The sequence below is a fragment of the Giraffa tippelskirchi genome, chromosome 7 (genome assembly GCF_054371585.1).
Source record: "Giraffa tippelskirchi isolate mGirTip1 chromosome 7, T2T-mGirTip1v1.2.pri, whole genome shotgun sequence".
NCBI lineage: Eukaryota > Metazoa > Chordata > Mammalia > Artiodactyla > Giraffidae > Giraffa > Giraffa tippelskirchi.
Window position 1 is genome coordinate 153,518,466 of NC_137281.1, and position 144,179 is coordinate 153,662,644.

Sequence of the window (144,179 nt, forward strand, 5' to 3'; positions counted from 1 at the left end):
AGGCAGCCCCTAGGACACTGCTTCAGCATCTCCTGTGCACAATCTGACCCTTAGTGTACATGCTGTGCCCAATACCTATTTTGGACATCACATCTGATTTGGGACAATGGTGGGGGAGATAAGTAGATTTTATTCAAAGAGCAAAGGGAGGCTATTGAAGGTGTTCACATAAAAGAGAGCGGTGACCTGATTTAAACTTTAGAAAGATTGCTCTGGCTGCTATATTGAGGGCACACAAGTAGTAGGAGGAATCGGAAATCAGAGCCCAAGTGAAAGTGAGGGGTGATGGTGACTTAGATTAGAATTGAAGCGATAGAGAAAATGAACGATCAGATTCAGGATATGATTTAGAGACAGAGCTGTTTATTTTTTTTTAGTTTAATTAATGTTTGAGATATGGGATTGGAAAACCAAAGAAGAACACAGAATGATTCTTAATTTGTTAATCTGAACAACTGGGTATGTAGTAATGCATTTGATTGAGGTGAAAAAAAGCATGGGGAGTCAGGAGCAAGTTTTTAGAGGGTTAGGAATCTGTAGTTACATTTTCACCAAGTTGGGTTTGCAATATATAGTAGAGATCCACTTGGAAATGCTGAGTTGGCAATTGGGTATTTAGGGGTAGGGTCCAGCAGCAGAGAAATAAAATAAATTCTGTTATATACAGAACATTGGAGAAGGAAATGGCAACCCACATCCAGTACTCTTGCCTGAAAAATCCCATGGATAGAGGAGCCTGGTGGGCTACAGTCTGTGGGGTTGCAAAGAGCCAGACATGACTGAGTGACTAAACAATAAAGAATGTACACATAGGGATTATGAGAATGAGATTAACAAATAACACAGTGTTTGAACCTGCTAGAATTTCTCTCTCCTTATTCACCACAGATAGAGTACACATGGACTGGGACGAAGGAGGGCCAAGATTCCAACATTTGCATATAAAGGTAAATCCAGTAAAGGGGACTGAGAAGGAGACACTAGTGAGGCAGGTGCACAACCAGATACATGATGTCTCTGAATAAAATAAAATAAGAAGTAAATATCTAAAGAATGAATTAACTTGAACTTCAGAGTTTGATATTTCCCCCTAGAATTCCTCCTTCTCAATTTCAGTAACAGTGTCATCCCGACACAGTCTTTGCTGGGAACATCACCACTTAATTAAAAACCACATTTCCTGGTCTTCCTTCTACCTAAGAAGCCGTGGAACTAAATCCTGGTCAGTGAAATGTGACCAGCATGATATTGTATTGCATACAATATCTGGGTCAGATTCTTCAGGTAGCATTTGCTCTTTGCAGTCACTTCCTTGCCAATGGAGATAGCAGGAGTGGCTGCCTTGAACCCAGACATGGAATTGCCATGTTGAGCAGGGCTGCACCATAGATTTGGCTGAGGACTGCCAACTTAGGGACTGTTATATAGAAGAAAAATAAATAAATTTCTGTCTCATTTAAGCCTCTGTAGTTAAAGATGTCTTTGTTACAGCATTTCATCCATACACTAATTTAATAGATAAGGTTGCTACTGTCACTATTTTGTAGGGCTTGTTGTTAGGGGAGCCCTTACCTGGAACGCTTCCCAGGTGGCACTAGTGGTAAAGGACCTGCCTGCTAATGCAGGAGACAAAAGAGATGTGGGTCCAAGCCCTGGGATACAACAGCGAACAAAACAGACGGAAAACCTCAGCCCTCATTGAACTCACATTGTAAGCAGGGTTTTCTTTCTGAGGTTAACTCTTTTTAGCCTCTTCTTAACCTTTGGCATTTTTCCTTTTTGTTGGATGCTGCTTCTCACTGACAACATGGAGGTCCAAGCTGCCTTTTCCTATTCCTTATAGATACTAATTAAGTAAAATCTACTCTGTGGAGAAAACTTTTCTTGAATTCCATTAAGCAAGTTAAGCCCTCCAACCTCTGAGAATTAATAATACTTTCCACTAACAGCACAACTTTTCTATTAATTTTCACAGTATACTTGTATTCTGTCTTTTCATACATACCTGTATAAACTGCTAGATTTTTCATAAAACTAGTGTTAGTAATGTTATGACCAACCTAGACAGCACATTAAAAAGCAGAGACATTACTTTGCCAACAAAAGTCCGTCTAGTCAAGGCTATGGTTTTTCCAGTGGTCATGTATGGATGTGAGAGTTGGACTATTAAGAAAGCTGAGTGCCGAAATATTGATGCTTTTGAACTGTGGTGTTGGAGAAGACTCTTGAGAGTCCCTTGGACTGCAAGGAGATCCAACCAGTCCATCCTAAAGGAGATCAGTCCTGAATATTCATTGGAAGGACTGATGTTGAGGCTGAAACTCGAATACTTTGGCCACCTGATGTAAAGAACTGACTCATTTGAAAAGACCCTGATGCTGGGAAAGATTGAGGGCAGTAGGTGAAGGGGACAACAGAGGATGAGATGGTTGGATGGCATTACTGACTCAATGTTTGAGTAAACTCCAGGAGTTGGTAAGGATCAGGGAGGCCTGGCATGCTTCAGTCCATTGGGTTGGAAAGAGTCAGGCACGACTGAGTGACTGAACTGAACTGAGTGTTAGTAACTCAGTTGTGTCCAACTCTTTGTGAGTCCATGGACTGTAGCCCTCCAGGTTCCTCTGTCCATGGAATTCTCCAGGCAAGAATACTAGAGTCGGTAGCCATTCCCTTCTCTAGGGGATCTTCCCATCCCAGGGATCGAACTCAGATCTCCTGCATTGCAGGCAGATTATTTGCCATCTGAGCCACCAGGGAAGCCCCATATACTTAGGGCAATGATGTGTTTATTTTTTATATACCATGTGCATGTGTAACATGCTCAGAATACACTGGTTAAATATGTGACCCAAATACTATCATTCAGGTTGGTGATGGACAGGGAAGCCTGGCGTGCTGCAGTCCATGATGCCGCAAAGGATTGGACACAACTGAGCGACTAAACAAACTGACTATCATTCAATCTCTTAGAATTTATCATTAATTTGTTGATTTATTCAGTTATTCCATCTGCTATGACTATGTCTTAGGTCTGGTATACAAGGATTTATGCATTCAGAGGGCATGTAGAGAAGAAAAGACAAGAAAGAAAAGTGAAAACTTGAACTGAAACTCTCATTATTTAGATCTTTTACCATTTTACAGTTAGAAATGGACATGGAACAACTGACCGGTTCCAAACTGGCAAAAGATGTGTGCTCCTTGGAAGGAAATAGATGACAAACCTAGACAGTGTATTAAAAAGCAGAGACATCATTTTGTCGACAAAGGTCTGTCTGGTCAAAACTATGGTTTTTCTAGTAGTCATGTACAAAAGTGAAAGTATGTGTTAGTCGCTCAGTCATGTCTGACTCTTTGCAACTCCATAGACTACAGGCTGCCAGGCTCCTCTGTCCATGGAATTCTCTAGGCAAGAATAATGGAGGAGTAGCCATTTTCTTCTCCAGGGGATCTTCCAAACCTAGGGATCGAACCCAGGTCTCCTGCATTGCAGTCTGGTTCTTTACTGTCTGAAGCTACTAGGGTATTCTGTGGCTCTAGGGTATCCACCAGAGTATATGAATGTGAGAACTGGACCATAAAGGAGGCTGAGCGCTGAAGAATTGATGCTTTCAGATTGTGGTGCTGAAGAAGACTCTTGAGAGTTCCTTGGGCAGCAAGGAGATCAGACCAGTCAATCCAAAAGGAAATCAACTTTGAATATTCACTGGAATCACTGATGTTGAAACTCCAACACTTGGGCTACCTGATGCAAAGAGCCAACTCGTTGGAAAAGACCCTGATGTTGGGAAAGACTGAGGGCAGGAGGAAAAGGGGCAACAGAGGATGAGATGGTTGGATGGCATCACTGACTCAGTGGACATGAGTCTGAGTCAACTCTGAGAGATAGTGGACAGAGGAGCCTGGTGGGCTGCAGTCCATGGGGTCACAGTGAGTCAGACATGACTTAGTGACTAACTACAAAAAAAAAAAAATATTTTAAATGACATACAGAGAATACTAACACTGATGGATTTCAACCTGCCAACAACAGAGACTGATTCTGAGCCACCAGTGGCACCGTTGCTTGAGAAGATAAATTGGGCAGCCAATGGCAAGTTGATTATGTAAGTATATTCCAGAAGCAGGCAGTCTCAGGCAGCACCATATCCAAGGACTTATGATGTGTTTGATTTGCTGGCCTGCAGTCCCATAAAACACATCACACTAAACAACTGACTTCACAGCAAATACAGCTCATAAAAGGACCAGCAACTGTGTTATCAGCCAGCCATATTGCATACTACACTCCCAGGAAGCTGTCTATCAGACAGCTTTGGAACAACCGTATGAAGACAGAGCTAAGGCTCTATATTGGAGGAAATACTTTTCAGAGTTAGGACAGCATCCTCCAGGACACAGTATGTACCTTGAATCAATGAGCTTTATCTGCTACCTTTTCCCCAGTAGGAAGACTACCTGGGTTCAAGATGCTCAAATGTTCCCACTCACCATCACTTCCAGTGGCTCACTTGGGGAATACATGCTTCTTGTCCCCACAACTCTGGATGGAGTAGGCTTAGAGGTCCTGGTCCCCAGTGGGGAATACATGCCAGAAGACATGCCAGGAGTATCACTGCATTGTAACCCTGACTTCTAGCAGGACACTTTGGGTGCCTTGTGTTCAAAGACTTCCATGAAAGAAGGGATATTGTCATCTTGGGTTGCTCAGCATTGATCATCAGAAAGTTGGTAGATGCACAATGAAGATAGGGATATACTGAGTATCCAAGCCATCCACTTGGCTTTTTATTCAGTTCAGTCGCTCAGTCATGTCTGATTCTTTGCGACCCCATGGAGTGCAGCACGCCAGGCCTCCCTGTCCATCACCAACTCCTGGAGTTTTCTCAAACTCATGTCCATCATGTTGGTGATGTCATCCAACCATCTCACCCTCTGTTGTCCCGTTCTCCTCCTGCTTTTTATTACTTTACCCAATTGTCATGGTGAGTGGTCATAGTAATCACAGCCTGTTACGGGCTGAACTGTGTCCCTCCCATATGTTGAAACTCTGGCCCCCATGTGACTTTAAGACAGAGACTCTGAGGAAGTGGTAAAATCATGGATGGAATTCTAGTCTGACTGGATTGGTACACTTCTAGAAGAGGAAGAGACGCCATAGATCTCACTCTTTCTCTCCACACATGCACAGAGAAAAGGCCAGAAAAGATCACAGACAGAAGGTTGTCGTCAGCAAGACAAGAAAAGAGGCCTCATGAGAAACCAGCTCTGATGGAATCTTGATCTTAGACTTGCTGGCCTCCAGAACTGTGAGGAAATAAATGTTTGTCGTTTAAACCACTCTCTCTGTGGTATTCTATCATGGCAGCCTAGGGAGACTACCATATAACCTTGGAAGGGCATGACAACTGGGAATTCACAGAGAGAGAGAGAGAGAGAGAGAGAGAGAAATGTCCCCAGCAAAGCCAGTGCAGCAGGCAGAATTGCCCCCTAAGCAGCAGATCTGGCTCCCTCATCAGATCAGCTGTTACTCGGGGCTGTCGTTTGTTCCGATCATCTTTCTCCTCTAAGTTTCCTCCGGTAAGAGAAGAGCCCCAGAGGGCACGAATGGAAAAGTGTGTTTGAGCAGCACAAGAAGTGGCCTGCAGCCAGCATGGAGAGTCACCTCTCAGATCTTGTGGCCCCAGCTGCGAAGCGTATGCTCCCTCAACTCTCTTCAGCGGCCGGTTTGTCAGAGATGGCCCCAACTGCAGAGAACCACCAACGGCAAGGCTGCCCCCTTCGAGCAGAAGCCCGTATTTCATATCTGTTGGAGGCAGAACTGAAAAGAACTGGCCAATCTGGTTCAATACAGGACGCTCTGAAGGGCCACTTCAGGTCCCAAGCTTCCCACGGGGTTGGGTGAGGTACTCGGTCTCCATCAAGCCCCCACTCCTCTAGCCAGTCCTGCTTCCCCTCCTCCCTGCGTAGGGATGATTTCAAGGTCACTTCCTAATAAGCTTTCTGAGCAATAAACTGTCTTGGAGTCTGCTTCCCAGACAACCCAAACTGTGACATGCTATGAATGACATCAGTGATACAAATTGTCATTTTGTCCAGACACTTTGAAATTATTGTTTAAGATTCCATGAGTAATGTTTCGTATAAAATAACCAGATTAAACGTTTTTCTTAAAAATAAGAGTAAGGATATTTTTATATTTTTAAGTTTAGTATTAGAATTTATAATGTAGTAATAAATATATAATAAATATATTAGATTATCATAATTATATAGATATATAGAAGAAGTGAAGAGGAACTAAAGACCCTCTTTGATGAAAGTGAAAGAAGAGAGTGAAAAAGCTGGCTTAAAACTTAACATTCAAAAAACAAAGGCCATGGCATCTGGTCCCATCACTTCATGGCAAATAGATGGTCAAACAATAGAAACAGTGAGAGACTTTATTTTCTTGGGCTCCAAAATCACTGCAGATGGTGACTGAAGCCATGAAATTAAGATATTTACTCCTTGGAAGGAAAGTTATGACCAAACTAGACAGCATGTTAAAAAGCAGAAACATTACTTTACCAACAAAGGTCCGTCTAGTCAAAGCTATGGTTTTTCCAGTGGTCATGTATGGATGTGAGAGTTGGGCCATAAAGAAAACTGAGTGCTGAAGAATTGATGCTTTTGAACTGCGGTGTTGGAGAAGACTCTTGAGAGTCCCTTGGACTGCAAGGAGATCCAACCAGTCTATCCTAAAGGAAATCAACCCTGAATATTCATTGGAAGGACTGATGTTGAAGCTGAAACTCCAATACTTTGGCCACCTGATGGAAAGAACTGACTCACTGGGAAAAAACAAACAAACAAACATGATGCTGGGAAAGACTGAAGGCGTGAGGAGAAGGGGATGACAGAGGATGAGATGGTTGGATGGCATTACTGACTCAATGGGACATGATCTTGAGCAAGCTCCGGGAGTTGGTGGTGGACAGGGAGGCCTGGCATGCTGCAGTGCATGGGGTCACAAAGAGTCGGACACGACTGAGAGACTGAACAGAATAGTTATATTAGATAGGTTATCATTTACATCTAATGATAAGATGATGCTTCTGACTATTAGATAAAAAATAGAAGTTCATTCAAGTGGAAAACTATTAAAAAACAAGTTCATTTTGTCAAAAGAATTTAACTTTGAAGTTTTAAGCATTCTAATATGAAATGTACAAATCTGCTTAATTACATCTTAATAACTGTATTAAAACAGCCCATAAGGTGGTAACTGCAAAACATATGTATGACATGGCAGTTTTTCACATATGAGATTTGTCAATTTTCTAAGAACAGAGAACTTCCTTGATTACTACTGTTAGGCAGTTTGAGGGGTGGCCTGGCTGAATGGGATGCAAACTGTTCTCTAAACTCCATCCCAGACATCCCCAGGAGAGCTCACAAATATACTACAAGATAACCACAGAGACTTTTCAACTCCTGCACATGCCTGTAGGTACACAGTGCATACAAAATAACCACAGGGGCTTCTCCAAGTACCTTAGGTACTTAGGAGCCCAGTAAGGGCTAGTGAATATTTTACATCTAATTATAACAGGCTGGATTACAGACATAAACAACACAGCCTGCTGTTATATAACTTAAAATTATCAATTGGCCTTGTGCAAATGCCCCATTCCATTCTCTGTCATTAATTGGTGGTGGGTGCCAGCCCTACTTTGCACACACCACAACCAAAATGAGGAAAGTGGAATTATGAAATTGGAAGCCAAGAGGGATTGGAACAAAAGATGTGGTAGGCTCTTTTGGGGTCAGCCTACTTCTATGTCTTGGGAGTGTCTGTCTAATAAAAAAATCTCTCTGCTTAAGCTGAGCTGAGCTGATCTGTATTTTGTTCTTCTACATCCTTTGGTCCATTGCTCCAAATATTTGTTGTGACTTATGAGGTATTTGACAAAGGTTTCTATGTAGAAAGAATCCATACAAACAAAATAAGACATATATCACTGCATTGTAATGCTTCAATGTGTAAATAAAACTCTCTCTCTTAGGACTTGCTATATGTATTGTTTGATTTTTATTTTTCTCTATAACTAAGACATCATATTCTCAGCAAGTCTGAACTTGCTTCACTGGATTATGTAGACTCAGTGGGTTCTGAACTCATTTCTTTGGTTTCATATTTGGAGTAGTGGTGGTATAAAAAAAAAATCAAGATGTCAATAATCTAAATATAGATAGAAATAATACACTTAGGATATTTGAGTTCTCAGGGCACAAAGATTGCACCTAGCCTGGTATTGCACAAGCCAAATACCTCTAACTCCCGACAGATGACAGTAATCAGGTGTTGGAAAAGAAAGTGTGGGTGGACACTGTAGCAAGATGAGGAGAGTCTATTCTTTCTAAAAGCAATGAAATACAATTTTAGAAACATAGACTAATACTTCCACAAGTCTTAGTCAGTGTGGTAACACTGATGACCCATACTAGGGCACCCAAACTCATTTTTTTTTTTAACTGATGAGATTTTTTTTTTTAACTGATTCCTGAGTACAGTGATTGAAGAGGCTGTAATATTGAAAATAAATCTTTTCACAAGAAATTTGAAGGGAATGATCTGGAGATGGAATTAAAGTCTCCTGACACCCAATTTGGAGTTGTTTCTCAGAGGTTAACATCTTTGAGTCTGAACAACATTTGCTCTCTTCAATTGGACATTCCCAAATTCCATTCAAGATTTGACAATTATTTCCAAATGCAGCTGTGATGTATTAGATTATATTATAGTTACTACGGTCTCAGCCTCTTAGAAATATGCGAAATGAGATATTCTTTCTCGGGGTATCCAGATTGTAAGGCAAATTATGATACATAATGTCAAAAAGAAATTCTGTTTATATTCTTCCGTTGGTGAAAAATAATTTCTGTTTGAGCAATTCTGTTCATTTTCCCATGTGGTGGTATTTTTAGTTTCTAAGTCAGGCATGTCAATGTACAAGGGGGAAAAAAAAGCAATTTACAACTCTGCAAAGAAATACAGCCTCTTCCACCTCATTTGTGTTTCATCTTGATTATCAACACATTTGTCATCCCCCTGTAATTTATTCATTATTTTTACCAGAGGAATATGCAGGGAGAAAAGAAGATAAGTGCACTTGTCAAAATGTGAAACAGATGCTCTAACAATGATTGGAGACAATTAATGTTCTCAGGAAGAAGCAACAGGCTGGGTTTGTGTTTTAGCTTCAGATTTTTACAGCAAACAGACTTGGGGAAAATGCAAATGTGAAATAAAGGTTTTTATTTCCCAAGCAAAGGAAAACAGTATTCTCTGACTACATTGTTGTGCATTTCGGTTATGATCTGACAGTTTAGATCTTTTCAGCAAAATCGTTAAGAACAATGGGAGCATAATTCAAATGAGCAGCTTTGAAGAGTGATTCAGTGACTCTTCCTTCGGAATCACCAAATTGAAAATGTCCTGCGACTGAAAAGGCTGCGGGGTGGTGGACTGACAAGCAGAATGAAGATAAATGTGTCTGATCACACTTTAATTCCAATTGGACACAACAGAGTCAGAGTGCCTCCACTCACCTTTGCAATATTTCCCTTTGTTCTTTCTTTTATTGGAGACATATCAGTTCTACCACCTTTTGGACTCTGACACTAATTTCCTCCACCTTGTCTAGCAACCTACTCCTATAATCTTACTCTAGACCAATAAAATCAATAAAATCTCATTCCCTGATCATTACCTCCTACCCCTATAACTCACTTATCCTTTCTACTCACCCCAGTGCTTCCATTTTAACAAGTTTCCAATCATGTGGAATTTATTAAATATTCATTGGAAAGACTGATGCTGAAGCTGAAACTCCAATACTTTGGCCCCCTCATGCAAAGAATTGACTCATTTGAAAAGACCCTGATGCTGGGAAAGATTGAAGGTGGGAGGAGAAGGGGACGACAGAGGATGAGATGGTTGGATGGCATCACCAACTCAATGGACATGAGTTTGAGTAAGCTCCAGGAGTTGGTGATGGACAGGGAGGCCTGGTGTGCTGCAGTCCCTGGGGTCGCAGAGTCAGACACGACTGAGTGACTGAACTGAACTGAAACAATGTCTGATTATCCTCTGCTATAAGATCCCTGGGAGGATCATACCACCCCAGAATCAGGACTGGCCTCTGTTCAAAGTTATGACCATAAATACCAATGTGTCCTCAACATTGACAACCAATCCAATGTGTTATGTTGCGCTGTGTGGAAAATACACACAATGGCTCAACAGAAGTTTACTTCTCATTGACATAACAGTCCTAGGTGAATTGTATGATTAGCTCACAAGACCTAAATAGATCATGTTGTTTAGTTACTAAATCATGTCCGACTCTTTGCAACCCTATGAACTGCAGCATGCCAGGCTTCTCTGTCCTTCACTATCTCCCAGAGTTTGCTCAAACTCATGTCCATCGAGTTGGTGATGCCATCCAACCATCTCATCCTCTGTCACCCCCTTCTCCTCTTGCCCTCAGTCTTTCCCAGCATCAGGGTCTTTTCCATATAGGTCAGTTCAGTTCAGTTGCTCAGTCGTGTCCGACTCTTTGCAACCCCATGAATTGCAGCACGCCAAGCCTCTCTGTCCATCACCAACTCCCAGAGTCCACCCAAACCCATGTCCATTGAGTCGGTGATGCCATCCAACCACTTCATCCTCTGTCATCCCCTTCTCCTCCTGCCCCCAATCCTACCCAGCATTAGGGTCTTTTCCAATGAGTCAACCCTTCGCATGAGGTGCCCAAAGTATTGGAGTTTCAGCTTCAACATCAGACCTTCCAATGAACACCCAGGATTGATCTCTTTTAGGATGGATTGATTGGATCTCCTTGCAGTCCAAGGGACTCTCAAGAGTCTTCTCCAACACCACAGTTCAAAAGCATCAATTCTTCGGCGCTCAGCTTTCTTCACCGTCCAGCTCTCACATCCATACATGTAGGTCCATATAGGTCAAAAGACCTCCAACTCAGAGGAGACCTAACTGGTGATCATGGGACAGGGACTTCTTCCATCTTCTGGATTTGCCTCACCAGAGACTTAGTTGCTGCTGGTGTCCAGCTGGCACAAAGAAAAGAGAGGGCATAGAGAGGCTTCTCTGCTTCTGAGAAGTCTTTTGAGAGGGCAACACATGACGCTTCTGCTTACATGCTGCTAGAGAGCTCATTTTATAGCCACATCCAAAAACTGCAGTCTAATTCTCTGACCAGGAAGAAGAGGACAAATGAAAAAGTATCTTGATGAACAGCTGACAATCTCCACCACATATTTCACTCTAATTTCCTGAAGTTGTATTTTTATCCTCTTAGAGAAAACTATTACTTCTCTCTCTTCAAACCACAAACCTCCAAAAATGAACTGGCTTCCCTGAGCAGGCAGATACGATCAGATAAGGGTGTACCTGATGAGATACAGCAGATGAGGTGTATCCAGTCAGATGAGAGTGGCCATCTACTTTTCACCTTCTGAGCTGCCTGTGAGCCCGGGTACTTTTTTCCCTTCCCTTTTAACAGAGTAAACATCCTTGCAAGATCTAAAGAAAAACCTCTTTTTGTTCCCTGGGCACAATTGCCTCTATATTTCACATGCATTTCACCCCTGCAATTATCTTTTTTCTAACCTCCATCATCAATTTCTTCTGTTGGGCTAATACCAATAGTAGGCAAACGTGCCTATCACCTAACATCACTTAGATTTATACAAGTGAGCAAAAAAAAAAAAAGTCTTTACCCCACATCTCTTTCCATTTATTGCCTCATTTCTCTACTACCCTTAACAGAATATTCGTAAAACATTTAAATACATTATTATTTCTACACTTGTACCTCCCATCTGGATAGCCCTTTAATAGGGATTTCATTCAGTTCATTTCAATAAAACAGTATATACCAAAGTCACCAATGATCTACATCTGGCTCATGTCCATGACATGAGAATGCCCTTGGCCTGTCTCTAGTAGCATCAGACATGCATCATCTAGCAAAACAAGTTTAAGATGGTTCAGAGTAAGGAATACATCTATTTACTTTCTAAATTAATTGAACATCTGAGTAGTATTTTCCCAAGATTAATCTAAATATATTTTACTCACTTATATTCTGATATTAGGTAAACCTAATGATTTTCCAAAGGACAATCAATGTTTCTTTTATAAAAATGGCATACCTCACACCACTGTAATAATATTTGACAGACAAGGGAGACTTCCATTTTGTTTCCAGGTATCTCTTAGAGTCATTACAGGCACAATACCAGATGATTTCGTTGCTTCAACGAGAACATCATTCAAGTCCATGGGGTAGTAGCATTCTTCAACTCAATATCATAAATGAACATGCATATGTACTCATCACTGACCTGGATGCTTCAGATCATAAAAACAACTGAGCCCAAGGAAAGAAACCTGAAGGAGAAAGTAAACGTGTGCATCCTACAAAAACGGAGAAAGTACTTCTTATGAATTTATAAGTTCCTTGTAAATTACAGCAGATTGTGTTTCCTAAATGCAGCTAAAAGTATGTGCTCTTCCTACATGGTCTTCACATACATTGAGTCTGTTTCTCTGTCCCCTTGAAATCTGGTGGTTCCTAGGAGCTCTTTAACTAACAGAACATTGCTGCTTTGCAAATTCTGGTTGTAGCTCTCTGTTAGAAGCTGAAGGCAAATGAAGCAAATGTGGAGACTCTTTGATAGAGAGTGTCCAATGAGATTCCATCTGATGTCCAGGATCAGTGGTCAGTCAGATGAATGAGTTGCCCTGAATGTTCACCCTTCAGATGATTCCAACCATAGCATTTGAGTGGACTGAATGAAAGTCCACATAGAAAATGCACAGATGAGCCCGGTCAACCCACAGAATCATGAGGAAAAATAAGAGTGTGCTGATTTAGCCATTAGAATTTTGGATGTTTTGTTGTGCAGGAATATATAACCTAAAGGTTAGGCCTGAGCAACAAAGATTATTTACGTATATTTTCTATGTTGTGAACCCGCAATCTAATGCAGGACATTAAGGAATCCATCTCATCCCTTCACATGGCATCACTGACTCAATGGACACATGTTTGAGAAAACTCCAGGAGACAGTGAAGGACAGGGAAGACTGGCATGCTGCAGTTCATGGGGTTGCAAAGAGTCAGACGTGACTTAGCAGCTGAAAAATAAGGAATGCATTAAAATGTGAATATAACAAAGTTATGGTGAGTAAAATATGAGAGGTATGATTCCATGTGAATAGAACAGGAAAGACTTGGTTAGAAAAGTGCCATTTGAGATAGAATTTGAAATGAGTGTAGACATTTTCTAATTGCTATTTGATAAGGCAGAAACTGTTAAGGAATTCTACCACGAGTAGACAGCTTGAGAAAAGAAATCTATAGTGGTAGCAAAAAGCTGAGTAATATTAGCTCATATTAATAAAATTGCTGCTAAGGTTTGGGAACTTCATATAAGTTGCTGTTGTTTAGTTGCTAAGTTGTGTCTGACTTTTGTGACCCGCATGGACTCTAGCCCTCTAGGCTTCTCTGTCCATGGGATTTTCCAGACAAGACTACTAGAGTGGGTTGCCATTTCCTTCTCCAGGGAGTCTTCCCGATCCAAGGATTGAACCCCTATCCCCTGCATTGGCAGGCAGATTCTTTACCTCTGAGCCACTTGCGAAGCCCATATAAGTTGCTTCGTATCTTTATGAAACAATCCAACAAGAAAGGAATTACATCCGGGTTCAAATGTAGTACTAGAAACCTATATTCTTCCCAGGATGCTACCATGCTTCAAAGAAGAGTAGGAAGAAAAGTGGGAAGAATCATTTAAGTACTAAGTTGAAGCACTCATGATAGAGAAAGTTGAAGGCCACACAAGAGTTTCTCTTGAATCACAGTAGCGAAATGTACTCTAAAGATTTTTCAGTAGAGACAATCATATTTTCATTGCTACTCAAAATATTTACATGATTTCCTTTAACATTACTATTTTCTAATTTGACTATGTACACTTTTAATATATATATGCAGGCTTTGGTTTCTTATTTGAGTAACAGAATTATATTTCTTAGTAATAATTTAGCTTTTTTCAAAAGTTAGGGTAAGAGACTCTTTAAACTTATTAAATGAGAGAACTAATAAAACATGGACTTAAGTTAGTACAACGTGATGTCTCTTCTAAATATTGATTTTATTAATTAATGTAAACATTAAAACAATTAAGCACTGCTAAATTTGGGGGGATTAGAATGCAAAAGTAGGAAGTCAAGAGATACCTGGAGTAACGGGCAAGTTTGACCTTGGAGTACAAAATGAAGTAGGGCAAAGGTTAACTGAATTCTGCCAAGCAAAAGCACTGGTCATAGCAAACACCCTTTTCAACTACACAAGAGACGACTTTACACGTAGACATCACCAAATAGTCAATACCGAAATCAAACTGGTTACATTCTTTGTAGCCAAATATGGAGAAGCTATATACAGTCAGCAAAAACAAGACCTGGAGCTGACTATGGCTCAGATCATCAGCTACTCATGGCAAAATTCAGGCTTAAACTATAGGAAGTGGGGAAAACCAATAGGCCAGCCAGGTACGACTTAAATCCCCTATGACTATGTGGTAGAGGTGATGAATAGATTCAAGGGATTAGATATAGTAAACAGAGTGCCTGAAAAACTATTGATGGAGGCAGTAATATTTTACAGGAGGCAGCAAACAAAACCATCCCAAAGGAAAAAAGAAAAACAAGAATGCAAAGTGGTTATCTAGGAGGCGTTCATCAACTATGCTGAAGCCTTTGACTGTGTGGCTCATAACAAGCTGTGGAAAGCTCTTAAAGAGATGGGGATACCAGACCACCTTACCAGTCTCCTGAGAAACCCGTATGTGGGTCAAGAAGCAACAATTAGAATCCGGTATGGAACAACTGATGGGTTCAAGACTGAGAACGGAGGAAGACAGGGCTGGCTGTCTGCTGTCACCCTGTTTATTTAACTTATATGCTGAGCACATCATGAGAAATGCCAGGCTGGATGAGTTACAAGATGGAATCAAGATAGGTGGAAGAAACATCAGAAATTCTCAGATATGTGGATGATACCACTGTAATGGCAGAAAGTGAAGAGGAACTAAAGAGCCTCTTGATGAGGGTGAAGGAGGATAGTGAAAGAGCTGCCTTAAAACTAAATATTAAAATCTAAGATCATGGCATCTAGCCTCATTACTTCATGGCACATAGAAAGGGAAAATTTGGAAGTAGTGACAGATTTCCTTGTCTTGGGCTCTAAAATCACTGCATATGGTTGCTGCAGCCATGAAATCAGAAGATGATTGATTCTCGGCAGGAAAGCTATGACAGACTGTGTGTTGAAAAGCAGAGACATTACTCTGACAACACAAGTCTGTTATAGTCAAGAATGTGGTCTTCCCAGTGGTCAAGTATGGTTGTGAAAGCTGGACTGTAAAGAAGGCAAAATGCCAAAGAATTGATGCCTTCGAACTGTGGCCCTGCAGAAGACTCTTAAAAGAGTCCCTTGGACTGCAAAGAGATCAAACCAGTCAATCTTAAAGGAAATCAGTCCTGAATACTTGTTGGAAGGACTGATATGGAAACTGAAGCTCAGGATTTTGGCCACCTGAAGCGAATAGCTGACTCATTGGAAAAGTCCCTGATGCTAGTAAAGATTGAGGGCAGAAGGAGAAGAGGGCATCAGAGGATGAGATGGCTGGATGGCATCACCGATGCAATGAACATGAATTTGAACAAACTTCGGGAGACGGTGAGGGGCAGGGAGGCCTGGCCGGCTGCAGTCTGTGGTATTGCAAGGAGTTGGACATGACTGGGTGACTGAACAACAACAGCAAATTTGGGGGGATAGGTAATTGAAACATTTTATAGGTAACAGACTTAAATCTTTATATACCATTTTGTTTGATTTTAGAACATTAACATAGATAAGAATTTCTATTCTTTTCATTTTGGGGGGAGGGTGGCGGTTGTTTAGTCACTAAGTCATGTCTGACTCGTGCAATTCCATGGACTGCAGCCCGCCAGGCTCCTCTGCCCATGGGATTCTCCAGGCAAGAATACTGGAGTGGGTTGCCATTTCCTTCTCCAATTTTAGGGGGTAGGAACATTTAAGTCAAAATTGTGACAGTTCACACAAATTAGCAACAATAATGATGGAGAAAACAACTAACTAAGAAATAAAATTACAGTCCAGGTAATGTGACTTTTACCTGAGTGTCTTGCTATGCTAAGCTCATTTATTTTTAAAAACTTCTCTTGATGAAGTTGTCTATTTATCTCTCCCTGAATAAATAACAATGTTAGGAACATCCAGGTCTTTATTTGATTTTCAGAATGAATTTCTAGAGGACTGACAAAAGACTCAGCTATAATTATTTAAAATTACAGATATATAAGGTGAAAAAAACCTTTAGTAAATCTATGCTGGTTCGAGGTCACATCTTGGAAGTAAATTCAGGTGTTTATTTAAAACATTTCTTCATCTAATCTTTTTTCTCTCTCATTTTATGGGACTCTATTTGCATTTTTCTTTGGTTAAGAAATAATATATTATTGGCTATAAAATTAAAGCATGACTATAATAGAAAACGTGGCAAAATACAAAATAGTATAAAAAACAAAGAATCACATTTAACCTGTCCACCTGGATATGACAGCTTCAAACAGTTTTTGTTTATCACCTACTATTATCAGCTAACATCATTTATTCTTTGTGCATCCAGAGTTGTATCATGTTTATCATCATGTCTCCAACACTGCCAGTTTCAAGTGGATAGTAGGAGCTCAAAAATGTATTTTGAATAGAAAATAATGGAGTTCATTCCCTTGTTTCTTTCTAAAGATTTTTTAGAAGTTGGAATTATTCTGTATTAATTAATTTATGCTCACTCAACATCTTTTATACAGAATATCATACTGTCATACTTACCAGTCATCAACACCATCTACCTCTGCAGTGACTCATCTCATCTATCATACAATTCTTACATATGGATACATTGAATATTATTCAAATAACCCTCATTTTAATCACTTAGATGGATTCTAATCATTTGCATGGGATCTTAACTGACCAGGAATGTAACCCAAGCCCCCTACAGTGGAAGGGCAGAGTCCCAACCACTGAACTACCAGGGAATTCCCCAGGAATTCTTTGTTCTTGAACCAACATTATTGTTGTCTCTTATAAGAGAAGCTGAGTCATTTGTAGCAACTAATACAGTCACAGAGCCCATAATAAATGTGTGTCAGCTGGCTCATCTGTTGCATTCTCGATTCATAAGTGTTTCTAAGAAGGAAACTGTGCTTCCAAGAATCATTTCTCCCATGTTGTCTCAAGTTTAGAGTTTACCAATAAATGGACAACAGACCAGAGGCTGGTTTCCACTTGGAAATCTATGGAGTGAGAATGTGACTGACCAGTGTCCTTGGGGCATCAGGGATATTGGAACATTTGTTCTTAACTTTCAGTGTGTTTCAGAATCACCTGGAGGGCTGCTCAAGCAGATTGCCAAGCATACCCCCAGAGTCTCCAATTCAGCAGATGTGGGGTGGGTTCTGATAGCATGTATTTTTAACAGGTTCTCAGGTACTGCTGTTGCTGCTGGTCCTGAGTTTGCATATTAAGAACCTCTGTTCTTGAAGAACCAGAGCTTAGTTCTTTCAGAATGGCAGAGGGGGAAGTAAAGAAAATAAAACCTTCCCAAGTCTATTTCTGTGAGTAGGTTTTTACAGGAACTTTATAGAAGTCAGCATTTTCTCCATGCAACAATAATTATTTGAGCTATTTCACTTGTCTTTATATCTCTAAATAGGCGGCAAACACTTGGAACACGCTGTCTGATGGCTGTCCTTTGCTTTTTTTCTTCCCTGAGGAAGTTTTAGTGATCACGTGGATGAACTAACACTGCTGAATCAAATGATCTCCATATCTACGGGGCCACTGGTCTGTGACAGAGACTGCTTTTTTCCTTACTAGCTTGTTCCAACCATCAGATGGTTAGCTTATCACTGATGCTTAACACTTTAAATGATCCACTTGTCAAGTAGGGCTATTAATCTTCATGGCTTAAGAGAGGATTCCAGACATCAAAAAATGGGAGAAACATCTGATCACTGAAACTACAGCACAACACTTTTCACCTCTCCAGTTTGGCCATTTCATTGGCTTATAGAACAGAACTGCTTAGTTCAGAGTGTGGGAGGATAAATTTTAGTGACATTCATTGGAAGGACTAATGCTGAAGCTCTAGTACTTTGGCCACCTGATGCAAAGAGCCAACTCATTAGAAGAGATCCTGATGCTGGGAAAGATCGAAGACAGGAGGAGAAGGGGATGACAGAGGATGAGATGGCTGGGTGGCATCACTGACTCGATGGGCATGAATTTGAGCAAGCTCCGGGAGTTGGTGATGGACAGGGTAGCCTGGAGTGCTGCAGTCCCCAGGATCACAAAGAGTCGGGCATGACCGAGCGATGGAACTGAACTGATCAAGACTACAAATTATTCATTTGCAAGAGCAGTTGCCTTTCAGCAACTCTTTTCTCTGACATTTTATATTGCAAGACTATTCACAAAACTTTTGTTTTTTTAATTTATGTAACTTTCCCATTAAGAAGACTACAATGTCATTCCTACTGTCCTCTGAATCTAAGTGATTTTTTCTGTCATTATTCTGCCAAATTAGGGTTTGGTGTTGGAACGGATATCTCATTTCAGTCATCAACGCCAGCTACTTCTACAGTGACTCATAACACTTAATAACACATAAAATATATTGGTGTTTATCTTTAGTCCAATCTTTATCTTCTGAAGCATGTGGTATTATATAAAAATGATTATTTGTTTTACTTAAGGCATATCTTAGGGCAGGAGGAGAAGAAGATCACAGAGGATAAGTTGGTTGGGTGGCATTACTGACTCGATGAACATAAGTTTGAGCAAACTTTGGGAGATAGTGAAGGGCAGGGAAGCCTGGCATGCTGCAGTCTATGGGATCACAATGAGTTGGACATGACTCAGTGACTGAATGAACAACAGTACCAATCTTTTGCAGAGAATAAAGAGATAGTTACTTATATAAATGAATCAAAAATCTTTTTACTTTCTGGTTAAAACTCGCCTGTTTAGATATGATGTTGCCAAGAAAATAAAGTGCCCTTTATAATATCCTATGTAATTATAGGCTCCATACTCTAGGAGGGCCAGCGCATGAAAAGGAAAACTGTGTTGGCAACTGTGAAACTTTTGTTGGACAAAAATCCTCAGAGAAGTAAATCATAGGTTTCTAATTCAGATCTTTTAATCAAGTAACTTTTACTTTCTGTATCTTCATGCTCTGTAATTTTTTAATGTAAATTCACATTAGGTACTTGCCCTGAAAGTGAGGCTGAGTCACAGTCATCCTGTGTTTGCAGGCCTGAGAATTACTGCAGGTCACTGGTTTGACCAAGATAGAAAATCATCATAGCTTTGCTTTTAAAAAAAATTTAAAGAGGTCACAGTAGTAGTGACAGTTATTAGCATCTGACAGATTCCCTGGAGGCATCAGAAGAGTGTCTGAGTATGAGTGGCCTGGGGGACAGCAGCTGAACCAGGAAACCATGGCTACCATCTTCCGTGCTCCAGGAAACCCGTGTTGAGACTGTCGGGCCAGGACAAGTCTCACTGGGAGAGGCTCTCTAGCAGGCACTGCGCCTGCTACCATGCAACCATAACAAATATTTCTAATTCAAAGGGAAAGCAACAATAATTGTTATACACACTTGGTGCCAATTATTTGAGTATATTGAGAGTTCAGGTCAACTTCTATTTCTATCATATCTTTCTTAAACTTTGAGTTGATTCCTTCTTAGAATGCTTCAAAATACCATCTTAATATAAAGAATGACCTTTCTAATATGATGTTTTATTGGCAAAGCCCCTTATGTTGTCCCATTACAAGTTACTTCCAGCTCTGGAGTCAGATATCTGAGGCTGGGGACCTCTGCATTGCCTCTCTGGCCTTAGACAAAGAACTTAAATCTCCTGATTTGTGTCTTTAGCGTACTATTTTTGGAGGATAAGATGAGGTAATGAAGAACCACATATAGCAGGTACCTAATGCAAGTCAGGTACTATGTAAATTTAGCCAGTATTATTAGATCACAATAAATCTTTTTACCTAAACCTGTGTAAGGTTATGTACATGCCATCGATGAACATATCTTTCTCATTGAGCAGTTGTTTACACAATAAAGTTGCTTTGGCTAGAAGAAATTATCTCTGATTAGCATGTAGATGCAACTGCAGATATAAAACTTTAGTTAGTATCAGTTATATATTCGTTAAGATAGTTTTTGTCATAATTTCTGATAGCAGAAAGAGCTAAGAACACATGTTTTTCAAGGGAAAGAAATATCTTGAAACTGTCTGCACAATGATTTGGTACATAGTTAAGCAAATTGTTTTTGCTTTAGTCATTTATCTAGTACATAATTCTTGAGTGACTATTAAGGCGCTAGTCAAACAAGCAAATCAAGGGTAAAACCGTACACATTGCATGCTAATGCCTGTCCTCACGGGACTTGCGTTCTGCTTTGAAATTTTCCAAAGTGCTGTCCCCAGTTGAGTAGGACAACACTAATTTCCACTAAAGCTGTGAATTGTACACTGTCTGTTGTAATTGTCAGAAAAGCTTGACGTAGGACTTTTTTTTTTTTAAGGAAATTGAATGAATGCTCTTATTTATTTGATAAATGCTCATCACCACTTATCCTCTGCTATTTTATAAATGTAAATGTATTATACTTTCATAACAAGCATATTTAATAGGTATTATTCTTCTTCTTCTCATTTTATAGATTGGAAACTGAAACCCAGAAAGTTTAAGTAAGGTTAAGTAACTTGCCAAAAGTCAAACAGCCAGAAGTGATAGGCACAAGATTCTAATCCAGGGAATTTGATTTGAGAGTTTGGGATCTGAGCCCTTCCATTTGTTCAGGCAATGTTATTCTTGACTCTACTAGGAACGAAAAACGTTGGTCTGAGAAAGATGAATGACATTCGCTCATTGTCATAAGGGATCTCACCTTCATTTCTAGGGTCCCCTCTTGTTCTGACTGTATATACGCATTAGTCTTTAGACGAACACCACTGGTTGACACTGTGCTTATTTCTGCATTTCTTTTCCTTATGCCCCAAACATAGGAATATGTGAGATTTGCTTGCATGTTGACTTGCATGACCCTTTTAACACTATTTTTGACCTCAGCTTCTAAGTTATTCCAAACTTTTCTTGTTTCGTCCTCCTTCTTACAGCCCCGATACAGCTTGTGTTTCATTTGCATTATATGAAGAGACAGCTTGATATGCTGGGATATTAATAGCTAATACATGAGGACTTTTTTTTAACTTTATATTGTCACTAGAAAAGGTGCTGGATCCATATTATCTTATTTAATTCTCACAATAATTCACTAAGTTTGGATTTGCTTTTATTCACATTTTATGAGATATAAAACCAAGACCTTTAAGACAGAAACGTAGGCCAAAACATTCAACAAAGTTTCTGGCGTGTAGAATGGAATATTGACATGTCAGAATTTGAGTACAAGTTCATGAGATGTCAAAGTACAAACTCTTAACCAATGATGATTTTTAAAAAGCAAAGACCTGGCTTGATGCCTGAGTCCTAACTAGGCATTGTGTTCTTAAGTGAGTTACTCAGAGTACTTGCCCTTCAGTTTAGTTATCTTTAAAGTACAAAGCATTCCTTCGTTAATTATACATTTATTCATAGTAACACTCTATGCCAAAACCTGTGGTATAAATAGACTGTACAAGGATGAATAAAATATCTTTCATTAATGACCTTGGAAAGTAATGGTAATATAGTATTTACATCATAGAGTTATGTAAAGATTGAATCAATCAACAGAAAGCTCTTCAGAATAAAATCCATATTATAATGATACATGCACATGCATTATTAATATATTGGTAAAGACTAAGGGTAGTAATAATACGTGTGTATGTGTGAGGGTCTCACATAGAAAAGAGCCTCTATGTGTTTGCTTTCTAAGTATACGGCAGAAATTCATGCCAAGGAGAATATTGTGAATGATACAGAAGTTCAGTTTTGAAAATGCTTTTCTTCACGGACGCTGCCATAAAGTCACCTACCTACAAAGAAATGATACTTTGTACTTCCCAACTGTTAGTACATTTCAGGGAGGATGTAGACAGATAGGAGGAAATGTATGTCAGGCTGCATGCTGTTTAGTTTTAGTTTGCTAGTCACATTTATAGCCTATACAAGTAACTAAGATTCTTAAGTGACTTAAATATTTTTATCACTTTTACAGTGTTAATAATGATTTATGAATGATTAAGCATGCGTTAAGGTAGCTATTTTGTGTTTGGAGACATATTAGTAACTGAGGACCACTTACTAGGTATTATAGCATCATTTACAAAGAATACTAAACATTTCACAAAATAAAGATATCTGAATCATCTCTTCAGAGGCTTGAGATGATTTTGTTAAGAAGTGCTGCGGAGAAATCTAAGTTCCATGTGTGACTAATGAAATGAAAGGCTTCTTTGCATATAGATATTAATGTAAATATCATTTTCCTTAAGAAACATTCCACATAATTATACCACTTATGTTAAATTTAGATAATTTTTGGCCTGTACTAACAATATCTAAATTGGTATTTCAAAACTGTCCTTAAAACTAACACTTTCTACACTACTATGAGGCAGTGTCACATGAGAATTGCAAAGAAAGAATTGAAATTTATTTTAAAAAATAGCCATAGCTTTGATTTAAAACAATAGGTCACATTTTCCTCTGAGATCTGATTTGTTTTTGATTTGGTAGCTGATTCCATTACGACTTTCTATCATGCACTTGGTTTTGACCTTTGGACTTCATTCCCTTTCAGTTCATTGTTTAATTACAGGACCTGGAATCCTCTGGGCTTTTTCCTCAGCTTCTGCAGTTCCCTCCTCTCTTGACCTAACTAACTCAGAGCTCCACTTCCTCATCTTGACCTTGAGTTGGAGAGATTAGCAACAGAAGCCCACCTCTCTCGGGCTTAGCATCTCTTCAGTTATGCTGCTAGTGTGGTCCTGCCTGGTCCCACCTCCTTTGTAATCCTTCTAATTCTGGGTCCTGTCCGGTTGCATCAGTTTCTCTGCATCTGCATCTCTTTTTAAATGTCGTATCGATCAGACAAGACAACGTTTCTCAAACTTTATTTTGCCACTCATGACTTTTTGCTATTCAGGCTCCACTTATATTGTTGTTAAATGGTACACTATTTTTAAATTAAAAGAATTCACATTTTTTAAAACTTTTTAAAGATTCAAGCTGGTTTAAAAATCAAACCTCATATCCGTCTGTTATATGGAAAAGAAATATTCCTTATCTTTAAAAAAGAGTAACTATAGAATGAAATTTAATGAAGACACAAATCATGGGATCAAACTCTCTCCAGATATTGTTTCAGGTCTGAGGGCTAGTCTCTGTTGGATCATAGAGACTAGCAAGAGGTAGAGGGAAGTTACTGAACACAGTGCTGGTAAACTGAGTTTTCTTTCCACAACCAGAAAGACTAAAAGATAATCAAGATTTGACTAAGGTGACAAATTGAGACAACAGTGCAGAGTTGCGCTACAGTCGGTCACCACTAGCAAGTAAACCAGGAAAGGGGCATGAGAATGCGATCAGCTAATGAAGGGGGCAGGCGGGAGTGGGTGCGCGGAAGATTCAGGAAGAGGGTAGAAAGGTGCAGAAGAGTTTTGCTCCTTCCCCTAACGCTGGTCCCCAGAAGCCATAGTGATGAGGTGATTCTCCCTACTTTCTGATGGGGTAAAATATTAAAAAATAGATATTAAAAAACGGTTCCATTTTAAGGGGTAAATGATTCCTAGTTTATGACTATGTATGATATATTTTATATAGGGTGTTCTAGTTAGCGTTCAGCATTTCTTTTTCTGCAATGCAACTTCATATAATACAAAATATAAAAATTATTAAGGTAAGTCCTGGTCAAAAGGAAGGTTATGTGCCAACCATTGCCATGATTAACTGAAAAGTCTTCATACTACAAAATGCTTGCCTTTGTGGTCTCTGAAGTTCATTTTAATTTATATACCCTAAACTGTGCTGTTTCAGTTATAGAATCCTTCAATAAAAAGAGTTGCCAAAACTTTACACTATTCAAAAGGAAGTCCTTCCAAGCTGAAATTCTACAAAGCCCGTCTTATAGGTGATGATATATTAAATAAAAGGTTACTTTAATAATAATTTTTTTTGCCAGCACAGCTTCAATGCCATATAAATGTTTCCTATTCAATTACCTGCTCACATTTTTCATCCCCACTGATTTTGCAGTGATCAGAATATTTCTCTTAAACCCCACTATGTTAATCCATCAGAGTGCTTTTTTCATTAGGTGATGAAGTCTCCCACCCAGAATATTACCAGGAAGGATGATGGCATCTCCTATTGTTCTGCCTCTAGACTGTTACTTGTGAGGATATTTTTATTCCTCCAACCTCCCCTTATTCAAGAAGCATAAGGGGTTTACTATGCAGAAGGGAAAATTGGAAACCAACTAGAATCAGACTCCTTAAATCCTTCAAAGGAAACTTTTCTTGGAAATCAGCCTCTTGCTGATTAATTATGGCTTACTTAATCACCTTTTCATTGATTATTCAATGCATTTAGTAACTGGAATGTTCATTTAATGCAGTGTCAAGCTCAAAATTAAAAAAATAAATAAACAGCCCACACTGTGGTAGACATCAGAACATCAAGCAAAACAGATATCAAAAACTCCTCTAAGGTCAATGGCTGAAAAGGATAAATAAAATCTCCTGAAAGACCAAACTCAACCAGAGAGCCTCTTATACCAGAATGTAGGCAAAGAACATTCGTGTCTTTGATGTAACTTTCAAGTTGTTGGTTTCTTCTTTTGTTTATTAATTTACCTTAATAGTTAGATGACACAGAATTAACTGATTTCCCAGTAACATCCACAAGGCTCCATCAAAAGAAGGAATTGTAAACAACAGCAGCAGAGTACTATTCTGGACTGGCACTGAGAGCAATGGGCTCTGTGTTGAATTGAGAATAAATAAAAGAAAACTCTTTCCAAAAATATTTTCTTTTTGCCTCCTAAGACTCCTATAAGTGCTTCCCAGGTGGTGCTAGTGGTAAAGAATCTGCCTGCCAAAGCAGGAGAAGTAAGAGATGCGATTTCCATCCCTGCAATGGGAAGATCCCTGGAGGATGGCATGGCAACCCACTCCAGTACTTCTGCCTGGAGAATGCCATGGACAGTGAAGCCTGGTGGGCTGTAGTCCATAGAGTCCCAAAGAGTCAGACATGACTGAAGAGACTTAGCATGCAAGTACACTATATGACAGACGTTCGTATAGTCAAAGCTATGGTTGTTCTAGTAGTCATATGTGGATGTGAGAATTGGACCATTAAGAAAGCTAAGCACTGAAGAACTGATGCTTTTGAACTGTGGTGTTGGAGAAGACTCTTGAGAGTCCCTTGGACTGCAAGGAGATCCAGCCAGTCCATCCTAAGGGAAATCAGTCCTGAATATTCATTGGAAGGACTGATGCTGAAGCTCAAACTTGGCCACCTGATGCGAAGAGCTGACTCACTGGAAAGACCCTGATGCTGGGAAAGATTGAGGGCAGGAGGAGAAGGGAGTGACAGAGGATGAGATGGTTGGATGGCATCACCGACTCAATGGACATGAATTTGAGCAAACTCAGGGAGATAGTGGACAGGGAAGCCTGGCGTGCTGCAGTGCGTGATGTTGCAAAGAATCGGACATGACTGAGTGACTGAAAACAAAGACGTGAATAGGCATATTTTCATCATTCCCTCCTTAATATCTTATTGAAAGTTATACACTTTGACCTTTGGACACACTGTGAGAGGACTTGATTGGGGGGCTAAATCAGGTTTGAGCAATGTGTTATTTTGAAAAAGTAAGATAGTGGGAAGGGTAAGGTCACAGGACATCTGAAGTACTGCATCACCTATCTTCCAATTTACTGTAGACTGGTTCTGTTGAGGGAACAGTTCTGCAAGCAGTAGGTATTCACTGAGTTCTGTATTGGAAGGTAGACTATTGAAGAAAGGAGCTTTCTTTCTCTACAACCGTATGCTTTAGCTGAGAGAATGTATAAATAAAAGGTGATGTACTGCAGAGTAAGATGGAGACTCTTCCTGCAAAGGAGGTTTTGAAAAGGGAAAGTTTAACATGAGCTAAAACAGGCAGAGACACTCCCTTGGAAAAGTACCGATTTAACAGAACTTGGAACACAGGCAGGGTTTTATAGGCAGGGATTGTGTTTTGGATGTCTTGAATGGGACGTAGAGAGGAACCCAGAATGAGAAAGTGAAAAAGAGCTAGGAATCTAACAGTGGTTACAACTGGGCAGAGCAGTTCTTGCTTTCTCAAGTCTGGATTTAATGCTTAAAGCCCTGCCTGAAGTATGGAAGGAATGGAAGAAAAATTTGGCTTTAGACAGTTAATAAAAGACATTGTCCAATTTTATTCATTAGGTATGTGTTCATTTGGTTAATAATTGTATCTAGGTGGATATTCATGGTTTGATGGATGAAACAGGACCAGGAATGGCCCAAAACTTTGTGCTCAGGATACAACGAATGGCCTACTGGAATATGGTACATTTGTTGCTCTGAGCCTCAAAGTCTCCTAAGACTTGATAGGTCTTCCGGCAAATTCTACAAGTCTTCCCCTCCGCCCTGGGTTTATTTATTTTTCTTCTGGGGCTTCTTGCAATATTAGAAGACATTGTATTGAGGCTACTCAAGAAGTTGAAAAGGAACTAGATTACAATTGCAGGTATTTGATACAAGAGATTGAACACAAATCAAACATAAGACTAAATGTGTACCAAGGGGAAAACAACCAGTTCTCATAAGGCACATGCAAAATGCTGAGTTTGTTATAAAATACACATTAGGGCAAGCATGCATTTTATGTTTAACACAGGGGTATTAACAGGATAAAACTAGGGAGGAGCCCTCCTCCTCTTATTCCACATTCTCTGGGCCTTTAGAAAGCTTTTTCTGATTCCCAACATAAACTCTTAACCCTTAACCACCACTCATGACCCGCCATTCAAAACCATCCTCTCTAGCATTTCTTCCTGAGGTATTTCTTCACAACAATGTCACTGTGAAATGATTTCATTTATTGTCTTTCTTTCATAGTAAAATAAAACTCCATGAAAACAGAGGCTTTGATTATCTTGGTCACTATACCTAGAATAGGGTCAGACACATTGTGGGTGTCAATAAATGTTTGTTGAGTCACAGGAGACTGAGCCAGACCTGCCTGTGAGTGTCTGAGGGTTTCCCATGGAGGCGTGGGTCAGCCGTGGCCTGCCGCGGGGACAGGGGCCCTGGCAGGAGTCCTGGGAAGTGCGGACATGTCTTAAGTCCTCTCGGAGGAGGCCACCATTAGCCTCACCATTGTAGAGCCACCAGGAGGACAATTCACAAACCAGAGAACAATTATACCAAAGAGGTTCTCACACTGTTGTGAAAGTTCTAGGTCCCATAATAGGCTTCCCGACCTGGGAATCCAGCAAAGGGACTGAGAATCCCCAGGAGATCTGCCTTTGAAGGACAGCAGGATTTGATCACAGAACTCCCACAGGCCTGGGGGAAAAGAGACTCCTGGAGGGCACAAACAGAAACGTGTGTGCACCAGGACCCAGGAGAAAGGAGCCATGACCCCCCAAGGGACTGAGTCAGACTTGCCTGGGAGTGTCTTGGAGTCTCCTGTGGAGGCGTGGGTCAACAATGGCCTGCTGTGGGGCAGGGGCACTGGTGGCACATGTAGAGGAGGTCCCCATTACCCCTACCATAGTTTGGCATGAGGCCAAAATACAGGCAGGGAGCACAGCCCCACCCATCCACAGAAAACTGAATTAAGCATTTACTGAGCATGGCTTTGCCCATCAGGGCAAGACCCAGTTTTCGCCATAGACAGTCCTTCCCATCAGGAAGCTTGAATAAGCCTCTTATCCTCAGCCATCAGAGGGCAGACAGAATGAAAACCACAATCAGAAAACTAACCAAAATGATCACATGGATCATAGCTTTGTGTAACTCAATGAAACTATGAGCCATGCTGTGTGGGGCCACCCAAGACAGATGGGTCATGGTGGAGATTTCTGACAAAACATGATCCACTGGAGAAGGGAATCACAAACCACTGCAGAATACTTGCCTTGAGAATCCCATGAACAGTATGAAGAGACAAAAAGATATGACACAGAAAGATGAACCCCTTAGGTCAGTAGATTCCCAATATGCTGCTAGAGAAAAGCTGAAAAACAGTTCCAGAAGGAATGAAGAGTCTGAGCCAAAGCGGAAACAATGCCCAGCTGTGGAGGTGACTGGTGGTGAAAGTCAAGTCCGACTCTCTAAAAAGCAATATTGCATAGGAACCTGGAATGTTAGGTCCATGAATTAAGGTAAATTGGAAGTGGTCAAGCAGGAGATGGCAAGAGTACATATCATTTTAGGAACCAGTGAACTAAAATGGATGGGAATGGGCAAATTTAATTCATATGACCATTGTTTATCTACTATTGTAGGCAAGAATCAGTTAGATGAAATGGAGTAGCCCTCATAGCCAACAAAAGAGTCCGAAATGCAATACTTGGGTGCAATCTCAAAAACGACAGAATGATCTCAATTCACTTCCAAGGCAAACTGTTTATTATCACAGTAATTCAAGTCTATGCCCCAATCAGTAATGCTGAAGAAGATGAAGATGAACAGTTCTATGAAGACTCACAAGACCTTCCAGAACTAACATCAAAAAAAAAAAAATGTCATTTTCATCAGAGGAGGCTGGAATGCAAAAGTAGGAAGTCAAGAGACACCTGTAGTAACAGACAAGTTTGGCCTTGAGAGTAAAAAATGAAGCAGGGCAAAGACTAACAGAGTTTTGTCAAGAGAACGCACTGGTCATAGCAAACATTTTTTCCCAACAACACAAGAGGCAACTCTATACATGGACATCACCAGAAGGTCAATACTAAAATCAGATTGATTGCATTCTTTGTGACTGAAGATGGAGAAGCTCTATACAGTCAGCAAAAAAAGACTGGGAGCTGACTGTGGCTCAGATCATGAGCTCCTTATTGCCAAATTCAAACTTAAATTGAACAAAGTAGGAAAAACCACTAGACCATTCAGGTATGACCTAAATCAAGTTCCTTATGATTATACAGTGGAGGTAACACAAAGATTCTAGGGATTAGATCTGATAAGAGTGCCTGTAGAACTATGGACGGAGGTTTACAACACTGTACAGGGTATAGGAGGCAGTGATCAAAACCATTCAAGAAAAAGAAATGCAACAAAGCAAAATGCTTGTCTGAGGAGGCCTTACAAATAGCTCAGAAAAGATGAGAAGCCAAGGGATACAGAGAAAAGGAAAGATACCCATCTGAATGCAGAGTTCCAAAAATAGCAAGGAGAGATAAGAAAACCTTAAGTCAACAGTGCAAAGCAATAGAGGAAAACAACAGAATGGGAAAGACTAGAGATCTCTTCAAGAAAATTAGAGATACCAAGGGAACATTTCATTCAGAGATGGGAACAATAAAGGACAGAAACAGTAAAGACCTAACAGAAGCAGAAGATATTAAGAGGAGGTGGGAAGAATATACAAAAGAACTGTAAAAAATGTCTTAATGACCCAGATAACCACAATGGTGGACTCACTCACTTAGAAACCACACACCCTGGAGTGTGAAGTCAAGTGGACTGTAGTAAGCATTACTACAAACAAAGCTAGTGGAGATGATAGAACTCCAGCTGAGCTATTTCAAATCCTAAAAGATGATGCTATGAAAGCGCTGCACTCAATATGTCAACAAATTTGGAAAACTCAGCAGTGGTCACAGGATTAGAAAAGGTGAGTTTTCATTCTGATCCCAAAGAATGGTAATGCCAAAGAATTTTCAAACTACTGCACAATTGCACTCATTTCACATGCTAGCAAGGTAATGCTCAAAGTCCTTCAAGCTAAGTTTCAACACCATGTGAACCAAGAACTTCCAGATGTACAAGGTGGATTCAGAAAAGGCAGAGGAACAAGAGATCAAATTGCCAACATCCATTGGATCATAGAAACAGCAAGATAATTCTAGAAAAAAACATCTACTTCTGCTTCATTGATTATGCTTAAGCCTTTGACTATGTGGCTTACAACAAACTGTGGAAATTTCTTCAAGATACTGGGATACCAGACCACCTGACCTGCCTGCTGAGAAACCTGTATGCAGGTCAAAAAGCAACAGAACTGGACATGGAACAATGGACTGGTTTAATATAGAGAAAGAATTATGTCAAAATTATATATTGTTACCTGCTTATTTAACTTACATTCAGAGTATATCACGCAAAATGCTCAGCTGGAAGAAGCTCAAGCTGGAATCAAGATTGTTGGGAGAATATCAATAACCTCAGATATGCAGATGACACCACTGTAATCGACAGAAAGTGAAGAGTAACTAAAGAGCCTCTTGATGAAGGTGAAAGAAGAGAGTGAAAAGGCTGGCTTAAAACTCAACATTCAAAAAATGAAGTTCATGGCATCAAGTCTCCTCACTTCATGGCAAATATAAGGGGAAAAAGTGGAAACAGTGAGAGACTTTATGTTCTTGGGCTCCAAAAATCACTGCAGATTGTGACTGCAGCCATGAAATTAAAAGATGCTTGCTCCTTGGAAGAAAAGGTATTATCAACCTAGACAGCACATTAAAAAACAGAGACATCACTTTGCCAACAAAAGTCCATCTAGTCAAAACTATGGTTTTTCCAGTAGTCATGTATGGAAATGAGAGTTGGACCATAATGAAGGCTGAGCGCCAAAGAATTGGTGCTTTTGAACTGTGGTGTTGGAGAAGACTCTTGAGAGTCCCTTGGACTGCAAGGAGATCCAATCATTCAATCCTAGGGGAACTCAGCCCTGATTATTCACTGGAAGGACTGATGCTGAAGCCCCATACTTTGGCCTCCTGATTGGAAGAGCCAACTCATTGGAAAAGACCCTGATGCTGGGAAAGATTGAAGGCAGGAGAAAAAGGGTCAACAGAAGGTGAGCTGGTTGGATGGCATCACCCACTCGACAGACACGGGTTTGAGTAAACTCTGGATGACAGTGAAAGACAGGGAGGCCTGGCATGCTGCAGTCCAAAGGGTCAGAAAGAGTCGAACATAACTGAGTGACTGAATAGCAACAGAGACTACATATTTTTTCTTTATCTCTTCCTTTAGAAAGAATGTGGAACAATAACTGAATTAGTTGTAGCAACTTCTTGATGGTTCTTTACCATGGAAATGAGATAGAAAAATAAGTACGGAGGATAAAGACATAATCTATTTTGGAAAAATAAGGAAGATGATTGATGACAATAATAGACACAAAGGGACTGAACAGCATTAGAAAAGGGAAATTGATAGCTAATCCTGCCCCATAGTGAAGGCTCATTAAATACATAAAGACTTTACCATGTGTAACTGCAAAAGTTGTGGAGTGCCTTATAATGCCCGTTATAACATGTGTTAGACTCTTTTGCCCTTTAAAAAAAATCCTTAAAATGTTAGAATACAGTACCTCAAGATTTATTGCAGCATCTTCCCTAACACAGAGAACTTGTACTGTCTTATCTGGGGTACAAACTTATATGAAGGGACTTTACCAATCTCATTCACCAAGTTTTACAAGTGCTGTAAAGATTATCTGTGGTGGGCTACAGTCCATGGGGTTGCAAAGTCAGACACGAGTGAGCAACTAAACCACCAAAGATTGTCTGACACACTGAAGGTCTTGATTTTGGTCAAATTAATAATAAAAAATTAGTTATTCAGACTGTACACTTGGGTAAATGCAGTTATGGCATCAAATCTCCCAGTAGTTTAGGGAAAAAGAGCCTAATAAATTAATTATATAATATTCTCCACATGCAAAAACTACGTGATTTAGTTGTTTTTAAAATAGCATTATTACCATTTTAAATGTAGACCTTGAGAACATTATGGAATCAAGGAGGTAATAAAATTAATTAGTTAGATTTGACCTTTCAATCAGTGACTTTGAGACAAATTATTTCCAGGTAAAAAATTAGCTAAAACAACTTTCTGGTGACTTAATTTTTTTAGGTGATTGTTTTTATTTTCCTTACTTTCATTGCCAACTTTGGACTCTGGACAAAAATCTCAGAATTTACAACTGAAGTTTTACAGGAAGGCCTAATATTACAAGGTTTATCACTTGGTTTGTGAGATTTAAGAGTTGTTAAATTTAAGATTTAAGAGTTGACAGTTCGGATTAGGTTTTGCTAGAAAAGCATCAGTGAAAAAAAATAAAATCAAATAATTTTTTAAAGGAAAAGTGACTTTTCTCCTACCAATAAAACTTCTAAAAGTCAGTACATATGACTTTGTCTTCAGAAACAGACATTAAAAATGGCAGATATAGGGCCTGTTCAGGCAAAGACTGAAAGCAGAAGATAAAGGCAATTGGCTGAAAGAGGAGTGTTTCTCCAGTAGAACTGGCAATGAAAGTGACCAGGCCCAGGGTAATGGTCCATGCAGCTAAGATTTGTGTGCAGTGGGAGGGTCTCAGAACTAAAGAAAGGTTTAGAGAAAGCAGGATTGGGCAGGGGAGGTTGAAGTGCAAAGCTGTTGAAAAGGAGGCCTCAGACAATACTATGGGGAGTTCCAGACCTGGCAGAACCCTTCAGGACTTGTTCCAGTTTGAGGTCAAGGCCCAGGCCCTTATTCGGCTGCATGAGGCAGCTATGAGATTAGGACTGCCTTCTCAGGGGGCATCACCGTGGGTCTGCCTGAAGATAAGATCTGAAGAGGGACTCAGCTCTAACAGCCATTGGCCACACCACCACCAGCTAAGGCAATAAACAACTCAGTTTTGGTAGAGAATCTGGATCACATATCATAGGATCCAGGCAGAGAATATTATGTTATTGAAAATGATGGTATTTACAAAAACCTTCTTTTGATTTTATTCAGGAAGCTGTAGTACACACAGAAAAACACATGATAAAATAATAACATGTTGCCATTAAAAAAAAGAAGAAGAAAGAAAGAAAAAAGAAAAGGGAAAGCATAGCACAGAGAAAAGGAATTGCCTCAGTGTGAGATTCTTGAGATAAAGGGCCCTGCCTAGATAGTTTACCACTTAAGAGTATTTGAAAACATTCTGACACATACACGTGTTCAAAACTTACTGCTTCACATAATCAGTGCGTTCATTATTCCTAGGCTGTTTTAAAACCAACAGAAACAGTTTTCCATGAAAACAATAGGTGGAAAATTCTCCTTTGGTTATTTAGTTGAAGCTCTTGTAGCCTCCTTTCTGTAATGAATTACTCTTTTCCTGTTAAAAGCAATACCCTACACAATATAGCTGGCTCAGCAGTCTTCTCAAAAAGGAAAGGAAAGAATCATCTAAAGGGATCACTGTGGATTTTCTTTAGGTTCACATTAACTTGTCCACTGCTCTGAGTAGAATTTGGTTTCAAACTGGGGCTCAGTCACTTAAGAGCTCTGGGACCAAAAGCTAGTTTCTCAACCTGTCTCAGTCTCAGTTACCAGATTTCAAGAGTGGAATGTTAGTGCAAAGTTGCAGGCTTGTTGTGAATTTTTTTTTTTTTTTCAGGTTTGGAGCCTTTATTTTTTATTTATTTTTTCTTCTTTTTTTTTTCATTTTAAATTAGTTTATTTATCTATTTTTTAACTTTACAATATTGTATTTGTTTTGCCATACACTGACATAAATCCACCATGGGTGTACATGTGTTCCCCATCCTGAACCCCCCTACCACACTTAATTAATGTTTTTTGCAGAGCTAAAAGGATACTTGGGAAATGTTGTTAATAATTCTGTTGAAGTGGGAAATTTCTTTACACACAGCGCAGAACCTAGAAATCACAAAGGACAACTTTGTGTGTGGTATCTTTTTTAACTTTGCAGAGAGATGCAATTTATAAAACAAGAAAATATTTGTAACATTTAACAGAAGGCTGATATTTTAAATACATCAAAGCATTCTGGGCTTTCCGAATGGCTCAGTGGTAAAGAATCTGCTCTCAATGCAGGATATCCAGGTTCGATGCCTAGGTTGGGAAGATCCCCTGGAGAAGGAAATGGCAACCCACTCTAGTATTCTTGCCTGGAGAATCCCATGGACAGAAGAGCCTAGAGTCCGTAAGTTCACAAAGAATTGGACACGACTGAGCATACACACACACACACAAAACATTTCGTGGAATAATGAGGATAAAGCCAAGAACCCAATTAAAAGTTGAGTAAAGGACATGGACATACAGATATAGTTCTGAAAGCAACAAGGAACTTACTGTACATGTTCCTATGGAAAGAAGTCAAAATTAAATAAGAAATAAAAGCAAAAAATAGAAGACTGTAATATACTTCCAGTTATATAATTATATAAGGATATGCATATTTGTAGACAAATTACATTGAAAAGAAAAGAATTGGAGGCTTATCTGCATGCATTCACCTCAAAGAGGAGACTGGGGGCTTGGGATGAGAAAGAGAGATACTTTTTCATTGTATACACTTTATACAGCTTGATTTGTGAACTATACATGTATTGTTTTTAAATTTCAATTACAGCAACTCAAAATGAAAATTCTAGAGAGCACTTACCTAGTCTATTTCATTTAGTGCTATATGCTTACTACCTGGGTCTCTGTCTTGCACACAGTAAACATTTAATATTGCTGCATTAATCCACATTTGAAAATTACATAGGAAATTTAGGATTCCCCCTTTATACCTCCAGCCCAGATTCTTCTCCTGAGCTCTCAAAAGGCATGCCAACTACGCTTTTGGAACCGCTACCTAAATGTGCCATAGTTACCACATTCTCAGCACACTCAAGACCTTGGGTCCGTAGTCACCTCTCCTCCAATATCTCCTGATCTTTTAAACTCTGTCTCACTTAATGGTATTACCACCCACTGAAAACAGAAGCCAAGATTTTGATTCCTTTTTATCACTAATGTTGCTGACATTGATTTAGTTCACTGAAGCTAGTGCAATTGAATCTTTCCCCTCTTCTTTTGCATTATAGATTTATGTAGCCAGAGAAAGATTGCTGAAGCATAGTTATCATCATATAATTCTTGAGTTTACAACTCTTTCATGATCTCCCACTAACTGCAAGATAAAGTCCCAACTATTACCTATGGCCTATGTGGTGCTTCATGTTTGAGATCTTTCCCAACTGTGCAGCCTCACCTATGGGCACTCCTACAGATACTGGACTATTTGTATTCTTCTTGTCACATGCGGTTTCACACTTCTATACCTGTAATGCTGTCTCAACAATCTCAGATATGGAGATGATACAACTCTAATGACAGGAAGTGAAGAGGAACTGAAGAGTCTCTTGATGATGGTGAAAAGGGAGAGTGGAAAAACCTGGCGTAAACTCAACACTCAAAAAACTAAGATCATCACATCTTGTCCCATCACTTCATGGCAACTAGATGGAGAAAAAATAGAAACAGTAACGGATTTTATTTTCTTGGGCTCCAAAATCACTGTGGACAGTGACTGCAGCCATGAAATTAAAAGACGCTTGCTCCTTGGAAGAGAAGCTATGACAAACGTAGACAGCATGTAAAAAAGTAGAGACATCAGTTTGCTGAGAAAGGCTTGTATGGTCGAAGCTATGGTTTTTCCATGAGTCATGTGTGGATGTGACAGTTGAACCATAAAGAAGGTTGAATGCTGAAGATTGATGCTTTCCAATTGTGGCTCTGGAGAAGATTCTTGACAGTCCCTTAGTTCAAAGCAGTCAATCCTAAAGGAAATCAGTCCTCAATATTCATTGGAAGGACTGATGCTTAAGCTGAAGCTCCAATACTTATGCTATCTGATGGGAAGACCCGATTCATTGGGAAAGACCTTGATTCTTGGCTTCCCCAGTGGTTCAGTGGTAAAGAATTTGCCTGCAATGTAGGAGACACAGGTTTGATCCCTGGGTCAGGAAGATCCCCTGGAGAAGGAAGTGGAAACCCACTCCAGTATTCTTGCCTGGGAAATCCCATGGACAGAGGAGCCTGGTGGGCTGCAGTTCATGGGGTCACAAAGGCGTCAGACACAGATGAGTCACTAAACAGCAAGCACCAACTGATGCTGGGAAAGATCAAAGGCAGGAGAAGGGGTTGCAAGAGGATGAGATGGTTGGGTGGCATCACTGACTCAATGGACTTGAGTTTAAGCAAACTCTGGGAGATAGTGAATGACAGGGAAGCCAGGCATGCTACAGTCTATGGGGCTGCAAAGAGCTGGACATGACTTAGTGAGTGAACAACAATAGTATGCCTGTAGACACACTTCTCTCTGGCTAAATTACCCACTCCCTGTTTAATCCTAAAATAATACTATCTCAACCCTTAATGTACAGCAGAGGTATCCTTTGATAAGCCGTTAGTCAGACTAGCTATTCTCACATTCTCAAACGGCCTTCTATAAACATACTTACAAAACAATGAGGTAACTCTCTGCCTGTCTGGCTCTTCACTAGACTATCATTTAGGGGGTTGACTAGTATTGAGCTAAAAGCAAACAGGGAGATTACTGTAGGTAAACATCAAGCGGGCAAAATTGGAACTGATGCAATACGTGTTATAATTTACAGAAAGGAGCTAAAATTTACTATCTACTATATGCAAGTGTTTGTGACCTTCCTAAAACCTTCCCACTTTCTGTTAATAGTATCTTTGTTAAACTCACCTAAAATTACTCATTTTGATGGAGCCATCCATTTTCTGCCTGCATTGTGACTGATATGCAGTCTCACTCCTAGTTGGTGATTATGAGTTCATACTACTAAACTGTGTTAAATTACTAATGTTTTTTCTCCAATTGTTCTTATTAAAAATAAAGTCCTTGTGAGTGTTCTTACGGTTACTTTGTTTTGTATGAGAGATTTTGTAAAAACTAGTTTATAAGTCAATTTTTGTACTTCTAAGGACAGTTTTGTAAAAAGTTGTTACTGATATTCTGGCATATAGGTTTAACCTTATGGAGGAACTACCTCATCTTTCCCCTGACTTCTTACAGTCTCTGCCCTTTGTTCTTATCCTCGAAACCCACATCTTTATGTATCTTTATAAGCACAGACTTTGTTATTCATCAGTTTATTCACTTAAAGCTATTCCCCCCATCTAATTTACATTATTGGTTATAAGGGCTAAATTCCTTTATCAGAATTCAGTCTCCTTTGTGTAAATTCAATATCAAGAAAATTCTAAAAAGCAATTCATTCAAATTCAGCATTTCTATTAATGATCTGATAATATTTGTAAATAATTATTGATATAGAAATGGAGAAGAAAATTTTTTATTTACATTGATTACCAGTCAAGCTATAATTACACAACAAATTTTAATCAAAGAATTTTTATTGTTTCTGTTAGTTCTAAGTGAGAATAACTGTTTGATTTTGTGGTTTATTGAATTGATAATGTTGAAATATGGAAAACTAATGCTAAAAGGATAAACATTTTAAGTTAGCAAAAATAGAACTAAAAAAGGGAAACTATTGTTTGTAATAAAGAGAATTAGATTTGTTTCCTTAATGGAAGAAAATTAATATCAGTTGAGCACATTATACTAGATATTGTTTAGTATTATCATGTAGCATTTCATTTAGTCGGCAGAGTAATTTTCTGAGAAAGTATTACTGTTTTGCTTTTGTTGTTGACAGAACGAATGATAGCTCAGAGAGATTTTGAATCTTGACAACAACCACATTGGGCAGGTCAGTAATCAAGTCTCAGACCCTAGATATATTTGTTACCATAACTATCTGCTGTAACAACTCCCAGATCCTGATTTTCCCTTTAAAAAAAAACATGCTGGGCTATTTCTCTTTATCAGCCTGTTGAGCTATTTAAAGTAGCTATGTAAGTAAGTAAGAATGAATGTATGGAAAAGTGTCTGAAATGGTATTTATCTATTGTTAATCACGGTAGCTTAGATAGTAGGTTTCAAATGACTTTAAAAATATTGTTCTTTATTCTGGTTAATACTGATTCTTTAAAAAATGAGCATGCATTTCTTTTACAATTGTTCACCCCAAATAACTAAAGAACACACTACTTCTGTATATATTTAGAAGGTCTTCATCTTATGTCAAACCATGGTTTGACCTGTCCTATTGTGGATTTTTTTCAGTTTTATTGCGATATGATTGACACAAAACATTGTACGGTCCAAGCTTCCCAACATGTAATTTGGTATAAGCACACACTACAAAATGATCACCACAGTAGGTTTAGTTAACATCCATTGCCTCACAGATAGAAATTTTTTTTTTCTGATGATTACCTTTAAGATTTACTCGCTCAGTTGTGTCCGACTCTTTGCGACCCTATGGACTTTACATTCCATTGAATTCTCCAGGCCAGAATACTGAAGTAGGTAGCCTTTCCCTTCTCCAGGAGATCTTTCCAACCCAGGGATGGAACCTAGGTCTCCTGCATTGCAGGTGGATTCTTTACCAGCTGAGCCACCAGGGAAGCCCAAGAATCCTGGAGTGGGTAGCCTATCCCTTCTCCAGTGGATCTTCCTGACCCAGGAATCGAACCGGGGTCTTCTGCATTGCAGGTGGATTCTTTACCAACTGAGCTATTAGGGAATCCCATTAGCAACTTTCAAATATATGATACACTCCTGTTAACTGTAGTCACCATGCTGTATATTATATTCTCCAGAACATATTTATCTAAAAGAAGCTTTTATCTTTTGACTGCCTTCACCTATTTCCCCCAACCCTACCTCTCGGCTCTGGCAACCATCAATCTGTTTTCTGTATCTATAAGTTTGCTTTTTTAGATTCCACATATAAATTAGATCGTATAGTATTTGTCTTTTTCTGATTATTTCACTAGCATAAAACCCTCGAGGAGATCAGGATATCCTTTTTTATGGCTAAATAATATTTCATTATTATTCACATCTTTTATCTATTCATCCAAGAGACATCTAACTGTCAATTGTCAAGACATGGTTGCTTCCATATCTTGGCTATTGTAAATAATGCTATAACAAAGATGGGGATGCATACATCTTTGTGAGTTCATGTTTTTATTTTCTTTGCATAAATACCCAGAAGTGAATTACTGGATCACGATAGTTTTGTTTTTAATTTTTTTGAGGAAGCTCCGCACCAGTTTACCTTCACAGCAGCAGTGCACAGGGGTCCCCTTTTCTTCATATCCTCACCAACACTGGTAATATTTAAAATAAGAGCCAGTCTAACAAGTGGAGGTTCATATTTGCACTTCCCTGCCGAACAGTGACCTGAGCACCCATATATTTTGACCATCTGTATGTACATATGGAAAATGTATATTTAGATAATATATTTTAATCATTTTTTGTTCTTGTTTTGTCTTTTTTTTTTTTTTGCTGTTGTTGAGTTGGATGAGTTCTTTATATATTTTGGATATTAACCCCTCATCAGATATATGATTTACAAGTAATTTCTTTCATTCTATAGGTTTAATCATTTTGTTGATGGTTTCCTTTGCTGTGTCAAAGGTCTTTAGCTTGATGCCATTCCATTTTTTTTTTTTTTTTTTGCTTTTGTTGTCTCTACGTTTGGTGTTAACGTCTAATCTTGGTGGTTTGACTACTTTTTTCATCTTGCTCATACTGTAAGTACAACTGGGATAGAGGTGAGGAAAAACCAAGCTGCTACCCCTTCTATGCAATCATGCAAGATTCCCAAAAGGAGGCTGTGCTGTATTTATTAATAACATGTGGCTGCAAAGTCACCTAGGACATCAACATCAGTTGGAAAAAAGGGAGAGAGAGATAGAAGAGAAAGAATCACATGAGAGGTTTTATGGGCCAGGCTTGACAGTGGTGCATGTCAACATCCTCTTGGCTAGAATTCAGTCATATGGTAATATTTAAACAAAAGAAGCCCTGAAAAATAACTCTAGACATGTGCCCAATGAAAAAGGGACATGGATGCTGTGAAAAACTAGTTGGTTTCTGCCATAAAAAAAAAGAAAATTGGGAGCCCTTTACTAAAATTCATCTATAGTATCCTCTTATCCTCTTATAAGTTACTAACTATACCAATAAACCATCAATTGCATTAACATGTACCAGGCTAAGTCGAAAGGACTGTACCGGAATTGGGGTTTTTAAGAGTTTCCATGACTGACTGCTTTATTTTGGGGGGAAGAGTCTCACTAATGATATGGATCTGCTATTTATCATTGTGTTAATATCCTCTACAGATGCAATAATGACTAGCATCATTTCCAGTTTTATCTATTACTTGTACTTTTTCAATAAATTCCATGTGAAAACTATCTAGGAAACTCTGACCTATTTCTATCCCCAACCCTTAAGCCTAAGAATTTAATTTGTCTTAAGTATTTAAAAAAGTTAATCATTCTCTTAACCTATTTCAACAGCTTACTAGAATGAATACATTGGATTAAAATTATTTCAATTGCTGTCTTTTTCACATTCCTTAGTGTTTATCATGAAAATGGGATCACTACATAAAAAAACAAAAAAAGCACTTGGCAAAGACCCCTTCAATGAAAACACCAACTTAGCCTCATTAAATAAATATACTTATCACATTTGTATTACAAACATCCATTTTTATCACATGAGAAAAATATCAGGTATAAAAATAATAAATTTGCTGCAATTCTTGATCCTACTAGGTTTAATAAAAATTTAAAGATATACTGGGGTATTTTCCATATAGTATAAATTATGATTTAACTTTTTGACAGATTGAATTTTCAAATATGGCTAGAAAAGAAAATATTAATCAACAAATATTCTAGCATTCAGATTCATGATTTGAGCTTAAGATCTGAAAATGGATCCTGAATTAACCAGGTCTTAAGGAATTTGATTCAAAATTTCTGAGGTAGGTAAGCTTCTACAACATCTGGGGCTTTGATTTTTTGTTTTATTTTTCTTGTATTAACTGAGCAGGGTAAATATGTTTTAGCCAAACATCTGCTTGGTTAACCCCAGAATTGAATTGGTTTCATTTTAGAGCCATAATTTTCCAGTAGAAGATAGTAATGAATCAACCATAAAAAACAAACTACCTATTGTATTTAATTTCCTAATTCTTAGGAAGAAAATAAGAGAAGTCTTTTTACAACTTTCTGATTTTAAATACATTTTTTGCTTTACATCAGCTTGCTGTGGTCCACATGGTAGAAATACTTATCTCAAAGTCCACTTCAATGAAAGTGAAATATAAAAATACAATGTTCAAATCTTTGTACTTAAACTTGTTAAGTCTGCTTTGAACAATACAAAATACAACAGGCAAGTCACAACAACTACACAAATATTGGTTGAATATATGTGCAAATTTTACTTGGTTTACTTCATCCTAGAGAAACAGAAATTGCTTCATCATGAACAGCATTGTTTTCATAATAAAACATTCCTCACTTATGATACAAGCTCTTTCAGTGCAGACTGAGCACATTGTTATTGACAATTGAACGGTGACTTTCAAAAGGACGAAAACTGAAGGTCATTTTTGCCTTTCTCATTTTCTAAGACTTCACAAAAGTGAAGAAAATGTCCAGGCATTATTTTTTCCTACTATATGTGTAGAAATTAAGCCAGAGAGCTAATGATTTCATCTGTCATATGAATTTCAGTCTTCAATATTAAAGAAATTATCCTTTCATTTTTTTTTTTTGGAATGACCAACAATAATAGAAGGGCTTGACTGGTTTCTGAACAGATATTAGTGTTTATAACTATCTAAACAGATGTCACTAAACTATGATCCATGGGCCAAATATAGCCATCTACCTGTTTTTGCCGTCTTAAGCAAATGGAACCATTTAAAAGCTACATCAGTTTGTCAAAAAGCATAACACCTTTTGTCTTTTTTTAATTCAGAAAAAGGGGGTTCAGTGCAGTACATGGAAACATGTGCTCTAAAATCAGAATGGGTATGGCACTGTGTGCCCAGGTGACATAATTAAGAATGAGTTTGCATTTTACAGAACTGTTCTGTGCTAAGTCTCTCAACGTTAACCTGGTAATTCATTCCTTATATATTTAACTTCTGAATGCAAATTCCTGAGGAAGTGTATGGAGGAGAGGACGTGAAAGGACATAAAGATTACATCTGAAATGATGTCTAGAAATAATACAGACATATTATCTAATAAGAAAGTGAACACATCCCAGGTGGTTATAATTACTTTTGGTTTACAAAAACTTACCGATTTGGTATAAAGGATGTTTATTTTATGACAGCAACAACTGGATACCCCTTCTTAGGGGAATGCATAGCATATTTCATCTGAGAAACATGTATGAATTTTATAACAGTGTCAACAGTGACGCAGGAAGATGGTTAAGCAAAATCAAAAGAGATTACACAAATATATAGGCATTGGAACAAACTGCAAAGCTCATTACTTCTGTGGCTCTGTAATGTGGCCTAAATATATTCATCCGTCATTGAAACCTATAGAACGTCCAGTGTTAACTTAGACTTGCTGACAGTTGTGTGGGAGGACTAGCGTCAAAAGCACAGCCGTATACTTTGCACCCCTTAGTTGAACGTCACTCACATTTTCCAATATGAACCTTTTATTGACTGAGATTTCACCTCAGAGGTGAAGACTGGCAGTGCAGAATGCTTAGTTGTTTTGAATTGGTTATTTGTTTGATGCCGAGTCAAATAAATGCCCAAGTCAATCAAGAGATTTCCAAATGCCTTTGAATTTTCAGGGCATAAATAAAGCTTTGCCTTTGAAAGGACAGCAAATTTAACTTCATGTTACAAGACCTGCATCTATGTCACCAGAAGCACCATTTTTCAAATGGTTCCTAGGGAGAAGATTAAAAAAAGAAGTCAATCCTGGCCAACATTCTGACATCTTCTTTCCTCAGGGATTTAGAACAAAATTGTCGCCATTAGTTCAGTATGAATTGATGCCTCTGGATATTTTTAGGAAAGAGAAACTTTAAAACAAGTGAGATATTATATTCATCCAAAAAAGCTGCAGGCGAAAGGTGTTATGCTTTGTGACAAATTGTGATATGGCTTTTGAATAAATGACTGTCAATTTTCTGTTGTAACTCTTCTTGTTATTATATATGCTGGGAATTGTAGGTAAGTTGTCTCTATAGAACATTGCTTATCATATTAGTACCCATGATGTGGGTAAACAAGTGGCTCATCTTTACACATTAAATATAAACTGTCTTAAAAATTTTAAAGTCTAAAAATAATTCTGAAAATTTGGCTTACACTGTAGCTTGTTACCATCAAAAAGTGGATGTGGAAAGAGTGTATACCTATTGGAAAATGTCTTTTGAATAACACATTCAAAATTGATACATTCAATAATAAAACAGAAGATTATTCAATAACATGATTCTAATTAGTATATTATCTTATCTAGTTTATTTTGATAAAACTGGTTTCATAGGCTTTTTATTTAATACTTGGTAAATGATCCCCAGCTGAATTATGAAAATCCAGCTCTAACTTCTCATTTATTCAACCAGGCAGAATGATGTGGAGGTGGTGATAACTATGAGAAGGAAGCTACTATTACTAGCAAAAACATCAACTAGCTCATTACTAAGGGTTTACTATATGCCTGACCGAGTTCTACATAAATACTATTAATAGCGCTAATGTAAATGCTATGAATAACTACATTTCACAGATGACAACATTGATATTTAGAAAAGCTAATGCTCAAAATTAGCTGATCATCAAAAAAGCAACAGAGTTCCAGAAAAACATCTATTTCTGCTTTATTGACTATGTCAAAGCCCTTGACTGTGTGGGTCACAACAGACTGTGGAAAATTCTTCAAGAGATGGGAGTACCAGACCCCCTGACCTGCCTCCTGAGAAATCTGTATGCAGATCAGGAAGCAACAGTTAGAACTGGACATGGAATAGGAGACTGGTTCCAAATAGGAAAAGGAGTACGTCAAGGCTGTATATTGTCACCCTGCTTATTTAACTTATATGCAGAATACATCATGAAAAAACGCTGGGCTGGATGAAGCACAGCTGGAATCAAGATTGCTGGGAAAAATATCAATAACTTCCAATATGCAGATGACACCACCCTTATGGCAGAAAGTGAAGAAGACCCAAAGAGTCTTTTGATGAAAGTGAAAGAGGAGAGTGAAAATGTTGGCTTAAAGCTCAACATTCAGAAAACTAAGATCATGGCATCCAGTCCCATCACTTCATGGCAAATAGATGGAGAAACTGACAGACTTTATTTTGGGGGGCTCCAAAATCACTACAGGTGGTGACTGCAGCCATGAAATTAAAAGATGCTTACTCTTTGAAAGGAAAGTTATGACCAACCTAGATAGCATATTAAAAAGCAGAGACATTACTTTGCCAACAAAAGTCCATCTAGTCAAAGCTATGGTTTTTCTAGTGGTCATGTATGGATGTGAGAGTTGGACTATAAAGAAAGATAAGCACTGAAGAATTGATGCTTTTGAACTGTGGTGTCGGAGAAGACTCTTGAGAGTCCCTTGGACTGCAAGGAGATCCAACCAGTCCATCCTAAAGGAGATCAGTCCTGGGTGTTCACTGGAAGGACTGATGTTAAAGCTGAAACTCCAATACTTGGCCACCTCATGCGAAGAGTTGACTCATTGGAAAACACCCTGATGCTGGGAAGGATTGGGGGCAGGAGGAGAAGGGTACGACAGAGGATGAGATGGCTGGATGGCATCACCGGCTCGATGGACATGAGTTTGGGTAAACTCCGGGAGTTGGTGATGGACAGGGAGGCATGGCATGCTGCAATTCATGGGGTTGCAAAGAGTCGGACACGACTTAGCGACTGAACTGAACTGAATTTAACTGAATTAAAATAAATTAATTAATTAAAAAATATACTGCTAAGTGGAAAATAAAGCAAGAATATACATCCCTCCAGGCCATATATAAACCTAAAATATAGCATCAAATAAATAGCAGTCAGAAGAGAAATACTAAATAGCTGGGCCTAGAAATTCTAGAACTTCTCTTTAATGAAGTGATAGATTAAGCAGCAAAAACAGAATTAAATAGAATTTGAATAATGTAAGTTATTAGCCTGATAAAGATTATACATCTACAAAGATTACTACAAAACAATGCAAATAAAATATATTCTGAAAAATGGAAATGTAGCCCATGTTCTTGAATGGAACAACTCATAAATCTTCCATTTTCTCCCAGACTAATCCATATGTTTAATGAAGCGTGTAAATTAATGAGCCTACCAAATTAAAGCGGGCAACATTCATTTTTGCAGAGTTCGCGTATATGAAGGGAGTTCACCACCACCGTCACTAGCCTTTAGCAGACGCAGGACGAAGGCAGGCGAAGCGTGAGGAAGCTTTGCTAGAGAACTAAAGGCAGGCTGGATACAAGTGGATTCTACGTGACTGGTTGTGGTGCACATCCGGCCTTCTCAGGTTGGTCCTAAGTTGGAAGTGCGGACAGGATTAGGAGAGTTATCAGTTATTAATCAGGTCCTGGCTCTTTAGAGCCTACCGTTCCAGTAGTTATTGTTTGATTTTCTTGACTGTTTACTAGACAAAGTGGTCTGACTTCCCATAAGTCTAAGTTGTAGATTAATAGGCTGGCTTATTGGGCTGATTACTGTAGATAATGGCTTTATTTCCTGGGCTGCTTATGGTAGCTTGAGTCAGAATTCTATTTTTATAAACGATCTGGACATTATTTTTATATATAGTCTTTCACTATCAAAATCAATGATTCTGGTGGATGTAGGGGGAGAGCTTAACGAATTCATGAAAAAATTTATAAAATTTAGGGAAAAAAATGTATTCACTCCTGAGCTATTTAGAAATGAAATGTAGATTTTCAACAACTGCACCTGCTTCATTTTAACATTGTCTGCCAACAAACGCATGCCTCATTTCATTCTTAATCCCATCACTATCTATTAATTGTTTGGACTGGACACTGTGCTGGGTGCTAAGAATATGATTATGAAAAATTTATGTTTTTTTTTTTTTTTTTTTTACTTTAGGAACTCATGGATGTAAATATTTTTCCTGCACAATTAGAGCCAAGACTGTAAATAGAGAAAAAGAGAAACTCAGTACCAGGTGAGGTAAAGGGACGAAGTACACTGGATAAGATGTGCGAAAACACAAGTTTGAAAGAGTTTGATTTGTTTGGAATGTTGCAAATTTTTTCTAGCAGGAGGGTTAGTTAGGATGGAGTCAGAAAGAGGTGTTGTTAATGCAGGTGAAACTGGGTTATAAATGGTTAGATGTCATCCTCATGGATCTAACCATTCCTTGGGAGAAAAGCTATGACAAACCTAGAGAGCATATTAAAAAGCAGAGACAAAACATGTACACCCATAGTGGATTCATGTCAATGTATGGCAAAACAACTACAATATTGTAAAGTTAAAAAATAGAAAATAAACATTTTAAAATGCTAAAAAATAAAAATAAAAAGCAGAGACAATACTTTGCCAATGAAGGTCCATATAGTCAAAGCTATGGTATCCCCAGTAGTTGTGTATGGATGTGAGTGTTGGACCATAAAGAAGGCTGAACACCAAAGAATTGATGTTTTTGAGCTGTGGTGTTGGAGAAGACTCTTGAGAGTCCCTTGGACTACAAGGAAAGCCAACCAGTCCATCCTAAAGGAAATCAGTACTGAATATTTACTGAAAGGACTGATGCTGAAGCTGAAGCTCTAATACTTTGACCACCTGATGTGAAGAACCAACTCATTGGAAAAGACCCTGATGCTGGCAAAGATGGAAGGCAGGAGGAGAAGGGGATGACAGAGGATGAGATGGTTGGATGGCATCACCAACTCGATGGACATCAGTTTGAGTAAGCTCCGGGAGTTGGTGATGGACAGGGACGTCTGGAGTGCTGCAGCCCATGGGGTTGCAGAGTCAGACAAGACTGTGCAACTGAACAACAACCATCACCAGAAGAAAATGAAGGAAATATCTCAGGTTCTATACAGACTGTCAAGAACTATTCCGCATTTTGAACAATAACTCAGGCAATGAACCTATAGGCTGAGAATTAGGGTAGAGTGTAAGTAGGGGCAAAGGGCCAAATAATAAGTACATTTCTAGAAAGAAAGAACAGACTCCTATTATTCCTTCACTTACCTCAAATACTCATTAACACATTCCTTTTAAAACTGTGCATTCTGAAATCTATTCATCTCTCATAGCCACATTCCAAATTCTAAATATTTACCAAACCACCATATTGAATATGAACATTGAATATTTTTCTCTATTCATCTATTATATCTATTATAACAGTTGTTCTTCTGACTTTTATTATATATACATGTGTGTATATATATATATATATATTTGGTTCTGAGAAGTTCAATTAAGAATTAGGATCTTGTGTTTGTTGTACCAAACCATTTTACCCTGGGGGGTGGCGAGGAGAAAGTTAAAGGCCTGTGGCTCTATGGCAAATGGTTTTATTCCTCTTTCTCTAATTTGTCTTTTGCCTTAAAAAATAAACTGAGGGAGAAAGAGGAAGAGGAAAAACACAGATCAATGGCTCAACATTTTGGAAGAATATCTTGAACCCTTGAAATCTGAGAAAGTGTGCTGAAGCAGAAAAACTCAGGTGTCGTTTTTTATGCGTGTTAAGTTTGTGGTACGTCTAAAAGTCCTGAAAATCTTTTTTTTACATTCAAGTTCAGCAAGTTTTTTTTAGTTTCTCTTTTTAGAAAGAATGTATATCATTTTTACTTCTGTATCCAATCCCACACTCAACTCTTACTAACTTGTTATTCAGATTTAGACTGATTTGTTGCCACACAATTTTTAAAAAATAGTTTTGAATAATTATGTCATCAATCAGAATAAATATATATATATACTTTATAGGCACTGTTCCAGGAATTTCTGGGTGCTGTTTATTAGACTGTTCAATATATCAGTATTACTAGATGATAAAGATACCATATAGTAGACATATTATGGTATAAAATACTGATCATTTACTGCCACAATTATTATGTGTTTTTATTAAAGTAAATTTATTTTAGAAATGTTGGAAAATTCACAAGATATAAAACTATTATGAATAATCTATACTTCCTCTCTGGCAATACCCTTTGTATAAATCATCCCTGTCATGGTTTTATATACTCATGTATCTTACATAGGAAGATTTTATTTCACTTACCAATATCATGGACATTTTCTCATTTTCTTGAAAAACCTCTTAAAATCATACTTCCATGGATACAAATTATTCTTTAATAATGGATGCTTTCATTTAGAAACCTTTATAGCATAGAGAGATTATGGAACTGAGCCTCAGGACCAGATTGCCTGAGCTTTAATCACTACTTTACCATTATTGACTTTTGAACTTGAGCAAATTCATTAATTTCTCACTTTCTCAGTTCCCATAAATGAAAATCAGGAGTAAAAACAATCCTACTTCCTAGGCTTGTTCTAATCAGATGGTTTTATATGTATGTTTATTGATTTAATCAATGCCTCTAACATGATATATATTATTTAAAACACTAGATTGCATTATTGTCATTTATTTTTAAAACTCCATGTTGTGAGACATTTATATTGTTTCCAACTTTATGGACTTTTGAATAACGATATGTTCAACAAATCTGAATATAAATCTTTCTAAGAATATCATGGTCAAATGATCTGTGATTTTGATATACAATGCAAAATTCCCTTCTAGAAAAGTTATAAAATTTATCTACCATCTGTCAGCTTGAAAGATAATGCTTGATGAGCATTAAGAGGACCCGTAATTAAGTAGAATGCATTTTATTGGTGGAAAAATTAAATATTTGTTTTACTGATTTATATATTTCACTTTTAAAATTGCCTACTTTTTAAATTTTCTTTTTAAAGATTTTTATAGTTTTAATATTCCGTAGGTGATGATACTTGTCTTATTACAAAATATCATTATTTGGTTTATATTTGAATATCTTGAGTGGAAATTATCTTTTATGCTTTTTGCTTGAGCATACTTCTTAACATTAACTTTGTATTTTTCTCATTTACATGCTTTCCTGGCATATTTGTGATCATCATCTCATTTAGTTTCCCCATGTTTTCTGTTTTAAATAACTTCCTGAAAGCACCATACATTTAGACTTTGTTTCTTGTCCAATCTGTCTCCTAATAGTGACATTTCATTCATTCACATTTATTGCTTTAATTAATTTATTTGCTCTTTAATTGACCATCTTTATTGTGTTAATATTGGATACCTCATTGTTCTTCCCATCCTCTTAATTTTGATAAATATAACTAATGCCTTCCTTTCTCTTTCAGAAATTACATCTGTTAGTATAATCAGTTCAGTTCAGTTGCTCAGTCATGTCCAACTCTTTGCAACCCCATGGACTGCAGCACACCAGCCCTTCCTGTCCATCACCAACTCCTAGAGTTTACTCAAACTCATGACCATTGAGTCGGTGATGCCATCCAACCATCTCATCCTCTGTCCCCTTCTCCTCCTGCCCTCAATCTTTCCCAGCATCAGGGTCTTTTGAAATGAGTCAGCTCTTCGCATCAGGTGGCTTAAGTATTGGAGTTTCAGCTTCAACATCAATCCTTCCAATGAATATTCAGGACTGATTTTCTTTAGCATTGACTGGTTGTATCACCTTGCAGTCCAAGGGACTCTCAAGAGTCTTCTCCAACACCACAGTTCAAAAGCATCAATTCTTCTGTGCTCAGCTTTCTTTATAGTCCAACTCTCACATCCAAACATGACTACTAGAAAAACCATAGCTTTGACTAGACAGACCTTTGTTGGCAAAGTCATGTCTCTGCTTTTTAATATGCTCTCTAGGTTGCTCATAGCTTTTCTTCCAAGGAGCAAGCATCTTTTAATTTAATGGCTGCAGTCACCATCTGCAGTGATTTTGGAGCCCCCAAAAATAAAGTCTCTCACTGTTCCCATTGTTTCCCCATCTATTTGCCATGAAGTGATGGGACCGGATGCCATGCCGTGATAGTATATATAGTTAGTATAATATATAGTTAGTTAGTATATATAGTTAGTATTGTGGTTATTATTAAATTTATTTTTATCTAATTTCAAAGCCAATACTGAAACTCTATCAGTTTTCTGGTTCTAAATAGTGTGTGGCTAATTGGCTCAGTGGTAAAGAATCTGCCTGCAATGCAGGAGACATGGATTTGATGGGTCAGGAAGGTCCCCTGGAGGAGGAAATGGAAACCCACTCCAGTATTCTTGCCTGCAAATTTCCATGGACAGAGAAGCCTGGTGAGCTACCGTCCAAAGGGTTGCAAAAAGTTGGACAAGACTGAGCACAAGCCCTAAAAAAGTCTTTACTGGAACTTCTTCAGTATGTCGATTAAAAATGTATACAACAGAATAAGAGACACAGATGCATAGAACAGTCTTATGGACTCTGAGGGAGAAGGTGAGGGTGGGACGTTCTGGGAGAATAGCATTGAAACATGTATATTATCATATGTGAAACAGAACACCATTCCATGTTCGATGCATGAGACAAATGCTCAGGGCTGGGGCAATGGGATGACCCAGAGGGATGGGATGGGGAGGGAGGTGGGTGGGGGGTCCAGGAGGGGGAACACATGTAAACCCATGGCTGATTCATGTCAATGTATGGCAAAAACCACTATAATATTGTAAAGTAATTAGCCCCCAACTAAAATAAATAAATTTATTAAAAAAAAATAAAAAAAATAAATGGGACCGCAGAGGGGAAAAAAAAAAAAATGTATACAAAATCGAAAACAATCTTTGCTAGGTAAATGGAGTCTAGAATATTTGAGGAATGCCCACTACCTGTCAGTATAATCTCTCTGACACAGATGTAACTCCAGAGAAAGATTTCTAGAGAAAAGGGAAGCTGGAAACATTATGTATCTCTTTCCATGTCTGACTGATACAAAAGCTAAGACCCTGAGTTACTGGGAAAATTAGACAACATCTCACTGAAAATGGAAGAAAATATGATAGACATAAGTGGAGAGAGTGATGTTTCTCTAGAAGAGAAAGAACAGATAAAGGGATAAAAAAGAAGTTGTCTTTTATTTAAAAAAGAGAAAGAATAGATAAAAAGAAGTTATCTCTTATTTAAAAAGGAAAAAGAAAAGAAGAAAGAAAACCTGACTACCAGCAGAGGGACGTGGAGTAGCAGCAGTACAGCTGTCATACTTCCAGGACCTGGGGTTTGATTGCTAGAAATTAAAGAAGAGAATGTCAGCTAGAGCATGAACATACACAGGTTTATGTTACTCTTGACAAATTTTTACTCTGGAAGCAAAGTATAATATTAATAGTAGTCAATACTGACAATTACCAAAAGCTATCCATTCTCATGTACAAAACTAGCTTGAAAAAGCCACATTCCCAGCTTATCAAGACAGAAACAGTAAATTTTTTTTATTATAACACATTTTAAGCTATTTGGCCTCTCAGCTAAGGGGTAAATGTGTTCACTTGAAAAAATATTTATTATATTCTGGATCCAAAGCGATGGAACAGAATATACTCAAAGTGAACATGTTAGCAAGGATCAGAACTCTGAACTTGAGGCAGTTTATAAATTTTCATAGGTACAGAAATACCTAGTTGGAGTGCTTTATTGAGCTGGCATTTCCAATCAATACAATATGTACAACATCAATGTGCCATTAAGGTCAATCAGTTATGTAAGATCATCAAACGCTGTGTAGTTGATATTTGCATGGAAAGGGGAAAGAAACCTTTCCTGAAACCTGTGAGTTTCCATGACTTCACCAAGTATGTATTTCACATTGTTAATCCCTAGGGTCTTTCACTAAAGATATTAACAGTTAACCTAAAATCATTGCATATTGATTTGTTAAATGTGAATCTTGTAGGGAAAAATGGATGATGGTGATTATGACGAAGATAGTAATGAACCAATCATTTAATGAGACATATATGTGCCTAATTTTGTGATAAGTTATTTATGTGTGTGTGTGTGTGTGTGTGTGCTCACTCATGTCTGACTCTTTGTGACTCCATGGACTGTAGCCCACCAGGCTCTTCTGTCTATGGGATACTCTAGGCAAGAATACTAAAGTGAGTTGCCATTTCCTCCTCTAGGGAATTTTTCCTGACCCAGGGAACAAACCCAAGTCTCCTGCATTGACAGGCAGACTCTTTACCACTGAGCCACCAGGGAAGTCCAAGTTATTTATATGTATTGTCAACTTAGACCTTACAACAATGCTATTTATGTCTCTATTCCATAAGTGAAGAAAATCCTTGTGACAGTAAATAAGTCATCCACAATGCCACTAGCTGACTCCTAACACCAGGATCTTAACTTCTTAGCTGTAATGCCCCTTAAGCATTATATCTTACATATGGTATATATCATATAACCAGTCGGTGCCACCTCTGTGTTCACTGTAATGTTTGACTCTGTTCACAGAGAAGAGGGTGCTATTGGCTAAAGTGTGCCTCCTGAGATCTCCTAAGAAGACATGTTAACTAAGTAACATCTCTAGTCTTATTACCATTATGAGGTAGGTCTTTCACAAAAAATGTAAGATTCCTTCTGTTGTCTTGTCCTACAAAGAGTATAATTGTGTTTCACTTCTTTTTCACTACATCAGTCTTTTTTAATCTCTTAAGGAAAACTGAACTATTTCTAATGATAAACTGTCAGGAAAAAAATCAGTTTTCTTTCAGTGAGATCTCATTTATATTTAAGGGTTACAAAGTAGCTCATTTACTAGAGCGTAGAGATTTGCCAATGCTTTCGTATTTTCCTGGCTTCTGGTCTCCATATTATCAATTAAATCACCCTGAATTTTTTTCTCCTTATAAAACATGATGATTGGAACACATGAGTTAAAATGACACTGTTTAGACAGTAGATTATTTATATTTTAGTAGGAGATTCTGAAAAAATGCCCTGCAGTTCAAGACCCTAGGAATGACTATTTGGGTCTTTAGAAGGACTGCAAAAAGGCAATTTGGAACCAAAGAAAAATCCTATCATAGAAACAATCATCTACTTTTTTTAAAATTAATTTATTTTTTATTGAAGGATAATTGCTTCATAGAATTTTGTTGTCTTCTGTCAAACCTCAACATGAATCAGCCATAGGTATACATATATCTCCTCTCTCCAGAGCCCGCCTCCCACCTCCCTCCCCATTCCACCCCTCCAGGTTGTCACAGAGCTCCTGTTTGAGTTTCCTGAGCCATACAGCAAATTCCCATCAGCCATCTATTTTACACATGGTAATGTAAGTTTCCATTTTACTCTTTCCATACGTCTCACCCTCTCCTCCCCTCTCCTCATGTCCACAAGTCTGTTCTCTGTGTCTGTTTCTCCACTGCTGCTCTGTAAATAAATTCTTCAGTACCATTTTTCTAGATTCTGTATATATGCATTAGAATACAATATTTATCTTTCTCTTTCTGACTTACTTCACTCTGTATAATAGGTTCTAGGTTCATCCACCTCATTAGAACTGACTCAAAGGTGTTCCTTTTTATGGCTGAGTAATATTCCATTGTGTATATATACCACAACTTCTTTATCTATTTATCTGTCAATGGATATCTAGGTTGCTTCCATGTTCTAGCTATTGTAAATAGTGCTTCAACGCACAATGTTCTTTTTCAATTTTGGTTTCCTCAGGGTATATGCCTAGGAGTGGGGTTGCTTGGTCATATGGTGGTTTTATTCCTAGTTTTTTTTTTTAAGGAATCTCCATACCGTCTTCCATAGTGGCTCTATCAATTTACATTTCCACCAACAGTGCAAGAGTGTTCCCTTTTCTCCACATCCTCTCCAGCATTTATCATTTGCAGACTTTTTGATGATGGCCATTCTGACTGGTGTAAGGTGATAGCTCTTTGTGGTTTTGATTTGCATTTCTCTAATAATGAGCAAGGTTGAGCATCTTTTCATGTGTATGTGTTTGTTAGCCATCTGTATGTCTTCTTTGGATAAATGTCTGTTTAGGTCTTTTTTCCACTTTTTAATGGATTGTTTGTTTTTCTGGCATTGGGTTGTGTGAGCTGCTTGTATATTTTGGAAATTAATCCTTTGTCAGTTGTTTCATTTGCTATTATTTTCTCCCATTCTGAGGGTTGTCTTTTCACTTTGCTTATAGTTTCCTTTGCTGTGCAAAAGCTTTTCAGTTTAATCAGGTCCCACTTGTTTGTTTTTATTTCCACTACTCTAGGAGATGGGTCATAGAGGATCTTGCTTTGATTTATGTCATTGAGTGTTCTGCCTATGTTTTCCTCTAAGAATTTTATAGTTTCTGGTCCTACATTTAGGTCGTTAATGCATTTTGAGTTTATCTTTCAGTATGGTATTAGGAAGTGTTCTAACTTCATTCTTTTACATGTAGCTGTCCAGTTTTCCCAGCACCATTTACTGAAGAGGCTGTCTTTGCCCCATTATATATTCTTTCCTCCTTTGTCAAAAATAAGGTATCCATATGGGCTTTCTATCTTGTTCCATTGTTCTATATTTCTGTTTTTGTGCCAGTACCATACTGTCTTGATGACTGTAGCTTTGTCGTATAATCAGAAGTCGGGAAGGTTGATTCCTTCAGCTCCATTCTTCTTTCTCAAGACTTCTTTGGCTATTCAGGGTCTTTGTGTTTCCATATGAATTGTGAAACTTTTTTTCTAGTTCTGTGAAAAATGCCATTGGTAATTTGATAGGGATCACAATGAATCTGTAGATTGCATTTTGTAATATAGTCATTATCAAAATATTGATTCTTCCTACCCAGGAACATGGAATATCTCTCCATCTGTTTATGTCATCTTTGATTACTTTCATTAGTGTCTTATAATTTTCTGTGTACAGTTCTTTTGTCTCCTTAGGTAAGTTTATTCCTAGATGTTTAATTCTATTTATTGCAATGGTGAATGGGATTGATACCTTAATTTCTCTTTCTGAATTTTCATTGTTAGTATAAAGAAATGCAAGTGATTTCTGTGTATTGATTTTGTATCCTGCAACATTGCTAAATTCACTGATTAGCTGTAGTAATTTCTGATCCTATCTTTAGGGTTTTCTATGTACAGTATCATGTCATCTGCAAACAGTGAGAGCTTTACTTCTTCTTTTCTGATCTGGATTCCTGTTATTTTTTCTTCTCTGACTGCTGTAGCTAGGACTTCCAGAACTATGTCGAATAATAGTGTTGAAAGTGAACACCCTTGTCTTGTTCCTGATCTTAGGGGGAATGCTTTCAGTTTTTCACCATTGAGAATAATGTTTGCTGTAGGCTTAGCATATATGGCTTTTACTATGTTAGGTAGGTTCTTCTATGCCCATTTTTTGAAGAGCTTTAGTCATAAATGGGTGCTGAATTTTGCCAAAGGCCTTTTCTGCATCTATTGAGATGATCATATGGTTTTTATCTTATCTTTCAGTTTGTTAATATGGTGTATCACATTGATTGATTTGTGTATATTGAAGAATCCTTGCATCCCTGGAATAAACACAACTTGATCATGGTGTATGAGCTTTTTGATGTGCTGCTGAATTCTATTTGCTAAAATTTTGTTGAGGATTTTTGCATATATGTTCATCAGGATATTGGCCTGTAGTTTTCTTTTTATGTGTGTTTTCTTTGTTTGGTTTTGGTATCAGGGTGATGGTGGCCTCATAGAATGAGTTTGGAAGTGTTCTTTCCTCTGTAATTTTTTGAAAGAGTTTTAAAAGGATAGGCATTAGTTCTTCTTTAAATGTTTGATAGAATTCTCCTGTGAAGCCATCTGGACCTGGGCTTTTGCTTTTTGGGAGAGTTTTGATCACAGCTTCAATTTCAGCACTTGTAATTGGCTTGTTCATAATTTCTATTTCTTCCTGGTTCAGTCTTGGCAGACTGAAATTTTCCAAGAATCTATCCATTTCTTCCAGGTTATCCATTTTATTGTCATATAGTTGTTCAAAATAGTCTCTTGTTTTGTTGATTTGATTCTTCTTTTTGTCTTGATGAGTCTGGATAAAGGTTTTTCAATTTTTCTTATCTTCTCAAAGAATGAGTTTTTAGTTTTATTAATATTTGCTATTGTTTCTTTCATTTCTTTTTCATTTACTTCTGCTCAGGACTTTATGATTTCTTTCCTTCTACTAATTTGGGGGTGTTTTTGTTTTTCTTTTTCCAGTTGTTTTAGGTGTAAAGTTAGGTTGTCTATTTGATGTTTTTCTTGTTTCTTGAGATAGGATTGTATTTCTGTAAACTTCCCTCTTATTACTACTTTTGCTGCATCCTATGGTTCGTGACAATGTACAGGAGACAGGAATCAAGACCATCCCCAAGAAAGAGAAATGCAAAAAAGCAAAATGGCTGTCTGAGGAGGCCTTACAAATAGCTGTGAAAGGAAGAGAAGTGAAAAGCAAGGAGAAAAGGAAAGATATACCCATTTGAATGCAGAGTTCCAAAGAATAGCAAGGAGAGATAATAAAGACTTCCTCAGAGATCAGTGCAAAGAAATAGAGAAAAACAAAAGAATGGGAAAGACTAGAGATCTCTTCAAGAAAATTAGAGATACCACAGGAACATTTCATGCAAAGATGGGTTCAGTAATGGACATAAATGGTAGGGACCTAACAGAAGCAGAAGATATTAAGAGGAGGTGGCAAGAATACACAGAAGAACTGTCCAAAAAGATCTTCACGATGCAGATAATCATGATGGTATGATCGCTCACCTAGAGCTAGACATCCTGGAATGTGAAGTCAAATGGACCTTAGGAAGCATCACTACAAACAAAGCCAGTGGAGGTGATGGAATTCCAGCTGAGCTATTTCAAATCCTAAAAGATGCTGTGAAAGTGCTGCACTCAATATGCCAGCAAATTTGGAAAACTCAGCAGTGGCCACAGGACTGGAAAAGGTGTTTTCATTTCAATCCCAAAGAAAGGCAATGCCAAAGAATGCTCAAACTATCACACAATTGCACTCATCTCACATGATAGTAAAGTAATGCTCAAAATTCTCCAAGGAAGGCTTCAGCAACACGTGAACCATGAACTTCCAGGTGTTCAAGCTGGATTTAGAAAAGACAGAGGAACCAGAGATCAAATTGCCGACATCTGCTGGATCATCGAAAAAGCAAGAGAGTTCCAGAAAAACATCTACTTCTGCTTTATTGGCTATGCCAAAGCCTTTGACTGTGTGGATCACCATAAACTGTGGAAAATTCTGAAAGAGATGGGAATACCAGACCACCTGACCTGCCTCTTGAGAAAGTGGAAGACAGTGGAAACAGTGGCTGACTTTATTTTTTTGGGCTCCAAAATCACTGCAGATGGTGATTGCACCCATGAAATTAAAAGATGCTTACTCCTTGGAAGGAAAGTTATGACCAGCCTGGACAGCATATAAAAAAGCAGAGACATCACTTTGTCAACAAAGGTCCATCTAGTCAAGGCTATGGTTTTTCCAGTGGTCATGTATGAATGTGAGAGTCAGACTATAAAGAAAGCTGAGTGCCAAAGAATTGATGCTTTTGAAGTGTGGTGTTGGAGAAGACTCTTGAGAGTCCCTTGGACTGCAAGGAGATCCAACCAGTCCATCCTAAAGGAAATCAGTCCTGAATGTTCCTTGGAAGGACTGATGTTGAAGCTGAAACTCCAATATTTTGGCCACCTAATATGAAGAACTGACTCATTGGAAGGGACCTTCATGCTCGGAAAGACTGAAAGTGGGAGGAGAAGGGGATGACAGAAGATTAGATGGTTGGATGGCATCACTGACTCAACGGACATGGGTTTGGGTGGACTCTGGTAGTTGGTGATGGACAGGGAAGCCTGGCGTCCTGCGAACCATGGGGTCACAAAGAGTTGGACACAACTGAGAGACTGAACTGAACTGATACCCAATATAGAGGTTGTCTTACGAGACTCACAACAGAAGCATATTCTTATTAAATCTTTATGAATGGTAGCTATGAATTTAAAGATATACACTTGTTCATATATTATACATACACATACATATATTATATGTATTTTATATCACATGAAAATGATCTATGTTAACTTCAGAATGAAATATATATATAAATTCAAAATTCTGCCATCTATTTTAATATGTATGTTTTATTGGTAAACTGAACACAGCTATCTTTGCTCTGACATTTCCATGAACCATACAGGTGCAGTTGATGTAAGCTCCTTCTGTTACTGTTGTTGTTCAGTTGCTCAGTTGTGTCTGACTCTTTGTGAACCTAATATTACTGTACTGATTATCATATCCATCCTAGACAATTCTACAATTAATGCATCTACAGATCCATTTTTACATATTTTCTTTAATTCTACACTCCATATGCTTTCTACCAATTTAAAGATTAGTAGAAAGAAGCCAAGAACATATGCACAAACTTTCTTAAGCCAAGTTTTGGCCATCAAAAGTAATAATATTATGGTGCCTTCTGGTCCTCCTAAGAACATCTCTGACAAAGACATACAAGATCCTGCCCCTCTCACCATAATCACACTGAGGAGTAGGATTTTAACTATGCTATAGAACTTTAATTTCATCAGTATCTTTGGATTGAGTCAATTTAACCAAACTCATAAGAGATTACTAAGTAAACCAGAATTCCATTATGTTAACAAATACACCAAAAGTAATATTTTACTAGCTGACCAATGCACTTTCTTTCCTCTGTAAATATTACTAGTATATAATGAAATGATTGTATATTACACATCATTTTAAATCAAATGGAGTTAAATAATTTTGACGACTAAAATCTTGAAACCCTGATATATCCATCTCTGCCATTAGGGACTGTGTTCTTTTCTTAAAGCTCCAATAAGAAAATTACCACAAACTAATATTTTTGTAGGTTTGAAACAAAATGAATGCATTTTCTAAGAGCTCTGGAGGACAGAGGTCTGAAATCGAAATGTTGGCAAGGCCACACTCCCTTGGAGGCTCTACGGAGAATCCTTCCTTGTCTCTGTCAGCTTCTGATGGCTCTGGGTGTTCCATGGATTCCTTGGCTTGTGGCCACATCCCTCCCATCTTTGCCTCTGCATTCCATCACTTTTTCCTACACTTCTCCTCTGCTCTCTAAGGACACTTATTACTGAACTTAGGAACGACGTACCTGAGTAATTTGGGATACTCTTAAGATTCTTAATTACATATACAAAAACCATTTTCTCCCCCAAACTAAGTCACATTCACAGATTTCAGGGACAAAAAAAAAAAAAAAACAACATTATTTTTTGAAGTCACCATTCAGCCTACTACAGGCACCATCTACTTGAGAACTGGTATGTCAATAGCACTCTCTGCTTCTGCACTGAACAGCACTGACAATATGCAAATCATAAGCGTGCATCTTTTTAACTTCTTCCTTTCTTGATTTTAAATAAAGTGTCCCCCTTTATGAACTCATTTAATGTATTTTATAGATTGACAGAAGATACAGTGTAAAAGATGAGTGACATCAGATGAATTTCTAGAGGTAAATAGATGCTGGTTAATGCAGTGTCTTGGAGGCCATAAAAAATGTGAATTTTATTCAAAGTATAATGTAGCATGTGTGTGTGTGTGTGTGTGTGTGCACGCACACACTCGCTAGTTGTGTCCGACTCTTTAGGACCCCATGTACTGCAGCCCATCAGGCTCCCATGTCCCTGGGATCTTCCAGGCAAGAATACTAGAGTGGGCTGCCATCTCCTCCTCCAGGAGATCTTTCCAACCCAGGCATCAAACATGGGTCTCTTGCGTCTCCTGCACTGCAGGCAAATTCTTTACCACTACACACCTGGGAAGCTCTTACAACTGGTGAAAGCTATCTCAATTTTTACCTATAGTTAATTATGGATGTCTACATACATGTGTCTATTTGCATCAGTGTCCAAGTTCAAGAACATCATTTTCTGTATACATGTAACACTAGAACTTTCAATACTGAACAAGTATTGAGATGGCTCATGGCATCACTGATGCAATGGACATGAACTTGGGCAAATTCTGGGAGATGGTGAAGGACAGGGAAGCCTGGCATGCTGCAGTCCATGGGATCACGAAGAGGTCAGACATGACTTGGCAACTCTTCAATACGAACAATTGTTTAGTATTAATAAAATATCCATCCTCCCATGGATGCCAATGAAACATGGAGAAAAGAAACATTTACATTTTGCTCCATGTCCAACAGTTCAGTTTTTCCACTCATCTTGCTAAGGCGCTAACTGATGCTGATTAAAGGATGCATAAATGGTCCTTGTTGCATAAGCAGAGTGGAGGAATTGTATGAGCATTTCCAGTTTTGCTACTGTTCTCCTTTTTACTTCAGAACTTTAGACATTCTATATTCTTTGCTGTAGACTCGAAAACATACTGAAGCACCCCTCCTTTTCTTCAAGTCCCACTCTTTTGTTTTTGTTCAGTCCATTTCCTCCTTTGTTAGTCTTCTCTCAAACCATACCATGCCATGACCAGGTCACCACACAATCCCACTCTCCCTCACTGGAGCAGATTCTAGAATCCCACCCATTCCCCAGCTAGGCAATGATTAATTAAATCACAGGGCAATGCCCCATATCTCTACCACTCCTTTACTGCTCTGCCTAAATACCTAAATATTCATGTTTTTGAACTTCCCTTTCACTCACCACTTCACAAAATATCCTGACTTCAGTGTTCATATATAACGTTAAGGGTTTATTTTATGTTACCGTTTAATGTTTGCACAGTTGTCTGGATGGGGCCCTTCATCTTTCCACACAAATGAGCAGACATTTCGCATTATGCCATTGGGTTGTTTCTAATGACATGTGGGCTCAGATGGAATGTGAAAACGAGCCTGCAGAAAGTTTGGTCCACATGTGCCAAGAAAAAGAATGTTTTTGTTGATACTCACAGTCTCATCTAACTGTTAGCCGCATGTGTCAATCAACTCACTGTAAGGTGCTGAGAATTTTATCGGAAACAGAATACATGGCCTCTGACATGTGGGAGTTTACAGTGTAAGTGAATGCACATGACTGGAAATAAGAAGCCATACAGAGAAAATTAGAGAAATTTGGGAATTTGTTGGAGTCGTGGTGAATGAATTATCTACTTCCAGATGGATCTGAAGAGTTTTGAGATGTCACAGACATGTAGTAGGGTTGTCATCACGAGGCAGACAGGGGAGTTACCGAAACTTGGCTTCAATACTCATAATTGCATATTCTAGAGTTTCCTATTTTTCATCTGTAACATGGAAATTCTGGTATCTTCCCCTCCCAGGAGTATCCTGAATATGAAATGAATATGTATATGAAAAATACTTGGGGTATAGAGTACTTGCTTATATGTTAATTCTCTGCCGTCTCCACCTCAACCAGGATCTATCATTTAATCACTGCCATCTCAAGCAATCATATAGCTATTTGAAGTATCAGATACTACATTTCTAAAATCTGGATGCTATATGAAAATGGCATCTCAGAGGATCAAATGGCAGGATAGTTTGGCATCAGAACCTAGCTATTCATTCATTCAAAGCAAATCACTTTTCTCCTCCCTGCATCAAATCTAATCTAAACTCCAGACAAATGAGCTCAGGCCCAAATACTTATATGTGTAGTGGTTGATTCATTCTTCCATAGATCTTCTGTATGGTACTTTCAGTGGGAAATCAGCCATGGGCATACTCTGGAAATCATATTGGAAATTTATCACCATTATTGCCCATGCTTGAAGTGATATTGCCTTTGATTACTGCCTGTTTTGAAGACAGCAAATCTTGTGTTAAAGTGTGCACAGAACTTATAATTTTAAGTTTCCATAATAGAGGAATATTATATCATGCATTTTTTATTAACTTTCAGGAATTTAGTATAAAACCAGGGCTCTGTAAAAACCTAAGGGCCTGGGAAGGGGTTGGAAGTGGGAGGGAGGTTCAAGAGGGAGGGGACATATGTATACCTATGACTGATACACGTTGATGTTTGGCAGAGACCAGTGCAGTATTGTTAAGTAATTATCCTTCAACTGAAAATAAAAAAAAATAAAATAGTACCAAATCTCTGGGAAGTAAAAAACATAATAATAATAAAAATGGTTAATCATGCTTACTTGGGTATGGTTCAGAGGAAGGGCTATTGAGGCAAAGTACTTTTCCAAATGTGAAATATCTTACATGTCTCTCAATAATGTTATAAAATTAACCTTCTAAGGGGCCATGGCCCCAAACGCATCCCTCCCTTTAGAATAAGTATTGTGTGATTGATGATGGCGTGTTACACCACTTGCTTATGTTGGAGTAGAAACTGGTTAAGGAATCATTGGTGTTAAAAGCACAATTTTTGTTTCTTTTTAATAAAATAACTATCAATTACGTGGCTTCTTATACATGCCTCTCCATTTCTTGATTTCTAGTTTACATTAGTAATATTTTTAACATATCAGTAATATTTTTTTTACACTCTACTACAATCACCTACTCACAGAGATTCTATCCTTAGTCATCACCAGATTGGCAACTACAGAATCTGTTTCAACTCTTCCACTCTCTAAATATTTTTCCCTTATTTCTCCAGCTCACTCTTGGAGATGTTTCAATCCATTAACTCTAAGGCTTGTTTTTTATAATGCCTTTTCTCCACAGGTCTTCATATCCTTACTAGGACAATATTCCATATTTTAATATTATTTGGGTTGATGAAAAGATTCATTTAGGTTTTTCCATAACATCTTATAGAAAAACGTGAGCGAACTTTTTTGTCAACCCAAGAGATACACTTAAATGTATCTAATTTGAATAAAATGAATAAATTGAAAATTCATTTTTTTTCCCTTTCCTGTCTCAAGAAAGTGCTTGCTTGACAAACCTGTTAACAATACATGCAATCATATATACCATCAGAACATTGCTTGCAAAAAAATATTTTGATGACTAGATTCACTTCAAATTTATAACCACAAATTTCAAATGGATACTCAACACTGCCAGACAATCCTTCGATACTTGGCTGGTTAATTCATCTCATTCTCAGAGAGGACTCTTTCACAGCCTCTCAAATCTCTCTCATTTTTTTCCAACCCTCTGTCATAACTTTGAGCTGATGGCACTACAACATCTTTTATCAAGAAAATCTATATGAACAAGTTCCTACTGCATAGCACAGGGGACTATATTCAATATCCTATAGTAAACCATAATGGAAAATATGAAAAAGAATATATATATATGAATCATTTTGCTCTATAGCAATAATTAACATAAAATGATAAATCAACTATACTTCAGTAATAAAATCCATGTGAGTATTGCCACAAACTACCAATGTTATGAACCTGCACCACTACAGTTTGACTTCCTTATTGCTACAGTGGACATGTCCCCTTTGCTCCTAAACTGAATCTTCCATTTGCTGCTCTGTTTGCCTTCTCCTTGCAATTTTTCAGGAATGTTATTCCTGAAATTAGCTCCTATATTTCTTGCATCAGCATTTTATCCTTCTCTCCTGGGCTACTCACATTTATTTCAAAACTCTGTCAGGTTTACGCTTGCCAGAATATCTTGTCTACACTTTTCTTCGACCATCCTCAAACCTTGTTTGCTTCCATTCATGGTAAAAAGCTCTCTGTGAGTTGTCTATGCTGTCTCTATTTTGTCTCCTCCTATTCTCTCTCAACCCCCTTTAACTGGGGTTTTATCCCACTGCACCACAGGAAGTGACCAGTGTCACTAGGAATAAAAGCTTGTGAAAACCAAATTTTCCCTCATTTTATTGAACTCAGAAAAACTTTACACTGTTGAACACTCCCCATCCCTACCTCAATAAACATGCTGTCCTCTAGTCTTCTATGCCTCTACACAATCATGTTTTCCTCCTGCTTTGAACACTCCTTCTAAGGCTTTTTTCAGGCAATTATTCCTATGTAGTTGTTGTTCAGTAGTGAAGTCATGTCTGACTCTTTTGCAACCCCATGGACTGTAGCCTTCCAGGCACCTCTGTCCATGTGATTTCCCAGGCAAGAATACATGAGTGGACTGCCATTTACATCTCCAGGGGATCTTCTTGACCCAAGCGTCCAACCGATGTCTCCTGCATTGGCAAGCAGATTCTTTACCACTGAGCCACAAGCGAAGCCCAATTATTCCTGTACTATTAATGTATTTCTATTTTTTGCAGAGATTCTTATCCCTCTTCTCAATCCTTTTCTCACTTTATGCCTTCTGTCTAGGAAATGTTATCTACTTTTATGGTTTCAAAGACCACTCTCTAGCTTGCTGAATCTCCAACCTTTAGATCTCTAACCTTTATCTCTTCCTTACAACGTGAACATATGCCCAGATATCTTCTTGGAATTTCTGCATAGAAGCTAAATGCTTTCAAATTGAATATGTCCAAAACATGTTCCAAATATGTTCCCATGTAATACACTCAATGTTTTCCTTGCAAAATAAATGACACCATCCATTGCACCAGACCAAAACTATTCAATCACTCCTTATTCATTCTTTATTTTTACTTCTAACACCATATCCAGTTGCCTCTACCTCCAAAAACATCTAAAATCTTACCATCTTCCAAATGATAGGCCTCTGTTACCTACACAGCAATCTAAATGGTTTTATTATCTCCATTTTTGCATTTGATGCTCCCATACACCAGTTTATCTAAGCATTTTCCCATTTCTAATAGTTGCATTTGTGTAGTTTTATCTACCAATAATTTTTAGCTGTCACTACTTTCAAGAGTTAATTATTGGTAAGTATATTTTTAGATACATTACACTCAATATTTCTAATTTATTATTGTATGATGCTCTTTGCCTTCAATTCCTTTGTTTTCAAATCTCCCTTGTCATCTAATTTTACTATTAACTATAGTTTGAGCTCTTTATGAAGTTTATATTTTTATTGTATAATTGTGAAGCATAAAATGATAAAGAGGTTTACATTCTATCCTTTGTGCTATAATTTTTCTAGGATGATTCTTCGTCTTTTTGTTTCCTTCATTCTTCCATCCCTCCCACCTTCTTTCCAGTGCCTCAAGCTCTCATTACTAGGTAGCAGAGAAAAAAATAAACTGGCCTCTGGCGAGTAGAAACAGAATCATGATCAATTAATCAGTCAATCAAAATTCCTCATAAAAGCAAGGTCTGAACAAAGCTGCAGAATGAACGTCTGCCAATTTTTGTGTTGTAGCCACTCCTGTGTGGCCAGGGAAATGGAGGAACGAGCAGGAAAAGTCAGTTGAAACAATACTCTATCTTTTGAATGAATTTTTTTTCTCTCCACTTGAAGTGACACATATCATTTTTCTAGCTGGAGTGGTAAGGCTATGGGTCATTTCTCCAACTCTTGTGTTTGGTTTTCACCTACTCTTGTTAGCAAGGTATATTATGAGAACTGTCAGAGTTTTGTCAAATCTTAAGACAGACTTCCATGGAATCACTCCTTACTGTATATGTGTGTGTGGTGATCTAACTGGCCATCACCTTCAGGAGTATTGTAGGAGATTGTGCCTATTTTCTAAACTGATTGCTGATGGTGCTTTTATTGCCCCCCTTTTTAATAGGCATCAGGGGAAGAACATGATCCAAAGAATTTTCTATCTTTCGGTTCAATGGTGAAACCTGACTAAACAATGTTATTTATTTCCCCAATATAAAGAAATATCTGCAATTTCAGCCACTTCGCAGGTCAGCTGCCTCCATATGTTAAAACACATTGTTTATTTTGCTGTTTCCTCAACCCTAACCCCCTTACCTAGCTCATCTCAGCGAGTTTTGAGCACAAATTGCTGGAGGAATGTGCCCTGAAACCATCCTTTCTTACTTTTTAGTTTCTCACTAGTTCCAGCTCAGGCCCATGGGTACCAAGAGAATGTCTCAGCTGGAGGAAAGCCTAGAAACCATTTCACTTAAAAATATCCTTGAATAAAAGCCTCTACCACCACTTGGCATTGTTAAATTTGTTCTCTAGACCTGTGTGGAGATTTCTTGGACAGGAATGAAATATGAGCACATAATTTAAGATTTTCTATTTTCCATAGTTTGGTTTGTATAGAGGATTTTATAGACAGAGCTTACTTATTATGATTAGGACACCTGTACTTCCTTCAGTTTAATGAGCTAACTTCATTTTTCTCTTTGAGAAAATCATGGGCATATATACAGACAATCAGGAAGTATGGCTTGTGTGATCAAAGGAAAGTCAAACATGGAAATGCTAACGGCTCCCTATCCTATACACATTTATTGACACACAGCAACAGCTTTAAAAGATGAGCAGATTATGCATTTCATCATGGTCTACCTACAGATTAATACTGAGTCATATTTACTCTATTGAACAGAATAAACAAATTCCTCTTAAAGGAGCACCTTGTGACATATTATGGAAAATTCCTTAAAATGCAAATACTTGTACAAATGGTTTATGACTAGCTTGTGAAGTTTTATAGAGTGAAAAAAATCTCAATAATTACTACTCATATAACTTCTCATTTATTAAGCACATCCACTAGTATACAAAAATTTATAGAGGTATGTTTGATGAGACATGAATGATAGATTCTGCTCATAATTATAAACACTATTGTGAAAATACTGCATTAATCATGACCTTGAAAAATGGAAGAGAACCTGGTAAGCAGCGCCATGCTAAAAAATGTTATTCCTATTGCAGAAATTATGCCACATTTTCTGAGGTTTTTGCCAGTCTTGCTAACCTTTTTCCTTGCTTTCATGTTTTCCCAACTTCTTTTTTTTTTTTTTTTTATAAATTTATTTATTTTAGTTGGGGGCTAATTACTTTACAATATTGTAATAGTTTTTGCCATACATTGACATGAATCAGCCAAGGGTTTACATGTGTTCCCCTTCCCGGACCCCCCACCTACCTCCCTCCCCATCCCATCCTTCTGGATCATCCCATTGCCCCGGCCCTGAGCCCTTGTCACATGCATCGAACATGGAATGGTGCTCTGTTTCACATATGACAATACACATGTCTCAATGCCATTCTCCCAGAACGTCCCACCCTCACCTTCTCCCTCAGAGTCCATAAAATTGTTCCATGCATCTGTGTCTCTTATTCTGTCTCGCATATAGGTTTATCGTTACCATCTTTCAAATTCCATATATATGCATTAGTATACTGTATTGTTGTTTTTCTTTCTGGCTTACTTCACTCTGTATAATGGGCTCCAGTTTCATCCATCTCAGTAGAACCGATTCAAATGTATTTTTTTTAATGGCTGAGTAATATTCCATTGTGTATATGTACCACAGCTTCCCAACTTCTAAATACCATCTCCTATCATATCTTTTTAGTTATAAATATTACATAAGTTCATGACTTTAAAAAATTAAGACAACATAAATTCAATGTTTATTTTAGCCACTCGTTTCTCATTCTCTGTTTATTAAGACTCAAGGCCAATAGACAAGATAAATTAATGGAAAACTCCACCTTTTGTATAATTCAGCCCTTTATTTTGGTAAATTTTAAATCATTTTAGTAGCAAAGTTATTATTCAGTTGGTACTAAAGACTATAAACACTTCAAGATTTACACCTACTCCAGGTATGAAATTTACTGTTCTTTGTTGAAAAAGATTTATGGAATTAAAATAAGTCAGAAAGGCCAAAAAATTCATCTCACTTTCCTTATTATCTTCTCTGGTATGGTACTAATGCAACTGAATGGATGTGGTATACAATATAATGAATAACTACATTTTTGTGAGAAGTAATTGCAATTGTAGATTTTGAAAGCCCATGAAACATGTACATTATCATATGTGAAACAGAACACCATTCCAGGTTCGATGCCTGAGACAAATGCTCAGGGCTGGGGCAATGGGATGACCCTGAGGGATGGGATGGGGAGGGAGGTGGGAGGGGGGTTCAGGATGGGGAACACATGTAAACCCATGGCTGATTCATGTCAATGTATGGCAAAAACCACTACAATATTGTAAAGTAATTAGCCCCCAACTAAAATAAATAAATTTATTAAAAAAAAAAAAAGAAAGCCCATGAGATAATTTAACTGCAGGGAGATTTTCAGATTAGGTTGCTAGAAGAAACGTATGTAAAATAACAGGACAGGGATTTCCTAAGCTTGTGGGGCGTTACATCTAAATTCAGGTATTGCTATTGTAATTGAACGGAAGTCATTAAAAAAAACTAAAATTTCAGAAAATATATTTAGTACTACCACCATTTAGTAAAATCTAGTAGTTATGTCATTTTGCAATTCTAATGAATCATTCTTCCTTGAATTGGATTTATGAACCTTTCTGATGGTATGTTTTGTTCTCAGGAACACAGGGCAGTGAGACTATTTTACTGATTATTACTTAGTCTGAATGTTCTGGACATACTTCTCCTTCCTTCTTCTGATATTTGGAGAAACAGTGCAAGCCTATCAACCCTCCCTCCAAGACAGGGACAGCAGCTGAAAAAGGCTTTAGGCATTTGTTTTGCTTTGCAAGTTCATAACCAATGTTTTTAAATAATAAAGAAGGCACTTTCCTGTATTGTTTAAAAAAAGTCATTATTCCTATGCTTAGTTTCCTCATTTTCCTAATGTCATAAAAATAATATATACAGCAAACTCTTAACTTCATATTTTAGCCACTCACCCTTTATGTTTGAGAAGTCCTTTTCGAGACTCACTTGAAATCTAAAGTGTTCCAGACTCTGAAAGGTGCTCTGAAGCAGCTTTAATTTAATTATATGAATTATTTAAGAACATCCTTTGCTGTACCGATGTTGCTCCTGGAAATTTGTGTGTGCTAAATCAGGCAGCAGAAGCACAGAAACATCTTTGTAACTGCCAAGTTGTTTTTTTTTTTTTAAGAAACAGAAAAGCCTACACAAAATCAAACATCCTAACATTCCTTATGCTAAAAATTAACGCTATGCATTTCCATAAACACAGTGGTTAAAACAAGCCAAAATATACAGCTGTTTGGGGCTTCAACAAGAAATAATAATGATTATAATTATTCGAGATTGAACGGGACCAGGACGCACAGAACCTTCTGGAGTCCACTGAGCAAACTCGGAATTAACAGAACCAGAACCTCTTGGAGTTCACTGAGAAGTCGAAATTAAACGAAGCCAGAACCTTCCAGAGTCCACTGAGAAAACTCTGAATTAAACGGAATCAGAACCTTCCAGAGGCCACTGAGTAAACACTGATTAAGGCAACCAGAACTCACCGAGAGGCGCGGGGCTCACAGAACCACGGTGCAACCTTCCGCGTCAGGCTTGGCCCTCCGACTGGTCACTGTCGCTGTGCGGGGCTGTCCTCGCCTGTCCTCGGGGGTCCTGGCCTGTCCTCGGGGCCGTCCTGGCCTGTCCTCGCAGCCTGGCTGCACTGACCCTCCTGCGGAGGCTGGGGTGCTGTGGTGGCTGCTGATGCCGCACTGGTTTATGCAACTGCCCGTTGCTGGAGGCGGGATGGGAGCTGAAGCCACGGCCGTGGCTCCACGTGGGCCACGTGCAGGCCCATTGGCATCACCTGCGTCTTATTAAAGCGAATTCTAGCGCTGCGGCAGCTGCAACAGATTGTTAGACGATCTGCCCTTGACCAGGTTTCTCAGTTCTTGAGAGCCAGGTAACAAATCATGCCAAGGCGGAGAGATTAAAAACAGAAAACATTTATGATCTCACACTGTTTCTGAGAGTGAGGGAGCAGCTTTGCTGGGTGATTGGCTCAGTCCTTCCTCAAGCTGCAGGAAGATTGACCAAGGCTAATGTGGAGCGCAGGGCCCACTCGCTGCCTGGCTAGTTTAATAGGGGTGCGGCTGGAGAGGACGGCTTTTCCTCATGGGCCCCTCCACCCCATGGGACAATTCCAGTGTTCTGGCGTCAGCTGGGGCCCCGCAGCAGGTGGTCCAGGAGAGCCAGGAGGAAGCCCTGTTGCCTCCGAAGTGGCCTGTGTCATTAAACAGGCTGGCCCCGCTCAGGCTGGGAGGGATGGCTGCGCCGTGATTGCCACGGAGCGGGCTCACTGGTGCTGATGTGAGCTGCCAATCATATGTGTTAGGGGTGCAGAGACACCAGCTTCTCTGCGAGCTCACGCCCCTGATGGTCGCCGGCTGGAAAGCTTTCTGAGATTCGTTGGTGGTGGTGGCATGGGGCCTTCTTCAGGACGGTGGACTGCTCTCACAGGCCAATCCAGACGCCCGATGGCTAGACACAGCACTACTCACAGAGCCACCGACAGCAGAGCTATTTGAACAGCAGGGTGTCCAGTGAGTACCACTGTCTTTCCAAGGGGTCGAGGTGACTTGCTTTCCCACCAGCATCACCATTCCTCCAGATCGCATCAACACCTGGTTTTGTCCAATTTCTAGTTTTTACCCATGTGATGGGCATAAAATGGGCCTCATCGTTTTCAAGTGGATTTTTCACATTACTAGTAAGGTTTATTAGCCGTTTTAGATTTCCTTTGTGTGAAGTGACCATTTTTCTACTACAGTGTTTCTGTCTTAACCACTGGCATTCTTTATATGTTTTGGATATTAACCCTTTACAGTTACATGTGTTACAAATTTTTAAAAAATGCTAATGGCTTCCCTGTTGGCTCAGATGGTAAGGAATGTGCCTGCAATGCAGGAGACCTGGGTTTGATCCCTGGGTCAGGACATGGCAACCCACTGCAGTGTCCTTGCCTGGAGAATCCCATGGACAGAGGAGCCTGGCAGGCTACAGTCCATGGGGTCACAAAGAGTCAGACACAACTGAATGACACACACACACACACACTATGCTGGGTAAAACTACCAGATGCTGGGGATGATGCAGATGGCTGACTAACTCTCCTCCCAGGTGTATCCAAGCCCTGAATCATGATTACCTGGCCTTACTCAATACCCATAGTCTTGGAGCAGACTTTTCTTTATGAAAAGTTAGTATTGGAATGAAGTGCCAATGCTATATATAGGGTGATGCTACCCTATAGCCAGGAACAGTCCTTTGGAGGATATTGCTTCGCTGTAAAGAAGGATTTAAATTTTCTAAGTTATGCAAATTGAAGGCAAGCAGGCAATCCTTGACAGGGAAGGTTTCTGTGTAGGTATATATATAGTTGTGTAAAAGGACTGTGTGTTTGTTATCTTTCCCCTTTATGTGCAATGTCGGGATCCCTTGTTGAAATGTGCTGAGATGGTCCATTGTGGGGAGGGGAGCAGCAAACGAGGCTCCATGGGGAAGAGTTATTCCAGTCCCTCAGGAGCTGGGGCCAGGTTCTTCTCCAATGTGGCCCACCTGGTACCATGCTAAGCTTTAGTGGGGAATGTCTCAACACGTGAGTGTGATATAAAAGAGGTGTCTTCCAGAAATATAGATCAATGGAGCAAAATAGAAAGCCCAGACATAAATCCATGCACCTATGGACACCTTATCTTTGACAAAGGAGGCAAGAATATACAATGGAGAAAAGACAATCTCTTTAACAAGTGGTGCTGGGAAAACTGGTCAACCACTTGTAAAAGAATGAAACTAGAACACTTTCTAACACCATACCATACACAAAAATAAACTCAAAATGGATTAAAGATCTAAACGTAAGACCAGAAACTATAAAACTCCTAGAGGAAAACATAGGCAAAATACTCTCTGACATAAATCACAGCAGGATCCTCTCTGACCCACCTCCCAGAGTAATGGAAATTAAAGCAAAAATAAACAAATGGGACTTAATTAAACTTAAAAGCTTTTGCACAATGAAGGAAATTATAAGCAAAGTGAAAAGACAGCCTTCAGAATGGGAGAAAATAATAGCAAATGAAGCAACTGACAAAGAATCTCAAAAATATACAAGCAACTCCTGCAGCTCAATTCCAGAAAAATAAACGACCCAATCAAAAAATGGGCCAAAGAACTAAACAGACAGTTCTCCAAAGAAGACATACAGATAGTTAACAAACACATGAAAAGATGCTCAACATCACTCATTATCAGAGAAATGCAAATCAAAACCATCTCACGCTGGTCAGAATGGTTGCTATCCAAAAAACTAGAAACAATAAATGCTGGAGAGGGTGAGGAGAAAAGGGAACCCTCTTACACTGTTGTTGGGAATGCAAACTAGTACAGCCACAATGGAGAACAGTGTGGAGATTCCTTAAAAAACTGGAAATAGAACTGCCATATGACCCAGCAATCCCACTGTTGGACATACACAGCGAGGAAACCAGAATTGAAAGAGACACGTGTACCCCAATGTTCATTGCAGCACTGTTTATAATAGCCAGGACATGGAAGCAACCTAGATGTCCATCAACAGACGAATGGATAAGAAAATTACTCAGCCATTAAAAAGAATACATTTGAATCAGTTCTAATGAGGTGGTTGAAACTGGAGCCTATTATACAGAGTGAAGTAAGCCAGAAAGATAAACACCAATACAGTATACTAATGCATATATATGGCATTTAGAAAGATGGTAACGATAACCCTATATGTGAGACAGAAAAAGAGACACAGATGTATAGAACAGTCTTTTGGATTCTGTGGGAGAAGGTGAGGGTAGGATGATGTGAGAGAATAGCATTGAAACATGTATATTATCATATGTGAAACAGATCGCCAGTCCAGATTCGATGCATGAGACAGGGTGCTCAGGGCTGGTGCACTGGGGTGACCCTGAGGGATGGGATGGGGAGGGAGGTGGGCGGGGGGCTCAGGATGGGCAACACATGTAAACCCATGGCTGATTCATGTCAATGTATGCAAAAACCACTACAATATGGTAAAGTAATTAGCCTCCAACTAAAATAAATAAATTAAAAATAAATAAATAACCTAAAAAAAAGAAGCGTCTTCAGAGCTGAAGGGGGCACTGCTGGGGTATTGGGAAGAAAAGAGCTGAATCAGTAGGTGTGTGGTAGGAGGAGAACAGGTTTCCTGCCGTCAGAATGTGCGGCACCGCCTCTAATCTCATGTGGCTGAGACCCAAGCCGTGGTGTTAGTGGACTGGCCACGTGTCCCGGTTTTCTCTTGCTTCCTGGCTTTTTGCAGCAGGAGTAACTCTCTCATGTTCCTGCCCCAGGAGGGTGGTTGGGGGAGGCCTTGGGTGATGAGGGGGCTTCTATCACTAAGGCCAGGTGGGTGCTCGAGCAATAACCTGAAAAAAAAAAAAAAAAAACTATTTGTTTCTTATGATTTTCAAAATTCTTTAAAAAAAAATCTGATGTTGGATGCTGGGAACAACTCTCTGAAACAGGCATTATTAAACCCCAAATTGTTAAGTGAGGGAGCTGAGACTAAGGATGATGAAAGGCTCTAAGTTCACAGAGAGGAGACTGAAACTCAGTCTCTCAGAGAGCAAAACTCAGTGTTTCAAGAGATTCAAAAATACTACTTCACTTTATTGACCCTTTCCTTAAATACACGTTAATACTCGAGCAGTGGGTACCACTTTCATCTGAGAACATGATGTCCTTGTTTAATCATCCAGTAAATTATCCTAGTCACTGTGCTAGTGGGGTGCCTACATGTCCCCCACTGACATGTCCCTGATATGGACAGGCTGTATAAACTTGAGTGAGAGCAGACTCTGTGAGCAGGAGGAGGTCTCTCTTTTATGACGATGTTGTGTTATATGCCAGAAGGAAGTTTAGCCAGACCTAATCAGGTATGGGGGCTTCCCAGGTAGCACTAGTAGTGAAGAATCCACTTGCCAATGCAGGAGACTTAAGAGATGTGAGTTTGATCCCTGGGTCGGGAACTTGCCCTGACGGAGGAAACGGCACTCCACTGCAGTATTCTTCCTGGGAGAATCCCATGGACAGAAGAGCCTGGCAGGATACACAGTCCATGGGGTCGCAAAAGAGTCGGACATGACTTAGCAACTAAACAGCAACAACAAATCAGGCATGGTTTAGCCTGACCTAGTCAAGTGAGCCCTTAAAAAGCAGACAGCATTCTCTGGCTGGTTGTAGAGGAAGATGTCAGAGAAACACACTCCTGTTGGCCTGGAGGAAGTAAACATCCATGTTGACTTCTATGGGGCACATGTGCTAAGGAACTGTGACTGGCGTTTAGGCACTAAACTGACAACCGACAGGTAAAAGAGACCTTGGTTATCCAGGTGCGTGGAGATGGATTCTAACAACCAGGGAGTTTGGAAGAGGACTCCAAGCCTCACATCATTTTTGCTGGTTTATATCTTCATTGCAGCCTAGTGATCCCCTGAGAAGTCCTGCTAACCCGCACCCAGACTCCTGAGGCATAGAAACTTTGAGCTGATCAGTCTGTGTTGTTTTAAGCTGCTGAGTCTGTGGCCATTTGTTAGACGGCCATAGAAAATGAATACAGTTCTCTTTCCTGGTGATATTAGTATGCATGTCAAATTCCCAAGTGACTATAATGTTCAATCAGTTTAGTTCAGTCGTTCAGTCATGTCTGACTCTTTGAACTCCATGGACTGCAGCACGCCAGGCCTCCCTGTCCATCACCAACTCCTGAAGCCTACTCAAACTCATGTCTGTCACATCGGTGATGCCATCCAACCATCTCATCCTCTGTCGTCCCCTTCTCCTCCTGCCTTCAATCTTTCCCAGCATCGGGGTCTTTTCCAATGAGTCAGTTCTTCACATTAGGTGGCCAAAGTATTGGAGTTTCAGCTTTCACATCAGTCCTTCCAATGAATATTCAGGACTGATTTCCTTTAGGATTGACTGCTTGGATCTCCTTACACCCTCTTCCAACAACAAAAAAGACTCTACACACGGACATCACCAGATGGTCAATACTGAAATCAGATTAATTATATTCTTTGCAGACAAAGATGGAGAAGCTCTATACAGTCAGCAAAAATAAGACTGGGTGCTGACTGTGGCTCAGATCATGAACTCCTTATTGCCAAATTCAGACTTAAATTGAAGAAAGTAGGGAAAACCACTAGACCATTCAGGTATGACCTAAATCAAATCCCTTACGATTATACAGTGGAAGTGACAAATAGATTCAAGGGATTAGATCTGATAGACAGAGTGCCTGAAGAACTATGAATGGAGGTTCATGACATTGTACAGGAGGCAGTGATCAAGATCATTCCCAAGAAAAAGAAATGGGAAAAGGCAAAATGGTTGTCTGAGGAGGCCTTACAAATAGCTGAGAAAAGAAGATAAGCTAAAGGCAAAGGAGAAAAGGAAAGATAATATTCAGTAGTGAGAAAAAAAAAAACAAAACAGAATTAAGAAAATTTTAGACTATTGATGGAGATTTTGAGGTTTTTCCCATTTTACTGTCACCAGCCACTTTTAGAAGGATAGATTTCCTGAAAAGATACAAAAATTTCTAAGTATCACGTACTGGCAATTACTTCCCCACTGATATGGCGCATCATTGACTCTCCCTGTTACAGATTCCCTACAGGGTTATCCTCCTCTTAATTCTTTTCTCTGGATATTCCTGCTATATTTTTCTTTTTGGTAAATTCTGATTACTTGGATGGCTTTACTTTCACTGTATGTTTGATTGAATGATACTTTCTTGGTCCAGGTGTAAAGGTTGCTTTGATTCTTTCTCAGAGGTGAAGTAACCATTCAGGGTTTGCATAATTTGCAAACAAAAGGGAATGTAACTGGTATTAGCCTGTAATACCTCTGAGGAAGGAATCATGGGATCACTAGTTTCGGAAGCAAAGCTTGTCATGCTGTGAATGAACTTCGCTACTGAGGTTTTGTGGGCTGCTGAAACAATGAGAAACATACCTTGGGCCTCTAAGGATCTGAACAGGGAGCCCTGCAGTCTTTTGTGGTGCTTTTGTCTCTTAAGAACAATGCTACCTTTGGCTGTCTTTTTCTGGACTTGATAAACTATAAGATGAAATGGCAGCTTGATTGATTACAGTGATTGATTAGTAATATCTGCAGTGGCCATGACATAGGAAAATGTTTACACTCACATGAATTACATGACTGATAACCCTGAAATAACTATAACTATCTATAAAAATGAATGGAAAATATGAATCATTTATATGAAAGATTTCAAGGAATAAAACATGTAATTGGAGAAATTATCATATTTCAGTTTTATGTTCTTTATTATCTAAATTTATCTGAGTCAGTGGATATTTGTTCTTGCTTTAGGCAAACATAGACACCCATACAATTTTCTTGTTATATCTCATCCTAAGATTTATTCAGACATTTAAGGAAATCATAAATTCCCAAATTGTTTCCTAGCTTAAAATTGATTTTATTTTTCCCAGTTTGAACCTTTCAAATCATGCAATGAATTAATCAGATACCACATAAAGTATCCTCTTTATCTTTAAATACTTTATTTACATGGTGATATCTGGAGGCCTACATCTGAAAGCTGGTGTCTGGGAAGTCAAAGTGTAATTACCACCCATGTGCAGCTCTCTTCTCCACTTCTAATCTGGTTAGAAATTGCGTAGGAATGTTGACATAAGAGCATGTACATTACTTTCCTACACTATGGAATGGGACTAATTTCAAAGCTATTTATTTTCCTCCTATTCTTAGAGTGAGAGTGGGAGTTTGACACGTATTTAACAGATATCTGGGCTGGGAAATTCTTCAAGCATCCTTATGTTTCCTAGAGAAAATAAAAAGTGGGAATTATGCTACCATCCACAAAAGGCAGTTGGTGAAACCTGTAAGGCAATTGCTGGCTCCTGTCGGCATGAAAGGCCCATCTCTCACTACCTTTTGGTCCCCTTTTCTCAGTATCATTGGCATCAGATTAGCACTGGGAAGATATAGGTTATACTAGAGATTTTGCTTCTATCCAAGATAACTTTCTGCAAGAACAATAAACTTCATTGAAGGTCTACATAGCAGAACATGCTAACTTTTTCTAAGCCATAGACTATAGAAACTTATGTCATTTTCTTCTGATCTTAATGACATCTTAAGAAGGCTTAAAAAATGCAGCTGGTTATGCCTGAACACTCATATGAAAATTAGCCAAGCTGTCAGTGGTTTACATCTGCTATGTGAAGTTCTACTGTAATATTTTAGCCCCAATACACCATGGTCCTCATAGGCAGAAAGAAGGTCATATTATGCAGAAAACAGTCTTGTGTATAAACAGATAAGAACAGCTAGTTATATACCACGATTTGACAGAGCATAGGAAGAGCCCTTCTTGAAAATATGAACTTGACTGATTATCAATCCAGCATTGCCGTCATCAGGTCATAAACACAATCTAAACTTTATTGAGTTTTTTTTTTCTTTTTCTTAATTTTCTATCAAAATAGAACTCTTACTGATCATAGTCTTAGGAATATCCCCACAATTAATCTGCTGCCATTTCCTAAGCACTCAGCATCTCTGGCATGGCTTATTTTTATAAACTTCCTGATACGTTCTTATTAATAACAATATGTTGTGTTCGTCACTCAGTCTTGTCTGACTCTTTGCAGACCCCATGGACTGTAGCCGACCAGGCTCCTCTGTCCATGAGATTCTTGAGGCAAGAATACTGGAGTGGGTTGCCATTCCCTTTTCCAGGGAATCTTCCCAACCCAGGGGTCAAACCCGGGTCTCCCCCATTGCAGGCCGATTTTTTCCTGTCTGAGCCACCAGGGAAGCTCATTAATAACAGTAGTTAACATTTATTAAGTAGCTATTATTTGCCAGACTCTGTGCTAAGTCATTTACATGTATTACATCATTGTAATCCTCAGAGCAACACCATGAGGTAGGTAATATTTTTACCCTCATTTATAAATGAAGAAATGTGAAGGTTCCGCAGCCAATTAAGTAGTGGAGCTGAGATATATACTAGTCTCTTCCCACTCCAGTTCATCTTCACTGAGGATCACAAACTCAGAAGCCTATGGGAGCAAGCAGGAAACAGAAATATGTGATGAAAGGATATTCTAAACCGTGCTGTGCTGTACCATAGTTACTGGCTGGTTACATTATCCTTTGAAATACAGCATTGGCCAAACAACCTCTTAAGGGGGAATAGCCACTAGTTATCAAATTCTAATCATTTTCCTCTGTACAATAATAGTGTAGTATTATTAAAAACAATTTAGCTATGTACTTCTGAAATCTTCACTAGGCTCTGTATCATATTTAAGGTTAAATATTTGGGCAGTTGCTCTGTACAATTCCCTTCGCAGTGTGATCTTAAATTATGTCATATCTCCTACCTACGTGATCAGACAGCCTATGGTCCAACCACAATAAGCATTTGACTTTCCCTAAGTAATTCTTTCTTTTGATGTTCGGTGTCTCTCTAGTTTCTGTTCCTTCTACCTAAAATACTCTTTCTTTATTTCCACCCAGATAATGCCTATTCATCCTTTGCAATGCGAGTTGCACATAGCTAGAAACTGATAACCATTTCCAAGTCATATGAAAACACTCTGTGCAATTAATGCTAAACCAGCATGATGAGTCTTATTTCTAGCAGTGTAGACAATATCGTGAAGCAAATATACACCCTCTGAGTCTGTCCTTAAGAGGGAACATTGTTTGAAGCAGTTTTATCTGAGGAGTTTTATCCAGATAAGTGATTGAAGAATAAATAATTATGTTTTCCAGTCAACCTCATGTGTCATCTCACTATCAATTTGAAAAAAAAGAAGCTTTTGACCCTTGGAATATCCAGAGGGCAGTAATCAATCATTAGAGCAATGAGAATCTTCATTTATTCACCCACATTGCTTTCTGTGCTTTTGAGTACCACTATGTGTATTTTTTCTTAATTTCTATGTGCAAGTTGGATTGAAAATGAAATTTTAAATATCTAAAGATATGAAAAACAACATGATTCTTGTTTGGTCCTTTATTTTCCTATGAGTTTGTTGAACAAAATATTACCTGTTTCCTTTCACAGAGTTCAAGTAAATTACTGACCTTTGTACATAGTTTTGAAGAATCCTGCTGTACAAATATAGAGTTTGCTCTAACATAAATCACAGTATATAACATACACTAGAAAATCAATTGTTTCTCAAAAATTTGGAAACTTGATTGTATTAAGACATACCAGCTAAGAAAAAATTCATCTACTGATCATGCATACATGTTGAAATGGGTTTAATAATGATAAAGGTTTGAAGGTAAATTTATATATTAACCAGTATTTGCTATGATATTTTCTTTTATCCTTCCTTGTAGTTCTTTCCCCTACCCTCCCTCTCAAGAGAATGTAGATGCATAAAGATGAAAGGGTGAATCAAAAGTGAGAGGAAAAGGATAACATAGTATGATAGTTATTCATGTATTCAGTTATCTGTGTGTATTTTTTAATGTATCTGTTTGTCTGTATGAGCCATCTTGTTGAACAAATATAAATCAGGAAATGTAATCAAGAACCAATTTATTTTTTTTCTCTTGTGGTCCTTTTTTTTTAATATTTTTCAATTGGAGGATGAAATAACAGACTGGTTCCAAATAGGAAAAGGAGTACGTCAAGGCTGTATATTGTCACCCTGCTTATTTAACTTATATGCAGAGTACATCATGAGAAACCCTGGGCTGGAAGAAGCACAAGCTGGAATCAAGATTGCCAGGAGAAATATCAGTAACCTCAGATATGCAGATGACACCACCCTTATGGCAGAAAGTGAAGAAGAACTAAAGAGCCTCTTGATGAAAGTGAAAGAGGAGAGTGCAAAAGCTGGCTTAAAGCTCAACATTCAGAAAACTAAGATCATGGCATCCAGTCCCATCACTTCATGGGAAATATATGGGGAAACAGTGGCTGACTTTATTTTTCTGGGCTCAAAAATCACTGCAGATGGTGATTGCAGCCATGAAATTAAAAGACACTTACTCCTTGGAAGGAAAGTTATGACCAACCTAGACAGCGTATTAAAAAGCAGAGACATTACTTTGCCAACAAAGGTCCGTCTAGTCAAGGCTATGGTTTTTCCAGTGGTCACGTATGGTTGTGAGAGTTGGATGGTGAAGAAAGCTGAGTGCCAAAGAATTGATGCTTTTGAAGCTTGGTGTTGGAGAAGACTCTTGAGAGTCCCTTGGACTGCAAGGAGATCCAACCAGTCCATCCTAAAGGAGATCAGTCCTGGGTGTTCATTGGAAGGACTGATGTTGAAGCTGAAACTCCAATACTTTGGCCACCTCATGCGAAGAGTTGACTCATTGGAAAAGACCCTAATGCTGGGAAGGATTGGGGGCAGGAGGAGAAGGGGACAACAGAGGATGAGATGGCTGGATGGCATCACCGACTCAATGAACATGGGTTTGGATAGACTCCGGGAGTTGGTGATGGACAGGGAGGCCTGGCATGCTACGATTCATGGGGTCGCAAAGAGTCGGACACGACTGAGCAACTAAACAGTGAACTGAACTGAACTGAATTGGAGGATAACTACTTTACCATGTGTTTTCTTCTGTTGTACAACAATGTGAATCAGCTGTAAGTTTACATATGTTCCCTCCCTCTTAATCCCCCCTCCTGCCCACCGGCCATCCCACCCCTCTAGGTCGTCACAGATCACTGGGCTGAGCTCCCTGTGTTACACAGCAGCCTCCCACTAGCTGTTTGTTTTACACATGGTAGTGGGTATATGTCAATGCTGTTCTCTCAATTGATCCTCCCTTTTGCTTCCTCTGCTGTGTCCACAAGTCTGTTCTCTATGTCTGCATGGCGATTCCTGCCCTGCAAATAGGTTTGTCAGTACCATTTTTCTAGATCCCATATATATGTGTTAATATTAAAAATGTGTTTTCTTTTTCTGACTCACTTCACTCTCTGTAACAGGCTCTAGGTTCATCCACCTCCCTACAACTGAATCAAATTTGTTGTTTTTATGGCTGAGTAATATTCCATTGTATATATGTACCATGACCTCTTTATCCATTCATCTATTGATGGACATTGAGGTTGCGTCCATGCCCTAAGTAGTGCTGCTATGAACATCGGGGTACATGTGTCTTTAAAATCTACCTAGAGTAAGTTACTTTTTCCTCTGACCCATGGATAAAATTACAGATGGCCCCATTACTAACTCACTCATCCTTCCTTTTATTTCTTTACTTCTCTTTCTTTTTATTATTTTCTAACTTTTTATTTGGAAGTAACTTCAGTTTACAACATAATAGAAATATTTCTCAGGTCACTTTAAAGTAATTTTGGTTTAGTAATTTAGCATTTCTAATGTCATGTATTTATGAAAACATGAATGTTGATTTAGTTTAAAATGCCCCTCCCAAGCTCAAGCTGGCCATAAGTGAGAGCATGCGGGCTTGAAACCAAGTATTACTAGACTCTTCTCCTTCTACCCAGCACTTCTACTCCTCTAGTTTTGTCTTAGGAACTGTAGTTTCAGAAATTTTAGACTTGGATTGAGGAAAAGGAAAGCCCTTGTTTGTCTGAGTTGCATATGGAGAGCCAGTTTTGGTGCTCTCTGATCTTGGCAGGTGTTTCAGATATTTAAAGTTGCTTTCCACTTAGCATCTTCATTAATTTTTAAAAGAGCCAATCATTTCTCTCCATACTCTTCCATGTCCCTGGCTGATAGTGGCTTGGTTGATAATGAGGGCAGGTTCAGTTCTCAGGAGCTGTTCACTTCTGGGTCATTCCTGAGTATCCAGCAGTGCTTTCAGCATCCTTACAAGTTTCTGCTAGAGCCACCTCTCTGAGTTTCTTTCACAAATGGTTCTTATCTAGTCCAGCTTGCACTGACAGATAAAATACAGGACAATATGTTAAATTTGAATTCCTGATAGGCAAAAAATAATTTTTTAAAGCATGTCCCCAAAATCAAATGCAACCTTTTATATTAACCAGATATTCTTTGTTTATCTGAAGTTCAAATTTTACTGGCATCCATAAATTTATTTGCTAAGCCTGACAACCCTCAGTCCAAGATATATATTCACACAACCTCTGTCCTAATGAACTGCCAGCTTAGAGTTGAAACAGATACCTTACCGTTTGCTTCACAATCAACACAATTAGCCTCTTTCTACATTAGATTTTCTAGATAGGAGACAGACACCACACAAACTAAGGTCTGTAATAATTCTAATAATTTAAAGATGTAATAATCATAAGAGTCTAATAACCCTACTCTGATCTTCAACTTCTGACCTTTATGTGCTTTTGATGAGACTGAGAAGTTAAGAGACACATAACTGGGCATGAAACATCTCCTTTGTATATCCAGCGTCATGGTGTCTTACCTCACTTTGGAATGTTGACCTGTGTCTTAGAACCTCAGATAAAACTTTTGGTTTAGCATCCTGTAACATACACACACACACATGCAAACACACTGCTCACAGTTTTTCTTACAAATATGAAAATAAAATATATGAATTAAGTTTTATATCCTATATTTGAATGATTTTCACAGTGATTGCATGTTGCTCTATTATTTTAAATTTAATATAAAATGAATATCATTTAAAAATATGGTAATTTTTAATTTATGATGAAGTAAAGGAGAACAGGGCTTCTCTTGTGGCTCAGCTGGCAAAGAATCTACCTGCAATGCGGGAGACATGGGTTCAATCCCTGGTTTGGGAAGATTCCCAGGAGAAGGGAAAAGCTACCCACTCCAGTATTCTCGCCTGGAGAATTCCATGGACTGTATAGTTCATGGGGTTGCAAAGAGTCAGTCATGACTGAGCGAATTTCACTTCACTTCAAAGGAAAACAAGATTCACATTTTGAAAAATGTTCTGTTGAAACACCTAATGATAAGATTTACAGAGCATATGACACAGAAATGTATGTATAACTTCTAAATGGTTCAAATAATTATGTATTAATGGTGGGCTAGTGGTTTAGTTTTATTTTCCTTATTTTATTTTGCTTTGTAATTTTAAAATTATTATATATTGTTTTTTAAAATCAGAAAATAGCAAAAGTACTAATGGCATGATGTAGACCTAGTTTAATCTCAAAATAACTAAGAATCTACTAGAATTATAGCTATGTATGACTGACAGTTCTGCTTTGCTTTATTGAAATTAACATTCAACACGCATAACTCTTCTAAGGGGTAAATCTTACAGTCGCTTCTCCACGAGTTTGCGTAGAGAAAGATTGTGAAAAAGCCTCAGCCTTAGAACAGTCTGTGTTTGGGAGTCCATGTTACTCAGTTTCTTTCTCCTTTCCCAGAGTTAGTTCTTTTAATACAAAAGTTCATGTTCTTTTCATTTTAATCTCTGACACCTTTATTTTTTCACAAATCAAACCTACACATCCTGCTGCTGAATTGGGGAAACCTTACTGTGGGCAATGTAGTTAACTGTTTTAATGACTCTGTAGTCATGGCAGTGATTAAAATAAGTTAAAATTGGTAAAGAGAAAAACCATTGGCTTGTCATCATTTCATGCACACAAAATAGCCTCATTATACCCTGTAAAATAAGTGCTTCTGTTCTACCTATTCAAAGAAGATAAAAGAATATCCAGTAATTTCCTCTAAAAATGAAACATATTACTATTGATAATAAAACATCGATCCAAGTGGTGGACACAGAAAGTAAGATTAAAAAAATAAATTTTACACATTATAAATTATCATCAATCCTATTACCAAAGATGGTGAAATGACCCTGGACATTCGTTTATTTTTTTATATATATAACCCTGTTCTGAAATCTAGAAAAGATTATCAGAGTTTTATTTAAAATCTAACTGTTGAATCTTCTACGATTTTCAGTTTGGTGTTTTTCATATATGACGAAGTTAAATTATCTCACCTGAACTCAAGCCCCTTCTCATCAGTCATTCAGTGGGCAATATAATTAACTGCTTTTTGAAGACAATTACAGTGATTGCTTTCCATAACCCAGATAATAGAATCTTGAACACATGATACAGTGGTCTCTGCATCTTAGGTAGAATTTAGAACAACCCCTTACTATCATGAAAATGCATGGTTTTAATCAATGGTTTCAAAGGCAGGAACAAGGGTAATATTTTCTGTATTTTTCATTTCATTTGTAAGAAAGAAACTAGTAGAGATAAGAAGCACCCTAGTCAGAAGAAGCTGGAAGCTTGTGAGGCCTAGCTTTTTACTCCCCACCTGGGCCAGTTCCTTTACCATCTGGGCTTCAGTTTATGGTGTTTTCTCTAAGACAGAGAAAATAGAAATATCCACCTGTTTCTACTGACTTTCAAATCTAAAAATGTAACTAAAAGATTTCAATATATTATATAACACTAAATAAACAATTGAGGCTTCCAAGGTGGCTCAGTGTTAAAGAATCCACCTGCAATGCAGGAGACATGGGTTCAAGATCCCCTGGAGAAGGGGTTGGCAACCCACTCCAGTATTCTTGCCTGGAAAAATCCCAAAAACAGAGGAGCCTGGCGGGCCACAGTGCATGGGATCGCAAAAGAGTCAGACATGACTAAACAACAACAAATAAACCATTGTTTCTATATTTTTTCCTTCCAGAAAAAGAACCCTGCCGTTTCATGGTCACATATAGTAGGAAAAATCACACTGTTTTTCTTCAATAACTGAAACTGTTTACTCAGTATAATTTGAGGAGTCGTAAACAATACCTTCTCACAAGCAGTATAATCTTTTTGAAGGTGGTTTGTTGTTGTTGTTCAGATGCTAAGTTATATGCGACTCTTTGCTACCACATGGACTGCAGCACGCCAGGCTTCCCTGTCCTCCACTATCTCCTGGAGTTTCCTCAAATTCATGTCCATTGAGTCGGTGATGCTACTAATCATCTCATCCCCTTCTCCTTTTGCTTTCAGTTTTTCCCAGCATCACGGTATTTTCCAATGAGTTGGCACTTCACATCAGGTGGCCAAAATATTGGAGCTTCAGCATCAGTCCTTCCAATGAATATTCAGGGTTGATTTCCTTTAGGACTGACTGATTTGAACTCCTTGCAGTACAAGGGACTCTCAAGAATCTTCTCCAGCACCACAATTCAGTTCAGTTCAGTTCAGTCACTCAGTCATGTCTGACTCTTTGCAAACCCATGGACTGCAGCACGCCAGGCCTCCCTGTCCATCACCAACTCCCGGAGTTTACCCAAACTCATGCCCGTTGAGTCGGTGATGCCATCCAGCCATCTCATCCTCTGTCACCCTCTTTTCCTCCTGCCTTCATTCTTTCCCAGCATCAGAGTCTTTTCCAATGAGTCAGTTTTTCACATGAGGTGGCCAAAGTATTGGAGTTTCAGCATCAACATCAGTCCTTCCAATGAACACCCAGGACTGATCTCCTTTAGGATGGACTGGCTGGATCTCCTTGCAGTCCAAGGGACTCTCAAGAGTCTTCTCCAACACCACAGTTCAAAAGCATCAATTGTTCGGTGCTCAGCTTTCTTTATAGTCCAACTCTCACATCCATACATGACTACTGGAAAAACCATAGTCTTGACGAGACAGACCTCTGTTGGAAAGCATCAGTTCTTCGGCACTCAGCTTTCTTTATGGTGCAGCTCTCACAACCCTACATGACTACTAGAAAAAACATTGTTGTAACCATATGACTTTTGTTGGCAAAGTGATGTCTCTGCTTTTTAGTACGCTAAGTTTGTCATAGCTTTCCTTCCAAAGAACAAACATCTTTTAACTTCAAGGCTGCAGTCACCATCAGCAGTGATTCTGGAGCCCAAGGAAACAAAATCTGCCACTGCTTCCACTTTTCCACCATCTATTTGTCATGAAGTGATGGAACCAGATGCCATGGTCTTAGTTTTTTGAATGTTGAGTTTTAAACCAGTTTCTTCACTATCCTCTTTCACCCTTATAAAGAGGCTCTTCAGTTCCTCTTCATATTCTGCCATTAGAGTAGTATCATCTACATATCTGACGTTGTTTATATTTCTCCTGGCAGTCTTGATTCCAGCTTGTGACTCATCCAGCCTGGCATTTCACATAATGTACTCTGCATAGAAGTTAAATAATCAGGGTGAAAACATACAGTCTTGTTGCACTCCTTTCCCAGTTTTGAAGGTACTTTAACAGACTCTCAAATTCAGTGAGAAGATAATTATTTTGTCAGCAATTGTTTATTTTCTTGGGCCACCTGTTCAAGCCTCTGTTTCCCTATGAAAGTAAATACAACTAGCAGTGGGCAGCTTCTAAGAGTGTTTATAATTTACTGAAATGCAGCCTAACAGATCTTTACCCCAGATAAGTTGTGGAAGTGTAAGATCCTGAGGATAACATGAGGAATTCAGGTGTCTGGTGGTGATATAATAAAGAGGTGTTATAAACTGAGAACAAGAGAGCAATATGATGTCTGAAAAGAACATTGATTTGATATCGCTGAGTAGATGTCTGAACTTGAGCAAGTCATTGAGTATCTCTGAATTTTAAATTTCTCCTCTTTTAAATAGGGATATGAGCATATATTTCCCCAGAAAGTTTGACTATTAATTGAAATATAGGGTGTAAAGTGCTAATTAAAAGTAAAAATATTTTCTATAACCTCGGACATAACATATCATGTTTTGATTCCCTTTCTGCCAATAAAAATTACGGATTTCTACTCTTGCCTGGAAAATCCCATGGACGGAGGAGCCTGGTAAGCTGCAGTCCGTGGGGTCGCTAAGAGTCGGACACCACTGAGCGACTTCCCTTTCACTTTTCTCTTTCATGCACTGGAGGAGGAAATGGCAACCCACTCCAGTGTTCTTGCCTGGAGAATCCCAGGGACGGGGGAGCCTGGTGGGCTGCCGTCTATGGGGTTGCACGGAGTCAGACACAACTGGAGTGACTTAGCAGCAGTAGCAGCAGCATACTTAAAATTAACTCCTGTGGATGATTTTACTTGGAGCTCATCCAAAATTTTTTAATTGTGTGAAAGTCACCTTATTTTGCCATGATTTTCATAGCTAAAGTTTCCTAAACTAAGTTTCACATACTTTAATCTTTTATAACTGTGTGTGTGACAAATTATTTGACACCACATGGATGTTATTTGGAAGATAGCATTTGCAACATGGTTGAAGATTAGAGTTGACATTTAATGGATTCTGCAAGGAATTGTATCATGTAAGTCCAAAATAATATTTATCATCTCTTACATGTAAAATGATATCCTTTAGGAAAAAAAAATAATTTGTATAATAAGAAAAATACAGATTCCTTGTGTCTCATGGAAGACAAAATATTTCCCTCACTTTACTAGATATTGCTATTATAGGTCATATATACTTGTCATATGAGACATGTGAGAGTTGGACCATAAATAAAGCTGAGCGCCGAAGAATTGATACTTTTGAACTGTGGTGTTGGAGAAGACTCTTGAGAGTCCCCTGGATAGCAAGGGGATCCAACCAGTCCATCCTAAAGGAGATCAGTCTTGCACATTCATTGGAAGGACTGATGCTGAAGCTGAAACTCCAATACTTTGGCCACCTGATGTGAAGAACTGACTCATTGGAAAAGACCCTGATGCTGGGAAAGATTGAAGGTGGGAGGAAAAGAGGACACCCGAGGATGAAATGGTTGGATGGCATCCATCACCAACTCGATGGACATGAGTTTGAGCAACTCCGGGAGTTGGTGATGGACAGGGGGGCCTGGTGTGCTGTAGTCCATGGTGTCACAAAGAGTCAGACATGACTGAGCGACTGAACTGAACTGAACTGAACTGATCCTTATCAACTGTTGAAAAGTTCAGGTAATTATCAGTGGCTTTTAACAGGTGCCATTTATTTGTTTCCATTTTATTCTAAGTGGAGGTCATTTCATTAATTTCTCACTGACTCTTCTAGCTCCACTGGCATATTTTTCATTGTACATTTGGAGTAAAATAATTTCTGAAGGAAAGTGGTTGAATTAAGACTGCCCAATTTTCTTATTTGATAGATCTTCAAACTTCTAAATCTTTTTCTACTTATTTGTTTATAATGCACACTTTATTTGCCCAAAAGATATTTGATAATTTATTTTTCACAACTAAACATTTTGTACATACATGCTCACTGCATGAGAGAGAATTTGTAACAATGGTAAAATTAGACGAAGTAGTGCTTCCAGCTTTAAGTTTCCAATTATGAGAATGAGTCATAGATGCCTTTCCATATTAAGCAATCAGGCAAGGATACTCTATGAATATCCTATATTTGCTTGAGTGTTAAAGAGAGATCTGAATAATTCAATCAACCTAAAATTCAAAAAAATAAAACCTCATTTTCTAATTTTATTTACATTATTGTTCAGTTACTAAGTCATGTCTGACTCTGTGACTTTTTATTTATATATCTATTTGTTTACATATCTATATCTATATATATATTGTCTTTATCTCTATGCACATGAATGCACAGGAGAAAAAAAAAAAAGACAACGTAAAACTTCAATGACTTAGAACACACAATCCAGATTTACAGCTTCTGAGTTTTAAGGCCTCTTTCCAGGTAACCCCAGCTAGAAGGGAACTTCTCCCGTGATAGCACTCCATTGTTCTCCTAACAGCAATTGCATCCTGCCTGGGGCCAAATTGGGCTTCCCAGGTGGTGCAGTGCTGAAGAATCTGTCTGCCAATGCAAGAGATGCAAGAGATGTGGGTTTAATCCCTGGGTTGGGAAGATCCCTTGGAGGAGGAAATGGCAACCCAGACCAGTATTCTATCCCATGGATAGAGGAGCCTGGTGGGCTACTCTCCATGGGATCACAAAGAGTCAGACATGACTTAATGACTAAACAACAATGGGGCCATATTTGCTTGCTTATTGCTCTTCAGTTGTGAGGGATAAATAAGATAATGCCTATGTAATGTGCTTTCAAGCCAATAACACGTGACATAGCTTACGAGACGATGATGAGAATGACTTTTTGCCTATATTTTATGATCCCCTCTACCATCCATATTCAGTTTTGTCATTTGACCTAATGTTCTTTATGCTCTTCCTACTCTCATTTTTTGGTCCTCCAGTATAGGATATAGTTTAAAATCATGTATTGCATTTAATTATCAGTTGTCTTTTGTCTGTTTTCATCTGAAATATTTGCTCAGCCTTTGATATTTTCAAATAATGCAGGTCCCAATGTCCCTTCTGAATAGAATGCTTAATATTTTGTTTTTCTGATGTCTCTCACTTTAGATTCAGGTTATTCATCAGTAGTTTCCTGGGTGGGGAAGATCCCCTGGAGAAGGAATAGGCACTCCAATATTCTTGGGTTTCCCTGGTGGCTCACCTGGTAAAGAATTGGCCTGTAATGCAGGAGAGTTGGGTTCGATCCCTGGGTTGGGGGGATTCCTTGGAGAAGAGAACGGCTACGCACTCCAGGATTCTGGCCTGGAGAATTCCATGGACTGTATAAGTCCATGGGGTTGCAAAGAGTGGGACACGACTGAGTGACTTTCACTTTCACTTTTATGATCTAGGTAAACTCTGAACTCCTTCACAAAGTCTTTCCTCACCAACTTAGGTCACAACAATCAATCTTTTTTCTGACATTCCATTGGAGGTAGGGTAATTTTTATTCGCATTGTATGATTCCTGGTCCAAAAAAAGAGTGCAGGTTCAGCAAGAAGAGTGGCCAAATGTCATTTCTCTTTGAATCTCCCACAGTGCCTAGCACAAGTCAAGTGCCTGGCATAGAGAAAGATGAATGCCTATTTGCTGATAACTCTATGCAATACCTAGAGGCCAATTATAAGCTTTCAATAAACAAATTATTTAAATAGTTTATATGTTCCACCCTTTCAGTCTTTTCTTTTTTAAACTTTCAGAAAATTTCTAATGGAAAACCAATGTACAGATATCAAAAATAAAATACACCTGCTGTCTGTGTGATATACTAGATACAAATGTGATGTTCAGGTTTTCTTGTACCCTTGCTTCAATGTCTATTTTGTTCTTGTTACAAATTCTACTCAGTATCGCGCAGTTCGTAGCCACATGTTTTTCTGCTCCAACCCATGTTTTCTGATGTCTGGGCATGGATTAAATTGATCAAGAAACAAACTGGCTCACATGAAAGAGTTTCTTGGTATGATTTTATTTCAAAATCTTTCCATCTTTTATGAGTAAGCACTATTTCTGAAAAATAATCAGTCTGGGCCATTTTCTTCTTGCTGTTATGTTTTTCTTTTAATGAGGAACTTAGAAACCAGAAATTGTATTTCACATTCAAGCGTCCCAGAGGCCTTCTACACTGTATTCTATCTGGTCTCCTGTCGACTTTCGGATCCATTTCACGCTGTCACCCCCTCCCATTGCTAAAGCAATAAATAATCCTTTTAAAATGCAAATATTGATATTTAAAATAATGGAATATCTTTCGTGAATAGAATTGTGAAATTTAAAGGCAAATAAAAATTACGGTTTGGAAATTGCATCAATAACTCTCTGTGACTTTTTTTAAACCAGAGTTGCAGGAATGAAGGATATAGTCCTATTGTTACATAAGCACAGTTGGTGATTTTTCTCAATTATCTATAAAGATGAAATTTAGTCCTAGTGTGGACTGGTACAGACTATATCTAAGAATATATTGTCACGGAAGTGTAACTAGATGAAAAACAATTCAAACAATCTTTAAAATTTGCCAAGTAATTTGAGATCTTTTGTTATGAATAATTTTAAAAATGCCATAAGTTTATCACAATTTTTAAAATAACAAGTACTTAAAGTAATTCAAATTTCCCTAAAGCTTCAGGAGTTATTTTAATCAGTGATTCACTATTAACTGTCTTTCATGTTCTTCATCTATCTTTACAGTAGACAAAGCTATCAGAAAAGTGTAGAGCAATATGTCACTGTTTTCTGGTATTTGCCTACCTTTAAGACAAGAAATTGCTATAGGAGACCAATTGGAACAAAAACCCCAGTACAACCACAAATGTGCCAGACTAGTTTCTGTACAGGAAACAGTTTTACTTTGCTACCAATGGATTTCTTGAGGTTAATCTTCTTTTCATAATATTGTCGCCAGAAGTAGCACCAGGATCACAAATTTTACTTGACATTATTATGATGGATGGATTACGAAGACACTGTAAATGATGTAAACATCTCAATAGCATTAAGAAGCCAAACTCAAATGTTTATTGCAGAAGATATGTGGTATGTCTAGACATAACAAAGCAATAAAGAGCTGCAGAGACTAAAAATTAACTCTACTCAAACTCTAATTGCAAAAATTATGTGTTAAATTAGAATAAATAACTATACTTAAAACTGAATTAAAGTGACAATGGAAATCTTGAAGCTATTTGGTTCTGATACATTTGAAATTGTTAATATAGAAATAAAGGGTGAATAAGAAGATTAAAAAGTTAGCTATTTAAATGTGTGCTCAGTCTTCAGTCCTGTCTGACTCTTTGTGACCCTTTGGACTGTAGCCCTCCAGGCTCCTCTGTCCATGGGATTTTACAGGCAAGAATACTGTAGTGGGTGGCCATTTTCTGAGAAAATAGGATTAACTTTGATATCCAAAGCCTTTACCCTGTGCCAGTGTGTGCGTGCTAAGTTGCTTCTGTCTTGTCTGACTCTGTGTGACACTATGTAATGTAGCCCGCCAGGCTCCTCTATCCTCGGGATTCTCCAGGCAAGAATACTACAGTGGGTTGCCATTCCCTTCTCCAGTGGATATTCCCTACCCAGGGATCAAACCTGTATCTCTTATGCCTCCTACATTGCAGGCAGATTCTTTACTCGCTGAGCCATCAGAGAAGCCCAGCTATTTAAATACTACCCCGAAATGGATTACAATATTATTCATATTACCAAAATTTTATCTTGTTTGTAGTCTGTTCTAGAATATCCATTAATAACAATGGTGATTTTATTTATATTTTTTGGTTTTGGTGAAGGAGAATTGTCCTAAATCAATTTCAATAGAGCTTGGTTTTTAATTTCTTAGAAATTATCCTTTGCTTTAAGTATTAGATTCCTTATTATAAATACCCTTAGTGGTTTGTTCTAATTGAAACCAAAGGGGTTGCCTGTGCCATCATATCAATTTAGAATAAAGTAATATCATTCACCAATTATACTATTTAAAGCAAAAATTAAATTTCCTGTTATTTAAGCTCAATTGAAATTTAAATAAATGTAATAATAAACTACCATTACAGTAAAATCCTTTACCCATACTCTAACACTGAGAAGATGCAGTCTTTGAAAAAGAAATATGCAACTCAAAACCCCAACCAAATTTTGACTTACTTTGTGATATTTAATAGAATTAAGGATGAACCAAATCAAATAATTTAGACAGATGCTTGGAAACTGTTGAAATGGTACTGTATTCTCAGAATATCTCAGAAGTAGTAGTCTTATCTTATTTTGAAAATATAATCAACCTGATAGAACTCTTAGTTAGAGCTAAACATAAATTGCTTGGTAAATATAGTCTTGATCAAATGCAACCTCAGACAATTACATCAGACCAATCAATCTTTTGGGATTTGGGATATGCTCAGGTATCAATACTATGATGGTTATGATCTGAGCTTACTTACTTTAAAGCCTGGCTCTGCCATTTACTAGTTCTCTTTTCTTAAATAAGCAGTTTCATCTCTTTGGGGCTTCCCTAGTGGCTCACATGGTAAAGAATCTGCCTATAGTGCAGGAGACCCAGGTTCAATCTCTGAGTGGGGAAAACCCCCTGGAGAAGGGAATGGCAACCTATTCCAGTATTCTTGCCTGGATAATTCCATGGAGAGAGGAGCCTGGCGGACCACAGTCCCTGGCGTTGCAGAGTCAGACAGGACTGAGTGACTAACACTTTCTTTTTTCATCTCTTTGTGCCTCAGTTTCCTCATGTGAAAACCTGTAGTGATATTAGGGTTCTTGTGATGTTTAAATAGTTAATATACATAGAGCACTTAGAAGTGTGACTGTCATGGTGTTTTTCCACAACTATTCACTCTTACAAGTGTGAGTTCTTGCCGTAATATCTGTAACACTTTTATTCACCCCAAAGTCTTGGGCTCAAGCCAGAGTTCCTCATCTGAACCACTAAACACAGAAAATGATTTTTTTTATCCATCATCACACAGTTACATTTTTTTTCTTATAATAAAAACTTTTAAGATGTACTCTCTTAACAACTTTCAATTAAAACAATACAGTATTATTAACCATAATCATCACGAGGTATGTTATATCCCCAGCACTTACTTTATGACCAGAGGTTTGTACCTTTTGACCACCTTCACCCATTATTTGAATGCCTATTTCCTTGACCCGCCCAAAGATGATACAAAACTCCTGTTATTCTAGAGGCAAAGCAGAGTGATTTGTTCATTACATACAGTGTATGTTGTGGTAGACTAAAAAAAATCTTTCAACCCCCCAAAAGATATCTGTATCCTTATAATGGGTTGAAATGCATACCCCCAAAATTCATATGTCAAAGTCCTAACCTCTAGTACCTCAGAATGTGATTGCATTTGGAGAGTGTCTTTAAAGAGGTGATTAACTTAAGATGAGATAATTAAGGTGGGCCTCCTTCCAATATGACTGGTGTCTTTTCCAGAAGAGATGAGAACACACACATGGGCAGAAGGAAGACCATGTGAAAATACGGGGAGATGACTGCCATCTGTAAGAGAGACCTTGGAAAAACTCAACTCTGCTATCTTCCATACTGTGAGAAAATAATTTTTTGTTTATTATATTTATTATATAATAACATATATTATACTATATATATATAGATACCAATTCTAGATAAATGATATAGATACCAAATTAGATACCAAATCTATTTGATAGGTAAATTTAAATTTATTTAATATATTTAATTTAATATATTAAATTTATGTTATATATATATTTTAAATGTATCTATCAAATAGATTTGGTATCTAATTTTGACTTAATTGGTTTAATGCTTTATATCCTCATCATAGTCACTGGTGACTAATAATTATTGAGCATCTCATTATATACTTATTGACATTTGTGTATTTTATTTTATGAAGAGGCTTTTCAGTGGTTTTGTTCATTTTTTTATTGGACTTGTTTCTAAATTTTGAGTTGTAAGGGTTCTTTATACTTTCTAGTTATATGTCCTAGGTCAGATAAGTAAACTGAAGACACTTTTTTCCAGTCTATGCCTTGGCTTTTCACTACCCTACCAGTATTTTTCAAAGCAACTTTAAAATTTTGGTGAATTTTATTAGTTTTCTCTGATTAAATATGTATTTTGTGTTTATTTATGAAATTGCCACCTATATCCAAATTGTGAGGATGTTTCTTCCATATTTTCTTCTAGAAATTTTAGTTTTGGCACTTAATTTTAAATCCGTGATATATTTTATTTTCTATTATATATGATGTAAGGTAGGAGTTGGGTTTTTGTTTTTTATGTAGATACTCAACTCTTTCAGCACCACTTGTGGAAATGTCATTGGTTTTCCTAATTAGCTGCTTGGATACCTTGATAAAAAATCAAACAAACTTATGGTTGTTTAGAAATCTATTTCTGGCCTCCCTTTTCCTTTGTCCTGATATACACATCTTTATATTCCTACCATATTGCATTAGTAACTCCAAGAATCAGATATTAGAAGTCCAGCAATTTTGTTTTAAATTTTGCAGTAAAGTCCTTTGCAATACCATATAAAATTAAGACTCAGCTTAACAGTAAACAAAACAAAAGCAAAAAACATCGTGGTTATTTGAATTGGCATTATGTGGAATAAATTAATGGATTTGGGGAAAATTGGCCTCTTAAAAAATTGAGTTTTTCTACTTTATAAACTTTATAATATAGATTTATTATGTTATTCCATTTGTTCTTTCAAAATTTATTTTTAAATCTGTGCTTTTGTGGTACAGATCTTGTCTAAATGTTAAATTTTGCCCTATTTTATATTTCCAATGCTATCATAAATGTAATTTTACACATTTTTAATTCATGAACCTTGTTGATGGCATATAGAAATAATTTCTCTGTTTGTATATTGAATTTATATTCCATGACCACACTATATTAAATACTTAATTCTGTAAGTTTTATCTAGCTACATTAGCAGGTTCCACTTGACCATTTTGTTTACAAACATAGTTGTTTGTATATCTTCCTTTCCATCCCATTTTTCTTTAACTTCTTTTCCTTGCTACATTGAACCAGAATAATATTGGATAAAAGTAGTGAGAGTGGACAGTCTTGCCATATTTCCAATATTGTGTAGTAAATATAATTTTTTTAAACCATTAAGTTAGCTGTAGGGTCTTCTATATATTTCTTTTTCCATTCATATTTTTTATTATAAATGGCTATTGAATTTTGTAAAATGCTCTCTCTGTATTTTTCAGAATACTCTTATTTTTCCCCCTCTTTTGATTTGGTGAATTACATTGCCTTCTTGTGATAAATCTCACTTGGCTTTTATGTATTACCTTTTTACAGGTTAAAGCACATGCTTTGTCATTTAGAAATATTGCTGCCTGTATGTACATGAAGAAATTTAGTTAGGGATCTTCTTCGAATGTACCTAATTGGCTTACTATCACATGTTTCTCCTGACTGTTTTATGAAAGCACGTGTGGTGGTTGATTTTTATTTTTTTCCATAAATGTTCAATAGATGGCTCCAAAAGAGTGATCTGGGCCTGGTGTCTTCTTGGTGATAAGTTTTTATTTAATAGATGTAGTACTTTTCTGATTTTTCATTTCGTCTTGATTCAGTTTTGGTATATTGTATCCGTCATGAATTTTTCTATTTGTCTTATTTGTCAAATTTATTTTAAAATCATTTGTTTCCCTTTTATCTTTTTAGTTTCTGTTGAATGTTTAATGATGTTCCTCTTTCATTCCTGACACAGTTAATTATTTAGTGTCTCTTTTTTCATTTCTCTCTCTTTCATCGGCATAGATAGAAATTCATCAATTTTATCATCTGCTCAAAAAATCCTCTTTGGTTTCATTGACTCATTCCATTTTTTAATCTGCTTTCTATTTCATTGGCTTCAAGTTTTCCCTTCCTAGCTATTTTAAATGGAAAATTAGGTTTGATGTGAAAATTTTTTTCTTTTGTGATATGATCATTTGAAGCTATCAATTTATCTCTAAGCGCTGCCTTAGCTGAGCCCCATAAATAATAGCTGGCTTAATTTTAACTGTGTCAAATTTTTTCTTATATACCTTATAATGTGACCTTTAGAAATGTGATGTTTAATTTCCCTATATTTGTGAATATATTTATGTTACTGATTTAATATAATTCCACTGTGCTTCAAAATAATTACATCAAAGGACATAATGTGTACTCTGTATATTTTTGATACTTTGTTGATAGTTATTTTCTCTGGAGTAGCATATGGACTTTATAGATAAATGGTCTATATGTTTTAAGTGTTGAGAAATATATTTCTAAGGAGTTTGGAGTTGAATATTTTTAAGATGTCAATTAAGTCAAGTTTTGACAGTTTTTGCAGGTCTTGTAAATGTCAGTGATTTTTTTTTTTAATTTTGCTCTGTCAATTATTGAGGTTGTTTGAAATTTCTGACTATAACTGAGAATTTGCACATTTCTCCTTCCAGTTTTGTCAGTGTTTGATTCATGCAATTAAAAGCTCTTTTAATAAGCAAAATGCAAAATTACAAATACTATATGATTCCACTTACATGAGATGCCTGGGGGGTAGTCAAATGCACAGACACAGAAAGTATAACAGTTGGTGTCATATGCTGAGAGGATAGTGGAATTGGAAGTTATAGTTTATGGGCACAGAGTTGCATTGGGAAAGATGACAAAGTCCTGGAGATAGACTATGGTAATGGCTATACAACAAGGTAAGTGTGCTAATGGTACTGAAGCAGACTTTTAAGAGCATCATTCAGTTGCTAAGTCATGTCCGACTCTTTGCAACCCCATGGACTGCAGCATGCCAGGCTTCCCTGTCCTTCACTGTCTCCTAGAGTTTGCTCAAACTCATGTCCATAGATTTGGTAATGCCATCTAACCATGTCATTCTCTGTCCCCTTCTCCTCCTGCACTCAGTCTTACCCAGCATCAGGGTCTTTTCCAGTGAGCTGGCTCTTCATATCAGGTGGCCAAAGTATTGGAGCTGTGCTAAATTGTATATCATATGTAGTTTATTGCAATTTTTAAAGGCTTTACACTTGATTTTTTAAAGATAGCTGTGATTTCTTGCTCTGTTTCTATTGACTCCTTTGTCCTCTGGTAATTGGTCAAAATGTCCTGTTTCTTCACATTTTTTCAATAAATTTTGGTAAAATGCTAGACCCTATGAATGTTACCAGAGAAGTCAATGGCACCCCACTCCAGTACTCTTGCCTGGAAAATCCCATGGATGGAGAAGCCTGGTAGGCTATAGTCCATGAGGTCTCTAAGAGTCGGACACGACTGAGCGACTTCACTTTCCCTTTTCCCTTTCATGCACTGGAGAAGGAAATGGCAACCCACTCCAGTATTCTTGCCTGGAGAATCCTAGGGACGGCGGAGCCTGGTGGGCTGCTGCTCTGCTCACAAACCTCAGATACCACATGAGAGATTAGGTTTCTTTACATTGTATCTTGTTTGGGCATCCCCTGGCCTATGCTGTAGTTTGTAAATTGCCTTCCAACCGAAAGCTGAGGAGACTTTAGTGTTCAATTTTCATATTCCACTCCCCTGAAAGATCACATTCTTTGGCTATATGTTGTCAATTGTTGAAAATAGTCACTACATATATAATATTTTTCCAGATTTCTAGTTAGGTATAGTGGGACCACAGGCTATCCCAATGACTTCATCCTGGCTGGAATTTGAAGTACTTTATTTTGGTTTGACTTTCCATTTTCAAAATGATTAATTATGTTGAAAACCTCTATTTTTTAATGTGTCCATTGCAGATTTATATATCCTATTTATGAATTCCCTGTTAAAATTTCCCCCTTTATCTATTGGTTAGTCTTCCTTTTAAATATCATTGCTTAGCATTTATTTTTATAGTCTTAATGCAAGTTCTCTCTCAACTATACATTGTACAAACAGATTCTCCCAATATGAGACTTACTTTCTAATTTTTTAATGTTTCTGTTTGATGAAAAAAAATGTGCTTAGTTTTATTAAGCTTCCATTGATCATTTACTTTCTTCTCTCTGTTAACATTTCATGTTCTTTGCAAATACTCTTTGACAACCTGAGGTCATAAAAATACTTTCTTATGTTTTAGTCTAAAAGCTTTATTGTTTTACCTTGCACATTTATGTTTTTAATCCTCCTAAAGTAGACTTTTATGTAAGATGTAAAATAAGGGTAGAAATTCAATTTTCCCAGCACCATTTTATAAAAAGGACTGTTCATTCTTCATAGCACATCAGTTTATCATATATGTGTAGAACAGTGTCTATAGTGTCTGCTCCATTACATTATTCATTTTGCATGTCTCTGCTGCTTTAGTTGACATCATTTAAAATAAACATTAGGGTTCTCCCAGTAGCTCAGTGGCAAAGAACCTGCCTGCCAATGCAGGAGACTTGGATTCGATCCCTGGGTCAGGAAGTTCCCTTAGAGTAGGAAATGGCAACCCACTCCACTATTCTTGCCTTGGAAATCCCATGGATGGAGGAGCCTAGAGGGCTATAGTCCATAGGGTCACAAAAGAGTCAGACATGGTTAGCAACTAAGTAACAACAACAACAAAATAAAGATCGTGTCTTGTATGTTAGTCTTCAAGGTTTATTCTTCTTCAAGATTGTTTTGGGTGTCTGGACCTTGCAGATTTTCATATAAATTTTATAATTGACTGATTTTCATTAAAAAGACAGTAATTTTTTAATGAGAGTGAATTAACTCTAGTTCAGTGAGTAGAGATTTGACATCTTCATAACACTTAGTGTTTTGTTACCTAAACATAGGGTTTCCCTGGTGACTCAAACAGTAAAGAATTTGCCTGTAATGCAGGAGACCCAGGTTTGATCCCTGGGTCAGGAAGATCCCATGAAGAAGGAAATGGCAACCCACTCTAGTATTCTTGCCTGGAAAAATCCCTTGGACAAAGGAGCCTGGAAGGCTACAGTCCATGAGATTGCAAAGAGTTGGACACAACTGAGTGACTAACACTTTCCATACTTTACCTGAACATGCTGTATTTCTCCCAATATTTAGGTATTTTAATGTTTTAATAGTGATATGGATTATTCAGAGTAGAAGTTTTACAATCTTAGATTCACTAGCAAATATTTGAGATTTATGGGTGATATTGTAAATTATGTGCTCCTTAAATTTTCATTTCTGTTTGTGAGTGGTAAATAGAAATAAGACTGAATTATCCATGTTTACACTGTAGCTTTAAATCTTCCTAGATAACTTACTAAATGCCATAGCTTCTTTAGATTTTCTATGTATATATCATGTTAAATAGAAATTATGACAGATTTATTTCCACTTTTCCAGTAATTAAGCTTTTCCTTTCTCTTACTGATTATATAAATAATAGGTCACAATTAAGTCAGATGCTTATTAGAACTTTGTGTAGTCTTTATTAGACTAAGGAAGTTCTTTTCAAATTATAGGATGTTAAGAATTTTTAAAAATCTTTCATAGATGTTAAATTTTGTGAAATGCCTTTATTGCATTTGTTAAGATTGCCATCTTTTTCTACAAATGTGATAAAATACATTGGTTTATTTGGTTTTACAAATTAAGACATAATTTTTATACTGTAGATTCTATTCCTAGTCATGAGAAATTTTTCAAATTTTGACAAATCCAATAGTTATACAAATAGCACCACAATCAAGATATAGTACATTTACATAATATCAAAAAAATTCTTCATGCCTCATCGGAGTCAACTCTCTCCATATTGTCTGGCAAACAATGATCTTTTCACTGAATCATTTTGCCTTTACAGATGCCATGTACAGGGTCATACAGTACACAGACTTTGGCATATAAACTCTTTCACTTAGCATGATGCATGTGAGACCCATCAATGACAGTGCATGTAACTGCACTCTAGTAGTAATTCATAGTGCGGCGATATCTCAGGTTGCTTATTCCAATATTAAGGAATATGTGGGTTATCACCCATCTCTGTCAATAATGAATAAATTCTCTATGAACATTTCCATTATGGTTTTGTGTGAACATTCATCTCATTTCACTGGAGTAAAAAAGAAAAATGGCTGTCTGAGGAGGCCTTACAAATAGCTGTGAAAAGAAGAGAAGCAAAAAGCAAAGGAGGAAAGGAAAGATATTCCCATCTGAATGCAGAGTTCCAAAGAATAGCAAGGAGAGATAAGAAAGCCTTCCTCAGCGACCAATGCAAAGAAATAGAGGAAGACAATGGAATGGGAAAGACTAGAGATCTCTTCAAGAAAATTAGAGATACCAAGGGAAAATTTCATGCAAACATGGGCACAATAAAGGACAGAAATGGTATGGACCTAACAGAAGCAGAAGATATTAAGAAGAGGTAGCAAGAATACACAGAAGAACTGTACAAAAAAGATCTTCGTGACCTAGATAATCACAATGGTGTGATCACTCACACTCACCTAGAGCCAGACATCCTGGAATATGAAGTCAAGTGGGCCTTAGGAAGCATCACTACGGACAGAGCTAGTGGAGGTGATGGAATTCCAGTTGAGCTATTTCTTTTTTTTTTTTTTTTATTTTATAAATTTATTTATTTTAGTTGGGGGCTAATTACTTTACAATATTGTAATAGTTTTTGCCATACATTGACATGAATCAGCCATGGGTTTACATGTGTTCCAGTTGAGCTATTTCAAATCCTGAAAGATGATGCTGTGAAAGTGCTGCACTCAATAGGCCAGCAAATTTGGAAAACCCAGCAGTGGCCACAGGACTGGAAAAGGTCAGTTTTCATTCCAATCCTAAAGAAAGGCAATGCCAAAGAATGCTCAAACTACCACACAATTGCACTCATCTCACACGCTAGTAGAGTAATGCTCAAAATTCTCCAAGCCAGGCTTCAACAATACATGAACCGTGAACTTCCAGATATTCAAACTGGTTTTAGAAAAGGCAGAGGAACCAGAGATCAAATTGCCAACATCTGCTGGATCATCAAAAAAGCAAGAGAGTTCCAGAAAAACATCTATTTCTGCTTGATTGACTATGACAAAGCCTTTGACTGTGTGGATCACAATAAACTATGGAAAAACCTGAAGGAGATGGGAATACCAGACCATCTGACCTGCCTCTTGAGAAATCTGTATGCAGGTCAGGAAGCAACAGTTAGAACTGGACATGGAACAACAGACTGGTTCCAAGTAGGAAAGTGAGTACGTCAAGGCTGTATATTGTCACCCTGCTTATTTAACTTATATGCAGAGTACATCATGAGAAATGCTGGGCTGGAAGAAGCACAAGCTGGACTCAAGATTGCTGGGAGAAATATCAATAACCTCAGATATGCAGATGACACCACCCTTATGGCAGAAAGTGAAGAAGAACTACAGAGCCTCTTGATGAAAGTGAAAGAGGAGAGTGCAAAAGCTGGCTTAAAGCTCAACATTCAGAAAACTAAGATTATGACATCCGGTCCCATCACTTCATGGCAAATAAATGGGGAAACAGTGGCTGATTTTATTTTTCTGGGCTCCTAAATCACTGCAGATGGTGATTGCAGCCATGAAGTTAAAAGACGCTTACTCCTTGGAAGGAAAGTTATGACCAACCTAGACAGCATATTAAAAAGCAGAGACATTACTTTGTCAACAGAGGTCCGTCTAGTCAAGGCTATGGTTTTTCCAGTGGTCATGTATGGATGTGAGATTTGGACTATAAAGAAAGCTGAGTGCTGAAGAATTGATGGTTTTGAACTGTGGTGTTGGAGAAGATTCTTGAGAGTCCCTTGGACTGCAAGGAGATCCAACAAGTCCATCCTAAAGGAGATCAGTCCTGGGTGTTCATTGGAAGGACTGATGTTGAAGCTGAAATTCCAATACTTTGGCCACATGATGTGAATAGCTAGCTCATTTCAAAAGACCCTGATGCTGGGAAAGATTGAGGGCAGGAGGAGAAGGGGACAATAGAGGATGAGATGTCTGGATGGCATCATCAACTCGATGGACATGGGTTTTGGTGGACTCCGGGAGTTGGTGATGGACAGGGAGGCCTGGCGTGCTGCGGTTCTTGGGGTTGCAAAGAGTTGGACACAACTGAGTGGCTGAACTGAACTGAATATCCTAATAATGAGTCTTGAGTCTCTCTCTTGCTGGCAAGAATATGTATCTCTCCATTTACTTAAATCTTCTTTCATTTCTTTCATCAGCTTTTTGTAGTTTTAGCACACAAATTATGCATGTATATTGTTAGATTTCATTTAAGTATTTCCTAATCTTTTTAGAAATTTTGCAAATCATACTTTAAGAAATTCAATATCCAATAGTTCATTGCTAATACATGGATATACAATTGATTTTTAAATAATTTATATCCTGTGACCATGAACAATCACTTATTAGTTCTAGCATCATTTTGTGCAAATTCTTTACAAAAATTTATATTGGCATGGCATCATGAGAATGGAGAAACTTTTGTCATTTTCCTAATCTGTCTACATTTTATTTCTCTTTTATGGCTTACTGCATTGCATAAGACTCCCAATATAATGTTTCACAGGAGTGTTAAAAAGAGCCATTATCACCTTGGTATTCTAACAACTACATTAGTTTTAAGTTTTTATAGATTTTCCTGATCAGGTTTAGTTTGCTGAAAATTTTGATCAACGATAGATACTGAAAAATGCCAAATGCTTCTTATGCATCTTTTGAGCTTATCATTGTTTATTCTTTTTAGTCTGTTGATTTGCTGAATTACAGTGATTAATTTTAAGATATTGAAACGTACTTCCATTCTAGAATTTCCTTTTGATTATTTTGAAGATTATAATCATCTGGTTAAATTATCCATATTTCAACTTTGTCTTCATTTTTTCATTTTTTTAAGCATCTTTATCATAATCATAGTGTCCTTTATGATTAAATGTTGTATATAGAACATTTGTGGATTGACGTTTGTGGTCTGATATTTTTCTTGGATTTTAGACATGTTGCCTTCGTTATGACATGTGAAGTAATTTCTGATTAAATCTGAAAGTATATGTAAAACGTGCCTGGCGAGGCTACCAGAGAAGTGTTTGCTTCAAATTTGCCATACTTAAGGGCTGGAGACTGCTTATTTTAACAAAACACTGTTTTGAATAGTAGCTAACTTGTTCTCTTGGTAAGGCTTAATCTTCAGGCTTTCAATAGAGAGCTCATTTTCTTTAAGCCTCTAACCCTGGATAAGTATGGAACACTAACCTTTGTCTCAGGAGATTGTTGACACTTCAGTTCTTCTTTTTATAGCCTTTTTAAAATTTTAAATCTATGCTTTTCAATGTATGCTGCTCTCAAATACGGCCAATGTATCAATAAGGCAACTAGCTATATTCTTGAGTCCACTTTCAAAATCTGTCCAAAGTTTTGCTATTGTATTCTGAACACCAGCAGAAATACTCAGTGGATAAATTTTCAGCTTTCTACCCCTATTCATAACCAGAAATTGCTGTAAAGGCAAAAGTGACTACATATCATCAGATCACTTTTTTGAAGTTCTTCCATTTTTGGAATCTTGGCCTACCCAGTTCTCACTGTATCTAAATTTCTACTGTCCCCCAGCATATGTTTTTGTATTCTATGAAGGAGTTTGTTTTATTCTGTTTTGCTGTATCTTTATTGTGATCACTCTCAATAGCAGCATTGGTCTGTCGCTGGGCACTGTGTATCATCCACAAGACGTTTTCCCTCAATTTCAGTACAATTTTTTCGCCATGAGATCAGAGATTTTATCTGTTGCTTAAACACTTTCTCTGATTCCTGGATCATAAACAGTGCCTCAAACATAGCCGACTCTCATTGACTATCTCTAAGTAAGTGGATAACCAACATATTTCCAGCAAAGCATACAAGTCCATCAGGATATGTCATCTTAATTTGGGTGGGTCCATTTAACTCCAGATAACTGTATTTCATGTCACTATTGTGTCGTAACATTTTTTTCTGTAATTACAGGTTTAGTTTCTTTACCATTTTGATTTTTCTTTTGGTTACGATAGTAAAGATATATTCTGTCACTATCCTATCTTACCTTATTGTTGATATTAAAAGTTATTTTGCAAGAGAATACGAAAGAATAATAAAGCTTTCTGTCAACATAGGTGCACTTACTGGATATTTTCTGAAGTTTATGCAGAATGATTGGTGATATCTCTTAAAAATATTTAAGTAAATATAGGTGAGGAGTTAAAATCACAATACCAGTGAATATTATCCCTCAGATAATATATGATAATATACAAATAGTTAGGTGTTTCTGATTTCTATTAAAATATATTGATAGATTTTCTCTACATACACTACTGCAGCAGGAAACAAGAGAAAATTGCCTCCTAAAATGCTTTTATTTGAAGCAGTATCAGTTAAATTGATTCCCCTGGAGGTGACTAAAATCAAGGGTAGAGACTGACTAGGAATATTATTCACTAAAAGAATAAAAAGATCTTCATATGCAATGTTTATTAGCAGTCTCTGACACAAATCCAAGGAATCTGAACTTCATTTTAAGTCCCTGGGGTAAGCAAGCGCTTTAGAATTGGTTATATTACCTTTTATTTGACTGCGATTACAGCTAAAGAATTAATAATTATCATGAAACAGTGAATTTCTGCTATCAGAGAATACCTTAGTGGGCATAGGAGTCATATCACAATGAGTCTTAAACTTATCCTTTAGTATTAGGATTTGATCATTTCGTATATGCTGATCTTAGAGTTATTTATTTGCATGCACATGTGTGATATCTATTTTTTTACATAATATTTAATATAATTCCAGGGAGACATCTTCAGTCATGACTTTTATTTTCTTTCATGCATTTATTCTCAGCTTACTCACATCATTGACATCATGGCTTTATTACTAAATTTAGAAGAAAATAAGGAGAAAATAAGTAAGGTACCTTTTTCCAGGTTTAACAAGTCCCCAAAATTCATCAGAAATGGGCTTTCAAAACTATACTGCAATTTTTCTATTACATTTCCCAGCATAAGAGTTTGAATCTCTCAATCTGAAATACCCAAATGACCCTGGGCTGTTCATTTTAAATTAAAGCCCTGATGGTATTATTGCCTGTTCCAGCACAATTTTATTCTCCACTTTTGTGAGGCATCCACCTTAAAGGAGCCACCACTGTTATTTAAGGGCATTTCAGAAGGAAAGCTGACACTGCCAAATAAACACATTTAATGAAGTGAGATTACTAGTCACTAAGGCGCTAATGAAGTGTGAGATTAGCTGCAGCAAACAAAACTTCTCCCATGTCCCCTCCTGCCAATATCCAGGACTCCAGCTGTAGAGATAAGACTGGGGTTCATCTGGTATTCAATACTCAGACAGCTGAGACAGTGTTCTTCCTCTATAACTCTACACTGTCAAAAGAGCAGCTGAATTCTGGGTCAAAATGAGATGAGGAGAGAGATATGGAAACTTGATTTTTTTTGTTTGTTTCATTTTCACAAAGAATTATTCTTTATAGTCTTTAAAATATATAATTTATAGTTATATATTAGTTAAAATTTATTTTGCCAAATGTCTTTACTATCAATATTCTGCTTAAACATACAACATTGATTGATCATGAGAGAAATACTGCAAATTGTCCACGACAATTTGGCAAAGTATCATACATGTTTAAAAATCCAGGACTAACTTGGGGTTAATGCCAAAGAAACCGCACAGATTGCATCTTAAACCTATACCACCACCTCAACCTCCCCACCCCTCTCACCCCCACCCCCCAACACAAACACTGCCCCTCTCGAGACAAGGAACACTTGTCTCTCTTTTCGTGCACTTGAAGCAAATAATTTGTTTTGTTTAAGTGTTGTTTGCCAACTGCTCCTTGCAGATCATGTCACTGAACTAATACAATGCTTAGATGCACTAAATGTGAACATCACATATGCACAGCGGAATGTGGCGACCGAATAAAGAAGGAAAAACTAAGGAGACTTGAACAAGGGAGGAGAGAGGGTGACAAGTCATACCAACTCCCAGACTCCTCTCACATCCTTTCTTCCCAAACGCAGCAGCACCCAAGGCACATCCTGCTTATACTAGGCACCAAGAAAGCCACTCGGAAGCAGCTGGTACAAAATTGTCATCTATGATAAATATATGTTTGATCATTCAGATGACCCAGCTGAGAAATATATAGTTGGTCTTCCTCAATGATTCTTGGCTTGCGGCAGCTAGAGCCCTCAGAGTGCCCTGAGTGGTGGGAGCCACAGGAACGGCTTTTGTTGTAATATTTTGTCTCTTGTTCCAGTTCTTGAAGACGTTTCAGGGCCATGGAGGTGAAGTGGGTGTCTTGCTATTCATAACAAGCCACTGGTTTTCTGTTATAAAGTAAATTTTGGAAAGCATCTAAGGATGGGGACTGGTTGCAAGGGGAACCAGCCTTGGACAGATGGGTGGAACGTTCTGTCCCACCCCATGATTTCCAGGGAGGGCAGAGGGGATAGAAGTTGAATCAATTACTAACGGCCAGGTAATTTATGAATCATGCCTATGTAATGAAGCCGCCATAAAAACCCAGAAACAGAGTCTTTGGTGAGCTTCCAAGCTGATGAATCAGAACACTTCCATTGGCCATCATTTGTTGTTGTTTTGTCATTAAGTTGCGTCTGACTCTTTGCAAGCCCGTGGCCTGCAGCTCACCACTCTCCTCTGTCCATGGGATTTCGCAGACAAGAATACTGGAGAGAGTTACCATTTTCTTCTCCAGGGAATCTTCCTGACCCAGGGATCAAATCAGAGTCTCCTGCATTGGAAAGCAGATTCTTTACCATTCAGCCACCAGAGAAGCCCATTAGCCACCAAGCCAGGCCCCAAACTCCACATGGATGGAACCTCCTTCTTTTGGAACCTCATCCTTTGTATTTCTCTCTTTATCTGGCTGTTGATTTTTATCCTTCAGTATCCTTTACAATAAATTGGTAACCTTTGGAAAATTCTTAAAGAGATGGGAACGACAGACAACCTTAATTGTCTCCTAAGAAACCTGTATACTGGTCAAGAAGCAACAGTTAGAACCAGAAATGCGACAACAGACTGGTTCAAAATTGGGAGTATTCAAGGCTGTATATTGTCACCGTGTTTATTTAACTTACATGCAAATTACGTCATGCAAAATATTGGGCTGGATGACTTATAAGCTGAAATCAAGATTGCCGCAAAAAGTATCAACAACCTCAAATATACAGATGGTACCACTCTAATGGCAGAAAGAGAACAAGAACTAAAGAGCCTTTTGATGAGGGGGAAAGAGGAGACTGAAGAAGCTGGTTTAAAACTCAACATTCAGAAAATTAAGATCATGGCACCCCGTCCCATCACTTCATGGCAAATAGATGAGGAAAAATGGAAACAGTGACAGATTTTATTTTCATGGGTTCCAAAATCACTGCAGATGGTGACTGCAGCCATGAAGTTAATAAGCACTTGCTCCTTGGAAGAAAAGCTATGACCATCCTAGTCAGTATTAAAAAGCAGAGACATCACCTCTCTGACAAAGGTCCATAGAGTTAAAGCTGTGGTTTTTCCAGGAGTTATATATGGATGTGAGAGTTGGGCCATAAAGAAGGCTGCATGCTGAAGAATTGATGCTTTCAAACTGTGGGGCTGGAGAAGACTCTTGAGATTCCCTTGGACTACAAGGAAATCAAACCAGTCAATCTTAAAGGGAGTCAACCCTGGATATTCATTGGAAGGACTGATGCTGAAGCTGAAGCTCCAATACTTTGTCTACCTTATGCAAAGAGTCAACTCATTGGAAAAGACCCTGATGGTGGGAAAGATTGAAGGCAGGAGGAGCAGGGGTTGACAGAGGATAAGATGGTTGGAGGGCATCACTGACTCAATGGACATGAGTTTGAGCAAACTCTGGGAGATAGTGAAGGACAGGGAGCCTGGTGTGCTGCAGTCCATGGAGTCACTAAGAGTCCAACAAAATGTAGGGACTGAATAGTGAGTTGAAAAAAAGGCGGAAGGGTGAGAGAGAAGAGGGGAGGAGGGAGGAAGACATGACCCAAGGGTTTCCAGTGATCTATTAATCAAAGAGGCATTGTCTGTGTATCGATTGAACACGATGAGTGGTAGTTATGCATATATTTGAAAAAAATGTACCTTGTAGTCTGTTAATTTTGGTTGTTTAAAGAATTGCTGTGTAATCAATTTGGTCATAGCAGTCAGTATCGATCAGGAAACAGACAGATTGACTGTACAGGGTCCGATTTATTTGCTTACCTGCTGTGTACAAGCAGGCCTGTTTAAAATGGAGACGATTCAATCTATTAAAATGAAAATGGAAAGCCTTCTATATGACAAGTAAGTTGCTAATGCAATTTCACAGTCTAGATAGTATTGGATTTATATTATCATCGTGCTCACGTGGTGTATATGCTATGGAGTGGTGCAGGTTCCTCACCAGCATTACAGAAGTGGTGTATGTCATCTCCTTCCTTCCTCTTTTTCTTTTTTTTATAATTTTGTTTATTTGTTTATTACTTTCGGCTGTGCAGGGTCTTCGTTACTACAAGGGCTTTTTTCTCGTTGTGGCAAGCAGGGACCCCTTTCCAGCTGTGGTGCTTGGGCTTCTCCTTGGGGTGGCCTCTCTTGTTGCAGAGCACAGGCTGAAGAGGCTTCAGTCTCCGGTAGCTGTGGCCGCCGGACTCTGGAGCACAGACTCAGTGGTTGTGGCGCACGGGCCCAGTTGCTCCGTTACACGTGGGATCTTCCCAGATCAGGGATGGAACCGGTGTCTCCTGCATTGGCAAGTGGTTACTTTATCCCCAAACAACCAGGGAAGCCCTCCTTGCTTCCTCTTCACCTCCCTACTTAATTCTGCTCCACTTGATTTGTGCTAGAGGAGCATCATTACAAGGCTGCTTGAAACCCTAACTTCGGCACATTCTGCGTAGGAAGGTAGAGAGCGATCAAGATTAACATATTCTCCCTGTGGAATCACATGGGCTTTGCAAGATTTCAACAGTTATTTCCAACCTCCTGGAGGAATTTCATCAAAAGCACATTTTTTGTATGGGGTGGGAATACAGTTTACTTGCCTCTCATCTTTTGTTCTGCAAGCTTCTTGTCTTTATACTTTCTGGATCTGCTTTTATTACATCTCCAGCTAGTTGTGAATTCCAGCTTCTTATCCAAAGAAAAATCTTGCCTCTGTGAATCACCACTCGAAAACATATCTAGAGGGAACACCAAATCAAGCTCCTCTGAAGTTGGAACTAAGCAACGGCTAATAGGCAGCAGGGGAGTGCTCCAACTGTACCTGATGTCAAGGGATGCTCGTGTCTTTTCTTGAGAACATAAGCAATGATGACAAGTCTGCTTTTCTTCCACTTACTTTTTTCTGGTACTAAAAGTGTTTTATAACCAATCTTACCACCACCAAGGCTTCCCAAGTGGTGCAGTGGTAAAGAATCCACCTGCTAAGGCAGGAGATGAAAGAGACGCAGGTTCAATCCCTGGGTAGGGAAGACCCCCTGGAGTAGGAAGTGGCACCCCACTCCAGTATTCTTGCCTGGAAAATTCCATGGACAGGGGAACCTTGTGGGCTACAGTCCATGGGGTCACAAAGAGTTGCACATGACTGTGCATAAGCACACACATGCATGCACGCACACTACTGAGCCTTTCCAGAATAAGGCAGAGAATAAATATGTAAGTAAAGCTTGGCAGCTTTGGAATTTACAAAGACCTTTATTTTTAATCTTGCCAATGATCTCCAATTAAAAGCAAACTTTGTGAAATTCAGAGAGACTGCACAACTTGTCCAGTCTCATCTTTGGAAGTTGAGAAACTGAACTGAAGTTTTCTAGAAATTGAAGTCTTTTTGATGAACATTCATAATGTCAACAGTTGAGCTTCTTTCAGGAGTGGTGGAAAAGCCCAGCAGTTTTCGGAGTGACATGCAAGGATTTTCCATCATCTGTGCACTTCTCCTCTGCTCGCTCTATTTTCCATCAGCCCTCACCAGCCACCGTTAAAGATGCCCAATCTTGGACGGGCCGTTACTTGTGTCTTTTAGACCCTTTTCTGATCTAATGCTATTCTCCCCTCTGCCTGGACAGCTGTTTTCTTTCAGTGGTTAAGAGGACAGAACCTGGGATCGCTGGTCTAGGTCAAAAACCTCATTCTGCTGTTCCTAGATAACTTTTAGGTCAACTGCTTAAGTGTTCTGTGCCTCAGTGCCCTCCTTCACAATGTGAGGCTGGTAATGGTACCATCCTCACAGAGCTGCTTGCAGGTTAAAGGGTTTAATCTATGGAAAGTCCTGAGACAGATGTTGATTAACCAGAGTCCAAAGAGTAACCTAGTTTTATACTTCACACATTTCATACCATACGCTCCTAGATCTTGAAATATTTTCTCCACATTGTGGATTTCACAGCTATTTCCTCTCCTAAATCTCCTCTGCCAGTAGTATAACCCAGACCTTAGTCACTTACTGGTTGAATTTCTTTTGTTTTCTGTCATGTGCTCTTCCTGCATGCTTCACAGTCTTGTTAGTACCTACAAATCTGATCAATTCACTCACTTGCTTAAAACTCTTCAATAGCACCCTATAGCTTTTAGTCTCTACAGACTTAAATCTCTACTCCTCCCACCTGATGCCATATGAGCAAGTATACCTACACCTTCTAACTTGCAGAAAGTGCTAGACAGTAGTGAATGAATGGATGAACAAACGTTTCATCGCATAACGAGTCATGGTATACGCCTAGCCACTATACCATGAAGTCCTTTCCGATCTGGTGTCTAGGACAAAGACCCAATCTGTGTCTTAGGAATAGAGGAGGAAGTTGCGTTACTGAAATGTGTTGGCTGCAGAATAATCAAATGTTTTTATTATGCTTTAAAAACTAATGACCCCGAGAATCATTAAAAGGGGACAACTACAGAATCTAAAAGCTGTGTCCTTCCTCTTCACATGGTTTCCTTTCCTTTGCTTATGGGCACAATGCCTTGGGGAGTTATGCACCTAGATGGCATTCCTTCTTAATATAACCCTCCTGATATTTTTCCTACATAAAAATTGAAGTACAAATGTATGCAAAGAGTATTAAAGTTGAGCTCAAATCTACAGTCTGTCAGTGTTTCATATTTGTGTACACCCATTCAATTACTATCCAGATTAAGATAAACACGTTAAACACTCAAAAATAGTCCTTGTCCTCCTACTTCTCAGCCCATAGCCAGCCACAGTCTGGAGGTATCCTTGCTATCCTGACTTCTTCCAACATTAGTCAATCCTGATGTTTCCAATAGGTACTCTTTGTGTCTGGCTTCTTTTATGCCACAGCATATCTATGAGAGGTATCCAACATGTTTTATGTCTCAGTAGTTTATTCTTTTTTACTGCTGCATAATATCCTATTATATAAATAAATCATGGTTTGTATTTTCCAGTCTCCTGTTGCTGGACATAGTGGGGTGTTCGAGGTCTGAGGCTACCATGAATAAACATTCTTGTATGTGTCTTTTGATGGATATATGTGTTAATTCCCTTGATATATGCATAGATCTAGGATTGAAATTACTGGGTCATAAGATCCTATGGCTTTTGATGTTTTGATTTTCCTCTTTCCTACCTTCCTACTTCCTTTAATCTTTGGAAGGCCCTTCTTGACTTTCCCATCTATATTCCCACATTATATTATTTTCCATGATTGTTTTCCTTTTACACAATCTCAGTTTCTCTTTAACTAGAAACCTGATCTTGAACAATTAGGAAATCTAATAATACAGAGAGAGATGTACATTTTCTTTGTTCAACAGTTGGCATCTTTTTCTTCTACTTTATAAGAGTATTTTGAATTATTACATATCACTGACATATGGCTCTCAAAGTTCAGTGTTTGCTTGCAGATATTTTTTTTTTATTTTGCAATTTTATGTGTGGTCATCCTTTTGATTTTTGACCCCTTTACTAAATTACCTAGCTATGATTGTAACTTATTTGAGTTTTGTAAATTACTTAGCTTGGCTCTTTCATAGGTAAATGCTCCCACAGTACTTACTGTGTGCATGACTGTCTTTCCAAGCACTTATATCTTTTTATGTGTTTATTCTTGGGAAGGGGGAGACACCAGAAAGAATGCTTACAGCTTCATCTCAAAACACATCTCTTGAATGTCTAACTTAATCCTTTGAGTCTAACTCCAAATGGCTAGGCAGAATATTCAGACTTCTCAGTGACCTTCACTTCCTTCATGGTTTCAAAATAACAGGATTTATGTCTTTGTGATTCCCCGATTTGCTGTTAGAAACTGCTTTAATGATTTCTGCAATGAAGTCTCATGTTTCACTTTAGCTGTAACACTTTTGAAAGAAAAACATGAGAATTTAACAATGCTTCAGCAGAATTTGAAATAAAAGAAAAAAAAACAGGGCTTTTAGTGTTACGATGCCAGATAATGGTGTTTCTTTGTTCTTTCTAGGAAATGCAAGTGATAAATATCAGAGACAGAATGAAGCATATGATAAACAAGAACAAAATCTGAAGTAGGAAAGTAATCTTTGATACTGCTGATAGGGGCAATAAAATCCCACCCACACTTATACATAAAATATGAACTCCTTACTAAACTATATAAGATATTAGAAATCATTCAGAATTTTAGCTTTATTTAGATGTATTGAAACTTTTCACATAGAAGTAGAGATTATCTCATAAAAATAATTCATTCCCTCTGATTTCCTGGGGGCAAAATATGATCATCCTTTCCTGGTTATCAGTCTAGCAAGAACTTTATCCGTTCTGAATTCTACAAGGGTCAAACCAGTAGGACAATATTTATGATGCTAGGTTTCTCAGAATAGCTTCTACATGTCCTTTCTTTCTTCTTCTTTTTTTTCATTTTCTGTTTCCAACTCATCATAACTTCATCGCTAAGAAGTGACAGAGTGTCTTTGAGAAGGAGTTCTGAGATACATGGTAACTCAGATACCACAGAATGTTTCTCATTTCAGTGTATCCCAGAGTTTAACACAGATCTGACAACTGCTGACTTTAACAAGGTAGCACTTACTTTTTCTGCATAACAGCAATTTATCCCAGACGGCACAAATACCACGAGAGGTGTAACAAAGAGGTAGAGTCTCATCATTCCCATATACATTGCATCCCATATACATTACTTCTTGTGAAGACAGTGTTAACATAGAAGTTAAGCAGACTGACAAACCTTTTTTTTTTGCAATATTTAAGTCTTCAAAATTTGACCCAGAAATATTGGACATGTTAAAAATAATTCTATATTAACTCCCTATAGTAGGAGAAACTATCTTCAGTCAGATAATTGTGATTGGGACAAAAGAACAAATTAATTGGATCACAACGTCATTTAAAAACACAAAATAATTTATCTCAGCAAAATTAATTTCAGCAAAATAAGTGGAAATCCCTCAAATTGGATGGCATTTATCTGTGTTGCATAAAAAATGGAGTTAAGAAAACCCTAAACTGGCTCAATGGCTACTGCTCGGTATGTGACCCTTTGTTAGTTAATACACACTTTGTGATCCTTGGTTTCTCTTATCCATGACTCAGAAATAATTATGCCCTCTTCTTACAGAATTGTAATAGCAAGAATTTAATGATGAATATAATGGCTTCCCAGGTGGTACTAATGGTAAAGAATCTGCCTTCCAATGCAGGAGATGCAAGTGATCTGGGTTTGACCCTGGGAAATGGCAACCCACTCCAGTATTCTTGCCTGGGAAATCCCATGCACAGAGGAGCCTGGTGGGCTACAGTCCATGGGATCACAAAGAGTCAGACACAGCTGAGCGACTGAGCAGATGCGCGCGCATGCGCACACATACACACACACACACACACACACACACACGTAATGATAAATATCAGTTCAGTTCAGTCGCTCAGTCATGTCCGACTCTTTTCGACCCCATGAATCACTGCACACCAGGCTTCCCTGTCCATCACCAACTCCCAGAGTCTACCCAAACTCATGTCCATCGAGTCGGTGATGCCATCCAGGCATCTCATCCTCTGTCGTCCCCTTCTCCTCCTGCCCCCAATCCTTCCCAGCATCAGGGTCTTTTCCAATGAGTCAACTCTTCGCATGAGGTGGCCAAAGTATTGGAGTTTCAGCTTCAACATCAGTCCTTCCAATGAACACCCAGGACTGATCTCCTTTAGGACGGACTGGTTGGATCTTCTTGCAGTCCAAGGGACTCTCAAGAGTCTTCTCCAACACCACAGTTCAAAAGCATCAATTTTTTGGCGCTCAGCTTTCTTCACCATCCAACTCTCACATCCATACATGACTACTGGAAAAACCATAGCCTTGACTAGATGGACCTTTATTGGCAAAGTAATGTCTCTGCTTTTAAATATGCTATCTAGGTTGGTCATAACCTTCCTTCCAAAGAGTAAGCGTCTTTTAATTTCATGGCTGCAATCACCATCTGCAGTGATTTTGGAGCCCCCAAAAATAAAGTCTGACACTGTTTCCACTCTTTGCCCATCTATTTCCCATGAAGTGATGGGACCAGATGCCATGATCTTAGTTTTCTGAATGTTGAGCTCTAAGCCAACATTTTCACTCTCCTCTTTCACTTTCATCAAGAGGCTCTTTAGTTCTTCTTCACTTTCTGCCATAAGGGTGGTGTCATCTGCATATCTGAGGTTATTGATATTTCTCCCGGCAATCTTGATTCCAGCTTGTGTTTCTTCCAGCCCAGCATTTCACGTGATGTACTATGCATATCAGTTAAATAAGCAGGGTGACAATATACAGCCTTAACGTACTCCTTTTCCTATTTGGAACCAGTCTGTTGTTCCATGTCCAGTTCTAACTGTTGCTTCCTGACCTGCATACAGGTTCGCGCAGTGGCTGCAACAGACCACACAGAAGCGTGGCTGAGAGGAGCTACTCCATGGCCGAGGCTGGGGCCGGCGGCCGAGAGGAGCTACCCCACCTCCAAGGAGCAGCAGCTGCGTGGGCACAGGAGGGCCGAAAGGAGTTACTCCACATTCAAGGTCAGGAGGGGCCATCGTGCGTAGATACCCCTTGTCCAAGGTAAGGAGCAGCGTCTGCCCTTTGCTGGAGCAGCCGTGAAGATATACCCCACCTCCAAGGTAAGAGAAACCCAAGTAAGACAGTAGGTGTTGCGAGGGGGCATTAGAGGGCGGACACACTGAAACTATAATCACAGAAAACTAGCCAATCTGATCACACGGACCACAGCCTTGTCTATCTCAATGAAACTAAGCCATGCCATGTGGGGCCACCCAAGACGGATGGGTCATGGTGGAGAGGTCTGACAGAATGTGGTCCACTGGAGAAGGGCATGGCAAACCACTTCAGTATTCTTGCCTTGAGAACCCCATGAACAGTATGAAAAGGCAAAAAGATAGGACACTGAAAGATGAACTCCCCAGGTTGGTAGGTGCCCAATATGCTACGGGAGATCAGTGGAGAAATAACTCCAGAAAGAATGATGGGATGGAGCCAAAGCAAAAACAATACCCAGCTGTGGATGTGACAGGTGATAGAAGCAAAGTCCAATGCTGTAAAGAGCAATATTGCATAGGAACCTGGAATGTTAGGTCCATGCTGCTGTTGCTGCTGCTAAGTTGCTTCAGTTGTGTCCGACTCTGTGAGACCCCATAGACGGCAGCCCACCAGGCTCCCACGTCCCTGGGATTATCCAGGCAAGAATACTGGAGTGGGTTGCCATTTCCTTCTCCAATACATGAATCAAGGCAAATTGGAAGTGGTCAAACAGGAGATGGCAAGAGTGAACGTCGACATTCTAGGAATCAGCAAACTAAGATGGACTGGAATGGGTGAATTTAACTCAGATGATAAATATAGATGCATCAAAATATGCATCATAATACTAGATCCTTTACCAAAGTGCCTTTCCATTTTAACCTAATTTCATGTGTTTAAAAGTTCTGGTAGATGCAGGGAATATAATGAAACTTTTATGTTACATTAGGAAGACAGTGTGAAATAGACCAAAAAAAAAAAACAAAAGAGGGACAGAGTCATAGGAGCTCATGTTGCAATGGTGACAGCACCACTGAGTTTTGAAATTTGACCAACCTCTTTGAACCTTAGTTTCTTCAACTATAAAACAGAAATAATAACTGCATAACAGGAACCACTTGAAACTACTGACAAGCTGGTTTCAAGGGTGAAAGTGTGTTTCCAGAATAATAAAGATAGGAGTGTTTCTAGTAAAATGCATCTTTTGAGCTTCCCTGGTGACTCAGATGGTAAAGAATCTGCCTGTGATGCAGGAGGTTCGGTTCAATTGCTGGGTTGGGAATATCCCCTGGAGAGAAGGGAATGGCTACCCACTCCAATATTCTTGCCTGGGAAATCCCATGGACAGAGGAGTCTGGCGGAGTACAATCCATGGGGTTGCAGAGAGTCGGACACGATTGAGTGACTAACACTTTCACTTTTCATTGGATTAAAAATAGTATAGATCTCATCTACAGTAGGATTTAAAATACATCTCTGGTTGTACATTCACACACAGAGGCACACACACACTGGATATACCATAAAGTTTTCCCATCACACTTATAATGACGTTAAACACCTCTTCTGGGACTGGTCTTGTTTACCTCTTCCACCGCATCGCCCGGCGTCGCCCACATTTGCTTCAGTCATCACGGCCTCCTTGCTGATTTTCAAACGAGCCAAGCTCCTCCCCACCTTGGGACTGCTGCAGATGTCCTTCCTTTGCTGACGTGTTTTCCTTCCAGAGATTTTCAAGGCTCATTTCGGCATTTCATGCTTGCCTCTCCCAAACATCTACTCTGACTCCACCTTTTAAAAACAGCACCGCCCTCGTCACAAAACTCTAGTACTTTACCACATCATATGTGTTTTGATATGAAATTTGATATTAAAATATGTATCCATTTGTTTGCATATGAATTCTCTATCTATCTTAGACAAGAGCCAATGCTTATTATTATTTTCCCCTGTATCACAAGCTGTAGAAAAATTCTTACTGTAATAATCAGTTAATACACACAAGTGGAATAAAGGAATTTATCAATCAACCAAGTCACACTCAATACCTAGGAATATGCAGCATTCTCTTCTGCCCATTTTGCCAATATTTTGTCTCCAAAGCACACATACAAAGAAACAATATATTCAAAAAATATTAATAATATTTACGGTAGCCGCTTATAAGGAAGATATCTGTAATGGTCACATCAGAGTTAGAGTTTAATTATATTTCTTGGGCAGTGTTAACAGTGAATTAGGGAGAGATAAATGCTCTGGAAAATAAATTTTGACAACAAAAATAAAATTTGCATTTTATTTAAATACCACCAAGTTCTAATATGGGCAATATTGTTATCTTCTATTGTACCTTTGAATTTCCATAGTATTTTTTATTTTCCACAAGCTAGAAGAATTCCTTTGTCAACACAATGTATCCTTTTCTCTTTGGTTTCTTCTGGTGCACCCAGAGAAATATGTGTGACATTGATACTTATTCAATGTAAGTGACTTCTGTCCTAATGAAATGTCTAAGCTTTTTAACCATTTAGTGATTCAAAAAGTAGTTTGTCATCTTCTCTGATCCTCTGTCATAAATGCTAAACATTAATTACTTTGGCAATTCCTTAGACCATTCCCAAGATTTCTGCACAGATATTCTTTTGTATATTCCAGTAGGTGAATGAACATTATCCCACCTAATTTGGGAAACTGACCAAAAAAAAACCTCTGTAGAAAAAGGGTAGCAAAAATCAAATAGTCAAGTATGAATTGGAGGCTCATGACAAACAGCATTTTAGCAGGTTATTGATGTGCATGTTAAAGAGTAGCAGACATGTGACTGCTTTCAGGAGAAACTTCATAAGCATATGAGGTTTGTACAAGAACACACTTATGAATGAAAAGGTAAGCATAAAGACATCAACATTTGTGTAAGAAGGCGAAAAGTGAATGTAGGGTGATTTCATGGAAGAAGTTAACTGGGGTCAGGCCTTGAAGGATGGGTTAAATTTGCTTAATGATCCAGGTCTGGTGGCTCAGTCGCTAAAGAGTCTGCCTGCAGTGCAGAAAACCTGGGTTCAATCCCTAGGTTGGGAAGATACCCTGGAGAAGGAAATGGCAACCCACTCCAATATTCTTGCCTGGAAAAGGACAGAGGAGCCTGGAGGACTACAGTCCATGGGATTGCAAGAGCTGGACATGACTTAGTGACTAAATCAATGATCCAGGTAACATCTCCTATATGCGTACTCTGTAATGTGCACTTTTACAACCATTTTTATCTGTTACTTATTTAATCCCTATGAGAATAACCCTCTATAATGAATACTACTATTTTCTCCATTTTACACTTGAGGAAATTAGACACAGTTAAACAATTTACTCTACTCCTGACATAAAGCTTGGGCTTAATCCTCAGTTTACATAATTTATTTCTAATTGCCCATAACTGCCTTAACATTGGATTTCAGAATATTTAAAATTCCGTATAAATCAGCTAGAAATGCCTTTTAAATCTATAGGGCCAAGAAGGTCCAAGACATTATCAGAATTTCTGCTTCGAATATTTGGCTAGAACATTGATTCATTCCACAAATAGGTACTAAGTAGATTATATATGCTAGGTTCTCTGATAAGAGAAACTTTGCTGTGTATTGTTTTATAAATTTGGTTGCTAGTTGCTAAGTCGCTTCATTCGTGTCCGACTCTGTGCGACCCCATAGACGGCAGCCCACCAGACTTCACCGTCCCTTGGATTCTCCAGGCAAGAATACTGGAGTGGGCTGCCATTTCCTTCTCCAGTGCATGAAAGGGAAAAGTGAAAGTGAAGTCGCTCAGTCGTGTCCGACTCTTAGCGACCCCATGGGCTGTAGCCCACCAGGCTTCTCCGTCCGTGGAATTTTCCAGGCAAGAGTACTGGAGTGGGGTGCCATTGCCTTCTCCGTAAATTTGGTTAATTTGCCCTTAATGTCATTATTTTCACTTAGTGCTTACTTATGGATTGATCTCAGGCTTTGTTTTTTGTTTTTTTCCTCTTCTTTTAAAATTTCCTTCTTCTTTTCTTTTTCCTTGACACCATATAGAAAAATAAAGAATCATTTTTATGGCTGAAATGCATTCACCTTGGGGAAAGCTGTGAAGTCTCTTTTTTTATGATTATTTTGATGATATGACTTCCATTAGAAAGAAGACATTTCTATTGGCCCTAACGCTTTCAGAAAGTCATTGACACAATAAAATGAAATCTTGCTCAGCTTTACACTCATGGTGGAATTCTTATTTAAGGGATACTGTTTGATATTCATAACTAGTTCAATAGAGAATGGACATTACTGAGACAAAATGTGGATCAATCCATGGTCTGGGCATACAGTAGACAAAATATTTGCAATATAGCAGATTATGGTAGAATCATACAAATAGGACCGAAAATTTTTAACACATTTGTATTTTAACAAATTCACCATCACTTGATAACTTACTTGAATTGATGCTAGATTAATGACATGCAAATAGTAAGTGCATTATGGATTTTCCAGAAACTTCTAACTTATCAGGAAAGCAGGAAAATAAACTATGACCCCATGGACAGTCCATGGAATTCTCCAGGCCAGAATACCGGAGTGGGGAGCCTCTCCCTTCTTCAGGGGATCTTCCCAACCCAGGGCTCAAACCTGGGTCTCCTGCATTGCAGGCAGATTCTTTACCAGCTGAGCCACAAGGGAAGCCCCACACCAGTTTATAAATAAACAAAAGACAGAAAGAAACAAGCAAATGAACTGCTCAGTTACATGAGCAGGACTGTCCAATAGAAGTACAACATAAGCCAGATAAATTACTTAAAATTTTCTAGTAGCCACATTTTAAAGTAAAAGAAAAAAAGTAAAATTAATATCAAGAACATTTCAATTAACACAAATTTTTCAACATATTATTTTAACATATAGTCAACATTAAATTATTGAGATATTTTACATATTTTCAGTCTAAGACTCTGGGATTTGATGTATACTTTAAAATTACAGCACATCACAATTCAGATTCTGAATTTTTATTGACAGCACTTCACCTGTATTTAGATTTTTAGAACTATAGTTTGAAAATTAGATTCACCTACGTAAGTGTTCTAACACACTTCTAAAAGTGTGTCAGTCCTCTGTGTCCACAGGTACTGCATCCATAGACTCAATTAACCATGGATTAAAAATATTCAGAAAAATATTTCCAAAAAGCAAAATTTGAATTTGCTACCTGCTGGCAAATATTTATATAGAGTTTCATCTAAGTTAGACAGTTTGTTGGCAAATAATTATTCACAGTACTCTCTTCTAATCTCTTATTCTACAGAACTAGTAATGATATATCCACTTTCATTTCTGATTTTAGTAACTGGATGTTTTTTACTCTTAGTTCACCTTGCTAAAACTTTGTCAATTCATTGGTTTCAAATGACTTTCAATTTCATTGATCTTTTCCATAGGTTTTGTTTTTTCTATTCTTTATTTTGTTTACCGCTGCTCTAATATTTATGATTTCCTTACTACTGCCAGTTTTAAATTTATTCCTCTTTCTCTAGTGCCTTATATTGTAACAGGTTGTTAATTGGGGATCATTTTTACTTTTTAATGTAAGCATTTTTAGCTAAAAATTTTCCCTTTAGTGCTATTATTACTGTGTTCCATAAGTTTCTTCATGTTTTTGTTTTCACTCAATTCTTAGTATTTTCTCATTTCTGTGTGATTTCTTCTTTAATCCATCGGTTAAGAGTGTGCTGTTTAATTTCCATGATTTCATAATTTTTCTGCTTTTCCTTCTGTCATTGATGTCTTACTTAATCTCATTGTGATCAGATAAGATAATTTGTATGATATCTAGTTTTTAAAAAAATCTGTCAGGACTGAATTTGTGGCCTAACATGTAATCTGTCCTGGAAAGTGCCCCAGGCACACTTGAGAAGAATGTGTGTTCTGCTGTCATTGGGTAGAGTGCTCCCCGCTGTCAGCTGGACCTAGCTGGCTTCCTGTGCTGCTCAGGTCTTCTATTTCCTCCTTTACCTTCAGTCTGACTCTTCCATTCATTACTCAGGATGGGGTATTACAGTCTCCATTATGTTTGTAGAGTTGTCTATTTCTCCCTTCCTTCAATTCTGTCAATCCTTGCTTCACTCATTTTGATGGTCTGTTATTAGAAGCACTCTTTAATTATATTTTAAATTAGAAAAATTATTTAATTCTCATTAAAAATAGTATTTTAATTTAAATACCAATTACAACCTCTAAAAATATAATTATAATTCAGGCTTTCTGCAAAAATGATACAAATAAAACATTTTACAACATTATATCAATGTGTAAAAAAACTCATTTAATTAAGTCAATCCATTAACACTGACTAGATCAGTGAAATGTTTGTGTGCAAGACTATATATGACATAAATGCCCTAACTCACCCATAACTACAGTGGTGCCCTTTGTGATACAATGGTTAAAGTGAAATGTAGACTTACCAAATAATACAGCTGTATCTAACATAACACATATTTTGCAGTTTTCATTTTTTAAGTAAAATTTAAATGAAATTTAAAAATTAAAAATTTAGTTCCTTGATTATACAAGTCACAGTTTTGGTGCTCAGCAGACATATGTCTAGTGGCTAACATACTGACCATGTGGCTTATCATTTAATGTTAATGATTTTTAGGTGATGAAGTTGAGGAAACTTCTCCATTGAAATTTCAGCCACTAGTATGACTCTAAATCTGAAGCTTTCCATATCACAGGGCAGAGGTTACATATATCTATCTGTTGTTTGGCAAGCACTCAATAAAGGACAGACATTGTTACCAGGACTTTTATTGTCAGTACTATATGTGATATCCATGAGATCATTTTAATGCAAATTTTAATGTCAGATTAAAAGTGACATATCACATAGAGCTTTCTCTCTAGTCATTGAATTTCACCACAAGTCTATCTAGCTTGAATAACTCTTCTTTTTCTGTTAACTTTATATTTTTATGATGCTGTTATTAAACAAAAACTTTTATAAGGTACCTAATGAAACTAAATATTCATTCTGATTTCTTCTGAATAACTGTTTTTGAAACATTTCAACTGTGAAGGCTAGACAACTGAAGCTTTGGGTGGATAAACACAGATAGGAGGAGGCAGGTGGAGGGTTTTTTTTGTTTTTTTAGGTTCCAAGTTGCTCTTTGGGAGCATTTTTACTGGAAAAGACAAATGCTGGAACTTGCATGATTAATAGATATAATTAGTTTACAAAGGCTGAAAAATCAAGATTATCTAATGGCCAGCTCACTCAATAGAGCCGTCCTGGCCAGAATCAATAGTGTAATGACCATTCTTTCCTCAGTTAGAGAGACTTGAAGTGCAGTGAACGTGTGATGTGTACGGTGGGGAGAGTAGAAGTGGGTAGGGGTGGGTCCACAGCAGAACAAGGCAGGCATCACGTCTAGGTCACCACCTATTAGGTTTCCAAGGATTTCAGTACTGGACAGAAGACACTGGGCTTATCTTCTTTGAGTCTAATTGCTGCAGAAAATAGTGAGAGATTAACAAATAAAAGATAATGAAAGCACTTATGCCTTGGAAGACAGGCGAGAAAATGAATGTTGACTTTTCCATTGTTAGGAAAAGACAGATAGGTAACCACTGTAAAATGAAGAAGGGGGTGTCTGTTAACTAAAATAACTCACCTTTACTATCTCTAGCAAAGCTTCAAATCAAAATGAAACATTAAGTACAATTATTACAGATAGTTACATAAAATATGCTTTTATGAAATATTAAATATTTCTAGAACTAAGAAATACATATGTTGGATCCTTTTTTCCTTCCTAGTGACTTTGGGCAAATGACTTAAGTATCCTTATATATTTAATATACTTCATGAGATTTATTATATGTACTGTACAAGTCATATAGCAAAGAAGCTGGCAGAGAATAAAGCACTAAAATATTTTTGCACCATATTATTATAATAATTTTTAGATAACATGGTTAATTCAAATATAGAATGAGAGTGAATCATTGTAGGATGCTATTTATATACATATGTAGAGAGAGATGATAGACAGATGGATAGAAAGAATATTAAACTATATTTATTATTAAATATAGTTAAGAAAACAATGGTTTCTCTAGGAAGTGGAATATGGTGGCAGGATTATTAATCATTCATCTGAAATCTTGCTTTCTACTTTATCTTTGCTCTTTGTTCCTCTTTTTTTTTTTTTTTTTTTAGTTCTATCAGTTTATTGCTACCAACCCATCTCCCTCCACCCTCATGCACACGTGCTCAGTCAAGTAACCCCATGGACTGTAGCCCGCCAGGCTCCTCTGTCTGTGGACTTTTCCAGGCAAGAATACTGGAGTGGATTGCCATTTCCTTCTCCATATTTGTTCATTTTTGAATTTAGGTATATAATTTGTTTTGGTAAGTGGGAGTTTCTTCTCTGGAAAAGATAGAAGAATTAATAATACTCTTTCTGGTCTTTCAAAAAGAATTATTTAGAGATTCAAATAAAAAAGATAGATGGAACATATGTTGCTGTTGTTCTGTCACCCAGTGGTGTCTGTCTCTTTGTGACCCCATGGGATGCAGCAGGCCAGTCCTTCCTGTCCCTTACCCTCTCCTGAAGTTTGCCCAAGTCCATGTCCATTGCATCAGTGATGCCATCCAGCCATTTCCTCCTCTGATGCCCTCTTCTCCTTCTGCCCTCAGTCTTTCACAGCATCAGGAACTTTTCCAACAAACTGGCTGTTCGCATCAGATGACCAAAGTACTGGAGCTTCAACTTCAGCATCAGTGCTTCCAGTGAATATTCAGGGTTGAGCTCCCTTAAGATTGACTGGTTTGATTTCCTTGCTGTCCAAAAGACTCTCAAGAATCTTCTCCAGCACCTTGGTTTGAAGGCATCAATTTTTTCTCACTTTGCCTTCTTTACTGTCCAGCTCTCACAACCGTACATGACCGCTGGGAAGACCATAGCCTTGATTATACGGGCCTTTGTCGACAGAGTATTGTTTCTGCTTTTTAACACACTGTCTAGGTTTGTCATAGTTTTCCTGCCAAGAAGCAATCGTCTTCTGATTTCATGACTGCAGTCACCATCCACAGTGATCTTCGAGCCCAAGAAGAGGAAGGAAATTTGTCACTACTTCCACCTTTATCCCCTCTATTTGCCTTGAAGTAAAGGGACCAGATCCATGATCTTAGTTTAATATTTTCCTTTAAGCTGGCTCTTTCACTCTCCTCCTTCACCCTCACCAAGAAGCTCTTTAGCTCCTCTTTGCTTTCTGCTATTAGAGTGGTATCCTCTGCATATCTGAGGTTGTTGATGTTTCTCCCGCCAATCTTGATTCCAGCTTGTAACTCATCCAGCCTGCCTTTTCTCACGATTTGCTCAGCGTATAGGTTAAACAAGGTGACAGCAGACAGCACTGTCTTCTTCCTTTCTCAGTCTTGAACCAGTCAGTTGTTCCATACAGGGTTCTAACTGTTACTTCTTGACCTGCATACAGGTTTCTCAGGAGATAGGTAAGCTGGTCTGATATTCCCATCTCTTTAAGAGCCTCCCACAGTTTGTTATGATCCACACAGTCAAAGGCTTTAGCGTAGTCGTGAAACAGAGGTAGGTGTTTTTCTAGCACTCCCTTGCTTTCTCTATGATCCAGCGAATGTTGACAATTTGATCTCTGGTTCCTGTGCCTTTTAAAAACCCAAGTTGGACATCTGGAAGTTCTTGGTTCACATAATGCTGAAGCCTAGCATGCAAGATTTTCAGCATGACCTTACTAGTGGGGGAGGTGAGTGCAATTGCCTGTTGGTTAGTACATTCTTTGGTACTGCCCTTCTTGGGAAGTGGGATGAGGATTGACCTTTTCCAGTCCTGTGGCCACTGCTGAGTCTTCCATATTTGCTGACATACTGAATGCAGCACCTTGATGGCATCATCCTTTAGGGTTTTGAATAGTTCTGCTGGAATCCCATCTCATCCACTAGCTTCATTGACAGCAGTGCTTCCTAAGGCCCACTTGACTTCACACTCCAGAATGTCTGGCTCTGGGTGACTGACCACGCCAGCACAGTATTCAGGTTCATTAAGATCTTTTTGGTACAGTTCTTTGGTGTTTTCGTTTCATCTCACTCTCTTAAGCATCTACTAGGTCTCTACCACTTCTGTCCTTCATTGTACCTACCTTTGGGCAAAATGCTCCCTTGATATTTCCAATTTTCCTGAGGAGATCTCTAGTTCTTCCCCTTCTATCATCTTATGCATTTTTTCATTGAAGAAGGCCTTCTTGCCTCTCCTTGCTATTCTTTGAAACTCTGCATTTGGTTGAATGTACTTAGCCTTTTCTCCCTTGCTTTTTGCTTCTGTCCTTTCTTCAGCTATTTGTAAAGACTACTCAGATAACCACTTTGCCTTCTGCTTTTCTTTTTCCTTGGATAGTTTAGTTCGCTGCCTCTTTTACAGTATTGCGGGCTCCATCCATAGTTCCTCAGGCACACCGTTTATTAGATCTAATCCCTTGAATCTATTCACTCCCTCCACTGCATATTTATAGAGGATTTGATCTAAGTTGTACCTTGCTGGCCTAGTGGTTTTCCCCACTTTCTTTAGGTTAAGCCTGAATTTTGCTCTGAGAAGCTGATGATCTGAATCACAGTCAGCTCCAGTTCTTGTTTTTGCTAACAGTATACAGCTTCTCCATCTTCAGCAACAAAGAAATGTAATCAATTTGATTTTGGTATTGACCATTTGGTGATATCCACGTGTAAAGTCATCTCTTGTGTTGTTGAAAAGGGTGTTTGCTATGACCAGTGCATTCTCTTGGCAGAATTCACTTAGACAAGAGAAAACATTTTAGGAAAATGTTTTACGTCTGTTTAAAACTTTCCAATTTTCAAATATTGTTATCAATAGAATTATCTTATTAGGTGTGAGATAGAGCAAATGAGGTCTCTAAGATAATTAATGTAGAAATTAAACAAGTTTAAAAGAAATTGACTATCTAGCTTGCAAGAGTGGAAGGGTTATGATTTTAATCTCCTTAACCCTTACCTGGTATAGCTCATGACAAAGAAAATCAAAAGTCCCAGGCTTAAAAAAAAAAAAAAAAAAAAAAAGTCCCAGGCTTAAATTCCAGTGTTGCCACTAACAGTCCATTGGCTATAATACCTAGCTTACAGGGCTGTTTTAATAGTAAAAGAAAGTGTGTTTTTAAAGCACTTAACATAGGCAGCTGATACATAGTTCTCAATAACTGTAACTAATAAAATTAATTGTAGAGTAATCCTTCATGCATATTTCAAAAAAAGTAATCCAGGCATTTAATCCTGCTCTGGTCTATAAAAAGACGGAGTTTTGGAGATATGTGGATCATATGGCAATATCTGTCCTAGTGATTCAGTATGGCTATACAATCAATGCAACCATAATAAATTAAAACCAGATTCATCGTACCTATAAAAGTAAATACAGCAACCAGCAATAATGACAAATATGAATCACACTTTTAGAGTCTACCTCTGAATCAAAATTGCCTCTCCAGGTATCACCTCATTAATTCTCTTACCCTCAAGATAAATGAACCAGTTTTATAATCTTAACAACATTGAATTATACCTGTGAGAATAATCAGAATTACTGATAGAAAAGAACATACTTGAAATCTCCCTGATTTCATAAGCATTTACATTTCAATGCAAAGTCAAGGTCCTTTTACAGGCTGAGTTCTATTTATGGCTAGATTTTTAAAAATTTCTCAATTAAAGGGAAAAAGATTGAAATCTCTCATTAAAGGGCACTAGGCCCTCACTTGGCTGTATTTTGATGACTTTAGTATGAATTAATCATACACACAGAGGTAAAAACCCTGAAAGACATATTCAGTTTTTAAATTAATAAGATAATGCGCTTAGAACAAATTGCCTTTGGAGAAAGCAACTATTTAACACAAAGTATTTTCAACCAGTGTCTTGCACCAAATCTAACAAAAAGCACATTCTCCAGAGGCAAACTCCAGTACTACTGATATTTGTCTCTTACTAGTGTTCTTTAGGATTGGTTCCTGGAATTAATGATTGAAACTGACCTGTGGAAGAAGAAGTGCCAGGGTTATATGAAACCTGGGTTAAATTTGAAGATGCAAAAGTTTTAGACACAGTTCTAGGAAGACTGTAGTTCTCTGAGGTGATAGGGAGTTGGAAAGCTGGAACAGCTGAAAAAAGTGAGGAGAAGAGACCCTTCTATCCATGTGACAAGACGGTATCACTGTAAAGTAATTAGCCCCCAACTAAAATAAATAAATTTATTAAAAAAAAAAAAAGACAGTATCACATATTACCTCTTACAAATATTGAGTGTTCATGGAAGATTGCATTTTAGGGGTAAAATAGCAACCACCACAACAAAATAACTGTTTACCAAATAAACATGAAACCCACCATATTTGAAGATGAAAGTTTTAAAGGCAAATGTCTATAAAACTAGCCCAAGGTTCTGGACTGAATTCAGATTGAATATGGAGAACTAGAGAAATCTTGTGAAGTTCCTTATTAAAATCATTCTGCATGTCTTTTCTTTGGATGTTTTTTTTCCATGAGTTTCCAGGCAATAATGATGGCGATAAGGGGGAGGGAGGTGGGGGTGAAGAAGGGTAGTGATGATGGTAATAAGAATATAGTCCTGTTCTCACATGTGTCTTGATTGGAGAGGGTTGCCCCTCCAGCAGTGGTTATGGCATTTGTTGGGGAAGAGCACAAATTGAGATCCTTTCAGGGTCAGAATTGAGAGGAAAGCTGATTTATACAGATCTGGATTGGATTCCTGCTCCAGAAACTTGATATTCATGTTATGGAGGAGGTTATCTCACTTGATGCCTCAGTATGCCTTGCTGTAATGAATCCAGACTGCAAGTGAAATGTGTAGCCATGTCCTGGAAGATGGCATGTGCTCAGTGAATAGAGTGTTCAGCTCACCCCAAGACATTGTACCTGCTGGGCACTTCCAAGGACGTGGCTACTCAAACATTTCTTTTTACCTCCACAGATGAATAATATATTGGTTGGAAAGAGCCTAGAAGTAGATCCTTTTGCTATAAATAATGTGTAGATATAAATTCTGTCTTCTTGTTTTTTACACATTAATCTAATTTACTTCATCACTATAGGCAAATTGCTCTTTCTGTTTGAAAGTGTTTCTCTTTATCCTTAGAATTAAAAATTTTCCAGGACTCTGGCACTTCATGGTCTTTTTAATCTGGAGACCCAGGACTTTTTTTTTTCAGTTCAGGGAACATGTTTTTCTATGTTTATTTATCTCTTCCTTATGCTTCCTTTCTCCTGGAATGCCTATTCAAGGTATCAGATTTCCTAGATATATCCAAGATAAATCACCTTTTTCATGATTTTTATCTCTTTAGATTGACCACATTTTCCTCTCTCCATGATTTAACTACTTTAATGACAAATCATGTTTTAATCTCTAGAAAGAGGTATTTTGGAGGGAAAAGAGAGAGATATATTTGCATTTATAATATAAAATCTATAATCATCTTATTAGTTTTCCTTCTTAACTTATCATTGGAGTATAACGTATTATAAATTTCATAATCTTATGTGAACCACAAAGGTAATTTTTCCTATATCAAAATTTCAAGTAATATAAAATATTAATTAACATGCAAAATCCTCATCCCTGGAGCCTCCTTTATACCCTCACACAGTCAACACCCTCCCTCCAAAATTACCATTCTGATGTTAGCCACAATTGAATGGTTTTGCTTGTCTTTGAATTCCTGTAAATGGAATTGTATAGAAGGTATATGTCTGGCTTACAGCATTCTTTTTGCAAGATTCATCCATATTGTTCTATATAGTAATTTATTACCACTGCATATCATTCCATTGTATATGTAAACCATACATTGGTAAAACATCTATTTATTCTAATGTTGATGAATGTCTATATTGCTTCAAGCTTTTGGCTATTATAAAGCTGTTATGAACATTTTTTACATGTTTCATGGAACATATGTATACTCATTACCATTGGAGTTCTGAAGTGAAATTGCTGGATCACTGAGGATGGATGTTTTCACTTTCAGAAGATATTGCTAAACAGTTTTCTAAAGTTATTTACCAATTTCATTTTTATCAGTAGTGTATAAAAGGGACAACTTAACTGCTAAATATTCTTATTATTTGTAATTTCATTTTAATTTCTGTCTTTTCCTAAAGTCCTGGTTAATTCACTGTAGTTTCTGCCATTTCTGACTAACTGTTTCTTCTTCTTTTGAGCCTCTTTCATGGATTCTTATTATTAGCTGTCCCTATAGTAGGACTCGGGGCTTTAATTTACATTTCCTGAGTGGCAGCAATCCAAGAGGAAGTGGAAGAGGAAGTGGTCCCTTAAACAGGTCACATGATTCAGCAAAACTATCTCAAAGGTTCATGTTACTTACTCCCATGCCTATCTATACTCCTCACTCTTAGGGACACAGAAAACAGTTTATATTAATTTCATTTTTGATTCAGGCAGACTAAGGATTCTTATGCAAGGACAATGTCAACCTGCCCAGGTGGTCAGCAGACAGCAGGCTAAAGTCTGCCTGTCGTGAGGTGATGTGATCAAGTCCTCTTCATGAGGCTCTAATTCTACAAGAGGCGATCATCCTATAATGCAAGCACCACCCATGTCCACAGATGACAGAGCCACACACTACTCACTCCGCTTAACGCTTATGACATTCACATCTCATAGGGTAATATACAAATCAGAATTTCAGCAAAAGCTAGTTACCCTGGCAAACTTGCTTCCTCTTTCTAACACATCTTCTGCTCTGTATTTCTTTCAAATGGCCTGATGATGTCATTATTCTTTTCTCATTCGATACTAAGGGGAAAAGTTACATTTCTTATGTTTATTCATTTAAGTTCCCATTAAAATAAGTTGCTCTTTTCAGAGACAAGTGATGAACTGGTGTGTTATTGAGAGAAGAGATATTCCATACTATACCCTGTACCTATTTAACTTCCCATACAATGGCAAGCAGAAACATTTATAAGACCAAGTATGTTTGAATAGAAATATGTCAGTTTTTAAGCACAAAAGGTAATATTTACTTCATATCAGTCTAGGCTGTCTTGCTAGTGGTTGACTTTTTAATACTGTATTGTAAACAAAATATAGTCAAATGTTGACCTCTGAAGTTACTCGAGATTTTTACAGCTTTCTGAAACCTATCATAAAATGTTGACTTCATATTTCCCTTGATGTATAGTTTGTAGCTCGGTTTATGGGTGGTTTACAAATCATCATATATATATGTGTGGAAGTGTGGATGAATTATAAGCACACATATTCCTTCTTCCACTATATAATTCTAGAAATAATTTAACCTAAACTCTTTACATGAGTTTGAGATTATCTTTGCTTGCAGTCATTTTTGGTCTACAAAATTAATTCAAGATGTTCTCTGTCCTAGTCTTCTGCCAAGAGTAAGATGTTTTAAATCATAAGCACATAAACCTGAAACCATCCCAAACAATAATTTATTGACTCATGCTCAAAAGAATCTCTCTTATTTCAGAGCTTTGGAAGTAGAAAATACATATGTAGAACAATAGATTCTCAAGATAGAATACAATTCTAGATGTCGCCTAAACTAAGGCACCATCTCATTGCTTGAGTGTCCTCTCTGATCTCAGTTAAGAATTGAACACTTCCAGAGTGCTCCACAAAAGCTGGCTGTGTTGAAGTAAACAACTCTCTCTGCATTGAAGTAAAACCGGTTAGTCAGTGGTTGTCCTGATCCTAGTTGTCCCTTCAGGAACAAACAGCACAGGTTTTTCACTTTCCTTCAGTGACACCTCTGAAATATTTAAGGGTCACTCTCCAGGCTTCCCTGCAACTCCCCTTCCTTAATTAAACCCTTGGTTCCTTCACCTGTTCCACACGTGCTGGGCTTTGATTCCTCTCCCAGGCACCATCCCTACTTGCTCTACACATTCTGGTTTGTGGCAGAGATAAACATGGCCAGTATAGTTTTGAACCATTCATGGGAACAGAATACCTCCATTCTTTCTGTTGTTGTGCTGCATAGCTTGTGGGATCTTAGTTCCCCAACCAGGGATGGAACGCATACCTCCTGCAGTGGAGGCCCTGGAAGAGCCGCCTGTTAACCACTCGGCCACCAGAAAAGTCCCAACATTCTTGACATTAGACATTCTTTGAAGAAGCAGTCTACATTTGCCTTAACATTTTTAGCAAACATGTATATATATATTTTTTTCACTCACATGAAACATTATTAATAATTCTAAGGCTATTTTACATATTCTTGTAAAGCCATATTTCTATCATTTTAAGTTGGGAAGTTTGATTGTGGCATGTTAAGGGGAGCACTGGTGAAGGGTGATAAAAAATGGATTGAAATGGGCTAAAAGCAACTATTATATTTAATATTATTTATCTTTTAACTTCAACCATCTTTTTCTTTGTTAAGGTGTTTTTGAATTCTGATAAGTCCTTCCAGTATTGATCAAAAAGTTGATCACTATCTTAGCAATACTCTTACTAAGTCTTAAATTAAAAACAAAATTCAAAATTAAAGAGAATATAGTTCTAAATAGAGTCCTATAAAGTTGATCTATATTCTTTTGATATATATATATATATATATATATATATATGTATGTATGTATGTATATTTGAAGAGCTTCCCTTGTAGCTCAGTCAGTAAAGAATCTGTCTGCAAAAAAAAAAAAAAAAAAAAGAATCTGTCTGCAGTGCAAGGGACCTGGGTTTGATCCCTGGGTTGGGAAGATCCCCTGCAGAAGGAAATGGCAACCCACTCCAGTATCCTTGCCTGGAAAATCTCATGGACAGAGGAGCCTGGTGGGCTGCAGTTCATGGGGTTGCAAAGAGTCAGGCACGACTGAGAGACTAACACTTATTTACATACTTATATACACTTTATATATATCAAAATCTATATTCATTTGATAAATACTTTAGTCAGTTGGGAATCCATCCAGATAACACTAGTTTTCCCTCTTCTCTCCATTGATAACAGAATTTCTTAAAATGTTACAAAGCTCTGAGGAGGTCTCACAGCAATACAACATGTCCTTGATCACTGCTGCAGCCCTGCTGAAATTGTTTACTGAAAAGACGGCTTCTTCCCTCATCACAGCTCTCTATGACTTCTTTGTGGTGCTTTACATTTTGCTGAATAAAACAAACTTCCCACATAGAAATCTACCACCAATGATATATTTTTTATATTGAATACTTAAATAACTGCAAAATCTAATTCACTAACATTGAAATTGTATACCAAGTTATCAGAAAAAAAAAATAGGTGAAATTAACTGGATATGAACTGTTCTTATTTCCAAGTTTTCTCAACTCCTAGAATATAAGTCTCAGGCTAATCAGAAATTTGGATTATCATTCATTCCTAGTAGGTAATTATTTTGTTACCTAATCTATGAGGCAGTTAGAAACAGATGATTTTAAAACATAGGATGAGACCCCTCTCCTCAAGAAATTTCCCATCTTGAGTAAGAAATTAGAAGTCAAAAGTGACTGTTGAAACACACTATTTTGGAAGGCACTGTGAAATTTAGTAGGCTCTGATCAAGGAATTTTTGGAGAGTAAGTTGATTTAAAAAATGAACATCATGTAGATAAACTTCAGTGAAGGTGTAAAGGTGTAGAATTTGGGGAAGAGAAAAAAAAATATGCAAAGAGGAATTTTAAAGTGTTCTTTAAAAAACAAACAAACAAAAAAAGCGATGATTTAATCCAACTGTTGTAATTCTTTTAATTGTTCAATAAAGAATAAGATTGCCTCTTAATGATTTTGTTTTCCCATTTTGGTTCTGACTTTTTTGATGTCTTAGTAAATTGAAGCTACTCTCAATGTGAATGGCCTGGTGCACTTAAATGGGAATCTAATTTAGGTGAAATTTCAGAAGAAATTCTCTTTGACTTTGAAATATCTATCCATCCAGTCCCATCACTTCATGGCAAATAGATGGGAAAACAAAGGAAACGGTGAAAGAGTTTATTTTGGGGGGCTCCAAAATCATTGCCGATGGTGACTGCAGCCATGAAATTAAAAGGCGCTTGCTCCTTGGAAGAAAAGCTATGACCAACCTAGACAGCTTATTAAAAAGCAGAGACATTACTTTGCCAACAAAGGTCTGTCTAGTCAAAGCTTTGGTTTTTCCAGTAGTCATGTATGGATGTGAGAGTTGGACTATAAAGAAAGCTGAGTGCTGAAAAATTGAACTGTGGTGTTGGGGAAGACTCTTGAAAGTCCCATGGACTGCAAGGAGATCCAACCAGTCCATCCTAAAGGAGATCAGTCCTGAATATTCATTGGAAGGACTGATGTTGAAGCTGAAACTCCAATACATCGGCCACCTGATGCGAAGAACTGACTCATTTGAAAAGACCCTGATGCTGGGAAACATTGAAGGCAGGAGGAGAAGTGGACAACAGAGGATGAGGTGGTTGGATGGCATCACTGTTGCGGTGTGCATCAATGGACATGAATTTGAGCTGACCCATCCATATCTTTATATCTCTTCTCAAATACCAATGATCCAATGAAAGAAGTATGTTACTTCAGCTTCCCAACCTGGACTTCATAGTTCCTAAAGACAACTCATCGGTTCTGGAAGAGTCAACATGAAGATCAACAGAGGCAAGTCTACAGTATTTTTGATAAGTTTAGGCAGTTTTGTGACATTCTGGATAAATGTTCTAAAAAAGCATTGTCTTTTAAATTGGCCAGATCAGAACTATCCGCATAAGTTTCTTCAGTGTTCTAGCTACTAATGTGATCCATTTCTTCTTTTTAGGTTTGGAGCAATCTAATAGTTAAAGATACTCTTAATTAATGTTTTTAACATTGAGAAGACTACAAGGGAGAAGGGAGGTCACCAATATTTCAGAACTTCATACTTCTACAGAATTGGAGTCTTTTGAAACTAAAATATTTCAGCACTTTCAACACTTTCAATGTCCCAGACATTTTTGAGACATTTTTCATCTCTCTATTTAATCCTCACAATATCTCTCTAAAGTAGCTATTATTGTCCCTATCTTATAGAAAAATTGAGGTTCATGGAGTTTATTAAAGATGTCTTGATTCAAGTGTTACAGCTATTAACTATTATAGTCAGAATTCCTTAGTTCATTCTCAACTTCTAGATCTCTACTCTTTACATGGGAGCTCCATAGACTTTTTTCTGAAAGGTCTGGGTTATCCATGAATAAACTATCTTATTCATGGCGCGATGGACATGAGTTTGAGCAAGCTCTGGGAGTTGGTGATGGACGGGGAAGCCTGGCGTGCTGCAGTCCATGGGGTCGCAAAGAGTTGGACATGACTGAGTGACTGAACTGAACTGAAACTATCTTATATACTTCATGACCTCATCACTTCAGTTTGTGTTCCTTTTAGACAAAAACAAACCAAAACTGAAAACTCTATCAACACCATAGCATCAAGTTTTGGTTTTTTGAATTTGATATGAAATATGAAATTTCAGAACAAATGGAATAGCTGAGGTTATCAAAAAATGTGAGCAATTTGCTTCTCTTCACTGATTCTTTCATTCTTTCATGACTGAGTGAATATTGCAAAAACACAGAAGCAATACAATGGGATTCATGATTCAGTCCAGGACCACAAATCCAAACCCAGGTCAGTGAAAACTTTCAAAAGGCCCCACAAGAACATGTAGAAACCTCTCCTGTAATGAGGTATAATATTAACATGCTGAAAAAATGTCACATAAAACTAGATAACAAATTTTAAGCCTTGGCACTATTCCAGATGCAAGAACAATGATTGGTAGTAGGAACACAGTTTCAAAGGTCTACCAGTCCTACAAGATGTATGAAGAAAAACAGCATTCTCCTTTACTTCTTTTATTTCCTCTATCCTTCTATTTTCAGCATCATATATCTAAATAAATAGCTTATGATTATGCTTCTTAAAGTTTTTTCAACTTTAGAAATTATCAGTCAGGTAACTATTAATACTACCTCAAATGATGGTTTAGCTTTTTTAACACTTCCATCATAACAAACATTCTTGTACCCAGTAGTTCATATACATATGAATATATAAAATATGTATTTTGGTTTATAAAAATGTTAACTACATTACCAAGGCGAAGTAACTAGCATATATGACTAAGATACACATTACCCTTTAATTCCTTGTGTTTTTCTTGAATGTTTATTTTGCTTAGATTTTGTTTTTACCATGAATTTATTACTATACTATTTCCCAATTTTCTTAGAATTCTCTCAGTACTGTAAAACATCTCAAATAATCTCACAGTTTTATTCTTTTCTGAATCTCTTTTTGAGATCTTTCTGATCTGCTGTGGGATGAACTGGTTGCTGTTTAAGCAACTCACATGCTGGATTCTTCCTTCAAGCTCATCTCGAGGAGTTCCTTCTACACACTTTTTTTTTTTAACATTTAAGTCAAAAATATTTTCACATCCTTGTCTTTTTTTTAATTTATTTACTTTTTAATTGAAAGATTATTGCTTTACAAAATTGTGTTGTCATTTTCTGGATTCTCTGTTGATTGGTCCTAGTGTCTCTCATTGTGTAATTTGTTTTTCTCTTTTGGTGGAACAGATTCTCAAGCAGCCTCCTGGATAAGGGTGCTCTTACGAGAGTGAAGATGTCTTTTGGCCACCTTTGCAATTAACTGAGAGCTTTCCTGCATAGAAAATTCTAAATCATAGCCAGAGAATCCCTCTTGTCTCTTTCATCTAAACTTATTTTTCTGTTTGTTTGCCTTTTTCTCGGCTAAGGTTTGGAGTGAAATCCAAGGACTTAATACCTAAGCTACAGGATGTATTCATTTTTTTCTCAGAGAGAAAGCAGACAGCAGGAAAATGTGGGTGGCTGGTGTGTTCTTCAGAGATTGCTTCTCTTATTTAAAGACCTGGTGATGCCCACACTTACTTTGGAAAGTACTGTTATTATTTTTAATGACATTAGTTATGCCAATTTTAAAGTAAGTCATCACACTTTAGTCAGATGCTGACATAAAGCAAAAACTTCATAGATTGTTTTTTTCCTCTCTCCTTTACAGAAGAACCATATGTAAAAAGATTTAGAAAATGTGAAGATGAATCACCTCTACCATTTCTACTCACTTTCTGCATTTTAATGGCAGCATGAAGAGAAATTAGTTGCATGTATATAATAATTCCTCAAAATTGACAATTATCTCTAGTGATTTGTAGGTACAAAATCGATTCTTTTTTACATAATTTTATTTTATTTTTATGTCTAGCTCTGCTAGGTCTTCATTGCTGCACAGGCTTTCCTCTAATTAATTTTCCTCTAATTTCCTCTAATAGCGAGGGCTATTCTCTCATTGTGGTGCATGGCCTTCTCACTGCGGGGGCTCCTCTTGTGGAGCACAGGCTCTAGGGAGTTTGGGCATCAGTAGTTGCAGCGTGTGGGCTCGATAATTGTGCTTCCCAGGCTCTAGAGCTCAATGGTTGTGCTGCTCAGGCTTAGCTGCTCTGGGGCTTGTGGGATCTTCCTGAATCAGGGATCAAACCCATGTCTCCTGCACTGGCAGGCAGATTCTTTACCACTGAGCCACCAAGGAAGCCCTGAAAAAATCGAATCTTGATGGAGTTTCTCCTTTGCCATTTAATTCTGTAACACAGATTGCACCCTTACCAGCAATCTTAGACTATTTTCTCCAGAAAGCAGGGTCTGAGATAATGTCTCATGTGCTACTGTTCTTTACTTATTTTTTAACTGGGGAGTGCAGTCTTCATGCAGGCTATACAAGAGATGTGGGCTCGATCCCTAGGTCAAGAAGATTCCCTGGAGAAGGGCATGGCAACCCACTCCAGCATTCTTGTCTGGAAAATTCTATGGACAGAGGAGCTTGGTGGTCACAGTCCATGGGATCACAAAGAGCTGGACATGACTGAGCATAAGCACATGCAATCTTATTATATATTCGATTGCTATATCTTAGATTTATATATATATACTATATATATATATGTACATATATATATAGAGAGAGTATATATTAGATTTCTATGGCTATCATGACAATATTTCACAGATTTGGAGCTTTACATGACAAAAATGTATTTTCTCACATTTCTGGAGGCTGGAAGTCCAAGATCAAGGTGTTGTCAGGTCTGTTTTCTTCTGAGGCTTCCCTCCTTACCTGACAGATGGCTGCCTTCTTATCAGATGCTCAGATGTCTTCTCTCTGTCTTGTGCATCTCTTGTTTCACTCTGTGTGTCCAGATTTCCTCATCTTGTAAATGGGCTGTGCTAAGTCGTGTCTGACTCTTTGAGACCCCCTGGACTGTAGCCCTCCAGGCTCCTCTGTTCATGGGATTTCCCAGGCAAGAATTCTGGACTGGGTTGCCATTTCCCTCTCTAGGGGATCTTCTCAATCCAGGTGTGGAACCCGGGTCTCTTGTGTCTCCTGCATTGGCAGGCAGATTCTTTATCACTGCCACCTGGGAAGCCATCTTATAAAGACATCAATCAGATTGGATTAGGGCCCACTCTCATGGCCTCACTTCATTATCTCTTTAAAGCTCTTATCTCCGAGCACAGTCACATTCTGATATACTGAAATAGAGCTTCAGCATGATAGTTTTTTTGAGGAGATACATTGAGCCCACAAGATGGAGGAAAGGTAAGGAAGGAAGAATAATAACCAATAAAAAGGACTAAGCCACACTTATGATTAAAGACAAAGTATTGCTTTATTTTTCAGGGCATTTTCTGAAAGGCTATTTTAAAAAATTGCTTTTCAGGACGTCCGAGGAGAAGAAGGAAGAAAAAATGATATACTCAGCAGCTTTGGTCTCCCATCGGTCAGTGTTTTGCTCCACGGGCTGTTAATTTCCCCATGGTCACTTTTGGGTCATGACTGCTGAGTGCAGGGCAAATCTAGGGAGTATCATGAAGTGCCAAAGCCTGGAATGAGGGTATAGAGATGAGGCACTGTCCAGTTATATTTGCATTAGGTTGTTTGGAGGCGCTCAGCACTGGCCAAGCACCCAGAGCAGAAGACAATAAGCTGACAAAATGCAAGAGGCAGGTGAAGTCAAGAGAATCTGATTGTGGCACTTTAGGAATCCTGAGAGAGTTTCTTTGTGACTTTGACTCTCAATTTTCATTTCTGTAAAGTAGGATTTTTGTAATGCTTACTGCAGAAAATGCATCTCAAGGGCTTAGCCTGAAGCCTGGCACTTAGAATATATTGAACAAATATAAACTATATTATTGCTAAAAACCTTAATCCTTGAAATGAGAATAGTTATGGGTTACAGATAATTATATGCAAAGCACCAAGTGTTTGGAACATAGTTGATGGTAGGTAGTCTGTTGCTGTTTTTGTCATTACTGTCATTGTTATTGCTATTAAGCCATACATAGGTTAACACTCATATTCTGTTATGGGAATTCGAAGGTTCACAGAATTAAAATACATTTATCAAATTTCAGAAGATGACAATGAGAAAAGGGAAACATTACTTTTAAAAGTATTGCTATTTGGGGGGGAAGTTAATCAATATGGTGTCACATTTACGATATTGATTATCTGATGTTTTCTATGTAGGTTAAGCCAAAATAGAAAAGTAAAATGCACCCATACATGTGGAGTACCTGGCATAGTATAACTTCTCGCTAACATCTAATGAGTACCCTGACTTCCAATGGATTTTTGAGTGTTATTATTAACACTATGGTGATATTCACATGGTATTCAAGGTCTGGCCTAAAAAGAACATTAAAAAAACAACAACAACAACTAGGCAGACTCCTTATCATGGACTCCCAGACATTGGTAAATGTCTTGTAGGAAGATCATATGTAATAAAAAATTGTGGGACTTAGCCTCCTATAAATCATTATGTTGCTTACTAAGAAAAGATTGTTTCAATACACCATTTGCCTATTAAACAGGTTTTATCTTCTGGAAATTGCTTAAAGAGTATTTTATTAATATAAAACAATCCAGAAAATATTGAGAAGCACTTTCTGTACTATTTACTTGATATGGCTATTAAAAATAGAACTTTTTAAAAAAGCACACAAACACAAATATGTGTGTGTCTATGTGTGTGTGTGTGTGTGTGTGTGTATACTCTAAAGCACTTCATAAAGTACTATGAATCTAAAATTAAAAGATGCAACAAAAACATCTGGTGAAAAATGGAAGAAATGGAATGCCACTGAACAACTGGGAAAAGAGGGGCAATATAACTCAAAAAATGCCTTCTAAACAAACTCCATAAAAGCAAATTTTCCTGGATTTGTATATATTTTTATTAGACATTTTTCTCATTCTTAAGAAATGGAATCTGGAGACAAAGTGCTTCTTGGATATGCAAAAGAAAGAAGTAGAGGCATTTCACAAACCTTAAAATAGTTGTTTTGAATAAATTTTCATTAGGGTAGAGAAAATTCATAACAATTATTTAGAGTGGGTGTTACCTTGAAAAGACTTGGTTGTCAAAACAACAATTATTCTAGAGATGAACACTGTGGAAAGATTTTTAAATCTCCTTTATGACACGCCTATCATTTTCCATGGGAGATGCTCAGACTTTTTGAATAGAACACCTATTAAAAACTGGGGCTCCAAAAACATTTTCTATTTCGTCTTACTTAATTTTATCCTATTTTTAAAACCCATATATGACATTAAATTACTTTTTTTTTCACTGTTAAAGGTAGAGCTTTGATGGCAAAGGCATACTTTAATGTTCTCCAAACTATCCCTTGAGCTATGATCATTTTTGTAATTTTATACTATTCTTTATGTACCACAGATAAGTGAATTAATGGATGTATTTATGTAAAGAATAGACTCACTCCTACAGCCATTCTTAAAGCCTATATTTACGTCTTAACCACCTTACATCAAAACCCCTTTACTAACAACTGTTGACAGAATAAGCTTCTTCTTGTTGTCCAGTCACTAAATCGTGTCTGACTCTGTGACCCCCACGCTTCCCTGCCCTTCACCATCTCCAGAGGTTTGCTCAAACTCATGTCCATTGAGTCTCTGATGCCACCCAATCAGGTCATTCTCTGTCACCCATCACTCCTCCTGCCTTCAATCCTTCCCAGCATGAGCGTCTCTTCAAATGAGCCGGCCCTGTACGATTGTCCCACAGCCTAGTAGTAAATGTAGAATTTCAAGGTGCATATTGGCCAAGGCAATGTTCCTCATTTAGAACTTATATCTCTTAGATTTGTGTATTTAGATACAGTTTAAATAATATACCCCAAAAGATTAAAAAATGACAAAAGAGAATGGGTGTATTTTAAGCATCCTGCTCTACCCTCAGAAATAAACAACAGAAACACATTTACAATCCCATGAGAAAAATCAATGATGCCATAGATTCAGCTTTTCCCAAAATGCTTATTCACTAATTGGCACAATAAACTCCTACCAGGAGGCTTTGTCAAGAAGCCTGTGAATAACTCAGCGGGGTAAAGTTGTGGAGTAAATGAAATAAAATTGAAGATTAAGATAACTTTTTCTTTTCAAAAACACTTTGTAATGAACATCCCCTGAGCTTCTATTTACCAGTCCCACTTGACCAGATCACCTGGAATTCCTTAATTGTTTGGCATGGTTAGCTTCAGGTTTAAAATCAAGCGTTTGCTAAACTAGGTTCTTCAGCTTCATTCTCCACTGTACATGACTTTGGATAACTGGATAAATTCAGAAAATAAAGTTAATTTTTAGCTTGCATGATGAACTATTTGCTTTACAGATGAAGGAAGAGAGAGGAAAAGATTGCGTGAGTGAAAGTATTTTTAAATGCAAAGAAATGAATTCATAGTGTCCAGAATTTGAAATCAAATGATATAGAATTTCAAAGCTTGTGAATTCATTAAATTTTATGTTTTAGGTCACAGAAAATGAAGATTGCATTTCTCTAAAATAGAATTAACATCTCTATCCATTACAGTCTCTCATTAAACCTTCATGAATGCCTTGTTTTATCACAGTGTTTATAGAAACTTTAGGGCAGGTCGAAATTGGCTCTTAATCCCCAAATTCTTTATCCAACTGTTAGATTTTTTAAGACAAAGTTTGCACTGTTTTCATTTCAGAACTACCATGCTTTTAGTGAATGGTAACTTCCATAAAGCAGGACCACAGCAAATGCTTTTAAAAGTTCAATTTAGCTTTGCATAATTTAAAGCCTCAGTACATAAAACAGATAAAGAATTTTTAATTGACTTTATTTTTTAAGATTGTTAGTTTCATAGAAAAAGGGGCAGGTGCAGTGATTTCCCATTGCTCCCCTGCCCCCACTCATACATAACCTCTCCCATTATCAACATCTCCTACCACAGTGGTACATTTGTTACAATTAATAAACCTGCATTGACACATGATAATCACTCAAAGTCCATGGTTTACCTTAGGGTTCACTCTTGGAGTTGTATATTCTGTGGGTTAAGACAAAGGTAAGATGGTATATATCCATTAGTATAATATCATACAGAGTATTGTCACTGCCCTAAAAAATCCTCTGTGCTTCACCAATCCATCCCTCATCCTTCTCCTGACAACCACTGATTTTCATCCCGTCTCAGAAATAAACAACCAAAACACATTTACAGCCCTGTGAGAAAAATCAGTGACTCCATAGACTCCAGCTTTCCCCCAAATGCTGAAAGTTTTGGCGTTTCCAAAAATGTCAGACAGCTGGAATTGTATAGTATGTACCTTTTTCAGATTGGTTCCTTTCACTTAATAAAATGCAGGTAAGGTTCTTTCATGGCTTTTCATGGCTTGATAGCTCATTTCTTTCTAGTGCTGAGCAATATTCCATTGTCTGGGTGTAGTATGGTTTATCAGTACAGTCATCTACTGAAGAACATCTTGGTTGCTTCCAGGTTTTGGCTATTATGAATAAAGCTGATATAAACACACATGTACAAGGTTTTTTCTTTGTGGACATTGGTTTTCGGCTTCTTTGGGAAAATACTAAAAAGAGTGTGGTTGTTGTGAGCTTCCCTGATGGCTCAGTGAGTAAAGAATCCACCTGCAATGCAAGAGTGGGTTTGATCCCTGGGTCGGGAAGATCCCCTCTAGGAGGGCATGGCAACCCACTCTAGTATTCTTGCCTAGAGAATCCCATGGACAGAGGAGCCAGGTAGACTACAGCCCAAGGGGTTGCAAAGAGTTGGACACAACTGAGCAACTAAGCATGCATGTGTGTGGTTGTTGTATTGTAAGAGCATGTTTACTTTTGTAACAAACCACCAAACTATCTTCCAAAGTAACTATCATGTTGCATTCCCACCAGCAATCAATGAGAATTCCTGGGCTCCATATCCTCACCAGCCTTTGATGTTGTCAGTGCTATGGATTTTGGCCATTCTAATAAGTATATAGTGGTATTCCATTATTTTCTTAACTTGCATTTCTCTGATAATGTGGAATATATTTTTATATGATTATTTTTCATCTATATACATTCCTTGGTGAGATGTCAAAGTCTTTGATCCACTTCTTAATCAGATTATCAAACAATGTAACTTTTACAACACCTCCATTAAATAAGTATAATTTCTATGTAAAAGAACCAAAGCCTTAGTAAGATTAAGTACCTGGCTTGAGGTCACATATCACCAACTTGAAGAAAGTAACACAAGTCAATTCTGTATGATCCCAAAACCCGTGCCAAAATCACTGTGCTTGACTGACTCCTATTCAAGAGACTGGAAATGATACATGTGCCTAAATGTGACTTGAACTAACATATGAAAGAAGACTTATAAAACTGAGATATAAACACTCCTCCAGAGAGAGGAGAGGGCCTGTGACTGGAGTTAATCATTAATCAGTTAAATTAAATTAAATTAAATTAAAGAAAGCTGAGTGCCAAAGAATTGCTGCTTTTGAACTGAGGTGTTGGAGAAGACTCTTGAGAGTCCTTTGGACAGCAAGGAGATCCAACCAGTCCATCCTAAAGGAGTTCAGTCCTGAATATTCATTGGAAGGTCTGATGCTGAAGCTGAAGCTTCAATATTTTGGCCACCTGATGCGAAGAAGTGACTCATTTGAAAAGATCCTGATGCTGGGAAAGATTGAAGGCGAGAGGAGAAGGGGATGACAGTGGGTGAGATGGTCGGATGGCATCACCGACTCAATGGGCATGAGTTTGCATAAGCTCGGGGAATTGGTGATGGACACGGAGTCTTGGGTGTGCTGCAGTCCAAGGGGTCGCAAAGAGTCGGACATGACTGAGCGACTGAAATGAACTGAACTTACATGAGGAAACCTCCATAAATCCCCAGAGTACAGGGCTCAGAGCTCTTCCAGGTTGGGGATGTTCTGGGAGGGTGACACAGGCCAGCTCCACAGGGACAGAAATACCTGCACTCAGAACACTCCCAGATATTGCTCTCCATATTTCTTCATCTGGCTCTTCATATGTATCTTTGATCATATGATTTAATAAACTGGTAAGAGTATGGTATTTCCCCAAGTTCTTTGAGCCACTTCAGCAAATTTATGGAATCTGGGAAGCGGTTAGTGTTCTGGGAACTTCTGATTTGTAGCCAAATCAATCAGAAATTGTGGATAATCTGGGGACCTGCTACTTTCAATTGGCATCTGAAGTAGAAAGGAAGCAGTCTTGAGCCCTTAACCTGTGGGATCTACACTATTTCCAGATGAATAGGACTAGAATTGAGTTAACACATAGGACAATCAGGCTTCCCTGATAGCTCAGTTGGTAAAGAATCCGCCTGCAATGCAGGGGACCCTGGTTCGATTCCTGGGTTGGGGAGATCCCCTGGAGAAGGGAAAGGCTCTGCACTCCAGTATTCTGGCCTAGAGTATTCCATGGACTGTATAGCCCATAGGGTTGCAAAGAGTTGG

The 144,179-nt window shown here is 37.9% G+C and overlaps 1 long non-coding RNA gene across 1 annotated transcript; it reads left to right on the forward strand.

Annotated features, from left to right (window-relative positions):
* Positions 1–45,506: 45,506 nt before the first annotated feature.
* LOC145513673 (uncharacterized) lies at positions 45,507–116,196 on the forward strand. Its single transcript, XR_014059687.1, has 4 exons — positions 45,507–45,669; positions 46,251–46,329; positions 93,615–93,727; positions 115,035–116,196. It is a non-coding gene; the product is annotated as an uncharacterized LOC145513673 (long non-coding RNA).
* The last annotated feature ends 27,983 nt before the right edge of the window (positions 116,197–144,179 follow it).